General features: G+C 32.4%; 2 protein-coding genes across 5 annotated transcripts; one reads left to right on the forward strand and one right to left on the reverse strand.

Moving 5' to 3' along the window:
• The first annotated feature begins 8,453 nt into the window (after nt 1-8,453).
• On the forward strand, nt 8,454-41,620 carry LOC145255753 (peroxisomal membrane protein PEX14-like). Of its 3 annotated transcripts, none has more exons than XM_080114400.1 (9): nt 8,454-8,514; nt 14,069-14,116; nt 18,218-18,265; nt 24,201-24,285; nt 28,249-28,359; nt 31,214-31,308; nt 32,148-32,336; nt 37,795-37,889; nt 39,617-41,620. In XM_080114400.1, exons 1-9 carry the CDS (start codon nt 8,497-8,499, stop codon nt 40,032-40,034), a joined length of 1,107 nt encoding a protein of 368 aa, XP_079970526.1. In that variant the 5' UTR covers nt 8,454-8,496; the 3' UTR covers nt 40,035-41,620. The 3 variants fall into 3 exon arrangements, with proteins under 3 accessions (XP_079970526.1, XP_079970528.1, XP_079970527.1); XM_080114402.1 differs by lacking the exon at nt 8,454-8,514 and adding an exon at nt 9,003-9,475 and having other exon boundaries at nt 39,617-41,614; XM_080114401.1 differs by lacking the exon at nt 8,454-8,514 and adding an exon at nt 12,658-12,721 and having other exon boundaries at nt 39,617-41,614.
• A 14,152-nt stretch (nt 41,621-55,772) lies between these two features.
• Nucleotides 55,773-106,096, reverse strand: LOC145255754 (uncharacterized). 2 transcript variants are annotated; one of them, XR_013863900.1, is made up of 4 exons: nt 105,000-106,013; nt 70,433-71,023; nt 65,442-65,513; nt 57,005-57,677 (listed from the first exon to the last, which is right to left on the reverse strand). XR_013863900.1 is itself a non-coding variant. In XM_080114403.1 (3 exons), exons 1-3 carry the CDS (start codon nt 105,115-105,117, stop codon nt 57,460-57,462), a joined length of 927 nt encoding a protein of 308 aa, XP_079970529.1. In that variant the 5' UTR covers nt 105,118-106,096; the 3' UTR covers nt 55,773-57,459. The 2 variants fall into 2 exon arrangements, 1 of the variants encoding a protein (XP_079970529.1); XM_080114403.1 differs by lacking the exon at nt 65,442-65,513 and having other exon boundaries at nt 55,773-57,677; nt 105,000-106,096.
• Nucleotides 106,097-144,179: the final 38,083 nt, after the last annotated feature.

Raw genomic sequence — 144,179 nt, forward strand, 5'->3', positions numbered from 1 at the left:
CAAAGAAGAGGATAGAGTTTAAGTTGTACGCCATGTTAGCAGTCAGCTTCGCGAAGGTGTTCTCAGGGACCAGTAGTAGATAGAGAGAGAAAGAGTGAGACTGTGTACATAGGGTCTTTAACTTGTGCCCCATACATAGTCGCAGGGGTGTTGACGCGCGCGAGCGTGCGCCTCCCGAAAGGGAGGCGGCTGGTTAGCCCAACCTTTCTGGTCGAGAGCTGGTTCTAAAAAAAGGAAGAGCCTCTTGTTGCTCTCTCTTTTATACTCGTTTCCGGTGGTCATTTGTGCATGTGTATATTTCCTTAGAAAGCGGAAATGACGTCGTCCATGTGTGCGTTCGTGTGCGCGTGTGTGAGTACATGTGTATACGTTAGCGTGTGTGTATATACATGTGAATGTGAGTGTATGTATGCGAACGTGAATATATGTACGTGTGTGGACGTGGGCGCCTATGCTTGTGCGCACGTATGTATATGACATAGCTTGAAATGTGAATGTGTGTTTTTGTGCGAGACTAGAAAAGGTTCGCACATACTCAAAATAACTGTAACCTCTAGGCATAGGAATGAGGAAAACCGGGCTTGGATGTTTGGACATGCGTGTCTCCTCTTATGTATATATGTTAAATAAATCTTTAACCACAAGATTTTATTACAATTTACCACACTTTGATAAAAAAAAAACATTATTATGAGGACATTTTAGCCAGAATAATAATAATAATAATAATAATAATAATAATAATAATAATAATAATAATCCTACGATAATAATCCATCCTTTCCTGTTGGTTTACTGGATCATGAATTCTTTCCTAACAAACCTATATTTATTCACTTTGAAATAGATATATGTTTTCATATTTTGTTTTGCATACAAAATATTTTTTTTCACGTTTTGTTGTTGCAAGTTCATCACATGTCTCAGTCATTATCTTAAATTTTTTGTTCCCTTATCAGTGAATGGTAGTAGTATACTGGACAATTGTGCCACCAATCTTACTACAAGCTCTCCTCCAATCATAGTACAATGGGACCAATTCTCTTTCACTCCACTGAGCTGCCTTCCAATCACAATACGCTGTCAATACTTCAATCATCATCATTGGTGAAACAATATTCATGCAACACCAGCAACTGAATGAACCATTTGCAAATTGGCAAAATAAACTGGTTACTTCTACATTCGACCAACTCCTTGTGTCTGTCATCCTTTCTTTTTAACCATTGTTATATTGTGTTTGTGTGTTTTTGAAAAGTTGTAAGGTGATCTCCATATGTCACCACGCAACACACTTAACAAACAAGATAATAGTTGAGAGATAAAAGAAGAGAAGATAGCCAAAAGAGACAAGACTAAAACTACCAAGCCACCTTTCCATTTTGGATCTTTTATAGAACAACCCCTCTCTTCAAATATCCTGGCACACAAAAAACAAAAAAATGATGCTTTCCAGTTATTAAAAAATATTTAAAAAAAAAATGATGCTTTTCCAATATTAAAAAATTATAATTGCACAAAAATTTTATTATACACGAACCTGATTGGTTAAACAAAAATTTTGTACACCAAAATTCATTTACAATACAGTTACGGGTTTGAGCCTGCCTGCCTACTAACACTTTTTTTTTCTGCTTAAGCAACACCCTTACACACGCCTCCACTTTCTTTTTCGTCTTCATGTCATGGGATCAACCCTGTAGCCTATGTTTTTATATAAAGACAGACGCATATTGGAGGCTAAGAACCGATTTTATTTACGACCAACAATTTGTATTAGGAGAGGCAAAGTGTTTGTAGGATGGAATGTGATTTAACAAAGGAGATGAATGTTCATAAAATGTTTGTAGGTATGTATGAATTGACAAGGAATGAATGTTCGTAAAATGTAACTTATCTTTTGGACGATGGAGATGGTTAGGGTAGGGGTCGGTCATCCTGCTGTCGGTGATGCGAGTCTCTTCTTTCATCAGTGCTAGCAGCTCTGCGTCTTCATCTTCTTTCTCCTCCTCTCCCCTGGTCCCCTAAAAACCCTCATTTTATAGTCACAAACTGGCTCCCAGTAACTGTGATATTTGAGGTGTTTATTTTAGGCACGGAGCTCTGTCATTGGTCGATAATTATTTTGTGATCATCTTATTTTTCTCTTCCTAAGCGGAAGCGATGCGTGGAGCCATGTGCAAAAGACGATTTTTCATTTTGTCTCTCATGGTGGATGCGTTAATATCCGGTTCGCTGCTAATTCTCATCATGTTCCCACACACATCGCCACCCGAAATAGCGGAGCTATTCCGAGAGTGTCCGTGAGGATTTTGGTGGGTAGTAGTAGTCTATGCTTTTGAGGTGTGGGGTGGGGGGAATGAACATTTTGGAAAAGGAAGAGTTTTTGTTCCTACCTCCTTTATATATAGTAGACGTCGTCCTTGTGTTTCGCAAAGCGAACACGTCTACCCGAGCGTGTTACAGTAGGTTCATTTGGTGAGTCTTCTATGTCCTGTGTTGGAGTGGACATGTCTCCTGGTGTACTGTCATCTGTTGTCATCAGTTCGATGTCTTCATTGTTAGTGTTGCTGTTATTATTGGCATTACTGAACTTGAATGCTTTTTGTGTTGTATGTAGCTGTCCTTCTGAGAGGAGAGCCATATCCAACTTTTGCATCTCTTTGGCCATTTTTCTTATGTCTTCTCCATGTAGATCTGGATTTTCTAGGTTCATTATTGGTTTTGGCAGTAGTAGTTGGGTCCCTGTAACTGCGGCAGCTGGGGAAAATCCTTGGTCGTAAGGCATGTTTCTAATGCGAAGCAGTACGATGGGTAGTGCATCTAGCCAGCTCTGCTGTTGTGTCATGATTGCAGTCTTTAGGGTCCGGTGTAGCCTTTCGATCATTCCGTTGGTTTTAGGGTGATACGCCGTCGTGCAGAGTCTGTGGAATCCAATTATCATGGATAAATCTCTGAACAGCTCACTCTCAAACTGGCTTCCTCGGTCTGTAACCACGTGTAATGGAACTCCAAAACGGGAGATCCATATGGTTAAGAATGCTATTGTGATGGTAGAGGCAGATGTGTTCTGCAGAGGTGTGGCCTCCACCCATCTTGTTGCTCTATCAATACATGTCAATACATATCTGGCTGGAGATGTGTATACACCATCATATGTGGTGGCGGGTGGTAATGGTCCAATGATGTCGATATGTACTGTTTCGAATCTCCCAGATGGTAGGGAGAATGGTGTAGTTTCTGTTTTGGTGTGCCTGGAGATTTTATGTTACTGGCATTGAAGACAGCCTTTAGCCCAATTTCGTATATTTCTGTCCATATCTGGCCAAAAGTATCTGGACTTTACTAACTTGGTTGTTGGTGTAGGTCCTGGATGTGAGATGTTATGAAATGTGTCAAAAATGTTCCTGCATAACGATTCGGGTATGTACGGTCTGGGAGTGGGTGTTGATATGTCACACCAGATGGATGACCCTTGTAGTTCGTATGGCTTTAACTGACTTTCATATTTACGGAGTTCATCGTCAGTTTTCTGTGCTTTGCAGATGGCTAGTAAATCACAAGGATCAATGGTCACTGCGCACGTTAGTTGAGACAGGCAGTCAGCAACAATGTTGTCCTCTCCTCTGATATATAACACATCTACAACATATTCTGTGATAATTGACAGATAACGTTGTGTTTTTTTTTTAAATGCTAGGGGCAATGGTTTGTGATCAGAGAAGAGGGTCACATTCCTACCTTCTATTTGAGGTTTAAAATGCAACACAGCTTGGTATGCTGCTAACAGTTCTCTGTTAAAGGTGGAGTATTTCTTTTGGCTCTCCGATAACTTTCGTGAGTAGAATCCAATAGGTATCGGTTCACCGTTTACTATCTGATTCAGTGCTGCTCCTACCACATAGTTGGAGCTATCTGTGACCAAGTGATATTGTGTGGCCTTCGAATCAGGATGTGTCAATGTGGATATTTCTGCTAGGATGGTTTTTATTTTTACCAATGCTTCTTTTTCGGGTGGGCCTAATTCCAGTGTTTTAGCTGCGGGATTGTGTTTAATGGCTTCCGTCAAAGGCAGTAGCACATCTGCAGCCTTTGGGATTAGTTTTCTATAGAAATTGACCATTCCCAGGAATCGCCGGAGCGATTTAGAGTCTGTTGGTTCTGGAAATTTTTTTATATCTTCCACTTTCCGTGCCGTTGGTGTAAGTCCTTCAGCACTTACATTGTAGCCCAAAAATTCAATGTTATCTCTGAAAAATTGGCAGTTGTCCACAGAGATTTTAAGGTTGTTCTCTTCAAGAAGTGAGAGAACCTTTCCAAGGTCATTGTTGTGTTGTTCCTCAGACTCTGAAAACACCAGGATGTCATCGATGTATACGAAAACGCAGCTCACTTCCCTGAGTATGCTGTCCATAAATCTTTGGAAGGTTGAACTGCTATTTCACAACCGGAAAGGCATAAATAAATATTCAAAAAGGCCAAATGGTGTTATCACGGCAGATTTTTCGATATCAGCCTTCTGAATGGGAATTTGATGATATGCCTGTAACAAATCAATCTTTGAGAATACTCTCTTTTTAAAAAGCTTGGCTCCGAGGCTGTTAATGTTCGGGATTGGGTATCTGTCTGGTCTTGTCAGGTGGTTCAGGTATCTAAAGTCACCACACACTCTCCATTTTCCTGGGGTTGATTTCGGAACTAGGTGTATTGGTGAAGACCATGGGGATTTCGATGGTCTTATTATTCCAGCTTTTAAAAGCTCTGTGAATTCTTGTTTTGCCGCCTCATATTTCTATTCGGACAGCTGTCGGACCTTGGCATAAGTTGGAGCACTATCTCCAGTGTCTATGACATGGGTTACTCTTGTGTTAGATGCTGGAGGTTGCTCTGTGCATGGTGTGGTAAGCTTGGGGAATTTTTGGAGGAGAGACTGCATTGTTCCTGGTAGACTGTCATGGTTGTTTACCATTATATTTTGTATCTGGGCTGTGACCCGTCCCCCTTGTACATAGCGGCGTGTTGTCTCATCCACCAATTTACCATTGCTACAATTCAAGATGAGACCGTAGTGACGAAGAAAGTCTGCACCTGAAAGGGGGTTGACACTGTCCGCGATTACAACTGTCCAAGGGAACAGCATAAACCTGGAATAATAATGTCCACTTGTATTTCCCCAAAGCATTTTATGGCATCTCCATTGGCCGATGACAAACGTACAGGTGTGGAATTGATGGTTATATCAGGTGCCAGACTGTGTGATAGTATTGTTACAGAGGCACCTGTATCTATAATGAAGTTTACTATCTTTTGTCCAATTTTGGTGGCAACCTCAAATAGTTGCGAATTGTCGGTTGCTGTTCCAACTCGCATTATAAGTTTCCCGAAGTTTGGTTAGGTTGCCTGACGGGTGATGATGGTCTTGATGTAGGCATTATTTTGCAGTTGAATTTTTGTGGCCATCTGCACCATGGTTTGCAGGTTCTCGATTTTTCCGCAAAGTACAAGTATCCACGACAGACTTGGAGTTTCTGGTCCTCATAAAAGGGCCTTACATTATTGTGTATTCTTGTAGCAATGCTGGTGGAAGCTAAATTTCCGTTGGCTCTTGGTGGTGGTGCGGTAACATTGTGCACATACTTTGGTCTCAGAAAAGGAACTATTTCATCCGCCAATGTACCCAATTCTTATACCGAGGCGTTTTTTACCGCTGCTATAACCAGGGTTATTTCGGTGGGGAGTGCCTGAATGAATTTATGGCGCGCGAGTTCCTCTCCTACACCTACTTTATTAGCTGTCGCCATCAGTTCCTGTAAATATGTGGACGGTTTTTCTGTCATAGCTGTAGTGCCAATAAGTCTGTTGAACAACTCAGGTTTGATTGTTCGTGCATATTTATCACGGCCTCTCTCAGTTGCGTATAACTTTTAGAAACAATGATGGTGGTGGGTAGGTTTGAAATCAAGTCGGGGGAAGATTTGAGAGGACATGATAGAATCTTGTGGTCTCGTTGGATATGTTCCTCAGTTCGAATTGAGCCTCACATATGGCGAACCATCCGTCCACAGCAGTATGCATAAATCCCGGTATCTTTACAGAGACCGCTGACACAGTATCCTCCATTGCGAAATTTGTGGGTTACGCGTTCAGTGGTTGACAGAAATGTTTAATATCTTAGCAGATTGCCGTTCGTCTTGTTAATGTAATTAAACGTCTTTTTTTTTTCTTTTTCTTTTTTGAAGGTTGGTGTTTGCCAATTCTTATTTTAGTCACGTAAATTATTTGAGCAAAAAAAATGGGTTCTCTTAACTTCAGCAATAATACGTCTGTCCTTTTATTATTATTATTTATTTTTGGAATGTGCGATTTCATCGTGGTCGGCGGGTTTACCATTTATAGTGGTCTAGGGTATAGAAGGTAATGCGTGGTCCTCTCACGTTCGAGTGTGTTGCGGACTTGCGGACCAGGATATATAAATACCCTAATTCGCTACAAGAAAAAATAATGAAACGAATTGAATGAAGGAAACAAAGAACTCAAATGCTGGAATAAAATAAACATGTCGTTTATTTTCTGTTGAGAAATGAAAGTCTTGGGTGTACACGTGTTCATTCAGCCATTGACGACTATGTGCGTGGAAGGAAAGGGGAATGTAATAGAGAAACGCGAAGTGGCAAGCTGGCCTGTAGAAAGAGAGGGTTAAGCTCAGTAGAGCGTCGCGCACATGTCTGTTTTGATGGACCAAAGCTGAAGGGGGGATAGAGTGAGAAAGTCAATCCAGTTCATGGAGAGAGGAAGCATATAAAGTGTGCGTACTGTCTGTTGGCTTTTTGTCCCACATAGTAGCAAATGGCGTGAGGTACGCGCGTGCGCACGCCTGCTGAAACGGCGGTGGCTGGTGCGCCAACCAACCACCTCGAAAGGCAAGTTGGAAAAAGGAAGAAGCCGCTTATTGCTCTTTCTTTTATAGGTGTTTCCGGTGGTCTTTTGCGCATGTGTGGATTTCCTTTGAAAGGGGAAGTGACGTTGTCCTTGTGTGCGTACGGGTGCACGTGTGTGAGTATACATGTGAATGTGAGTGTATGTACGCGAACGTGAATATATGTACGTGTGTGGACGTGTGTGGACGTGCACGTGTGTGGACGTGGTTTGTGTGCGCGTATGTATATGACAAGTAATATAGCTTGAGATGTGAATGCATGTTTTTGTGTGAGACTAGAAAAGGCTCGTGCAGGTGTCACCATTTATAGCCTGTGTTTTTATATAGAGAGAGACGCATATTGGAGGCTGAGAACCGATTTTATTTACGACCAACAATTTGTATTAGGAGAGGCAAAGTGTTCGTAGGATGGAATGTGATTTAACAAAGGAGATGAATGTTCGTAAAATGTTTGTAGGCATGTATGAATTGACAAGGAATGAATGTTCGTAAAATGTTTGTAGGTACGTATGAATTGACAAGGAATGAATGTTCATAAAATGTTTGTAGGTATGTATGAATTGACAAGGAATGAATGTTTGTAAAATGTAACTTATCTTTTGGACGATGGAGATGGTTAGGGTAGGGGTCGGTCATCCTGCTGTCGGTGATGCGTGTCCCGGCTTGTAACTGGAAAGCAAGTCTCTTCTTCCATCAGCGCTAGCAGCCCGGCGTCTTCGTCTTCTTTCACCTCCTCTCCCCTGGTTCCCTAAAAACCCTCATTTTATAGTCGCAAACTGGCTCCCAGTGACTCTGATATTTGAGGTGTTTATTTTAGGCGCGGAGCTCTGCCATTGGTCGATAATTATTTTGTGATCATCTTATTTTTTTCTCCCCAAGCGGAAGCGATGCGTGGAGCCATGTGCAAAAGACGATTTTTCATTTTGTCTCTCATGGTGGATGCGTTAACATCCGGTTCGCTGCTAATTTTCATCATGTTCCCACAACCCTACCTGCCTGCCTACGACAACTTTTTTTTTCTTTTTTTTTTTTTTATTGCTCAACACACACCTACAAACACCTGGGCAACGCCGGGCACTCAGGCTAGTAAAATATATATATGGCAGTTAAGCTACACAGAATATTCCCTGTTTCATCCACGCTAGGATTCGTCAGGATGCATAAAGTTATAAAATTATACTTTCGTATATTAATTTATGTGATTAAATGAAGTAGTCATATATATATATATATATATATAACAAGGTCAATCGCGTGTGCGCGTACGGCACGTGACTGGCGTGACTATTTTATTAGCAAAACTCATTGTTTCATTAGTGACTCCTCTGCAAAAGATCACTCATTTCTTCTCATTAACATTGCCTCCCATTCCCTAGTAGTTCATATTTTTTCTTTCAAATAACAAATATTTAATTTAATCAAGTTATTCTTCCAATTTGTCAGAGAAAGTGAAATAATCACTGAGCATTCGATTATTCTTCGCTTTGCTTATTCCGTTACATTCTTTTATTCCGGAATACTCGATGCACAAATAAAATAATTTTTTTTTACCAGCCAATATGGCGGAAAGAGATGAGGCATGTTTTTGTTTGTATTTTTTTATTTTAACATCATTATGTTCAATTCGAATATGTTTCATAATATAATATGTTCAAAGTAAATTACTTAAACTTATTGATGTCTGCAATTGATAGGGGTTCATCTTTCTGCATCTTTACTTGTGTTTGTTTAGATTTTATTCGTCCGTTTAACGACTTAAATCTTTTGTTCCTCGTGTTTTTGTTACATTTTAAAATTTATTTGGTTTTGTTTAAAAGTTCACGGGCCGTGCCATTTTTTTTTTTTTTTTTGATAGGATTTTCAAATTAGATTATTTTTTTCGGTATCTTTTGTACAGTAAATTGTTATCTGAAACTACAGAATAGTTAACAGAGAACCCTCTCCCATGTTTAATGGGTTTCTAACTAATAACATTATTTCAGCACGGTCCGTAAACTGCATAAAAGTACCAAAAGTGTATTTTTGGTGTTGCATAACAAATTAGTTGTATTTTTTTTTCCTTGTTATAAACTTTATTTTTAGAGTTAGCTAACAACGTTAAACCGGTAATCTCCAAGACCAGTGCTCTGAAAAATCAAGCTACCTGAATTCAATACGGTTGGTTATAGAACGGAACAGAGTCAAGACACGAAAAACGAAACTATATATTTATTTTAAAAAATTACAAAATTACTTTAGTTTTAACACTTTTTGTGTGTTATCACGAAAAAAAAAAGAAAAAAAAAGAAAGACTTTTAAACAAAAAACAAACACTTCTTTGTATTCTCAAATATTAAAAAAAAAAAAAATTAATTTTAACACTAGTTATACGACGAAACAAACAAACAAACAAAAACAGAGTAAATGTGACCATTGGAATACCCTGGCCAAATAACCGTTTAAAGAGTCGCCAGCATCCATCAAACTTAACCACCGAACCGAACCGGAACTCAAAAGCGAAATGAAACGAAATTTATTTTTATTATTACCAGAAAAGAGGTATTTCCCTTTATTATTTTAGTAAGAACGAATTACTATTTCGTTATCTTTCTTACTAAAATGAAATAAAATGGTTAATTCTTTTATTTTTTCCATGCGTACCTGCTAATTATGTTATTTGTCCTTGCGTACTTATTTTACCCTGTTATTTTTGTAAGAACGAATTAATATAAAAAAATCACTTCGGTTCAAAGTTTGATACATAAACAGAGTTTGAACTTAAAACTCTGTATAAGTTATCAACATTTTAAAGTGCTTGACAAGTATTACTTGTTGAAGTGAAATTTGACAATATTAGTAGAACATTACATTTTCGACAGATTTTCTTTTCGTTCTAACTCAACAGACTTGACACTATAGTTAATTTGAATTTTATGAAAAATAAATAGAATAAAAAACATTTCATGCGAAAAGGCAAAATATATTAAAAAAATAAATAAATGCAAAGTAAGTAATCTGTTAATATAAAGATGCTAATGCAGAGAGTGATCCGCGCTATTTTTTTAAAAATCGTATTTCCACGTTTAATTAAAGTTTTGATATGTTTTTTATTAAATTGTAAGGTTAAAGTACAGAATAGGTACAAAACACCCTCCCCTCTCCATGGTAAGAATGACTTTTTAAATAATAACATTATTATTTCAGCACGGATCACCCTCTGCATGGGTAGCAAAATAAAATCTTAATAGAAGTGTGTGAATGCATAGTTTGGCTAAAAGTCAGAAACTACACAAGATACAATTAAAAAAAAAAAATGTATGAGATTCAGTGTGAACTCGTCCTGGTTATGGAAATATGGATAATAATATGCAAAATAAAATATTCTCTTGTGACCACTATGGACCAAAATTTAGAAACTGGCCATTCTTTTTAAATCTCTAAATATTGAATTTTTTTCTTTAAAATTCCAAAGGGCTGAAAAGTTCCAAGTGAAGTAATGTCAAGTTTGTTTAGTTAGAACGAAAAGAAAATCTGTCAAAAATGTAATGTTCTACTAATATTGTCAAATTCCACTTCAACAAACAATAGAGAAATAGTCAACCACCTCAGCAGAAACAACCATCTTAGTGACACACAATATGGTTTCCGCTCTGCAAGATCTACCGCAGATGTGCTGACGGTTTATATCTCACAGGATTAGTGAATCTCTTGACAAAGGCTTCCTTTCTAGGGTAATTGCTCTTGACATATCAAAAGCCTTTGACAAGGAATGGCATAAGGGTCTACTTTACAAGATTTCCAGCTACGGTATAACTGGAAATGTTTTCTCAATCATTAAATCATTTCTCTTTGATAGGCTCATAAGAGTAGTGGTCGATGGACAAAAATCAGAGGCCTGCAGTATTAATGCTGGAGTCCCTCAGGGTTCAATCCTGAACCCAACTCTCTTCTTGATCTACATCAATGATCTCCCAAAGCACATACTTAAATCAATATTAAATAATTCGAAGAGCATTGCTATGCCGTAAAACAAAACTGAACAAGTCATTGTAGAATGTAGAAGGAAATTAATTGTCATCCGATGTTTATTCTGACCACGAATGCTAGTATTTGTTAGGCTTCCATTTATGAGTGAAATAAAATTGATTGACTAAAAACTTTTTATTACAAAATATATACCTACAAATAAATCTATAAATCATTCATGTATAGAATAAACTCTATTAAATATTTTAAAAGAATTGGAAACATAATCACTTTACTAAAATAACTAGATTTTGCATTAAAAAAATCAATACACCATAAGACAATGTAATTCTTTGATCGTCGCTCTACAAATTTTTGGACACGAATCAATCAAATTGGTTTGACAGACCAACAAATAAATAATGCCAAAAAATAATTACGCATATGAATAAAACTTTGAAAGACATAATTATCTACAAATATGAACCACATGAGATATCAATTCTTTTGAAACAGAAATTTATTATTTCTATTGATGAATTTTCACTAGTTGTGGGAGCATTTCCTAGTGTTCTGTTATTTCATTTAGTTTTCCATTTATCACTTTCATTGGTTGTATTGCTAAGAACTTTTGTGTCTGAACAATATACCTTTCTTAATCTAGAACCCTCTGTTTCATTGTGTGAAAGTGAACACACAAGTTCAATTGGTTTGGTTCCTCATGCAGTAACTTCTTTGTATGCGCTTGCATTCCATTATTATACCCCCTCCCCACCCCGAGTTTTGTTTTGTTTACTGAATTATTACTTTTTACTAGGCACCGCCAAAAATGGCCGAAAAATCAAGTTGTTGTTGTTTTTTAAAACGAAATTACATTTATTAAAATCCATTATTTCTGAGTAACTTTTTTTTTCCAGAAAGATAAAACCCTGAATTTTATCATATAGAAAACAGAATAATGTAAACCTTTTTCTACTATTTTTAATTCAATTTTAAATGTTAAATTTTCCCAAAAAGTTAACAATTGACATTTTTTGTCTTGCACAAAAAACGTACTTAAATATTTAAAAAAAAGGGTTTTTGAAATAATTAATTAATTTATTTATTGTCTAACTAAGATTTAGGATGATTTTCTAAGAGAATATGCAAAAATATTATAATATAAGTACCTGAATTTCAAATAATTCTACTTATTCATATAGGTAACCAAATATTTCGCGTTGACGTAGAGTTCAGATCGAATCTGTTTACGTTTTCTTTGGATGAGACGAAAACTATGGAAGACCAAACAGGCCAAAAAAAACTTATTTTTCAGTGACGAAAATTTCAATGTATTATTAAGCTGAGGCTGACCAGTACCAGATGGGTGACCATTTGTATGCGTTTGGTTTTTAATGTGTATGTGTGTGGGGGGCAGGCTCCCCAAAATGGGGGGGGGGCAATTTAAAGCTGAATAAAAAAAAATTATTTCAGCGCGTTTGGTCCACCGTAGTCGAAAGGCGGCAAACGTTTTCAAACGGGATCGAAAAAAATGATGCTATTTTTAACACAAAGGGCACAATATTTATCGAATTTTTTTTTTTGGTATCGATTATTCAAAGCATGCCCTGTTTAATAATGGTCATGCATTATTCGGCTTGCTAAAAAAAAATTGTTAATTTATTTATCAAAAATTTTAAAATCGCTTTTTTCGTATAAATATTAAAATTTTTTTTTTTTGTTTTGCTTAACTTAAATTAATTATTTTACTTAACATATTCACCGAATTTCACACTTCAAAACTCAAAAGCGGGATAATTAAACACAATCGAAGTTCTGATATTCAGACGTCAAAATAAGGTATGCAAACAATTTTTTTTTTTTTTTTTTTTGAATCTATAATTCTGTCCCTTACAACAACACAATATGTTGATTTCAGTTTCAGATGATTATTTTAAGCATATTTGTTCCCACTTCAAAACAAGGGGGGGTTTTGTAAGCAAAAAAATATATATATATAAATATCGTTTATGAAAAATAAGTACACTGTTATAAAGTTCATTCTTCTCCTAATAATCGCTGAAAATTTCGTATTGATCGGATAATTACCTGATTTTTGGTAGATTTTTGAAAAGACGGTCCGTCAAAAAGTACTGACCTGCCCCCCCAGTTTTGGCGGTGCCTACTTTTTACCTGTATTTGATTTGTGATAGTCTCATACTTATTTTTATTTACCAGAGATGTGAGTTATCTGTTTTTTTTTTTTTGTTTTTTTTTACAGCAGATTTGCGTTATTTTTTTAAATAAGAAAAAGATGATTTCTATCAAATTGCTTGAACCTTACCTCCTTATTTTCCATTGTTATTTGGTTGAATTTTTATTTCTCTTCCTTTCTTTCTCTCACTTTGTCTTTGTTTTATCTTTTCCAGTTTTTCTCTCTTGCACCTCTTGTTTCTATCTTGTCTTGCTTTGCCTTCTTTTTCCCTCTTATGATAGTTCTCCCTTGTATTCCATGAGTTCTTTTTTTCCTCTGAATTTTCCCTATTTACTTATGTCGGAGTTAGACACAATGTTGGTTATTGGAACAAAAATAAAAATTGCCTGAGTCTAGAAGGATCTTTTTTTCACTGACCAAGGACGGAATAATTAAATGCATTATCAGCGCAAATACTACACTATACTCTTAACCAAATTTTTGCTTAGCTATATTTGGTTTGTGATAGCCTAATATTTGTTATTATTGAAGCACTAGTTTTCACACAAGTTGTTACTAGTGATCGCTCACAGGTAAAAACGTAATGTTCCTTGGACTCTGAGTGACAAGTTTCCTCAGATTTCCAATACTCATTGCTTCTTCCGATCACTCTCACCAACACTTTGCATTCTCACAACAGCTGTTTACCATTAAGTTCTCATTTATAACTTGATTTTATTTGGAATTTCATTAATATTAAGTCTTCTCAGATTTGAGTACTCTCAATGCCCATCCAGTGGAAGTTTGAATTGTGGGTACTTATGCACTTATGTTACCATGGTGAAGTAATGTTATTTAGAAAGCCATTCACATCCCCTATGTTCTATGAATGCTTACATCTATTATGTTGTTCTTGATCTCCCTTTTCTAAAAATTTCATCTAGCTCTTCTGGTGGATTTTTGAGTTGACAATAAATGTTCAAAATACATTTTATATTTCTATTCTGTTACAGACTTCTGAAATGGCAACAAATGAACAGTCGTCAGAAGAAAAAGAACCGGTAAGAATCTCTATTTGTATATATTGTATTATATATATGGGTGGGGAATGTGGATCTTGTTCACCTCATTTGTGAAATAGAATTAAAGTAAGTATCCGAAACCAAAATTTTATTTTCATTATATCTAAAAACCTACCCCCTTATCCACCTCATCATCATCATTATTATTCGGTTTATTGTCTGTTTTACATGCTGGCAGGCATTTGACGGCTTTAAAAATTGACTTTCAAAGTAATTTATCTTTATCTAGGTCTTTATTTACCTCTTTTTCTCTCGGGTCTATTTTTATCACTTTCTCCAATATTTTCTTTGTCATTCCCCTGTGAACTGAACCTGCTACCTCAACTGTTCTACATCTACTAACCCAAGAACTCTAATCTATTTTTCAATTTAATTATACAGTCTCCTGTTCTACACATATCTCCTTATACTATCCAGATTTAATTTTTCACTCATCAGATTTAAGATTGTTTTTAAGACTAACATTACACATCCGTACCATTTCTTCCCATGCAACCCATGTCCCTAACCTTCACTTGTCAGATTTCAATTCCATGTGCCTGATAGACTCTTCCCTTGATCGACAATGGTAACGCTCTGCTGGTTAGTAATGACAGAAATTCCATCCAATCCTACCTTTTACAATCACACTATCAGCTAAATCTTTGCAAAACATAATGATACCAAATTTATTTTGGTAGTTCAATTTGTTGGAAATGAAAACATTTGCTGCTTTGTGTGTTATTAGTCTAGAACCTATTTTTCACAATGTATAACTAAAAATGTAGGCTTCAAACGAAATGAAAAATCCTGACAAATGTAACATTTTGACAAATGAAAATAAATAATAATGAAAACAATAATAGGTCAAGCCAAACTGAATATTGGCAAAATCCCATAAACATACAAAATCTGACCATAGGTTGTGATGTACAAAATGTGGCCACAGTTTTTAATATGAAATATGCAGTTTAATGTATCACTTATAGTGAAATCATGTTGTATTTGTTTTTGACCCACAGATTGTTGAAAAATGACCAAATATTCCTGAACAGTCACAAGAAACTTTAGTTTTTTTTTTTTTCTTTTACAATAATTTTATACCAGATTTGACCATTCGACATCTTTTTTCTACTTTCTGTTTATTCGCTTTATTTGACTGATTATTTAAAGACATTATTAATTCACCAACCAGGGGAATTCCATGCTTGTTTCTTCATCTATTTACATAATTTACTGTTAATCATATCTTGTTTGAAATAATGCATTTATAGAAAGTTTAATGATATTAAGAAAAAATTATCCTTTTGTTTTCTCCTGTAAAAATTACTGCCATTCCAATAATTTTTTTTCTCAAATCCATTTTTATCACTTCATCCAATGTTGTTCTTGGTTTTCCTCCTTTTCTTTAAACAAATGGAACAAATATATTTCTTCTATGTTGAAATTTGTAACAATTTATATTTTTTTGAAACAATAAATTAGTGTTGGGACGATTAATCAGAATCGGGAAAATTGAAAATTCTTGAGTATTGGTATTGGCAAATTTTTTGCCTATTTTCTTATGGAAAAAGTGATTCTTTTAATTGTTTCATTTTTATCTTTGTTTAAAACTTAATTTTCCATCACGAATGATAAAATAATAAATATTTATTGATTTTGAATTACCAGTAAAACTAAAATCCTTCCTACCCATGAGTTTATTTTGTATGTTTCTGAATATATTCGTATTTACTGTATCCCCTCCCCACCCCCACACACACATAAAAAAACAACTCTATAGCTAAATATTTAAAGATTTAAAGAGAATCGGAATTGGAATCAATAATTGTATTCAGCAAAAATGTTAGAATCATCCCATTGCGACAATAAATTTTTTTTCTAACTGTAAAAACTAATTGTCAATCAAATATTTTCTTTTAAATAAACAAAGAAAAAACGTAAACTTTTTTATTCAGTTTGTTACAATTTAAATCATTTAAAAATAAATAGTCTTCCTACTTCCATGAAAATAATTGTCGGTTAAATATTCTTTTAATAAATAAATCTCAGCAATCTCATCCTTTAAAAAAGTTGGTGACTGATAAATTTTTATATAAATATCATGTACTTAACATTATTTATGTATGAAATAATTTCATCCTTCATATAAAAACTGCTGCAAAAATCATAATCTTTATTTAGCTTGGACGTGATGATAGCGTTGCTCTTTCTTTCTTGATTGTTCTCATCTTTGGATTGACCTGAATGTATGTCACTAAAAAATGGTGTCTTCTGTCAATTTGGTACCTCCTTAAGACATTGACCTGCGCTAAAGGTTACATTTGTGTTCAAATAGTGACTGTCAGGTTTGGTATTTCTAGTAGGCTAATCTGGTAATTGTATGGTACAATTACGCTGACACACCAATTCTTGCCAGATCACCAAAGTTTAGCAACATTGAATATGGCCAGTACCAGATGGGTGATCATTTGGGAAGGCTAGATGCTGTATGTACCTTCTGGAAAGGTTAGGCATGAGGCCAGCACTCTCACTCTGAAAAAAGAACTCCTTGTTACAAAAGCATCTACAAAATTGTGGATGGTCTATGTCCCTCCAGGGGCGCAAGGCTATGGATGGATGGATGGAATCTGGTTATTGACTATCTATAATATAAATCTCACCTGTTTGTTTAAATGTATGCATGTATATATGTATGTTTGCCTAAAACTTTTGACATAGGCGACGGATTTTTACGAGATTGGTATCGTTTTGAAGGTAGACCCTTCAGATGACAAATATCGAAAAGTTGGCTAAAAACATTAATTCCTTCACTCTAAACTGGGCCCTTTTCTACAGGGAGGGATCACTTTTTTCACCAATATTTTTGAAAGTCATCCCTTCTTTTCGATTGACTAGCCTTAACTTAAACATACATCACTTCCGGTTTGGTGATGGGTGCAACAGCAAAGACGTCACATTTTTTTTTTTCACATTTGCAGTATGGGTTTGTAGCCTGCCTGCTTACTACCACCTTTTTTTTCTTTTTTTTTTTGCTCAGCACACACCGCCAAACACCTGGGCAACACTGGGCACTCAGACTAGTCTCTAATATAATAGAGAAGAGAAGTAATGTGTTTTAATAGCTTTTTTAAAAGTTGTTATTGAAATTGTGTGATTGTTAAGTAAGAAGAGGTTAATCAGTGTTAAGTTGGGTATGATTTTGGGTATTATTGGGAGAGGATCTGATTGCTGCATGTAGGTCTAGAGGAGGACTGTTCTCATTTATAAATAAAATGGGTGTGCATTTTAATTTAGTAGATGGGAGCATTTTGAAGTTCTATGTATTTTTAGGAAATTATTTCCTTGTCTTTACAAAAAGAAGATACTGCTTTAGTGATGTGTACTTGAATTGATCTACAGATGACAACATTTGAGAAAAAGGGAACTAAACTTAATGAAGATTATGATTTTCCAAGATCAAATGCCTCCAGTATTACAATTGTCGAATGCTACTGAAATTTGAAAATGTCCACATTGAACAAACTAAATATGTAAATATGTATAACATACATTTTTACAACCATAAATATGCCCCCACTCCTACAGTAGAATGTAAACAACCTTTTCAAGCAAACCTAACCAAAAGACAACCTGACTAAATAACAAAAAATAAAGATCCTTTTTAAGTAAAAAAACACCAAAAAACATTTGATACCACCCCACATCCCTTCTTCACTTCAACAAATACTAGCAACAAGCAGTCTTTTAAATATGCAGGATATCTTTTATGGGAGGAACACAAAAAGCAATGAACACTGACAAAGCCTGACTAATGATGAACTGTGCTTTTATACTCTTTTTGGAATTTTCGGTGACGAAAAGAGAGCTGACAAATCTGTTGGCCATGGCCATCTGGATTTTATCCTAAATCAAGGATGATCAGATTGTGGGCACTGATGTATATTTTTTAAAATAAAATAATTTATATTAACTCTTGTAAAGTATATGATTAAACATTAAAATATTAAAATATTAAATATATATAGTTTTTTTAACTAATATGCTATATATTTTCTCCAATTTTCTTTTTCTTTTTAAATTTTCTTTTTTTTGTGACAGAGTACAATGGATGTGTCTCCTAATCCAGCTGAAACTCGTGAACATTTGGTGAGCTGTGAACTATTTTTTGTTTGTTATTTACTTATATTTATCTTTATTCTATATTCCATGTCGGCACACACAACGCCAGGTCAAACACAAAATCGAGTACACTCAACAGTGTCTTACCATCAACTCTTACCCTGTGAACACAAAGTATGGGAAATTCCCATATGCACAAAACAAAATCGCTGAAACAACAAAAATACTTTAACTAAGAGTAAGGATAATGAGTAAACGTTAGATAAAATGATGGTTAAAATTATTACGAACTTGCCAGGATTCAAACCTGGAATCTTCTAATCCGTTATCCATTGCGTCACAAGTCCTGTCTGTATGCCGAAAGATGTTACCGCGACTATATACAGACAGTGCTAAATTCCATTGACATGGGTAGGTAACTTTTTCAACAAAGTCATGAAACGACCCGAAAACCTTTATTTCCGTCTTTTTGTGTGACTCGGCGTTGTTCGTTACAAACCATACATAAATAAGGATAATCTAGGGACCCACACCTTTTAGGGAAAAAAGAATTTTTCAATTCAGTGCATCTGTTTGAAAGTTTTATTGGTATATAATATATACACACACGCACATAAATAAATAAACATTTAGAATTTTATTAATAGTATAGATAAAATATGAACCAGTCTATTTCCCAAAGAATAGGTTTGAATATGAAAAAATTTGTATTTAGCAATTTAATGGTAGACATGTTCATTTTTTTTTAAACTAATATTTTTTATTTAAAATATGTTTCAAATTTAATTTAAATTTGGATGAATTATTATCTTTTAATACTATATAAATGATAAAAAGTAAACTTAATTGGTTAAGATTTCAATTTGTAATGTCTAAGTTCGTTTTCAGACAAAGTGAGTGTAAAATAGTAATGTCCCAGTTGAAGTTAAAACTCAAAGACACCATATGAATATCATGCTAAAAATAATGCTATTAATCTATAATATAAACCTCACCTGCCTGTTTAAATGTATGTACGTATGTTTGTATGTCTGCCTAAAACTTTCAACAGAGGTGACGGATTTTCACGAGATCGGTATCATTTTGAAGCTCAATTTTCGGACGGCAAATATTGAAAAATTGGCTAAATACATCAATTCCTTCAACCTCAACTGGCCGCTTTTCTACAAGGAAGGGTTTCTTTTTTCGCCAATATTTTCGAAAGTCATCCCCTCTTTTTGATTGACTAGCCTTAATTTAAACCTTTGTCAACTCCGGTTTGGCGACGGACACAATGGCAAAGATGCCACTTTTTTTCATGTTTTTTTCCTCCTTCACGGTACGGGTTCGAGCCTGCCTGCCTACTACCACGTTTTTGTTTTTTGCTCAACACACCTTCAGACACCCGGGCAACGCCGGGCACCCAGGCTAGTTTTATATAGAAAACAGACTGTCCCCCTGTCTCTCTCGTCTCACAAATATTTATTGGAAAGTGAAAAGTTTCTATTATCTATATCATGATGAAATATCTTATACAGTAAAACATATTGTTTATCAGGATGTGCAACAAATCCAAAGAAATAACTCCAACTCAAAAATATAAAGCACCTGTTTAACGACACAAATCTGACCAAAATCTTATATTTCATCGAAGAAGTTCAACTTTTCCAAAATGTTTACTTCCAAATTTAAAAATTTTTTTTCAAAAACAATATAAAATAATTATCCTACCTCAGGATTCCATTTGACAACTTTCTTTAACATCAATTTAATGTTAAATAAAGAATAGATAATATACCATAAAACAAAGCAAATCAAATCCCCTCATCTCTTTCTCTCTCTAAGGTGATAAAAGGAAGCAAAAACAACATAAAGACTTCTTTTTCCTTTTTTTTTTAGCAATAGGTCTGCTGCTGCGTGATAGATAAATTATCTTTTTTAGGAATATTAAATGAAAATGTTTTTTTAAGAACATGGACAAATGTTCTATGATAAAAAAAACTTGTTGGTCCCTCGACAAAAGGAGGGTGGACCTGTAAATTCACCCTGTCTGTTCGTTCGTTCATCTGTCTGCACTTTTCTCAATAACTACGCCTTGGAACTTTTTGAAAATTTTGCACAAACATCAAGCATGATATGAGTAAAAAAGTAACAGAACGGATTTCCCGGGAAAACTCTGGTTGTCTCCCTCTAGGAGTGCCTTTCGGGTTAAAATGGCTAAAATTAACACTTTTATGCTTATTAAAAAAAATGGATGCCTTGGATTTTTATAAAACTTTCTGAAAAGTTGTAATTAACTGATTTCTATATAATTTTGTTTGTCTATACTTTGCGATAACTCTTGGGTGTGCCTCAGGGTCTCTTTTAGGGCTAATAAAAACACTCCATTTTTGGGACTATTTTACCATATTTGTCCAAAATATTCTGTGTATGTCTATTTAGTAGTTTTGCATGGTGCTGAACTCAAATTTAAATATGTTAAGGCCTTGGGGACTTTTGAGGCTAAATGGGGAGGTGGGGGTGGCAAATGATAGACTTAATCATTTTTTTTGTACATGGTGCAGAACTCTAATTTGCATATGTTAAGGCCTAAAACTGCACCGTTTGTTAATTTTCACCAGGATTTGACATCCCCTTGGGACTTTTGGGGCTAAATAGGAGGGTGCAAATGCTGAACTTAGTCATTTTTTTTATGCCTTGTTCACTGTGGACTCACGGGGGACCATTCATGCTTCACTTGCTGAATTAGAAATCAAATATTGTTTTATAGGAAGAAAGTATTTCAAAATATTATTTCGCTAAGATATTTTACTTTGATTATTCTTATTTTTATATCTATATAAATGCAAGTACGGATTACCTGCAATTCACTAAATTTGCATTTATATATTATTTTAAATTAATTATCTTACATATATTTCTTTATAAAATAGATTTGAAACGAGTTTGAGGCAAAGTTTTAAAGCTGGATGCCTTTCCTAACACCAACAATTTTGTTTGTGATCGACACTAAATAGGTCATCGATCACAGTCAACAGTTCGAACCAAATGACAATCTACTCAGAGGGCTTGGTGTAGGATATGTCCTGGTCAGATGTATCTCTATAAAATACATATGGATACCTGTTGTAAAGTGTGAACTTGCTGTGTCGGCTGCCATAAAAACTGACTGACTGACTGCTTCATGTCACTGAAACTTGGGCTGTCACTGTTGATGAGATGAACAGGCTTGTGAGAAACAACAATGCCATGGTCAGATGTTGTGCTTTGATGTCGGAGGCAAATATCACGGCTGGCCAAAGAAGTGATGGCTAGACAACATCAAGGCTGGCCTCCAGGCTGTAAACATCACAGAGCATCTGGTCAATCATTGTAATGCCTGGAGAGCAATCATTAACACCAACGATAACACAAAAAGGTATTCAACCCCAGCAGCTAGAAACAAAACATCAAACCTAACAGTAGTATTAGTAATAGTAATATATATATATTTTAATAAAATATACTCGGATTTACAAGAATAATTTTTAATTTATTTCTTAATTTTTAATTTATATAAATTTTTATGCTTTTTTTCTGTACAGACTAAAATGCCAAAGAGGCTTTCTGTAAGCATTTATGAATATATATATATATATATATATATATATATATATATATATATATATAAGGAAAATTGTCTATTATGTGTCCAACTAAAGTAAAAAAAATACATAAAGCATACTTACAAAACTGATATAAACTCTTTCAGCATGTCTTTGGACAAAAAAAGGTGGTATATTTTATTTTAATATTCATTCTTTTGGTGGTCACCAGGAACAAAAATTAGTCAGAAGAGGGAGAGTAGGTTGATATTTTGAGCATTTTTTTTCATCAAATTTTGGTCTGAAACTCTAACTAAAATACAGGTTGGAACAATAAAAGTGTCGCCCTAAAGAAAACTACACTACAGCTTTATTTTAAGACTTTTATTGAAAAAGTCAATTCAGGTAACTTGTATATGTAATAGAGTTGATATCTATTCAATGTAGCCACCTTTAGCCTCAATTACTGCCTCGATACGAGTCTGGAACTGGGAACATGCCTTTTCTACAAGTGCCAACAGGAGCTTAGTGAATACTCAGCAGATAGCGGTGATCAGACTGGCTTTGTTGTTGTGGGAGGTCATGTTGGTGATGTACTTGACATATGACTAAATTAAGTAGTCCAGTGGGTTCAGGTTGGGGGAGGAAGAGGACCAGTAAGAGATGGGTACAAAGTCATAGCACTTCTGAAGCCAAACCTGATTCTCTTTGTACTTGTGGACCGGTGCTGAGTCCTGCTGCTACCCCCAGGGTCTGACAGCGGCCACCTGATTGTACCAGCAGGGGATCACCACACTCTTCAGCACATCCAGGTACACTTTGATGTTGACTTTGAAGATTTGAGGTGGCATGATGTGGCCCTCACTTGATGCTACACCAAAAACTATAACTATAGCCGGAAACTTCGTTGAGCTGTGCCATTAAGCATTAAACTGTCCGGATTTATATTTTGAGGGTGCTGGCAATGGTCCTGATGTCATTTGATTGGTAGAGAGCATGAGTTGTACAGTGGTGCATCTCTGATCTTGCTTGATGAACATTGTGTCACTTTCAGACACGATAGAAGGCTCCTATCACTCTTGTGACTTGTACACAACTGGTCAACTAGTAGATGGTCTGCAATAAAAAAAGAAAACCAGTTTTCATCAAACGGAAATGAAGACGATTTTATTGTTACACCCTGTATATGTTAAATGGTCAGCTTTCCTTTTCTTTTTTGCTTGCTTTCTTTTTCTTTCTACTATATTGAACCAATTGCCATAAAGGGAGGAGAGCAGTTGAAGAGAGAGTAGAGAGAGACAGTTGAAGTGAATGGTAGAGAAAGAGTCGACTGTTGGAGGGGGTTGTAGAGAGGAGAGAAGACAGTTTGGATGGATAGAGAAAGAAAAGATAGTTAGAAGGAAGTTAAAAAAAACATGCTTACATACACGTTTTAAAACTTCTATTTTGTTAACCATGCTCCCAGTCAACACCAGGTAGCACTGTTAGTCAAATATATAAGAAACGGCAACATTAAAATATAGAGAAAAATGAACAATGAACTTAAAGAAAGCCAGTCAGAACATTGGCCAAAATGGATTAGAAATAGTGTCAATGAGGTCAGTAGTCTGAAGAGAAACATGCTCATCATCTACAAATCCTCTCATAATATTCTTCATCCTCCAGTCAACAATCCATCACTCTCGTTAACTTTTATCGTTGAGTGGCTTTTGACTTTCATAACAGGTGACTCATTAGAAAAAAATTAGAATTCTTTATGCATTGAAGTTTTTATTGTCGTTCATTTTGATCTTCTGGACAGTTTTACAATAACTTCATGTTTAATTTCACATCCCATTATTTGTGTACAAATAAAAAACTGATAATAAATTCAAATGATTCCTTGTATTATTTGGATTATTTAAACTACTATTCTCATCTTGGATGTTATTCTCATAACGTTTCAGCTGATTTAACCTCAAACCTTTTTCAAGTGCATCGTGTCAAACTCATAAATTCTTATGTTGAACTCATGAATTTATATGAAATTTTGAGCAGAACCCTTCATTTCATCCATGGATTATGATGCTCCTGTTCTGTCAGCCATGACCAAGTGGAAGTCTTAAGTAATTCATAATTATAAGCTATTACCATGAATTAAATAAAGAGTTCTGTGCAAAATTCCATACAGATTTCCAAGTACAAGATGCACCTGAAGAAGGTCGAAGATTACATTGGCCAAAATGTTGCCAAATAATATCCAAGGTGAGAGCAGTAGTTTGAATAAATCCAATAATTATAAATCCTTATTTAAAAAAATCTGAAACCTGAATTGATTCTATTATGAAATGTGATGGATCTTGACAAGATTCTAGGCAATGTTGATCCGATCATAATTGGAATTTATTATTTATTTTTAGTTAGATACTGCAGTTTCATTTCTACAAAACCCCAAAGTTCGAGATGGACCTGTAACTCACAAGAAAGCCTTTTTAAGAAAAAAAGGTAAGTAATAAAATGACTCTTTATAATATGTTTGCTTGGAAATAGTTTTTGCAAGATATGAATATTCCTTATATACCAGTGAGCAGAATCATCTAAAGAGGAAGGCATTTTTTTTCTATTGAAGCGAAGAAGAAAAGGTTTTTATATTCAGTCAAAGTGGAGGGATCGGTGCTTGAGTAACCTCATTTTGGAATAAAGAAGGTGGTTTTAATTTTTTTTAAGCATTTAATAATAAAAAAAGAAAAGAAAGATTTGGACTAAATTATTTGATGTTTTTTGTATAACTGCAATAAGTGTATATGAGAGAGAGAAAGAAAGACATCAAAACAAAAAAAAATTGAATTTTCATGGTATTTGTCACCTAAGAGCTATATTTCTAATGTGCATTTTTCTTAGATGTGGAAATGGTTTGAAAAAAGTCCTTCAAAGGTGCCAGTCACTCAATAGGAAACCTTTGAAGCCATTTTCTTAAAAATTTGAACTTTCTTGTATTGTTGAATGAATAAATATACCAAATATTTTTTTTTAATTTATTTTTGTTCACAATTTTGCCATTAATCAAAGAGAGTTATTAAAATAAATCTTCAAGAGGATATCTAAGAAATATTTTCATAAAAAATAAATTACATTGCTAACAATCATTTAATTTGATACTATTTCAAAGATACATTTTTAAACAAAATATTGATAAAAAATGTTTAATTAAAAAAATAAATTATTGCAGCTTTTACTGGTAATATCATTTTTATACACCATCTTCATATTGTAAAATGTTGCAAGTGGGCAGTATTTTAAATAGGCAAAAGTAAAAACGAATTGTCATTCAAATCCATTACATTGGTTGAATATATTATTTCTAAGATTGTGGGTGATGCAGCTTTTCAGGAAGTAACGTCAGATAACATGAAGTGGCTTTCCTAAAGAAGGAAGAAAAAGATTAGTCTCTCTCTCTCTCTTTTTATTTTTTAAACATTCGGATTTGAGACCTGTAGCATCAAATACAGTCTACTCTTTTCTGCAGGCAAATGAATAACAAAATAAATAATAAGCTTTTAAATTTATTATACAGCTGTCCCCTTATGTAATCCAATTTACCAAATTTTCTCTGCTAATGATTACTACGATATTGTCCCATTGACTACTGTGCACTCATTAACCCTTATCCTTGAGTGGCTTTTAGGCTTTGATAAGTGGTGGCTCCTTTGTAAAAAAAAAAAAAAATGAGTTGTTGGTATTATTTGTATTATTTGGACTATTGCTCTCATCTTGTCTGTTATTCTTACAACGTTTTGGCTGCTCTAACCTTTGACCTTCTTCTGGTGCATCTTGTCGAACTCTGGAATCTCTCTGTCAAACTTTTGAGGGTGTGCAGAATTACAAATGAAACCCTTTATTTATTCCACAGAGATAGTTTGTTTTCATTCTGTCAGCCATGTAGAAGTCTTAAGTAATTCATAATATTCAATATCGCCTGCATTGAGGATTGAACCATTAACCTCCAAAAGACTGTCACTCAAAACTGATTATTATTTATGTTATATATGATCAATAACCAAACACTATTGCTTTGTGACATCAACGTGATATGAATTAATCCCGTTGAAAAAAAAAAGTGTCTTACTTGGGTTTGAATATTTATGTGGACAACAAATACATTTCAAATAAATGTGATTTATCTTAGGTAATTAATGAAAGAATTGTCATAAATAAACAAGATTTTTTTGGAAAATGGATGAAAGCGTGTATGCATAAGTTTTGTTTGAAATAAAAAATTTTTTTTAGCTGAATTAGATTTTGTTTTTATCGATGTCACATATTCTCACTTTCTTTATTGAATTATCATATAACAGGATTTTGGCGCTTATGCACTTATGCTATTTTTTTAAAATCATATTTTTAAGTTAAATTCAAGTTTTACAATATTTTTTTTATTAAATTGTTTGGTGAAAGTACAGAATAGTTACAAAACTCCCTCCGCTCCTCAGGTTAGGAATGGCTTTCTAAATTATGTTATTATTTTAGCATGGTAACATAAGTGCATAAGTACCAGGATTTCTGTTTCTTTCGCATTAGTTCTTGTATTTTTTTATTTGAACATAAATAATTTCTCGATGAGTATTTGTTCTTTTTGCTGTTATCATATAAATCCTTTCTTGGCAGAGTTTACATTAGATATAAAGCTTTTCTGTGAATTCCATTAATCTGTGACAAATTAATAAGTCAGTTTTTTTTATTTTATTTGGACGCTTTCGGTTTTGTTACATTCTGTGTTTGTTAATATTTTTGTTGATGCTTTACGCAGTATTAGCATTCAGTTGGGAGTTGACAACCATAGCATATATTTCCCTCATAAGTTGAAATGTACTTTTCTTTTCAGTAAAATAAATAAAATGTATCCTGGAACTGAAAAATGTTGTTTATTTTATTTTTTAGCATCCCTGTCATAACGTTTTTAATTTGGGTAAATTAGTTGTTATTTTTTTTTTGTTTATTTCTTTTCTTTTCTTTTGGTAATGCTGTTGTCATCCTTTTGAAAGTCTTGCATATTTAATGTTTACAGTGAGAGAAAATGAATCTTCCACTTGCCTAACGTTTATAGTAAGAGAAATAGTATTAAAGAAAACATCAGATGTTAAGTGAGGGTGGGTGGGTGTGTGAGATAACTTAAAGACAAAATAACTTTACTATATGTGTGTCTGAGTTTGTTCCGTTTTAATTATTTATCTATATTTCTTTTCTTTTAAGACCGGGATAAAATATCACACTCAGCATTTATATCCATTATGCCACAAGTCCTTCTGAGCTGTTTTGTTTATTTCATGTTTTAATAGATGGACTCCTGAAGTTAATACTAAGTTGACTCCTGAAGGTAGTTGATACTAAACTATACTTGATTCTGCTACAATTAAATAAAATCAATGATGCATACTGACAACTAGTAGAACTAATAAATTAATATAAAAAGAATCATGCAATATACATGCTTTATCTATAATTACTCATGGCAAGCGATACATGTATCATTAGTAACAAGATCTATTTGTATCTCATAGATGTTAAATTTAACAAAAGTTAGTGTTTACATACAAGAGTGAATAAGATTCTTGTGATTGTGACGCAACATTATTTTTGTCTTGTGATTCTTGTGAACATGCGTCTGTGCATTTACTGCACATGCCATAACTGTCCATTTGTATTTATCTGAAGCCAGTCTTTGATTCCAACACTGGTCGTAGTGTCAATCGTGTGGTCTTGCTTAGTACTGTATGAGAAGGATTCTCCCTCCAAACAAAACTCCAGTTTAAAACAAGTCATAAAGTTTTATTTTTCAAGCTTACAATGATACTTCTCTACTAAATGAAAGATTTGCAATCAAAACTTTCAGCCTCAATAAATCAAAACATAAGTCCAACCGAACACTGTCAATTAATTTAAGGCTTAAACAGACATTTGTCTCCAAGAACCACAGAAACCAAACTGACCCTCTCTATTGGAATATGTATAGATATTACTTGAATCACACTGAGAGACCACTCAAGATTATAAGCTGTTAATCTATGGACATAAAATCCTGAGTGATTATAAGGTCGGTTAGGAACATTACTTTTGGAAAATCTCAAGCAGGTCATAATTATAGAACTATTTTTTCATAATTATAGAACTTTATGATTTCAAAGCTGTCAACCATTTCTTAGGTAGTCTCTCTTGCTCTAGCTAAATATTTTTCTTATTGCATGCATTCCAACTAAACATACAACATTGCACATGTTTACATTTTTATTTTTCCTCTAAGCATAGATTGTATCTTTAGTTAAATCTTTTAAGCATGCTGGACTTATATAAAATTGACCAAGAGATTATGAGTTTCCTCCTTTTCAATGACCAATAATGCTTTTATCATTTATGTTTCTTTAAGTAATGGCTATTTAAGTAAAACCTTTTTCAATTATTTTTGTTTATTAGGTTTGACAGAAGAAGAGATTTCTAATGTATTTCTCAGATCTGGAACGGTTGACCATTCTCCTCAAGCCATGGTTTCTTATCCAATGCCTCATCCTCAACTATTGCCAAATGGTAGGTAACTCTTGCAAGATACTCTCTGTTTAAGTTGACAGAATCACCAAAATTAGTATTATGGAATATGTTCATTTCTTTTATCAATGCTCCAAAATTTACCTTACTTGTTATATGTTGATGGAACAGTTAGTAATGTAATTCGAAGACACAGATAAAGAAATGATAATACTAATAATAATGAAAGTGATAATAATACTAAAGTAGATAATGTGATAATAATGCTATAGTAGCAGTAGTAGTAGTAAGTCAAGTGTCACATGCCTGTCACAATCATAAGTTTGTTGTCCAATTTTGCATTGTGGTGACATTCTGCTGTGACTGAGGACACCTGTAATTAATGTTTTGCAACAGCACGAAAATGAAAATATTAATTTCAAGAAAGAACCTTTATTTAATTTGTTGCTGGGTTTTCTTTCCTACTAGCAGTAGGGAAGCATTCCTGATCATTGTCTTTTATGTGCAGACATTGTCGGTATGTGGTTTCCTTATGAAACTTTTATGTAACTGTCCCCTTCTTCCCGTCTCTCTTTCCCAGCTGATATCACATCTGTTTTCAGCACATAGAAGTGTCAAAATGTCATATGAATGCAATCACTAACCTGGTGACCTATGTACAAGTCAACATCAACCCATAAATTAAAATTACAAGATGAATACTAACAAATATACCCACTTATTATTTAACTCAAGATGATGGCAATGGGTGATTTTTGTTACAAAAGTGAGCTGATAAAATATAGGTGAAGTTGTACTTTTGAGTCACTTACGGAATTCAGATGAAGTTGGTTTGATAAGCTGTGAGTTATGAGGTGACTTGAAAAATCAGCTGTTGTGCTTTGTTGTTTAAAGAAAGAATGTGTAAAAATAAAAACGGTTTTGATAAATATGGTCAATGGTTGAAAAACAAGAAAGCAAAGATTGGTACATAGTTGTGAGGACATACTGTGGTTTGCTCCTTTAGTAGGGCTCAACATGAAACCCATGGTGTATAAAGAAATAAGTGTGGGAATCATATAATGTTGGTATACATCAGCAATAAAAGGAAGTGATGTAAAATCCTTTTTGTGTTTTTTAAATCTTCATTTGTGATCAACCTGCTGGATGAAAATACTTTTTTGAGATAAATTTATTGGTTGAAGAAACAAGTAAACACTGCTTTTAAGTTTTATGTAATGTGACATCTAATGGTTAAAAGAAAGGGATACCTTGAACTTTTTGATTTGAGCAGTTTCGTTTCGGCAAGTTTATGTATTTTTGTATTGTCTATTACTACAATGCTACATTATTTTGTTTACCTTAAAAAAATAATACCATATTAAGAAAGATGTTACTTTTTGTACATTTGTAAATTAATACATTTTGCTGAATCATTCCCCCTTCCTTCCAAAAATGAAATTCTGCTTTTTTTAGGTAATTAAGTGTGAACACCCAGAAAGATTTGGCAGAAATAAGAAGAAAAACAAGGCAATTTTTCTAGAGTGGGAGATCAATTCCATATATAAATTAACTGTAAAATGGTCCCCCCATTTCTGAACCATTCTAGCATTTTAAGGTAGTTGACAACATTTTTTAACCACTACCTTTAAGTTTGAGTAGCTGCCAGTAGAGTTAGGTTAGAATTAGTTTAAAAGTCTGTAATAAATGTTTTAAAAAATAATTTATGGGGACAGAAAAAAAGAATGATTACAATAAATAAATAGGAATAAAAAATAGTATCGTCTTTGAAAGTGTATAAAATATCTGGTACAAATGAAAAAGTTAATTATCAACTACAAGACTTAACATCAGTAAGAGGAGACAATTCAGAACTCAAATTAACCAAAAAAAAATTGTTTCAGGCAAGAAAGTTGAATAGCACCAGAGAATGTCCTGCATAACCATTTGAAGAACTTTATGCGTTTGCTTATGTGGCACCTGTAAAGAACGTTAAAAAACTTTTTTCCTTGGATAACTACTACAATCTATGGTTCCCCCATCGCCAATCTTTCACAAGAAACACTCATCTAGCCAAAATCACTATCAACAAATTCCCCCACTCTCTATCATTGCCTAAACCTAAACATGGATTCCATGAACAAAGCTTCTTTCCTCGAACTGTCTGCCTGTGGAACTCTGTTCCGTTGGTCTGCTTACCAGTTGACTACAATATCATTATCTTCAAGTCCAATGTAAACAAGTTCTTGTTCAGCTGTCCTAGTGAATGATCTAATTATACCAAATTACTTCTACAAATGATTATTATGCAACTGTCCCAATGACTACAATACACACATTAACCTTTATCCTCGAGTCGCTTCAGAGCCTTGATATGTGGTGACCTCTTTGTAAAAAAAAAAAAAAAAAAAAAACTGTTATCAAGAAAGAAAGTTTCTTTTTCTTGTAAACTCAATGACCTTCACTCTTATTAAAATTCCAGTTTACATAAAAGAACAGAAGAGAATGGAATTACATCAGCATTAGACTAGTGGACTCTCATATTTAAAGTGGACAGTACCCTTTCTAGAATGGAAACCTGTCTCTTCTCCCAAGTGTCAACTATCAAGAGCCTGGTGGGGGAGAAGGGGGGGGGCTATATGGATAAAATTTACATAGAAATCCAGCCTCAAGATATGCATAACCTAAAGTACACTATGTTACACAATGAACACAACCTTAAATGCATGATGTTACACAACATGTTACAATTTCAACAACATCGTGTTACACAATGTTACAAAATATGTAAATAAGCACAACCTCAAGTGTATTAGTTTATACAATATGTTACACAATATGCGTATGAACACAATGTCAGATGCACAATCTTATACCTTTTTTTTTTAATTCTTTGTTGTCCTCTATCACCATTCAGTACCTGTAGTTACATCCTGGATGCGAATTCGAGAAACAATGGTTGCAGGACTTTTGATTTGGGGAGTTTCAAAAGCAGCACACAAATTTTACACAGTAAGTATGTATATACTAACGAAAGTATAATGGCGATTATATGTACCAGCAAAAAACATGCGACTGGAATAAGCATATTTTTGGAATATTTAAAGACAAAAAATTACATAAACTTTAAGCTGAGTAAATAGTAATGTAAACTTATTTTTAATTGTAGGGAAAGTGTTTAGAAAATTTTTTTTTTAATCCTTTTTGATGAAGAAATTTTTTTATTGAGAAATTAAAACAATACATTAATTTATGTTTTGAAATTTTTGACAATCAGACCAACGAAGTCTGAACCATTTTGAAGTTGGTAGCTTTGTTTCAAACAGGCTGAGGTATGGTTACTATACGCTCCTAGAAGGGCCACTCTCTCATGCTATACTTTCTCGTGCTTTGAAAAAGTTATTACTAATTGATTAAGGTACTCCTACTGAGAAATGCCAACAGGACTGCTCAAGCATTTTTATTAACCAGGGTGCATTAACTTTTCAATCCTCACTGTAACAGTAGTTACTTGGGTCAAAATCTGAGCAACACAAGTTTGAACTGGCCAAAGCATATTTATTGACTACACATGGTCAATGCAGATGTAGATGCAAGATTTTCAATATGAAAATTGTTTTGCAATACCTTATTTTCCATCCAACTTGTCAATTATGTAAAAGGAGGGTGTCCAGACAGAAAATTCCTCCTGCTTAGAATGCATATTGTGAATATTAGTGAATATTGTCCGAATGCAAAGGGGAATAACTTGTACACATTTACACCCACTTTCTCAACTTGTAAAAGGAGTTATCTAAACCTGTAATTTGCAACTTATTGAGCAAAATATTTTTTGAATGTATTTATTTCAGGATTATGTGTCTCCATATTTTGAAATGAAGCGACCCCAAGAAAGGCGTCTAGAAGTTATAGAGAACAGCGTACTTGAAATGCAGAACAATTTAGTTGACACTCTAAAAAAAGTTCAAGATGTGGTTGTCACCGTTCAGCACCAACAGAAACAAATGCTTGTGTTAACGGAACAATTGTTAAAAAATATGGTAAGTTTTAAGATCTATATTAATGTTACTTAATAGTCGTCCATAATGTGTATAAATCTTTATACACACCTGTCATGTGTCGTCCATAATGTGTATAAATCTTTATACACACCTGTCATGTGTCGTCCATAATGTGTATAAATCTTTATACACACCTGTCATGTGTCATCCATAATGTGTATAAATCTTTATGCACACCTGTCACCTTAGTTGTCCTCATCTCAACAATTTCACTTAAATGCAGAGGAATAATTCAAATTGTAGATAAGTTTGCATAGAATGGATAGTCACAGGAAATCGGAGAAAAAAATATATGAGGATCATTTCAAAAGTAAAATCTATTTTTTTAATTCAAAAAGTTGTAGAGCTACAAAAACGAAAGTAGTACCCTTAAAACTAGGAACTTTTGTGTTCCAGTCTCTGCCATACTCAATGTATTTTTGCCAGGAATTCCATAATACACCTCTGTTTCTAATGCATGTCCATGACATGGGTGCTTTCTTAGAGTTCACACTATCAATATCTGCAACAGAGAGATGAAATTTTTAGGTTATGAATGCATGTTTAGTCATCATAACAATGTAATTTTCAATCTCCTCTGATCCATTCAGGTGGAATAAAAGATAGGAGGCATCACTCGTAGTTTAAGATGTGGCCTACTGCATCAGATGGATAGATAGATAGATAGATAGAAAGTGTAGTACAATATTTAACATTGTGTGCCCAATCTCACTGTTTTTTAAGGGGAGGAGCAGTGACTTTTTTCAGAAAGTGAAAGAATTCCTTTTCTCTGGAGATCACATGCTTTCATCACTTCCTTTAATCTGTAAATCATTCTCTCCATTCAAGCTTTCAGCTCCCTTAATGTAATATTAAAAAGTTGTGGTATTTTTTTCTATTTGTACACAAATAAAAACATGTGATAGGTTAACAGAAAATGAAATAGGCAGAATACACTTTACTAAAGTAGCAGTTTTTACAATATCAGAACCCGAATTTAAAGAATACAGGGTGGAATGATAAAATTGGCACCCTAGAAAAGACAACATGATTCCATTTCCCATTTTTGTTGGAAGCCATCTACTTGTGATATATAATATATCCCGGGTTATGCCTGCATGGTGGAAATTGTGAGTTGCTGGCAATTTGGTTAGTGCAAAAACCGTTCAAGGGGTTATGGTTGATATATGTCAAACGCAGTGATTCAGTTCATGTGAAAGAGAACGATGCATAAAAAAGAGAGGAAAGATATCTTTTTGTTTGCATGCAAAAGCAGCCTGCCGTCTGAATTTGAGTGAGACGTGAAAGTTGCCTTCCGACTTTGGACAAGATGGACGACTCAGAATGGGTCAGAAAAGGAAGAAACGTAAGAAAGTTTGAGTGGTCGACAATGCAATGCTTCCCCTTGTTCATTCATTAGACAAATAAAGAAGCCATGCCAGAACATCGGTGTTATGTTTTTTCGTCGGATGCTCCTTTCTGCATCAAACAGAAACAGGAAGAAATGCATCCCCAAAGAAGATGAAAGGAACAGAAAAAAAGCTATAGTGACTTTTATTGCAATAAATATGCACACACACTAGAGGTGACATGACCACATCTATAGACACATATAAAGACATACATAAACAGACGATCACGACTGCGCACATATATAGACACGTATGTAATAATAAGAGACTCATATCAATAAGAATAATCAAGAGAAAAAATCTCCTCCCTCGCAACATAACACTAGTTGGCCAGTTATGTACAAACTCCTTGGCTTAACATTCACAGGGAACATGAGCTGGAACAGATACATCGAGGGCATTGCTGCAGCTGCTGCAAGGAAGGTGGGCTCTCTCTACCGTGCTAGAAAATTACTTACACCTGAAAGTATCCTGTACCTCTATAAGGCCACCATTCATCTATGTATGGAGTATTGTTGTCACATTTGGGCTGGTGTATCTGCTACTAGTCTCTCACTCCTGGACAAGGTTCGAAAGAGAGTCACCAACCTAATAAGTCCTGAATGGTCATCTAAGCTTCAATCTCTGTCCCATCACTGAATTGTTGCATCCCTCTGCCTTATTTTTGTTTAAATACTTATTTTTTTATTAAGAATGAAATGTGACTTGCTTGAAGCATTGTGTGAGTTATGTATTTAGGGAATGTTAGAAAGTTAAAACATAATTTTTAATATTTTTTTGCCAATAAAAACGATATGCAAACGCATTCATTGTAATTACTCACGTAAAAAATATGTCGCATTTTTACCACCAAATTGCTCAAATTTGTTTCTTCTTACTAATTATAAAGCAGTAGAAGTTATGTAAAGATGAAAATTGACATATGCAGTACTGTACCAACAACACTCTAAGAGTAGGTGTAAACTAGTATTGGTAAAAAATTTAAATATTTAGTTCTTGTTTAATAAATTGTATAACTGTTTTAAGGCAAAACTCAGAATATGTTTTAGACTAGATTTAGTTAATGGTAAATTTACTGTAATTCCAAGAAATGCTACTTGGCATCATTTCACCCCACTCCTCTTCCCAAGCTGTGAATTGTTATGTCTTACGCTTTCATATGAAAATGCTCCATGTGTAGCATAGTTAAGGTGTTATTTAACCCTCACCCACACAATCAGCATCAGATTAACCTCAATTTTACATGTTAACATGTGTTGAATCGTTTTTACAAATTGATTTCCAAATCAACCTATCTCTGACCAGGTCTTTATTTATCCCTCTTTCTCTCAAGCTCATTCTTATGGCTTCCTCCCATGTTTTCCTTGGTCTTATCCTGTGGGATAACCCTACCACCTTAATTATTTACATCTAACTCAGCAACTCTCACCCATTTTTTCAACATGGCCATATTCTTGAAATACTGTCGAGATTTAATCTTCCTCTAAATCAAATCTGACCTGTCTTTAAGACTTGCTTTACACATCTAATGTCTCATTCTCATATCATTTCTTCTCATGCAATGCATGTCCTCAACTCTTCACTCGCCAGATCACATTGTGTACACATGTCTGATAAACTGTTTACTTGGTTGACAGTGGTAATGCTCTGCTGTTTAATAATGTCACAAGTTCCCTAAACTTACTCCATCCACTTCTAAACTCTTTTTATCACACTAACATCTGCTCCACCTTGTGCTCCAATCAAACTATCAAAGTAACATAATTTCTGAACAACCTGAATAATGTTGATTATAACAAACCTCTCTGATTAATGTTCTGCCTACAGTAACTATACTGGCAGTCATCTAAGGTGAGTTGAGTTGGTTCCATATGTGTTCATTGCATTCTGCCTTAAGGGTGGTTCACCCATACAGATCCCAGCTTCTTTTTTTTTTCTTTTCTTTTGGTAGTTGTAATCTATATATATAAAAGCGAAAATGTGTGTATGTATGTTCGCTTTTTGTGTATGTCCACAAAAGGATTTTTTTCCGCGGCTTCTCGAGGTCATCGCTCATTTTTAAAACTTTTTATATCACGTAGAAAATCATAATATCTACGAGTTATGAACGGGGGTCGCCCGTCTATTTAATTTGTCCGACTTTGAAATGTTAAATATTCGTCATTTTGGGATCGCCGCATATTGCTTTTGTTTTTCGGTATAAAAAAAAGCGAAACTCAATTCGAATCCTTGGCCCACGGCCAGTGGTCTCTAGAAAGCAATGTAACATTTGGTCAGTGTCGGCTTACCGTCGTCATATCAGACGGTTGCTTTCATTTTGAGACGAGACACTCCTCTAATAAACGGGGGGAGCTGATTTTCCCCAAAGTTAGGTGAAAGCAAACAAACCGGGTTATTGACCTCATTAAAAACTGTCCCGCAGAAAATGTTAACTGCTGAATAGCTATGGCTTATGTCGTCGTCTTAACGCTCGCACAAAATGTTAACGCTACGACTTCCACTTGACGTCATTAAGTGCGGGCACCTGTCAATTCTCTTCTTACTTAAATAAATTCAAACATCCTTCAGTAACTCATTCTGGCTGGCCGAGCAGTTAACGTGTCATGTTTTTTTTCACATTTTATTTTCCAACTTTGTCTCAGGGCTTCGGGTTCGATCCTACCAACTTACCAAAACTTTTTTTTTACCCTCCCCTCCGTCTTTTTTTAATTTAAAAGCACACACACACCTCGTAACACCCGGACAACGCCGGGTACCCCCGCTAGTCATGAGAGGAATTTAAAAGCAAAAAATATGGCTTTATTTGCCCCTGAGGTTTATTTTATTTTAACCAGCAGTTTACAACAATCTATATCTAAATGGGCTATAACTTCCCACCTTGCCCTATAGGGGTGGTGGACCCCAAGAAAGACGTCTGTTAACTTTGGTGTCAGAAATCCAAAACGAAAGCACAATTGATCTTGCTTCTCTGCCACATACTTCCTATCATGACATAATATCTTGTGCTGTAATCGTAATTCTAGTCTGGTAATTTCTAACGGAATTTTCCACTCCTCAAACCTTAGCTTACTCTTGTCTTGTGTGGAAAACTACAGTTTTAAACATGATTTTTACACACCCATTTCTAATCTCATTACATATTCATAATCAGCGATAGTGTGTTTAACATCTGTGTTTCTCTAATTTATTCATTTTGAATGTAAAAGATGAATGAAATTGTTCCTCCCATTAACATTGAGCACTCTGGTAAAAGATATTAGTAAAAAAGATTGAATGCATGGTTAAAAGGAGAAAGCACTCTTGGTTACTGAAAATGCATAACCTAAACAATCACACAAGGATAGAACTTGCAAATCCCTGTGTGAGAAAATTGAATGCAAATATTGTGAATGGAAAAATAAAACTTTTCTTTTACAATTCTCAGCTTCTTACTTTCTCATTTTTCTTTTTTTAATTTTTTTTCAATTCTAAACTTGTGCACCATCAAAACTAAAAAGAAAGGCTTGTATACTAAAACCTAACTTTTAGCAACATTTTTTTATCCACAATTCTTTAATTTTTAGTTCTTTGGTATGATAGGGACTTGTGGGAAAATAGATATTTTCCTTTGATTTACAAGCACAAATAAACAATAATACTCGATTTTTACATTTTAAAGTTTTGAATTATTTCTATTCATCAGTTTTAAACTGAGTTCAAAATTATTTTTAAATTCTTTGGAATGATAGTAAAAACAAAACCGTCATTTTAATCTCTTAATATAAAATTAATCAGTGTATGTTCACTTCATGATAATTCGAAATTTCAAAATAATTTAATATTTTAAAATTTTTAATTAGAAAGTAATTTATAATTTGATGTTTAAAGTCAAGTATTATGCTCGATTGTGCTACTAACTCAAAGCAGAGGATGAGCATTATGTTATAAAACAAACTAAAATGTTTTCACATGCCATAAAACAGGCCAACCTAAGTAACAATATTAAATTTATCATAAACACACTATATTGTATTTTTATACTCTTTTTCTTCTTTTTATGTTCACAGCCCAATTCAGGTTCCATTTCTTTGCACCACAATGATCAAACAGCAAATGAAATCAAAGCCGAATTGAATTCAATCAAAGGACTTTTACTCAGCAGGTAATGACACAAAAAATCTTTTTCATTTTAATTTTTGAAAATATCTTTTCAGCATATGTAATTGAAATCATTGACACCAATACCACCTGAAAATAAAGCGTTTAGTTTAACACAGCATTTGGACAATTCCTACCTCTATAACACATTACTGACCGATAATTTTTATGCCAAAGCTATTTTATATCACTGACATATTCTGTAATTCAATATGAAGGTTAGGCATCTTCTTTTTCGTCTAATATTTGAAGTCAATCTTTATTGTTTCTTTGTCTGCCTATAAAATTGATATTTGATACTGGTCCACCAGTTTTTCTTATGGATTATTGCAGCATATTGTTAAGAAGAATAAAATATTATTTGATTTAATTTCTTCCTGAAAATGTTTTATCTAAATCGCAATAATTTTCAAATGACTCCTACCTTAAAAAAAAAAAAGGATGTAATACAGAGTTACTTCCCTTCTATTGGATCAAAGCATATTTCAGAAACAATCTAATCTAAGCTCAATGGCTGATCCAATAGGTCACTGTTTTTTTTTGCATGTACCTTCATTCACATCTTTGTATATAGAAAGCAAACTTGTCTGTATGTGTATATATGTGTCATGACATCACAGTTAAATGGTTGATCTAAGAGCCAAACTAACTGCAGATTTGAAATTAGCACCTTCGGTCCAATGTCATTATCAACATCAGAAGTTCTTGAAACTTTTAAAAACTCATTATTCAAAAATTAAAAGTACATAAAAATAACAGTAGACAGAAACGTTCTACTATTTTTAGTATTCATTTTCTGGTTTAATATTTTCTATTATTAGCTGACTGAACATCAAATTTAATAAAATCTGAACTTTTTCACTATCAGAAAAATAAACATAAAAATAAATAAAGATTGTTTCGTTGTATGTAAAATTTTTGAAATTTTATTGGAACTTTGGTTCTTTATCTATTTTAGATCCATGTAGATAGATGTCTGTGCTAAACTTATAAATCCTTTACTTAGGTTAAATGGACAAAATATTTTCATTTGATCAATGGCTGTGTGATTAAAGTATTTGCCTTTGGTTCCAATATTTTATGTTTCAGGATTCGAATCTCATGATAGACAATTGTTTTATATTTTTTCAAATAAAAATGAATGAAAAATATTCAAGAGATGTTCTTAACTTCTAATCTTTGTTATACAATTCAAGAAAATGTAAGAAACTCAGCATAGACAAGTACTTCAGTTTCTTTCTAACACTGGGTGATATGATCACTTGTCTTTTGAAATCTCTCCCTATTCCCTGTTTTTCTGACTGTACCAACATGCAGAAATTTAAATGTAGTGTAGAAAAACATCTTGCTGTACAACACTCCACTTAAAATCTAGCTTTTAACCTCAGTAGCCTTTTTTGAGATAAACAAAAGTTTAAAAAAAAAAAAAATTAATGAATATGAATACATTCATGTTCTTCCACACAAAAATACGATTGGCTGGCATAAATCTTAAATACGGACGAGTATACAGCCTTTGTGAGATGTTGAAAGATACATTGAAAGTCTAAAGTTTAAGCATATTACAAGATACAACTACGAACAATTGCTCTTTTAGGCAACTTACAAAATTTTATTACTCGATTATTATAACTCTTCTTCATTTAAGATATTCCTTTTTTGCACATATTAAAAAAACGATACAGAAAAAAATTTGTTTTAATTTGTTTTTTAAATTTTTTGTTTGTTTAGGAAGCAGTTTCCAAATGTACCAATCAGTACTTCAAGTCTTCCCGCTTGGCAGTTAAATGCTTCAACGCCTGCTGCAGCAACTGCAGTTGCACAATCTTCCGAGGCAGAAACCAAGGCCAAGAAAAATCCCCAAAGTGAGAACGACATACTTCATTTGTCTTCGAAACAAATTAAGACTGATGTTGGAGAAACATCCAATCTGGAAACGACAATTAGTATTGAAGATAACAAAGAGGTTGACAATATTTTTGTCAATGGGGCTGAAGGAGGAGAATTGAGTGATCCGCAGGAAGCACAACCTGGCAAGCAAGGATCCAAAAAATCCAAGACAAAAAAGGAAGAAACAAAAAAGAAAAATAATTTAAATGGTTTTTCGACAGACCAACCTAACAAAGTTGACAAATCACATGTCATTTAAACTAAATAATTATCGTAATTCCTTCTATCAAATAATTCCAATTTTTACAAAAAAATTTTTTTTCTATCATGAATAATTATTTTGGATTATTCAGACTACTTTTCTCATCTTAGCAATATTCAGCACGTGTTGTCCACATGCGGATATTCTTGCATCATGTGGACGACTGTTTTTATCTTGGATGTTATTCCCACAATGTTTGAGCTGATATAACCTCTGACCTTAAAGTAGATCTTGTCAGACTATGGAATCTTTCTGTCAAACTCAGAAACCTGTATGAAATTTCAAATAATCCTCTTTTTCCATCAACCTTAATCAGGTTGAAGTTTTAAGTAAATTACAATTTAATTTTTAGTATCACTCACACTGAAGATTGAACTTTCAACCTCTAGAAGAGTGTCACTTAGAACTGATTATTACTTAGCGCTTTATCTGTGTTATGCCACATGTTCTTGCGAGTTCAAAAAGGATACACCTGAAAAAGGTCAGAGGTTACATTGACTGGAATATTATGAGAAGAATATTCGAGATCAGACCAGTAATCCCAATGCTGCAAATTATCAATCCTCATCTTTAAAATTCCAAAACTTATATATTGCTAGTCAAAAAAAATTCAAATATAGTCAAGTTAAAAATTTTTGCCTTTAGAGGAAAACTAAAAGTAACATTTGCAATATGAGGTCAAGTAAAAAAAAAATGTTAACATATTGCTTTCTTAAAAAAAACCCAACTTGTTGATGCTATGCTTCTTACAAATAACTGAAGTCGAAGCAAGTTTACATTTAATTATTTTAAATCTTAAAAATACCAATGAAGATAATACTTTAGATTTTCAAACCTTTTTTTAATAGATTCTTCACTGAGATATTCTTTGTTTAATTTTATTTTTGTTTTATGAAATGAAGAAAATCTATTTATGAAAGTGAAATTCATCTCTTTTACATTTTAATATATTTCAGTTATTTTATGGACTTAACTGATAATTACTTTTACTGACCTCAGATGAAATTAAAGGAAAATTTTAATAGGATCTTTAGATTCTGTGAAAATTTAACACTTTCTGAAACATTTGAATGTTCTGTTAATATACAAATATGAACTTATAGATATATATTCACAATATTTTACTTAATGTAATCTCTGACCTACTTAGTTGTATATATTTTAACTCTTAGGTGGGTGGGGGGACTTGTACAGAGTTTCAAAGTGAGCATTTTATAAAATTTGGCAAAAATTCTCAAGTTTGATACTTTTAGGTTTTCCAAATCTGAACAAGATTGTATGTTACATCAGTTGGAAGCTTATAAATATCACAACCAAGATGAGAATAGCAGTTCAAATAATCCAAGTTATCAATCTTCATCTAAAAACAATTCTGAAAAATAATTTTGTTTTATTTTTATTTGTTTTACTTTCAGTAATTATCGTTTTTCTTTCTTGTTAAATTCTTGAACATCTAGATTTTTATGCTCAACATATGTAAATAAATTGACTTTGTAAAATCAAAATTTCTCAAATGTTATAAAATAATGTATTTAATACAAAAGTATTAAAAAATTGTTATTCTAAAAATCTTAAAAAAAAAATGGATCCTGTTTGTGTTTGATAATTTTTAAATTTCAAAAAATTAATTTATAAATTAGTAGATGTACTTGCTATTGTATAGGTAGAAATTTTGTACTTTTTAAATATTTCGTTTGAGAAGAAAACTGAAGGTGTTTTGGTATCACTGATTTCTCGGCCATTTATTTAAAACGACTGCAGTTATGCTGCGACCATGTTTAGAATCTGCATCATCAATTTGACTGATTTGGTCAAGTGCTACCTGTTGACCTTGGTTCGTGATGCACTAAGTGTCGATTACAAAAAAGCATCGGGCAAGGAATAAAACTATAAAACTTTTGCTTCAAATAAACCTTCAAGAATATGGTAGACTCATTAGATTTAGAGATAGGCGGTGCTGGTAGATGTAATAGATATGTCCGTAACATCTCCGCTTTGGTTCCTTCACAATATGGAAGCCCTTTGCAGTTGATCCTCAAGATAGTTTCTTGGAGGTGTGGAGTGAGGTTTGCATGCATGCAGCTATAGCCAGCTACATGGAGGTGTGGAGTGAGGTTTGCATGCATGCAGCTATAGCCAGCTACATGGAGGTGTGGAGTGAGGTTTGCATGCATGCAGCTATAGCCAGCTACATGGAGGTGTGGAGTGAGGTTTGCATGCATGCAGCTATAGCCAGCTACATGGAGATATAGAGTGAGGTTTGCATGCATGCAGCTATAGCCAGCTACATGGAGGTGTAGAGTGAGGTTTGCATGCATGCAACTATAGCCAGCTACATGGGCGATGCCCTACCAGTATGGATGCTGCCACTTGCACGTCAATAGATAACAAAAAAACCAATGATGATGATGCTGATGAATCTGAAACTCCATCTTGCTCATTTAAGATCCTTGTTAACTATTTCTAGCCATCTACTTAAAACTTAATACAGCTATCATGCGACTTCACTTAGAATTCCTATCATCAGTCTGAAAACTCACCTTGCTCAGAACATTGATAACCTGGAAACCGTTCAGAGACATCAAACCAAGTGAATACCTTCCATCAGACCCTTGCCATACTCTGAATGCTGAGCATTCCTGGGTTTAGATTCATTGAAGTTTGAGTATTTAACAACTTACTTTGTAAACATCCACAAAATTATTAACAATTTGCCTACAACCTGAAGCAATTTTTTGTGTTTAACACATATAAGATATACTTACATATATATAAGATATACTTACATATATATAAGATATAATTACATATATATAAGATATAATTACATATATATAAGATATACTTACATATATATAAGATATAATTACATATATATAAAATATACTTACATATATATAAGATATACTTACATATATATAAGATATACTTACATATATATAAGATATACTTACATATATATAAGATATACTTACATATATATATAAGATATACTTACATATATATATAAGATATACTTACATATATATATAAGATATACTTACATATATATATAAGATATACTTACATATATATATATAAGATATACTTACATATATATATATAAGATATACTTACATATATATATATAAGATATACTTACATATATATATATATAAGATATACTTACATATATATATATATAAGATATACTTACATATATATATATAAGATATACTTACATATATATATATAAGATATACTTACATATATATATATAAGATATACTTACATATATATATATATAAGATATACTTACATATATATATATATAAGATATACTTACATATATATATATAAGATATACTTACATATATATATATAAGATATACTTACATATATATATATAAGATATACTTACATATATATATATAAGATATACTTACATATATATATATAAGATATACTTACATATATATATATAAGATATACTTACATATATATATATAAGATATACTTACATATATATATATAAGATATACTTACATATATATATATATAAGATATACTTACATATATATATATAAGATATACTTACATATATATATATAAGATATACTTACATATATATATATAAGATATACTTACATATATATATATAAGATATACTTACATATATATATATAAGATATACTTACATATATATATATAAGATATACTTACATATATATATATAAGATATACTTACATATATATATATAAGATATAATTACATATATATATATAAGATATAATTACATATATATATATAAGATATAATTACATATATATATATAAGATATAATTACATATATATATATAAGATATAATTACATATATATATATAAGATATAATTACATATATATATATATAAGATATAATTACATATATATATATATAAGATATAATTACATATATATATATATAAGATATAATTACATATATATATATAAGATATACTTACATATATATAAGATATACTTACATATATATAAGATATACTTACATATATATAAGATATACTTACATATATATATATATGATATACTTACATATATATATATAAGATATACTTATATATATATAAGATATACTTACATATATATATATAAGATATACTTATATATATATAAGATATACTTATATATATATAAGATATACTTATATATATATAAGATATACTTATATATATATAAGATATACTTATATATAAGATATACTTACATATATATATATAAGATATACTTATATATATATAAGATATACTTACATATATATATATAAGATATACTTACATATATATATATAAGATATACTTACATATATATATATAAGATATACTTACATATATATATATAAGATATACTTACATATATATATAAGATATACTTACATATATATATATAAGATATACTTACATATATATATATAAGATATACTTACATATATATATAAGATATACTTACATATATATATATAAGATATACTTACATATATATATATAAGATATACTTACATATATATATATAAGATATACTTACATATATATATATAAGATATACTTACATATATATACTTACATATATATATAAGATATACTTACATATATATATAAGATATACTTACATATATATATAAGATATACTTACATATATATATAAGATATACTTACATATATATATAAGATATACGTACATATATATAAGATATACTTATATATATAAGATATACTTATATATATAAGATATACTTATATATATAAGATATACTTACATATATATAAGATATACTTACATATATATACTTACATATATATATAAGATATACTTACATATATATATAAGATATAATTACATATATATATAAGATATACTTACATATATATATATAAGATATACTTACATATATATATATAAGATATACTTACATATATATATATAAGATATACTTACATATATATATATAAGATATACTTACATATATATATATAAGATATACTTACATATATATATATAAGATATACTTACATATATATATATAAGATATACTTACATATATATATATAAGATATACTTACATATATATATATAAGATATACTTACATATATATATATAAGATATACTTACATATATATATATAAGATATACTTACATATATATATATAAGATATACTTACATATATATATATAAGATATACTTACATATATATATATAAGATTTACTTACATATATATATAAGATATACTTATAAGATATAATTACATATATATAAGATATACATATATATATAAGATATACTTACAGAGTCAAAAACAGCAGAGTTCTATGACTACCTTTTTTCCAAAATGATATTTTTCTTCCAAACAAAGAGAAGTAACTCTATAATGGATACAGTGATGTCCCTTTATGAGCACTGTGCACAATGATTTCATGATTACCAATCGTGTGATTACAATTTCACTGCAGCTGAGTAGCACTCTAATCATATTAACATACCGCCTTCTCAACAATCATTAACCTCCTAAAATTCATGTGCTGTGTACTTCTTCAGTTTTTTATACTAATCTAGTACTGGCAATCAATGATCAGAGATAAAGCACTGGTTTACAATTTGCATTCAACACAAACAACAACAATACTGTGTAAACATATTGAATATGGGTGGGAGGTGACAGTGCTTAAGGACACAGACTATTGACTGAGAAGTTCCAAGTTCGAATCCAGTTCATTTCACAAAATCATTTTCACTTAGGATGTTGGCATGTAGTCGATCCTGTAAGTATCTGATATCATTCTAGAAAGAATTCTGACTGGAAAAATATCAGGGAAACCAATTCCAACAATAAAATCTTCAGATTTATAATATGAGTGTGTGCGAGCCAGTGAGGTCACATTGTTAACTAGACTTGCAAGTTCAGAATATCAGCTAAGATCATTTGATTGTTGAGATCGTTCATTGTTGTCTCATCACAGTCATCTACTCTGCTTGTCTTGACCAACCTAACTTGTTTTAGTAGAATTGGCTGCATCCACTTTCTTCTCAGCTCACTCTCCAATACCCTACGACAACCCAAAAGCTAACACCTAATTGACATGTTTGTGCAACGCAGTTGATCTGTAACTCTCATATTTACTTCCCAATCGTTTTTGTATTGTTAATTTATACCCTAACTTGATATTTTCTGGTAATCCTGGCTGAGAGAGGGGGTGTTCAGTCCATAGTATCATATAATCTGCCTGTCTTCCACAAGGTTGTGCCTATCATATTTAAACCCGCATGACGTTCTTTTTAAAATTCTTTGTTCGTCTAAATGCATGAAATAGATTTGTAGAATGAAATATATTTGAAGCACCCTGTACTGAACAATGACCAAAACAACAGATTTTCTTTTAAAGTCACTTTTTAAAATTTTTAACTTCTGGTTGAATTATGAACCAAACAATAAGGCATATATATATATATATATATAGTGTTATAATGGAATAATTCCAGAGGAAATCCGGGTACGAGAGTTCAATGTGGTAAACAGAGCAATAACATAAAAATATAACACGGAAATTACATAATTGTCGATGCAATAATTTATTTCAGCCTTATGGTATTTTCAAGCATCTAAATCAGACAATTACATTTTTGATACTCTTTTTTTGAGTATCAAAAATGTAATTGTCTGGTTTAGATGCTTGAAAATACCATAAGGTTGAAATAAATTATCGCATCGACAATTATGTAATTTCCGTGTTATATTTTCCTATATATATATATATATACACGCCTTGGGAATTTTTTTTAAATGAAAAGAGTTTATTTACAAAAAAATTTACTAATAACCTAACAAAATACAGTTTTATTTACGAGCACATTTGTAATTAAGAAACAATTCTATTTACAAAACAATTTGTTTTATAATCACATTGAGGTGTTTCAAAATCATGTAATGCGTTTCATCACGAGACATTGCCTAATTGAAAAAAACAAAATATCCACTCTCCGTCAAACTACTTCCCTACCCCCTCTATTTGATAAAATCAAAATTAAAACCCTTAAACTTTTTGACCATGTCAAACGGTCAACTACTACCCTGTCAAAGTTATGCTTTGTGGGTATGTGGGAAGATAAAAGATGCAGAGAAGGAGAAGGTGGAGAGAAAATGGTTTTAATGGGTCATCTCTCAACAGTTGGGTGCCCATCAACCAACTTGCCCTCGCTCAGAAGGAATGGTGAAAAATAAGTCGCATTGATTTGCAATTCACACCAAGCAGAAGATGCCACTTATGATCATTGTTTTCTAAACTTTCGGCATTTTATTTAAAAAAAAATTATTCCTCCCAAACAAGGAGCATTACCATGTAAGGAACTACTTGAATTAGAGGCCATACCTACAGTTGTGTGGCGAATTGTTTGTTCACACTATATTTCATTTTTTGCATGTTAGTACAGTCAGAGAAACATGAAGTCTAAAGGAAATTCCAAAGGCTAGCAGTTCAGGTAAAGTAAAAGGCCTTTCAGCATCGGGGGTCTTTACAATGAAGATGTGGGATTTTGCTGCTTGTTGAGTTAGTTGAGAGTATGTTGACAAGGGAACAAATGCATAAAGTTCATCAACGCACATTCACTTGTAAAACAAGCAAAGAAATGCAACATTGCAGTGATGAGACAAAGGCTGTAGCATGATAGTCAGTGTGGGACGTTTCACAAAAATTCTGTTTACATTGTGCTCAGACGCAATGTAAACAGAATTTTTGTGAAATGGTAAATGTTGGCGTGTTACTTATGGAAAAACAGTTAATTAAACTGCAGAAGCACCTTTTAATGGAATACCCCCCCCAAAAAAAAGAATGCTAAACATAAAAATGTGTTTAGTGCTTATGTTTTTGCAAACCGCTCGTGAGACTTTATTTTTTGATCAATTAAAAAAGCATTAAAAACTACGTAAGACGAAAAAAAAAAAAAAATTGAATCACATTTAAAAAAAAACAAACTTTCTTATTTGAAAGATTCCTACGCGATGTGATAAGACACTTCACTACGCCCGTTCGTACACGAACGTATCATGTAAGAAATACACCCCCGAAAACGGTGAAATGGCACAAAATAGTCCCAAGGTCTAGGGGTTCATACCATGCAAACGGTAAATTTGCGGCGGGTTTGATTATCAAATTCGTTGTCAGCGACCTCGAATACCTCTAAAAAAACAAATTAGAATGGTCGGTGTTCTGTTGTAGCGTAAGGTAACATTTACCAAAAAAACAACAAAAAACAAACCCCTGATATATCCTTAATATGGGTCTGGTATTAATAAACTATAATAAGTATAAACTTTTTATTGCGTCATCTATGAAAACATCTGGTTTATAAATTCATCAAATTTAGGTAAATTTTTTGACTGGTTTTTGACGGATTTGTTTATATCCTAATTCATAATCTAGTCCAAGGGAGACAACTTTGTAAGGCCTGATCGGTTTTACAAAAATCTTTTAAAATCGGATATTTTCAATCCCAATTCGAATGGATAATAATTATTTTTATTTATATAATAATATATTTAACTTTAATCGTCCTGTATATATATTATTAATAGTTCACATGCTTATATTCGCCTTCACAAATTAAAAATTAAAATTCAACAGATCTTTAGATGCCATAGCCTTACCATCTAATTGTATTTTAAATTATATTATCAATTTTCTGTCAAAATAAACTTCATAATTATCAATAAATATTCATATAAGAACCCTACTGGAAAACCTTAATTCTATAAAAAATACAAATTAAAATTTATCTCTGCTAGAAAAACTCAATTATTATTAACAAGATTATATATATATATATATATATATATATATGTGTGTGTGTGTGTATAATCTATAAATATAAAAGCGAAAATGTATGTATGTATGTATGTGTGTTCGCTTTTTCTGTGTCTCTACAGAAGGCTTTTTTCAGAGAAGCGGTCGCTCGCTTCACAACTTTTAAAAACTCTTTATATCACATGTAAATCGTAATATCTCACAGTTAACAACGAAGCTTGCCTGTCTATTTAATTTGCTCGATTTCGGGAAGATAAATATTTAACATTTGTCGCTTGCTGCATGTGGGTTAGTCTTTTTCCTATAACATCTTGGGGGGAAAAAAAGCGTTCAGCAGTAAATGAAATCCCCGCAGTCAAACTTGACCTCATTAACTCAATAAAACGAGCACCTGCTAAATCCAAGTAATTAAATAAATTAAAACGTGTTTCCGTTAGCATCTTGCGGTGGGGCAATGGTTAACGTCGCACGTTTTTTTTTTCACACTTTAATTTACAATTTTGCCTCAACGGTTCGGGTTCGATCCTCATACTTACTTTTTTTTTTAACCCCCCCCCCCCACACACACACCTCCAAACTCTCGGGCAACGCTGGGTACCCCTCGCTAGTATATATATATATATTACAATATTTTTTTTTAAATACCTACAATCACTAGTGTTCCATCCTTTCAGGAATCATTAGTGCAAGGTGACATGATTACCATCGGTCAGGAGATTCGAATCTGGCTATGAAGTCATCTCTGACTCCATTAGCAAGGAACAAACCCCACGGCCAATCTCAACCACAAGAAATATCGTTTAAATTTCAACATTTATTTTTTAAATGTTGTAACATCTGGCCATAGTGATCAAATGATTATAACATCATGATCTGTACATGCGAGCTCATATATATATATATATATATATATATATATATATATATATATGGCATAATCCCACTGGATCACCAAAGTTAAGCAGTGTTGACCCTGGTCAGTACTAAATGGGTGACCATTTAGGACTTTCAGGTGCTGAATGTGCTCTCCGCTTATCTTGGCATTATTTCCAGTCGTCCTGAACTTCTTTCCTCTGGACGCAAACGGTATCAATTAAGGAGAGGTATGGTTGAGGGTTGCACAACCCTTGCCTCCCAATTACACACACAGCTGCCTCTACAGGGGGTATCCTTTGTCTTTTGAGATTGAATGGGGGCATTTAATTGATTGATATATATAGCAATATGTAGAGATTCACTATTAATAAGTAGGGCTGTGACAACAGTATATTCTTTTCATTGTTTTGACTCTTGAGTATATATCCGTTAATCTTATATGTTTCTATATAGACTGATGTGATTCTCGGTTGATTGACTGTCTCTTACGGTGTCGGATATATACTTGAGAGTCAAAAGAATGAAAAGAATATGCTGTTGTCACAGCCCTAGTGATAATCTTGTACATCTAAAAACAAGAATTGGTTTAAGGCTCCCAAAATTCATACAAGAATTGTTTGCAAAGGTCAACTCAAAGATTTATAGCATAACGGATTATTTACTAAGTAAAGTCCAGTAAATGTACAGGAAGTCCCTGGAAACACATTAAATAACTCTTAGGTCCAAATATTTTCAAGAGGGATAACACTGCTCATTAATGTTAAGGAAACACAGACTAAAGAGGTTGTAACATCATCAGTTACTTTCATATACTATGCTTTTCTTGCGACTGCTGCTTTTTATTGTTAGTTCATACAAGACATAAAAGAAGATGTAGAATTGCAAATATGCATACTGTTGCATGTTAAGTGAGGTGCAGAGATATATACTGCATATGGCATGTTTGCAATGAGAAAACTTTTAGTTCAGAGAAAGCTCACTTAAGAAATTGGCTGGCATTTAAAAAAAAATAATATCTTAAATACAGGAGTTTATATTACAAATGCAGAGCACTTAAATTCCTACAGGATTAATGTTCACTCTAAATCAGACACCTTTAAGTTTTTATGCCCAGCAATAAAAACAGCTTATCATTTTTAAGTGATATTGTTGTATGGTTTACTCCAAATGACATCAATATATATATATATTTCAGAAAAACGGACAGAGGAAGTTAGTTTTGCATTGATAGAGAAAGGGGACCTTAAATGGAAGGACTGTTTATAAGCCTGTAATTCGACAGAAAAAACAAGTATTATGATTTTTGTATTGAAAGAAAATCTTTTTGTAACAGTATTGACAGAGACGAGATGATTGACATTATGATTAACCCTAACCCTAACCCGACGAGATGATTGACATTATGATTGGTGTCAAAATCAAACAACAAATTTGAACAAAGACAATGAACAGATGATCATGGCCTGTCCAGCAAACACATACAAACACAATTATTTTTTAGTTTGAATAGTTTTTAATGGTTTTTTAATAGTTGGTAAACATCATAACAGGATGCGATCGTCAGTTCATTGTTGTTTGAACAAACTAACTGCTACCCGAATTTCTGTATAGCATTATGTGTATGTTTGCATGTGTCTGCCTAACTATATAAAATTATTTATCTATCAATCTTCTGCTCTATCTTTTGGGTTCTTCCAATTCGCTTCTCTCTCTCCCTATTTATTTATATTGATTCATCTTGCTCACATATTGATTGATGTCAACAAACGTCTCTCATATTTTCTTTTGTATCTAAAAGGTAATTCTGGTTGGAATTTGGAAATTTTTCCATATAGTTTATATAGTTTTACAAGATTTCTGGCTAGAATCTGGATACATGTTGCATTGTTTGCAATTTTCTCTCCATTGTCTGTCGACTGACATCATAAAAATGTTTTTGACACAATTCTGTTTCAAAATTCCTGACACAATTGTGTATTATTAATACTTTAATAAAAATATATCGTTGCAAATCTTTTCTGTCAGAAAATGTTATGACCAATTTAAATAGTGTTACATATGATTATCAATGTTTCTTTTCAAGTGATAAAATCTATAGCATATCAAAATATTTAAATTCATAATATTTAAATTAAAATATATTTGTTCACAAAACTGATTTTTATTAAAATAAAACTTTAAATCTTCTTTTATTGAATACTAGCAGGGTTACTCGGTGTTGCTCGGGACCGTATAAAACAATGAGAAAAATGAAGTTGATTTTGAATACCTATTATTTTAGGATAGAGGAATTTTGGATTTCTATGTATCATTTGCTATCTTGAGCAAAAGAATATTTTACCTACCCTAGGACGTGTATAAAATAATTGTATCTTCCCTAGGACAGGTAATTTACAGCATGTATATGAAATAATTTTACCTTCCCTAGGGCGGATAATGTACAACACATATTTAAAATAATTTTAACTACCCGCAGACGAGTAATGTAAATTCATATATGAAACAGTTTAACTTACTCCCGACAGGTGTTGTACAACATATATGACCTAATTTCTTTTCCCACCAATACTACCATAATTTTAAGAAAAATGAAGTCATTTTTAGACGATGGATCATTAGGATTTCCAAATTAATACATATATACATTGTCTTGGTTAATGATTAGGCAACCCTTGCTTCACCATAAAATTCATCAGTACTATGTTTCTTCCACCATAACCACCACCAACACTATAATTTTAAGTGAAATGATTTCTGGAAGATGTCTCACCAGGATTTTTAAATTAATACATAAATACATTGACATGGTTAGTGATTAAGAAACCCTTGCTTCACTATAAAATTCGACATTACTGTATTTCTTTTCTTTCCCCACTACCAAAACCAAAGTTTTTTTTAAAAAAGATGTAATTTTGGAAGATTACTCAGCAAGTTTTACAAATTAATACATAAATACATTGAGGAACATAGTGATTAGGCAACCTTTGCTTCACTATAAAATTCCACATTACTGTGTTTTTTTTTTCCTCCCGACTACCGACACCATCATTTTAAGTGAAATGATATCATTTCTGGAAGAGAACTCAGCAGGTTTTCCAAATAATTACATAAATGCATTAACACAGATAGTGATTAGGCAACCCTAGCTTCACCATAAATTTCAACATTACTGCAGTTCCTTCCTCCTCATCACCGACAATATAATAGTAAGAAAAATGATGTCATTTTCAGAATATGATTTCACAGGTATTCTAAATTTTTACCTAATTTTCTGTTGTGCTAACATTTTCTGTACATCACAAGTAAGAGTTTGTTTATTTTTTCATCAGGGTGCTATAGTGAAGAAGCACCTTATTTCTTATTTAAAAATCATACTACGTGATATATTACATGAATTTTGGATTTAATAACTTTTATGTACATCACAGGTAAGATGTTTGTTGTTTTTTTCGTATGGGTACTGTACAAGTACCTTATTTTTTGGGTAGAATACGTTAACAGTACTTTATTTCTAAGTTGAAAATAAAACTACTCGACAGTTTTCCAAATGTATACATAAATACATTGTTATAAATTGTTTGTTTTTTATATGGGTACTATACTGTAGAAGCATCTTATTTAAAAGTCATACTACTCAACAAATACATATTTCAAAGTGCAATTAGTGATTAGGCAACACTTACTTAACTATAGACTAATCAAGAAATTGGAGATAATACATAGGAGTAACCTACTTGGCTTTTTGGCTAAGATCAAAGAATAGTATCTGTTCTCAGCATTCTAGCAAACTCATTCCCCACTGAAAATAGTTTTGATATTCTGTCATGAATGCAGTACAGATTAAATCAAAATAGGAAGAGATAATGCTTGGCAGAATGGCCTTGTAAACGCAAATGCGGGAGATAATGCTTGGGAGATTGCTTTGTTACAACAAAATGGACACTACTTACGTAATTTTTGGAATATGACAAATAAGGACAAAATATATTGTGTCGATTTTTTATGTATTTTTGTTTTTTAAGGAAGGGATAATGCCTGGTAGGAACTTACTCTATATTACCGTTACTTGGTCTTTTGGCAAAGATCAAAGTGTAGTATCTATTCACAGCATTCCAGCGACCTCATCCCCCACCCCTCATAAGCAGAAGAGGGATATAATATTTTAACTTATACTAAACAAAAAAAGTGGAGGTAATGCTTGGGAGGACAACAACAACAACAACAACAACAACAAAAAAGACACTATTCCCCCTGCCTCTGCCTATAAATAAAGGATTGGCAATCTCAACATAAGCAATAGTAAATGGCCAGTTAAGTTAAAGAGAAATTATGTTGTGGGAGCCTTTTCTAGTCTCACACAAAAACACGCGTTCACATCTCAAGCTATGTTACTTGTCATATACATATGCGCACACAAACATACGCGCACACGTTCCCACACGTACATATATTCACGTTCGCATATATACACTCACATTCACATGTATACACACACACGCTAACGCATACACATGTACTCACATACGCGCACACGTACACACACATGGACAACGTTACTTCCCCTTTCAAAGGAAATCCACACATGCGCAAAATACCACTGGAAACGACTATAAAAGCAAGAGACAAGCTGTTTCCAGCCCTTTTCGGACCAGCTTCCTAGCTGAACGGTTCGATGAACCAGCCGCCTCCCTTTTGGGAGGCGTGCGCGTCTGCGCACGTCACGTCCCCTGCTACTGTATGTGTGGGGGCAAGAGTTAACAGACCATACATACACCTTACACGTTTTCTCATTTTCTCTATCTCTCTATACTGCAACAGACTTTCCTTCTCACCAGCTAATAGCGAGAGACGCACACCAAACTGGATTGACTTTCTCTCTCTACGACAATAGACTTTCCTTCTCACCAGTAAACAACGAGAGATGCGAGCCAAACTAAACACGTGCTGTACCCTTTTCATTCATGTGTTTCTTCACAAAATAAATTCTAGTTCGTTTAATTCAAGTAAACGCGTTGTTCGTTCCTTCCTCAAAGCAATTCATTTTTCCTTTCTCAATGCAAATCATTTTTTCTATTTTGTACAGCTGGGGATATGTATAATATATCCACCAGTCCACTACAAATTGGCGACACCCGAACGTGAGATGAACACGCATTTCCTTCTATACCCTAGACCGCTACAATGTCATTTCTGGTAAAATGTTTTTCACTGTATACACAAATACATTGATTTGTTCTGAAAACATGTCAACTGTTTTCTGTTCTACTTATCAGTACAGTTTTTCCTGAATAATTTTTTTCTATGTCATCGTTTTTTTGTGATTCTTGGATATTTTACTATTTGACACACGAAAATTACATAGATACCATTTGTTTTACATGAAAATCAATATTTTTTTTGGTTTTATACTGTACTTTAGTTTTATTGTGTAATAATAAACACCTTTATAAGAGAGATGACGTCATTTCCGGTAACATAAGTCAACATTTTTTCCAAACTTTAAAGCATAAATACATTAATTTCTTTTAATTATGTTATATAATATGTAATAATAATATTGGAAATCCGGGAAAAAGGTACCCCCTCTTGCAAAAACCTGCCCAGTTGACCGTCATAGAATTAATCTTTTTGGCCAATTTTTCATCCGAGACCTTGCTCTTTCTAACAATACCAATTTCATGCTGGTCCAGTGCTGATGACAAAAGTTTTTAGTTCACATACATACATACATACATACATACGTACATACATACATTCACACTAACAGACAACTGAGATTAATATTATAGAAGGTACAAATTAAACCTAATAATCTTGATTTTAATATTTAAAAATCATTCATACATGCACACATAAAAATATCTATGTATAAATGCAAAAGTTTTAGAATATTAACACTCATATAACAAAATACACGTTATTATTTTGAAATTACAATTAGATTTAATTTGAATATCATTAAAATACTGTTAAAGATTAATTGATGTAGTGGCCTTGCAGACCAATAATAATCAAGACAAACACAATGTTATAATTAACAAAAAATGTATTAACAAAAGTATGTTACAAAAGTAGATGTCACAATGTGTTAGATGTAATGATATTGTATCTGGGTGAGTCCATTTATTCCTAAAATGGGTAGATCAGCTTACTCTATAACAATTGACATCTAACTTGCAGAAAATATTTTGAAATCTGTTAATAAGCAACTGTGCTTTCGTATAGAATTGGTGTGGTGTAGTAATTACAGTTGTAAGCTCAGCATGCCCAGTTCAGGTTCTATTGGGGCTTCTACATCACTAACTCTCCTGGTAAAATTATGAATCCATATATTCTCACTCCAGCTATAAATCAAATAGTATACTACAAACCAAGAAAGTTTTTTTCTATTAATTATTTTATATGTATTATTCAGACTACGGTATTCATCTTGGCTGCTATTCTCAGAACATTTTGGCTGATGTAATTTCCAATCTTTTTAAGGAGTGCAAAAATTTGAAAGCAACTCTTTATTTAATTAATAGACATAGCTTGTTCTTGTTCCATCAGCCATGAGTTGGTAAAAGTATTAGTATATTTTATTTTTATTTTTTATCATCTGTATTGACAATTGAACCTTCAACCTCCAACAGACTATCCACCTAGAACTAATTGTACTCAATACCCTTATCCATTATGTTATGAGTCTGAGTTCAGAAATATGCACCTGCAGAAGATTAAAAGCTACCTACTAAAAATACAATTACGAATTTAAACCCTTACCTAGTAATGGCTGATGGAATGAGAACAAATTACTCCGGTTTCCCAAGATTAAATAAAAGGTTCTGTTTGAAATTCCATATAGATTTCCAAGTTTGGCATAAATTTTCCCAAGTTTGGAAAGATGTAACTGAAGGCGCTTAGAGATGACATCAATGCAAACATTGAAAAAATAAAATCCAAGATGAGAATAGTAGTACGAATAATCCAAACAATCTAAATTGTCTTTCCTCATCTCAAAAATACAGAAACAATTATGTTATAACATTTTAGTTTATTTCTTAACTCTTTTACTTTTTTTTTTTTAAACTTTATGCTTACTTTGACTCACCAATTGTTCTCATCATATAATAAAACGTTGATTCAGGGCAATTTCTCTGTTATACATGTATTTTTACTGCACAGAGTGTAAAGTTCTTTTAACAATTGGGTGTTAAAGTTGCAGGCAACACAGTTTCTCCACAATTGGTTCTGTGATGATCCCAAAGTGAATTACAGAGATTTACTTTACGAAAAAAAAAAAAAAAATGAGGCATGTTCCATTTTCTTAAAATAATTCTTATGCCTGAAGGAACAACTATGGTGCAACATTTCAGCTTCCTCCTCAGGTAACAAGTTTAACTTGATTATAGAGTTGAAGACTGAAAAGGAAATATTTAACCTTTGTAAATAACTTAGTACTTGTGAGAATATCATCCAAGATGAGAATAGTAGTCCGAATAATTAAAATAATTGTTAATCCTCATATCAAAAATACCGAAATTATTTTATAACAATTTTTGCAGAGTCAACAAGGCATTCAACCATGTTCAAACTACGTCTCCTTTTCATCACATTTCTCAGTATAAAGACTTGTACTTCAGTTTTTTAAGCATCCGATCAAAGAGTTAGTCACAGGTGTCACAAGGGTCTCACGTGACCATTGAACATCACTGGAATCTATCATATAAATAGAATCATTTAATTAATTTGCCATTGGCTGTCTGTAATTGAAACATTTGACATAAACGTTTGTGCTCCTTGTCATGATGTGTCAAAAGTTGCTGAAGAGGTTTTGATTCATATGACGGGATTTGTAGCACCAATGAGGAGGAACCAACACACACAGACCACAAACAAGTGCGAAGAAATTCTTCACTGCTTTTACCATTGACGAGGGCTTGTGCCAAATCGCCTGTAAAAAAAAAAAAAAAAAAAAATTGAGTTATTAATTTTAATAAATGTTAATTGATACAAAACAATATTTAGTAAAAGGAAACAGTCAACTTGATGATGGTTTCCAGTTTTGAATTCAGAAAAAGACATGCAGTGTTTATCAGAAAATAATCATCATTTTCATCTGCTAAGAGTTTGGAAGAATTTCTCTGGCACCGTCGAATAAAAGACAATTTATCCATGAATATTCTGTATTGGATATGTTATGACTATAATGTTTAAATTTTGTTAGATTTTTATTCTACTAGCAGCTCTGCCCGGCTTTGCTCGGGCCCTATGTACTGTTCATAACTTTATGTGCATATGTATATATTAAAAAGTGTGAATATGCACGGTAATGCTTTTTATATAGTAGACTTTCTTAACTAGCATGAAGAAAAGTTAGTAGAGACCACAGACGTAAAATTTTTTTAACTTTGACCCCAATTTTGACCCTTTAGCATTTATTGTTTTGGGCTCAAATTAAATTAAAATGTTTGAACCATGTCTAAGTAACCTACATCTAAAATTTCAAGTGTTAAGACCCAAAATTGACGGAGGAGTTTGGTAGAGCCTGCAAAAGTCTACTCTGTAAACTTGGACCTCTTGGCAGCGAAATTTTTGCCTAAAAACTGATTAAAAAGCTTGCTGCATGTCTGAATAGCATTTATGTTAAATTTAAGATGTTTAGAGTCAAAATTGGCTTAATAGTTTGCTAGAGACCGCTAAGATCAAATCTTTTGAACTTTGACCCCTTGGCAGCCAACTTTTCGTCCGAAAACTGATTAAAAAGCTTGCCCTATGTCTGAATACACTTTATGTAAAATTTCAAATGTTCAGACCAAAAATTGGCTGCGTAATTTGGTAAAGACAGCAGAGGTCAATTTTGTAAAACTTTGACCCCAATTATGACCCTTTAGCATTTATTGTTTTGGGCTGAAATCAAATTATAAAGTTAGATCCATGTCCAAGTAACCTACATCTAAAATTTCAAGTGTTTAGACCCAAAATTGGAGGAGGAGTTTGGTAGAGTTTTCAAAGGTCAAATCATTGAACTTTGACCCTTTAACAGAAAAATTTCTGGCTGTAACCCGATTAAAAAGATTTTCCCAAATCTCAATATTCAGTATGTCAAAATCTGTAGACCGAAAATTGACAGAATTATTTGGTAGGGTTAATGTACACAGACAGACAGACAGACAGACCCACAAACAGAGACATTTTCACTTTTATAGATGTATTAGCATGGGTACCCGGCGTTGCACGGGTGTTTGGAGGTGTTTGTTGAGCAAAAAAAAAAAAAAAAGTGGTAGTAGGAAGGCAGGCTCAAGCCTGTACCGCAAAGGAGGAAAAGAATGGGGGAAAAAAAGGTGACGTCTTTGCTGTTACAACCACCACCAAACCGGAAGTGGCGTAAGTTTAAATTAAGGCTAGACAATTGAAAATATTGATGAGCAACCCATCCCTGTAGAAAAGTGCCCAGTTGAGGGTGAAGAAATTAATGTTTTTAACCAATTTGTCAGTATTTCGATATGAATATTCCCAACCAATCAGAAAATCAGTAAAATTCCATCCTTTCATTGTAGAGATCCCTGGTTTCTCTAACTGTACCAATATGTAGAAGTTTAAATGTAAAATAAACAAACATTTTGAAGCACAACTCTCAACTTAGGACTTTTTATGTCAGTGCAAAATGCAATCATCATCATTGTGAAACAACTACGGGCAAGCAGCCAGAACAACCACAACACAGCTGTGATATTTCACCACACTAGTGAGAAGTACAATGATCAGTATTGTCAACATTAATGAAGCTTCAGAAAGATACAACAGTAATAAGCAGTAGTTAAAACTTCTACTACTGCTAATAAACTCACACACACACACACACACACACACACACACACACACACACACACACACACACAACCAACAAATTTCTCCACTTATATTAATCAACCACAACAGACGTATACACACACTGGCCTACAATGATTACTAAACTTACTTGCACAGTGTCTCATGCAAAATAATGCACACAAAACAACCAAAGACATTTTTCTGTAAATAAAATATTACGTTCTTTGTTGCTGTTGACTGTGAACAATTTATAACTGCCACTTATTTGGTAACACATTTGATACCGCTTGTCTCATCTTCATCTTTTCTTTCTAGTTGTGAAAACTTGTCAAACATAAATTCCACAGTTAGTGAACAGAAAATAACCTCAGGCCAGCTACTTGGCTCTGATTGTTCAAGATCTGTTCCTGCTCCTAGGAATTCCCATCATATTAACAAATATTGGTTCATATCTGATCACTTGCCCTGTGAGTGTATTAAATTTGTCTTAATTTCTTATGGAAACGACTCCAGGCAAGACATGAAGCCATTTGATGTAAAGAGTAAAAATAAAAAACACTTTAAAGTAAAAAACTAGCCCATAATAAGTGGATAGATGAAATAATTTTTTACTTCAAAGTCAAAAACTAGCCCATAATAAATAGATAGATGGATAGATTCTGCCCCCCCCCTAGCAATTTTCCCATTTATAAAAAACATCATTCATTGAATGTGAGGACTAAAGGAAAAAATAAAGGAAGGCTGCCAAAAGTAAACATAATGTCTGCTTTTTACTCTGTTAGTACTGTTCAGATTTATTTTTCTGTCTGGCAGCAGGATGCCTGTTGAAGTTTGTTTAATTAAATTAGTCTACATGACCAACTGCTGCAGTCATGGCTACCCAGATTTTGACGAGCGCTACTGATCCAGCCTTTAACTTGATCAGATTCTGCTGCTGATGTTCTAGTGATCTAATTTTTTGATCAACTCCACTTGCCGAGTTTTCAACCACAATACGGAGCTATTTCTCCTTTGGTACACCACTAAGGAATTTTTTTCAACAATATTAAAAATAGTTACTAAAAATTATTTTTTATTGTATTTATTCAAAAGATTCATTTAAATATTGAATTGTTTTTTCAATATTAAGAAGAAAAGTGATTTTTTTCTTGTAAAAACTTTAAAGCAAGAAAGTAAAAATTTAAATAAGGAATGCTACTTAACAAATAATGAAATAGGACAAAAAGTAGAATCGAGTAATTATGGCTTATTTGTGCTCAGAATTTTTTGAGAGCGCCACTATTCTGCAAAAGAACTAAAAATTTAATTCAATATCATTTAACTTACACATTGAAATGCTTGGTCGATGTAACCTCCAACCTTCTTCATCTATATCTAAGAATATATATAAATATAAGAATCTTTCTGTTGAACTCAGGAAATTGCAACAAACATAGGCAGGAGTGAATTCTCGCGGCTGGAGATTTTGAAACAAACTTCCTTCCTGGCATGCTTAATCAGAAGCCAGCTCTCAGTCACATGACTGATTTTATAAAACGTTAAACCGGCAACACACTCTTTTTCTTCCTGGCTTTTGCTGACAGCACACCCCTTTGTTGGAGCTTGACTTTGTCCAGGGTAGCATCACTATCTCCACATGCAGTACACACACGAACTCTCTTTCTCATCTTACAGTATTGTCTCTAATCTTTTGTGATGCACGCTTCTACTACTAACTTCTAGGAGATAAATAATCCATCATGGCTACGAACTTCAACATGTATCCATACATTCACACATGAACATTTTTCTCATTCAACAAGCCTGTCTAATCTTTAATCTACGTCTCCACGTAGGAACACTTTCAACGAATTACCCTTTCTCTATACAACCTGTTTCCTTATTCTTACTAACAAAGACAACCAATAAAGTCGTTTTTAAATGTTAGATCGAAACTTCTTTTCTTGTCTTCATTTTTACTCTGCATGGAATTTCCAACTGAACTTTTTATTTAACTCACACAAGGACTCGTTGGTGCAGTGGCAAGGAGTACTTGGAAAAATTCAGTTGTAAAAGTGGCATTCTTCAATCCTCAGTGTGGGCGACCGAAAATACAATTGCGAATTACTTAGGACTTCTATCCACTCATGGCTGATGGAACAAGAGCATGCTACCCTTGTGAATTAAATAAAGTGTTCCGTTCAAAATTCAGTACAGATTTCCGAGTTCAACAGAAAGATTCCTAAGTTTGACAGAAAGATTCTTGAATTTGACAAGATAACCTTGAAGAAGGTCGAAGGTTACATCGACCAAAATTATTATTATGAAAATGGCACTCAAAATGAGAACAGTAGTCTGAAGATTCCAAATAATACAAATATTCAATCTTCAATCTAAAAAATACAGAAATGTAAAAACGTATTTTACATGAAAACACAGTTAATAAAGAAATATTTATCTATAATAGAAAAAAGTAAAGTCAGTCCCTGTTTTTAATTTGTGCTGTCACTCACTCACACACACATACACACATGCTCGCATGCAAATAAATGAATGTTTATTAATTTTAATTTCCCCGCACATTTGCACAAAAATAATTTCTTCCAGCAATGACATAATTTCAAATACAGCCACACGCTTTTCTCACGACAACAAAAGTAAAATGGACATATTCCTGGCGGACATAGTTCAAGACAGTACCACATGACACAAGCGACCAATGAGAAAATTTAGAAGATTGTCTTTTTAACGCTTTTCCCAAATACCAGCAGCAGCAGCAATCTTGTGCTGGAGCCGGTTCAAAAAGTATTTAAACGCAACAAAACATTCTTCTTCCCTTTTTCCCCTTTTTCTTCTCTTCTTGCTCCGACATGACACGAGAACATGCCTCTCGTTTTCATCTCATTGACGTTTTCAAATCTGTCGAAGCCATAATTACACACGCCACGCAGGCGCCCAAAAATCACACTTTTGCACACACACACACCTATTCCGTACATTTTCTAAAGAATTAATAACAATGGACTACTTTCCTCGTGGGACTTTTGAATAAGGCGAACTTCGCCAGCTAAAATACAAAGCTTGAAATAAGGACATTATTTTCACACAAGACTTTCACCTTCTAATCTTATTACTTTAACGAAGGACTTTCATCTAACAAAACCTTTTCATCTTAATAATTCCACAAATGATTTTTCACCTACTTTGAACATTCTAATCATAATGATTTCACAAGAACTCTTACTGATTGGACTTTGCTTGCTCATCTTATTTTTGTTGAAAAATAAATGCGGTGCATTTTAAACGAGAAGGAGGTGTCATTTTGTTTTATTCCTTTTTAATTTTTTTACTATTTTGTTTTGGGGCAGAGAAATTTAATTTCCCCTAAACTTCTTTTCCCCTACAACTTTTTCCTTTGATAGATTTCTTTCTAAATAAAAATAAAAATTTGATTCTGGTGTGTCAGTTCTTTGGGTGGATCATTCTAGCATGTTGTCAAGAACTATGCAAAGTAATTTGATTTAATACTTTCACAAGATCAGAATTATTTTTATACAGATGCAATCTTAAAAAAGGAAGTAATTCTGTATTTATTATTTCCGTTGGTTTGGAACAAAAAATAATATTTTGGAAAAGAAAATGGCATAGTTAAAAATAAAAAGAATCACAACATTGAATATGTACAGCTAACTTACTTTTTCTTTTTATAAAGTGTTTATTTTACATTAGAGACTGAATACATAACATTCTGATTATATTACACTTTTTCCCTTCTTTTCTTTTGTTGTTCAAACACAGATAAAAATATTATCTTGGCATATTTGTATTACCATGACAACGGAATGATATATTATTCTAAGGGTGAAACAGGTTACCTAATTTGACTGAATCAAAATGTTCAGTCATCGCGTGTATTCTATCCGGTTCATTTTTCTTAGTTTTGTACTCTTTTGTTCTCTCTCTCTCTCTCTCTCTCTCTCTCTCTCTCTCTCTCTCTCTCTCTCTCTCTCTCTCTCATATATATATGTGCGTAAGTTTTCTATCTCTCTCTCATTGTCTTTTTCTTTCAGAGGTTGTATTTGTCAATTAGTCACATTTCAGTTTAAAATAGGATTTTTGGTGGTCTGTCAGGCTTAAGCTTTAATTTTTTTATTTTACGAATGCGTCACCGCTTATCAAGGCCAAAAGCCATTCGAAGATAAAGGTTAATAGGATGGATGTATTGTCAGTTGAAAGATGAAGAATTGTATGAGATGATTGAAAATGAATGGAAACTTTGATTATAAAGATGGTTTAGGAAAAGTATTTGTTGACATTAAACTTGAAGATAATCATGTTGTAGTCTGAAGTCCTTGAAGATAATCATGTTGTAGTCTGCAGTCCTGCACAGAGAAATGGACACATTAAAAATATTTATTCTGTTTTTGTTTATATGTTAAGTTAGGAGAAGGATGCCAGTTCACAGAAAATTGTAACACCATTAAAAACGAATCCAATTTTGATGCTGATAAACTATATGCTCAGGCATTGCAAATATTCAGAAACAATTTTCAGTCATACGAAGTTACACTTGAGTCATCATCATCATCATCATCATCATCATCATCTTCATCATCATCATTCAAAAGTGTAGATAATAATGAAAAATTAATAACTTAATGATTGTGTTGAGGTTGTGTTTTTTAAATCACATGACAGTAAGGACATCAACCATTGATTGATTTAGTCACGTGGTCACTCATATAAAAGGCATAACTCAGAAATTCACTTTCTCTTTTCTCCCTTTTTTGTCTGACCTCTAAAATGATGACATGTTTGCTAAATCTTTTCAGCTTTTCTTTTTTAGTTTTTAAACTCTTTTTCATCTCCAAACAAGGCATATTGTCATGTGAAACTTAAGGGGCTAATGTTTGGGATCATGTCTAACAAGGAACTGTGGAGAGTTAAGCAGCAAGATGTTTGTTAACATTACATTTAAACTTCTGCAGTTTAGTACAATCAAGGAAGCAAGAAAACAAGGCGGGAATTTCAAAGTCTAGCAGTCCAAAGAAAGAAACTATTAGAGTAGAAGGTTTTCCTCTTTGGTTTAATCACTGAACCAACAACATCCATTTGTTCACTACTCTTATTTTATCCAGACTCGTTCTGTGAAAATTTGATCAGCCATTTTTTCTATTACAGGCTAATTCTATCGAGATGTCTTTTAAATAACATACAATCAATCAATCAGTTATGTCTGGCATGCTTCTGCACATATTGGCGAGTCTGTCTTTCATATATTAAGAAGCTTTGACATACATACTATGGTGTATTACTGATAAACACAAGTAAATCCTGTTATGTTTTTATAAGTAAAGTATTAGTCTATTTTGTGTATCTTCTTAGAAGCAGCAACATCAGTGAATGTTGTTTTTATGTATCAACTCTCGATTGGACAAAATCTTGAATCAGCAGTTTATTTTTAGCGAACCAGAAAAGCGAGAATATTCATTTTGAATTTGAGTGCTTACTATAAAAACATAAACGCACAGTTTTTTTTCTCTTTTCTTCCCCAGACAATGCACATGTGTACATCTTTACAAATTACCTTAAGCCTCAGCTCTCGACAATGCAATTAGAGATACACACAAAATACTGTATGCACATCGAAGCACACAAACATTGATCACTGAATAAAAGTATTTATTCTGTTTTTGCTATATGTTAAGTAAGGACATACACATTTCATACATACACTCTTTCACTGATAAAACAGACACACTAATACGCACACACATCTCCATGTCAATTTCATTTACACATATAAACACACAATTGGTTACACAATTTTATTAATAAAAAAAATCATGAGAAGAAAACCAATCTAATAATGTAGTGTAGTAATAATAAAGGTGTCATGATTTACTTGCTGGAGACTGGAAATAGCCATTTTGTAGAAGCAGTCATGTCTGTATCTCTCTGACACAGCTGGTTCAAACTGAAGAAGAAAATAGGATCAGCAGAGTTCCTATATAAAAATACTATGACGATTAATCAGAATTGGAATCAGGAATCAAAAAAATATGAGCTTTTTGGTGTATTGGAATCGGTATCGGAATCGGGAAAATATAAGCCTATTTTCCGATGCCAAAACCGATTCCGTTAATTATCTATTTTATTTTATTTTGTTTTATAAAACATCTTCCACTACTCCTAGTAATAATAAAATAATAAATATTTATTGATTTAAATTTTCAGTAAGACTAAAATCTCTAGATCACCATCACAAATGTGTTTTTAAGTTTGAGAAAATATAAGCACATTTAATATGGGTTTTTACAGTAATTGGGACAAAATAACAATTTTATAGTAAAATATTTAGAGATTTATAAAGAATCGGAATCGGGAATTTAGTACGGAATCAGTAATTGTATCAGAATTGAGAAAAATATTGGAATCGTCCCATCATTAAAAATTACCAATATGTTCTCTACAATTATATCGACTTTATTTAAATGTTTAATTAACACAAGGATATAAAACAGGTTTGGTTTGGCAGTTCGACTATAAGAAGAGAATTGATTTCAGGATTTCCATCTCATACTGCTACACTCTGCTAAAGGATAAGAAAATGCTTTTAGCAACAGTCTCCATGGTATCGATTCAAGAAATGTATTTTAGTACCAAACTAAGGCTGGACAATAATTAGGAAAACTGACGATATATCAACATCTGTACAATTAAGTGAATTTTATTTAACAGTTTCGTCAAATAGAACAGGGACAGAAAGAAATAAGACAGGTTTGGTTCAACAATTAGATTTAAACTATAGAACAGCAATTGAGTTAAGGAGTTCCAGCTCATCCTGCTGCATGATGGTAAGGGACACGATGATTTTAGTGCCCGTTTAGGAACTGATTTTATTTTTAGTGTCAAACTATGGCTGATCAAAAATTAGGAAAGCTGAGTGTGTGCAGAAATGTTTGAATTGCTTGATATATTTCTTTGGGAGTTTTAACATGCCTGTTTTAGCCAACTGAACCACGACTGATAACTGCGCAAGTGATTGCATATAAATACAAAAGAAAGTAAATCTCAGTCATATAATTACCACAAACACATGTACTCAATTTCTCCTTACAGACTAAATAACTCTTCTTTCACCTAGAACGTTCCTTGTACTCTTTGGCCTCTCATTCCTTTATTTTTGGTTGTCTATTTCAAATGCAAGCAAAAAATATTCACCTGCAAAATTTGGTGAACCCTCCTTACAAACTTTTTTTTGAAGATAAAATTGAGATAATCTGACATCAGTGGAAACACAAAAATAATCTCCAACTAAAAAAACATTGCCTTTCAAACACACTTGTGCATTATTGGCAAACATAGAATTACTCAGGCTACCAAAAAATAATGCACAGAATTTATAGCATTTATAGCAAAAAACAAATTAAGGTTAACTGCCCTATAATGCTAGAATAGTTTGAGAGTGGGACTTATTTTACATCAAATTTATGTGAAGAACTTATCCTCTATTAAATAATCATTGTTCTTTTTTCTTCCTTTCTGACACATTTTTCAGGGTGTAATCTGTAGAATCTGATTATTATTTTTTTTTTTTGCATTTTATGGGTAGTTGATGGTGTTAATCTACAATAATATCTTTTCATCTATTTCAAATTCAACACACAACATACCAGATAGATAGTTTAAGATGTAAATATAGGTCATCAAAACAAAACAAAAAAAAAAATGCTCCTCTACAAACGTTTTTGTTTATGTGTAAGAACACTCAAGAAATCAATAATTCTCATAAGATGAACTTTAAATAAATTTATTAACAAAGCTTTCAAAACAATCTCTTAAAACTATTTAAACAGAAATCTTTTTCATTTCTAAAAACAGTTTGCACTATGAAATAACTCATTGCTGTGGCATCTGCATTCATAAAAACTGCTGAAATGAAATTATTTAAATTTTTCAAACCCATATTTTATCCAGCCTTTTATTAGACATGGCATTTTTTTCATTAAAACCCAACTATTTTTGATTTCAATAAATATTTGTATTAATAAAAAATTATTAAAAGAATAATGTATATGTTACATAGAGGCGAAAAACACACACACACACACATACACACACACACACACACACACACACACACACACACACACACACATAAATATAAACAAAACGATGTTAAACTTCTTATAAAAATCGGAAAAACCAAAACAAAAAAAAAAACAGCAAACAAACGTAAAACTTTAGAGTAGAAATTGTAAGAACAAAAAGCAAAAATAAGGGGAAAAAATGAAGAATGTGTTCGGGAAAACAAAAACAGACAAACACAGTGAAAAGCGAAACAAAAAAAAATGGCATCAATAACGCTTCGATTCAGTTAAGTCCATGGGGTGTTTTATCCAGTAGAAAGCATAGAATGAAAAGGAACGTTAAAATTACATTCCAGTTTTTTTAAGCAACTACAAAACGAAATAAAGCGAAAAAAAAATGGCATAAATAACCCTTTGATTTGGTTAAGTCCATGGTGCGTTTCACCCAGTAGAAAGCATAGAACAGAAAGGCATGGTAAAATTCCATTCCAGTTTTCTTAAGCAACTATGAAGTAAAGAAAACCCAAACCGGTGTTCTTTCATAACTGCTCCTTGTGAACGATCTGGAAACGGTGTAAGTGGTGGCAGGGGAAGGAGGAATTAATTAGAGAGAAAAGATTTTATTACTTCCATTGATTTTAACCTATAACACACTTCAGATATTGTGCTGCAGTTTGTGCATATTACATTCGCAAAAAAATGTCTTGATTTTTAATCCTATTAAGATCAAAATCATAGGGGAAAAATGAGTTCATTATATATATATATATATATATATATATATATATGTATATATATATAAAATCTTCATCAAATCTCCACACTAACGTAATGTACTTGCAATAACTCTTATCCCTGAGTGGCTTCCGGGCCTTGATAAGTGGTGATCACTGTGTAAAAAAAAACAAAAAAAAAACGATTGTGGCAGTTAACTCTCAGCAGAAAAAAATATAGGAATCTATGATTATCGACGAAGTGAAGAGGTAATATGTCTATAACACACCACAGATATTGTGCTGCAGTTTGTGCATATTACATTCGCAAAAAAATGTCTTGATTTTTAATCCTATTAAGATCAAAATCATAGGGGAAAAAATGAGTTCATTTTATATATATATATATATATATATATATATATATATATATATATATATATATAAGGGATAGGGAAGGGAGGATCATGAGAAGAAAACCAGTCCTAAGACAGGTGAAATGAAATTAATTCCCAAGCAGAACAGTTTTGAAATACTTTTATGTCCACTTATTAAGATTAAAAGGAATATATAATGATACTATGTCTAGAATCCTTATTCCAATTTTGATCAAAATTCATTACATGACTTTGATTGTGGAAAATGTCTAAAAAATTGAAGGTTGAAGAGATCTTAATAAGAAAGTAAAATTCACGGAATCTTGCTTAATTAGTGGCTACTAAATAGGGATGAAATTTAACATAAATCTGGAAAAAATTGTATTTTAATATTAAGAAGTTGTGTTTATACTATACATTCTGAAACCCCTTCAAAATACTTCAAAGAAATTTAAATTTGGCAAATATTTATTAGTTTGACACTAATACCCATGTGTAAAATCACTCTAATACCTATCATTATCACTCTAATATCTATTGGTAAAATCGAGTATCTGAATTTTTATGAACGGATTTCATCTCTTTTTTGTATACAGTTTGCATAAAATGCAATTAAACTGAAGATAGTTTCCCACAATTAAGTCTAGCAGCTGTGTCCCAAAATTCATAATGATCAATTCATTAGTTTAAAACTTTATTCAATACAATAAAATATATTTATAAATATAAATGTTAAAGTTTACAAAACAAATAATATGCTCATATTATTTACTATGTTGCCAAGAATATATATTCCAAAATTCATAAAGTATCCATTTATTAGTTTGGAAGATCACCTCTATATATGCATGCTAGTAGAATATCCATCCCAGTTTAATGTAGAGCAATTCTTTTTCTTTTTGCAGCTAACTTTTTTTAAAAAGATTTTTGAGAGTAAGTATAAGTTTCATAATAAAATCTACAAAATATGTATGTGTAATGATTGCTTCATAAAACATAGAAATAAAAAATATGTACATGTATGTTTCGCCTAAATGTTAACATTTACAGCAAATCAAATAATGCATCCAAGTTTCTTAAATTATGTTTGGTTCATTTTAGAAACAAAAGTAAAGAATGGGTGTTTCTTCCTTTCTTTTTTTATATTCAATTTTCACCCCAAACAAGGCAGAGTGCCACTTTGAAGTAGGGGGCTACTATCGGGGACATAAGTTGAAGGGATATTATGAAGAGAAATGAGTAGCAAGATGTCTGTTCACATTACACTTGAACTTCTGCATGTCAGTACAGTTGGGAAAGCAGAATCCCAGAAGGGAGTTCCAAAGTCTAGCAACTCTGGGGAAGAAACTATTGGAGTAGTAGGGATCTCTACTGTGAAGGGGTGGGATTAAGCTGCTTGTCAGGTTTGTCGGAGATATTCACGTCGAGAGGGTACAAGTGCTTGTAGTTCGTCGGAGCATTCACCATTAAAGTACTTGTAGAACAGGCAGAAGGATGCAACATTTCATCGATGGGACAGAGGCTGAAGTCTAGATGACAGTTCAGGATCTATCAGGTTGGCAACTCTCTTTTGAACCCTGTTCAGATTCCTTGCCGATTCTTATGATGTCCTCAATTTTGAGTGACTGCAATGTACTTCTGCAATTGGTCTTGATCACAGTTAAACTTATATTAAATTTGCTTTCATTGTGAGCTGAATAAATATATACTTACCAATGCATATTGCACTTATTGACCAAGCCAACCAGTTGAAATATTTCAGTCTGTCGTGCATTTTTGTGGTGAAAACTGTGGCGAGCTTGTGTGAAGCGTCACTTAAGTAGTCCAAGATGTAGTTGATATTAGACACACGGAATAAACTTTGTCGAAACAAGTAAAAGTCCGGGGATTTGTTATCAAAACAGAAAATTTTACAAACAAGTTTCTCAAGGTGAAGGATGCAGCGTTCGAGGTAAGTAGCCAGTGAAATGAGCTCTTCCATTTGTTTCTGGATTGCTGGGGTTCGAATTATGATCCCTGTATCCAAAATCCTTTGACATATTCGAAGGCAGACAAAAACATGCACTGTTTTCACGACAATCATGATGGTGTAGTGGATAAGGGAAGCAACAAGGGTTGAAGGGCCAGATGAAGATAAATTTGTCAAGAAACTGTGAACTCGGCAAATAAAATCACTCAGTCTTTTGTAAATGTCCTTGTCGTTAAGGTAAAGCTTTTCACGAGACAACTCCAAGAGATAATCGTAAAGATATGCCGTAGAATCTTCGTAGTTGTCCCATAATGACAAGCTGTTCAGCCGAATCTCTGCAAAATCAAAAATGAAAAAGAATTTATTTTAGCAGTTTCATTTAGTTTGTTTTATAGCTAATCAACTTCTCATGGGTCATTTAATTTTGAGATCTTATACATATCTATTCTCAATCATACGGACTGACACCTTTCCTCCTACAAAATAATTCCACTCATGCTGTGGCACAATGGGTGAAAAACCTTTTTGGGTGAGTCTTCATCTCCCCACATTTTGGGCCCTTATTTTAAACTTGCTCTCATGGGGAAGCACACGTATGTCATGCAAGTGTTGTACGATTTTCAAAATATCAGAATATATCAACCAGGTTTGACTGACAATTGTTTACAAACCCTGGTTGAATCAAAATCATTTGGGATCCCAGGGACCCAAAAGGTTAGCATTTCATGCTGACATTTAAATTTGAAAAAACAAAACATGCATGTTTAAAACTTATATTTTTCTTCCTCTTTCTTTCTCACTTCCATTCCCTTTCTCTCTCTTTCTTCATTGACAGAGAGGAGAATTGAATGATTTTGTTTTAAACAGTTAAAGCATAGATTCCATTGAAGGCAGACGTATAGTAGTTTTGGCTGCGAAGCTGTAGGTGACGCACGTATTGGGTCAGTTTTAATATGTTCCTCAGTATTAAAATGAAAGCATCTATATTTTTATATGGAAAAAAAGATGCTGTGTTCGGTTATTCTATACAACTTTCAATATATTATACAATATAATTATAATACATTATATTATACAATACAATTATTATACAATATATTATAAAATACAATTATTATACAATATATTATAAAATACAATTATTATACAATATATCATACAATACAATTATTATACAATACATCATACAATGTAATTATAATACAATATATCGTACAATACAATTATTATACAATATATTATACAATATATTATATAATATAATTATTACACAATATATTATACAATACAATTATTATACAATATAATTATACAATACAATTATTATATAATATATCATACAATATAATTATAATACAATATATTATACAATATAATTATTATATAATATATCATACAATACAATACAATTATTATACAATATATTATAACACAATTATACAATATATCATACAATACAATTATTATACAATATAATTATACAATACAATTATTATATATCATAGAATACAATGTAATTATACAATACAATTATAATACAATATAATTATACAATGCAATTATTATACAATATATCATACAATATAATTATAATACAATATATTATACAATAATAATAAATATAATAAATAGTATATCAAAATTTGATCCGGATTAGCAAATTTTCAGTTGTTATTGTTGTATAATGTTATTGTTGTATAATATTATTGTTGTATAATGTTATTGTTGTATAATGTTATTGCTGTATAATGTTATTGTTGTATAATGTTATTGTTGTATAATGTTATTGTTGTATAATATTATTGTTGTATAATGTTATTGCTGTATAATGTTATTGCTGTATAATGTTATTGCTGTATAATATTATTGTTGTATAATGTTATTGTTGTATAATGTTATTGCTGTATAATGTTATTGTTGTATAATGTCATTGTTGTATAATGTTATTGTTGTATAATATTATTGTTGTATAATGTCATTGTTGTATAATGTCATTGTTGTATAATGTTATTGTTGTATAATATTATTGTTGTATAATGTTATTGCTGTATAATGTTATTGCTGTATAATGTTATTGTTGTATAATGTCATTGTTGTATAATGTTATTGTTGTATAATGTCATTGTTGTATAATGTTATTGTTGTATAATGTTATTGTTGTATAATGTTATTGTTGTATAATGTTATTGTTGTATAATGTTATTGTTGTATAATGTCATTGTTGTATAATGTTATTGTTGTATAATGTCATTGTTGTATAATGTTATTGTTGTATAATGTTATTGTTGTATAATGTCATTGTTGTATAATGTTATTGTTGTTTATTTTAAAAAATATTCCACTTTCAATTATTCCACCACATTTACTACATTACAAGATTCATAGATTCTGATAAATATGTGACCTTCATTCAGTTCAATTCAAATTGTTGGTTGATGACCGCAGAGAAAGATTAAATATGGACAGTATTGGGAGATATGTGCACAACAGAAAACTTTGATGTCATGGCTATGTTAAATGAATGGATAAGAGTTCTTGAGTGAATAGATGTAGAACAGTTAAGGTACTGGGGTCAGTCGACAGCGTAAGGCAAGAGAAACATGGGAAGAAGTATTATTTGGATTATTCGAATCATCAGAGAAAGTAATGAGGTAATTTTCAATTATGATCGAAAATAACTCAATCACGGGAACAACAAAAATTTAATTTCTTTTTCTGTATAAGTTAAAAAAGCAAATAAAAATTTCCAATTTTCTTTTTGCCATTGTCCACTCACATCCCAGACATATATGTAATATATAAAACTATTTTGTGAGATTTAAAAAGTTAGACCTAAATAGCATTTAAGTTGATATATCAAAATTTGATTCTGATTAGCCAATTTTCAGTCGTTATTGTTGTATCAAGGATTTCACCTTGAATTGGTGCATTATTGGCACATTTACCATGTCTCTTGGAAAGTTCAGAGTTCTGATACAGGAAGTTGTCCCCCCCCTTCAGTTCAATTGAAATCGGTGGTTGGAAGAGAAACAAGGTTAGTCTTAATGGCTCCCCAGTTGGGAGAAAGGGATGTACTTTTGTCCAGATGCAAGCAATACACACTACACTACTGGCAACAGATGTTTTTGGCATTAAATAACCAAGAAGTGTTGATCTGCCGTAAAAGACAAAATCTAATGTTCTAAATTAAACCATTATTTTACATCAATTCAAGAAACTTTTGTCATTACTAACCAGCTGAGCATTACTGCTATCAACCAGGGAAAAAGTTTACCAGGCATGTGTATGCAGTAATGATGATGTATAGAAGGAAAGCCTGGTCAGTGAGAGTTGAGCAAATGTAGTGCATGGAGAGAAATGATATGAGAATGATACAGTGGATGTGAAATATGCATCTTGAAGATAGGCTTAGATCTGATGACCTCAGTGGAAGATTAAATCTGGATAGTTTAGGGAGATGTGTGCAGAACAAAAACTTTTGATGGCATGGCCATGTTAAATGAATGGGTGAGAGTTCTTGAATTAGTAGACGTAGATCAGCTGAGGTAACAGGGTCAGTTGGCAGGGTAAGGTAAGGAAAACATAGAAAAAAGTATTATTTGGATTATTCGAAACAGGGAAGAAAGGGTGATTTAAGAGAAGAAAGATAAAGACCTGGCCAGAGATATGTCAGTTTGGAAGTCAGTTTCTAAAAGCCACCTAACACATGCCAACATAATATATATATATATATATATATATATATATATATATATATATATATATATACTTCAGAATAGTTTTTATTTAACAATCAGTTGTTGTAGAAACGTGAGATTGTAGGTAGTGGTTGAGTTTCATATCAAAGAATTTTTATTATTCAAAAATTCTTTGATATGAAACTCAACCACTTCATTTCATTTCAATGAGAGTTTTTTGAAATTCATTGAATTACAATTTAATATATATATATATATATATATATATATATATATATATATATATATATATATATAGATGCTATTTGTTTTTATGATACGTTTTGAATGAATTCAATTATTTACGAAAGGGCATTTTTACCTAAATGCGAGTTGAGAACAATTTTCCCTCTAACCAACCTGGTACTCCCACATGGGGAGCGACACACACATTGTTTTTAAAATATAATTATCCACTGACATGCGCCTCATCGTCTATGACCCATCAGAGTGGCTGAATCCACTTTGAGTCCCGATTTCGGGTCTCGCTGGATTCAGCCACTCTGATGGGTCGTAGATGACGAGGCGCATGTCAGTGGATAATTATGTTTTAAAAACAATATATATATATATATATATATATATATATATATATATATATTATATTTGTAGTCATCGACATACAGTCCTGTTTTGTTGTATCATAACTCATCAGTGCTGCTAGACTAGTACCTTTCCCAAGCCAAGGATTGAACCTAGAACCATCGTGTTGACAGTCAGCAGTTCTACTGATCAACCCACGGGAGCGGCGCCCATAAATAATCTCGCCAAATGTTTATTTAAACAAACATCCATCCACCACCTTTACAGTGCTCTAACAGCTTTGTTTATAAACAAAGAACGAGCATCGCATTTTCAGCCAATTAAGTAGCGGGTGAGATTACTTACGACAGTGAACTACCTAAAGAGCGGGGGACTTAAATTATTTGTAGTCATCAACATGCAGCCCTGTTTCGTTGTATCACAACTCATCAGTGCCGCTAGACTAGCACCTTTCCCAAGCCGAGGATTGAACCTAAACCCATCGCGTTGACAGTCAGCAGTTCTCCCGATCGACCCACGTGTATATATATATATATATATATATATATATATATATATATATATATATATATATATATAAAATAAAAATTACAATTAAATTTACCAAAATGATCCAAGATGGATAAATTTATTTATTACTGTACAAATAGATTCGAAAAAGTTGTCAAAAAACAAATATATAACAAATAAATGTTATCAAAGGCAAGATAAGTTACTTTTCTGCCAAAATGGATATATTTTTCGTGTTTTTATTCAATGTAACATATTTATTCAGCTCGAAAAACATACAGTGTTTACCGATGTATTCAAAAATTCAAGATGGCGTCTCACACCCTCTTTAACACGGTAAGTTTGGGAAAAGGTGTTATAAATAAAAAACTATACAAAATACTATTAAAAACCCGCCGAATATATGTCAACATATGTCACGGTAACATATGTTGAGCGAGTTTTTAACAGTATTTTATCTGGTTTTTTATTTATAACATCTTTTCCCAAACTTACCGTGTTAAAGAGAGAATAAGACGCCATCTTGAATGTTCCAATACATCGGTAAACACTGTATGGTTTTCGAGCTGAATAAATATGTTACATTGAATAAAAACACAAAACATATATCCAGTTTGGCAGAAAAGTAATTTATCTTGCCTTTGATAACATTTATTTGTTATATATTTGTTTTTTGACAACTTTTTCGAATCTATGTGTACAGTAATACAAACCCGTTTTTCTTTTATTTATTTGTTAAATGAAAGTACAGATAACCCGGTCGGTTTCTAATGTGATGAAAATCTAGCCCCCCCCCAAAAAAAGGGGTACTCTGGATAATAACAAAACATTAAAATTGCCTCAATCTCGAAAGATTTCTTCTCTACTGAACGAGGAAACAAACGGTGAAGTGTAGTTCACCTTCTGTTTCTCTCTCCCTCTCTTAATATCTCTCTCTATCCATCTCTCCCTTTCCCTCTCTCAATCTCTATTTCTCTCTATATCACCCTCTCCATCTCTCTTTGAGCCCCTTTCTCTAACTCCCTCTATATCTCTCCTTTCCTCTGTCTCATCCCTCTCTGTTTCTAACTCTCCCCCTCTCTCTGTTTATCTATCAATCCCTTTATCTCTCTATCTCCTTCTCTTTCTCTATTTTCCTCTCACTTTCTCTTTTCTATCTATATATCTTCCTCTCTATCTGTCCATCTCTAATCCCTCATCCTATTTTAGTCTCCTAAATTAATTACAGTGAATAAGGCATTGTCAAAACATGGATAAATCCTATTTTAGTCACCTAATTTACTGACTGTGAGAATAGAAGTTATTTGGAAATTACTGCTACCTTGAACAGCACCAGAAGTAACTGGTAAAACCTTTCTAATTAAATTGATTTTGGCAGCCATTTGGTAACAAAATGACATAGCCTTAGCCCTTGCTGCATGAGGAATACCTGCGACCTTGCTTGCCAAGTAGAAGAATTATTTATTCTACTTTAAAACATTCAATTTTTCAAAAATCTCATCTTCGACATCTCAAAAACATCCAATATGGGGAAAAATATTGCAGAAATGCAAACTTATTGTTTAGGATGAATGCACAATGGTACGCAAAAAATCACTTGAGGCTCTTGGTCGATCCTTGCAAGATTTGCGTGGCAATGTCAGACTATTTGGGAATGCAGTAATATTGCTTGCAGGAGATTTCAGACAAATGTTACCTGTTATTCTTCAATCAACACCAGCAGATGAAATAAATGCTTGCCTCAAATACTCTACTTTTTTGTTCCATGTGAAGCTATTAAACTTATATCCAAATATGCATGTCCAGTTGCCGACTGTTCGATCCGCACAAAAACTTTTGCATCACTTGTGGAAAATTGGGTACGAAAAAGTGCCAGCTGATCAGAGTTAAGGGCAAAATTCTTTGACTTTTAACTTCTGTAATTTCTGTAATTTTATTTCATCAAAAGAATAGTTAGTTTAAAATGTTTTTGCAGATATTCAAATTATAAGAATTCCATTTGACTGAGTGAATGAGCTATTCTTGCAGGTCAATACAAAGATGCCCATGAACTTAACACTATTATTCAATGTAAAATTCCAAGTGAGGTAGTCAAATACAAATCCATCGACACTGTTGTGAAAGCAGATAAAGTGGTTAATTATCAAACAGCTATATTTGCCAGGGATGCCACCACATGTATTGCAACTGAAATTTGGTGTACTAATTATCATGTTGTGAAATATAAACCAATCCAAGCTTTGCAATGGCACATAGCTTGCAGTAAAAAAAAATTAACAAACAATATCATAGAAACAACAATCTTAACAGGACCTTTCACAGATGAATATATCTTCATTCCATGCATTCCTATGATTCCACCGGATACATCATTACACTTTAGGAAATTGAACTTTCCAATTTTATTGTCATTTGCAATAACCATCAACAAAGCACAGGGAACAATCTTTACAATTGTGGGCCTCACAGTTACACAGTGACTGTTTTTTTCATATGGACAATATATATTACGTATTCAAGAGTCACCACACCGGAAAATCTCTATATCAGCTAAGAAAATGGAATAACAAAAACGGTGTACCCATGCAAAATGGAAAATTAAACCTATAAGAAACTTGTTTTTTCTCATATTGGAACTTTTTCCATTGCGCAATTTGAGCCACAGCAACGCGTGGCAGGGTACGGCTAGTCTATATATATAAAAATGTAAATGTTGGTTCGTTCGGAGTTAATTGTCTAAAAAACAACTGGATGGATGGCTTCCACGTTTTGGTATAATATGTTTACTATATCCATGTGTGTTTTTATATATTTCTTTTTAATTATAACATTATACTTAATTTTTCTATGATAAATAGCTGGATTTCTTTGTATCGAGAGGCCATTTTTTTTTATTTAGGGACAATTATTTATTACCGCTTCCTGTCACGTGACCAGTGTTACAATTTAGCGGTTTTCCTGCTAGATCTGGAGATTTCGTTTACAATCTAGCGGGAAATTCTAGAAAATCTGGAGGTATTTGGCACCCAGACACCCGCATGAGATTGCTTGAAAATACTTTAAAACATAAAATAAACTCATTCATGTAAGTAAAAAAAAGTAGCATTTATTGCCTTTGGTAACAATTATTTATTGATTATTTGTTTTGTTTTTCACCTTTTTTTCGACTAACCATTCTTAAATCTCACTATAAAATCGATTTTTCCAAGTACATTTTAGGTGGGGGGGGGGAGCATTCCAATCTCCCCGAAGGGGTTTGTATTACTGTACACGGGTTTGTATTACTGTACACATAGATTCGAAAAAGTTGTCAAAAAACAAATATATAACAAATAAATGTTATCAAAGGCAAGATAAGTTACTTTTCTGCCAAACTGGCTAGCGATTTTCTGGACATTTCTTTCTCCTGATCTCGCGGGTTTTTTTAAAATCTCAGTTGACAACATTGCATCACTAAAAGAACACCACAGGCTTAATGTAAACAGAATGTGTTTACAATATCGGTAAATTTTCAATGGGTTTATTGATAATGTAACCATGTGATTGAACTTTAATTTAAATTAACCACACCTGGTCGCAAAATGAATGCCGACGCTCAAAGTGTATACACATTTTGATTCCTCCCTTTACTTAAAATTTCACCAAAAATCAGGAAATTAACGAATTTTAATGAAAATTGCAGTATTTTTCAAATAATGATCGCAGAATATAATGAACTAATTATTTTTACTTAACTCTTGGTGAAAATGTTTTATTTTGTTTAAACAAAAAATACCTTTACTAAAGTTATGGTTTTCAGTAGTAAATAAAAAACGCAAGAATTTATTTTTGCTTTTTTTAAAGCATCGTAATTTGTAACAATAAAAAATAATTTTTACAGTAACATTACGAAAAAAGACCCTAAAGTCCGTATTAATGTATTCGATATAACTCGAAGAAAAATGAATTATCGGATACTATTCAGGAAATTAAAGATTCAATTAGATTCCTATTTCAGTCACCTAAATTATTTAGGGTGAAGAGTTTAGGAATTTATAGCCAAACCTAAATATTTTTTTTTTGGTAAATATCCAGATACGCTACTACAGAACACCGACCACTCTAATTTGTTTGGAGGGGGGGATGTGATGTTGGGGCGCGCGCGCGCCAACATCACATCCGCTCCCCTCCCCCCCCGCTCGCGCCCCCAATGTACAAAGTAAAATCTTCGAAAAATGTTAAATGGTGTTCTAATTGGTAAATGTCGGTGCGTTACTTACGGAAAATTTGAAAATTCGATGTTCCAGGTAAAAAAACAAAAACAGATAAATTACCCCCCCCCTCTACTCCAACTTGGTGTGCTTTCCTTTTCTTATTTTATTTCTTTTTCAGCTAATTTTAAATTTTCCACCCAAAAAGCGCTATAATGTATTTTTGAAAATTAGAAAATTCTATGTCCTGGAAAAAAAAATCCCCTCCCCCCCAACATAGTTTGCTTGGTGAAGCCGTCGTTTATGCTACAGCGTGCATGCGCGTAGCATAAACGGATGCTGCAAAATGGTGGAAAGAAGTTCGTGGGTTCAGGGGTAAATACCATGCAAACGGTAAATTTGCCCCAAGTTTGACTATCAGATTCGTTGTCAGCGACCTCAATTACCTATAAAAAACAAATTAGAGTGGTCGGTGTTCTGTAGTAGCGTATCTGGATATTTACCTTTTTTTTTTTTTTCTTGCTTAAAAAAAATAGCATTAATACAGTAAGTTAGGTAAACTGACTTTTTCGTTTAAAAATGGAATTATTTCCCTTTCGTTATTAACTTTTTAAAAAAAATTTTTTTTTTTAATAAATATTTTGTGGGGTTTGTATTACTGTACACATAGATTCGAAAACGTTGTCCAAAAAGAAATATATAACAAATAAATGTTATCAAAGGCAAGATAAGTTACTTTTCTACCAAATTGGATATATTTTTCGTGTTTTTATTCAATGTAACATGTTTATTCAGCTCGAAAACCATACAGTGTTTACCGATGTATTGGAACATTCAAGATGGCGTCTGATTCTCTCTTTAACATGGTAAGTGTGGGAAAAGATGTTATAAATAAAAAACCAGATAAAATACTGTTAAAAACTCGCTCAATATATGTTACCGTGACATAGGTTGACATATATTCGGCGGGTTTTTAATAGTATTTTGTATAGTTTTTTTTATTTATAACACCTTTTTCCATACTTACCGTGTTAAAGAGAGAATAAGACGCCATCTTGAATTTTCGAATACATCGGTAAACACTGTATGTTTTTCGAGCTGAATAAATATGTTACATTGAATAAAAACACAAAAAATATATCCATTTTGGCAGAAAAGTAACTTACCTTGCCTTTGATAACATTTATTTATTATATATTTGTTTTTTGACAACTTTTTCGAATCTATGTGTACAGTAAACAAACACCCATTTTGTGTTTTATATACATAAAGTACAATTGTTGAATGTTACTGTTTTGATTATATTCGTTTGGGGGGGGCACAATTAAAAATTAAGAAAGATTAAAATGAAGCGAAATTTAAGTTTCCGTTCCATTTTTACAATAACAGTAAAACAGTGCATACTCAGCAAGTTTTATCGTAATTTATAAGCATATTGAAACACTAAATCAACATTTTATTTATTTTTTTGCATAATTAATGATGGAAGTATTTTTCTGTTTATTTTCTTAACATCTGTTAAAAAAAAAATAATTTGTACATTCTCTTGAAAAAAAGAATCAAACTTTTCTCTACTTTCACATGTGTTCCATTTTAACAAACTGAGCCACAGCAACGCGTGGCCGGGTACAGCTAGTATATATATAAAAATATAACACGGAAATTACATAATTGTCGATGCAATAATTTATTTCAACCTTATGGTATCACCCTATCTTATGTAATTTCCGTGTTATATTTTTATGTTATTGCTCTGTTTACCACATTGAGCTCTCATACCCGGATTTCCTCTTGGAATTATTCCATTATAACATTATATATATATATATATATATATATATATATATATATATATATATATATATATATATATATATACTAGCAGGATGCCCAGCAATGCCTGGTCATAAAATATGCGCATAAATATTATATATATATATAATTAATGCAGATTTCTCATTTATTATTATAGAGGCAATTCTCTATTGATTATTATTGAATATATAGTAATGATTTCAAAAGTTAAAAATATATAACTTAGGTACCATCCGCTAGAATCAAAACCAGAATTTTTAACGTTCTAGCCTTAGTCATTATTTATCTCTCCAGTGTTGCTACCGTCTGCGCTACCGACATATAAAAGGTTGAACGTTAAGTGATTTTGGGCGATGAATGTTTAATTTTGCGCATGTGCAAAAGTAACAGTTGGAATAACATTTGATTTGACTTATTCTACCAAGGTCAACTGTTTTATTTTCAATTTTGACTCATTAATTTTTGCCAGCTAAAAACCAAATCAAAAGTGTGATACAGGTACAGATAAATATTCAGAGAGGAATTTGGTAGAGATTTTTCGCACTTACACTGACAAGGCCATTTAAGTAGATAGATATAGATATATGGATAAATATTTCTGTGTGCTAGAATGTTTTCATCTTAAATTCTATACAATTATGCGAAATGTAGAAACTATGCATAAATAGAATTCAATGCAATAGTGAAATGACACCAAGTATTTTATAAGAAACCATAAAAAATAAATAAGTAATTAATTAACGCTCATTTTTCAAAAGAATATGCAAATTAGTTAACTTTCATGTAGTCACTCACACATCCATGACTGAGTATATTAAGATGTTCGTTTTAATAACCCCTGGAGTGATTGTTGTGAGTGAGAACGTTAGCTAGGGATACCCTTTAGACAAGTAAAAGGTAGAGTGACAAGGATGACTACATAACCCACTTCCCCATTTTTTGAGCTGGCCTTGTGCATAATTGTTTGTTATTTGTAATTTTATAGAAAATCAATGACAAAAACCTCAATGTCAGAGCAAGAAAAACTTTATTGGTATATAGATACATAAACAGTTTCCAACTGCGGAGTGAGCCTCTTCTCTTGACAGCTATACCAGCTTTTATTTCAAAAGGCTGGCGCATAGATAATCGAAAGCAATGAAATGTCTGAGCGTATTGGCTTCACTTTCTATGTGACCTCATTTTAGCCAGACACTATACTCCTTCATACTTCAGTTGCACTGATGACTTCTAAATCGTTTAGGATCTTCAGAAAAGTGCTTCTATTTTGAAAGACATTTAAAATAAGGATAGCCTTACATTATTTACATCGTTTTGTTTATTTTCACAACGTTTTGGCTGATGTAACCTCTCACGCTTTTTTCAAATGCATCTTTTTGAACTACGAAATCTAAATGTAATTTTGAACTGAAGTCTTTATGTAAATCATGAGGTAGATTGTTCTTATTCATCAAGTGTATGAGTGTTAAGTAATTTTAAATTTTATTCATAGTTATTATCACCCGCAGTAAGGATTGAACCTTCAATCTCCAGAAGACTGCCATTTAGAACCAATTGCAACTCAATGTCTTTACCTGTTGCAGCATTGACTCATGTGGACAATTCTAGTATGAATTTTGGGAGCTTTAATCTTATTTTTAGATGTGCAATATTACTGTATTAATACTATAAACAGTAATGTACTAATATATTAATATTATAAACAGTAATGCACTACTGTATTAATACTATAAACAGTAATGTACTAATGTATTAATACTATAAACAGTAATGTACTAATGTATTAATACTATAAACAGTAATGTACTAATGTATTAATACTATAAACAGTAATGTACTAATGTATTAATAATATAAACAGTAATGTACTAATGTATTAATACTATAAACAGTAATGTACTAATGTATTAATATTATAAACAGTAATGTACTAATGTATTAATACTATAAACAGTAATGTACTAATGTATTAATACTATAAACAGTAATGTACTAATGTATTAATACTATAAACAGTAATGTACTAATGTACTAATACTATAAACAGTAATGTACTAATGTATTAATACTATAAACAGTAATGTACTAATGTATTAATACTATAAACAGTAATGTACTAATGTATTAATATTATAAACAGTAATGTACTAATGTATTAATACTATAAACAGTGATGTACTAATGTATTAATACTATAAACAGTAATGTACTAATGTATTAATACTATAAACAGTAATGTACTAATGTACTAATACTATAAACAGTAATGTACTAATGTATTAATACTATAAACAGTAATGTACTAATGTATTAATACTATAAACAGCAATGCACTAATGTATTAATACTATAAACAGTAATGTACTAATGTATTACTACTATAAACAGTAATGTACTAATGTATTAATGCTATAAACAGTAATGTACTAATGTATTACTACTATAAACAGTAATGTACTAATGTATTAATACTATAAACAGTAATGTACTAATGTATTAATACTATAAACAGCAATGTACTAATGTATTAATACTATAAACAGTAATGTACTAATGTATTAATACTATAAACAGTAATGTACTAATGTATTAATACTATAAACAGTAATGTACTAATGTATTAATACTATAAACAGTAATGCCCTAATGTATTAATACTATAAACAGTAATGCACTAATGTATTAATACTATAAACAGTAATGCACTAATGTATTACTACTATAAACAGTAATGTACTAATGTATTAATACTATAAACAGTAATGCACTAATGTATTAATATTATAAACAGTAATGTACTAATGTATTACTACTATAAACAGTAATGTACTTATGTATTAATATTATAAACAGTAATGTACTAATGCATTATTACTATAAACAGTAATGTACTAATGCATTATTACTATAAAAAGTAATGTACTAATGTATTAATACTATAAACAGTAATGTACTAATGTATTACTACTATAAACAGTAATGTACTAATGTATTAATACTACTAACAGTAATGTACTAATGTATTAATATTATAAACAGTAATGCACTAATGTATTAATACTATAAACAGTAATGCACTAATGTATTAATACTATAAACAGTAATGTACTAATGTATTACTACTATAAACAGTAATGTACTTATGTATTAATATTATAAACAGTAATGTACTAATGTATTAATACTATAAACAGTAATGTACTAATGTATTAATACTATAAACAGTAATGTACTAATGTATTAATACTATAAACAGTAATGTACTAATGTATTAATACTATAAACAGTAATGTACTAATGTATTAATACTATAAACAGTAATGTACTAATGTATTACTACTATAAACAGTAATGTACTTATGTATTAATATTATAAACAGTAATGTACTAATGTATTAATACTATAAACAGTAATGTACTAATGTATTAATACTATAAACAGTAATGTACTAATGTATTAATACTATAAACAGTAATGTACTAATGTATTAATACTATAAACAGTAATGTACTAATGTATTAATACTATAAACAGTAATGTACTAATGTATTAATACTATAAACAGTAATGTACTAATGTATTAATACTATAAACAGTAATGTACTAATGTATTAATACTATAAACAGTAATGTACTAATGTATTAATATTATAAACAGTAATGTACTAATGTATTAATACTATAAACAGTAATGCACTAATGTATTAATACTCTAAACAGTAATGTACTAATGCATTATTACTATAAACAGTAATGTACTAATGTATTAATACTATAAACAGTAATGTACTAATGTATTACTACTATAAACAGTAATGTACTAATGTATTAATACTATAAACAGTAATGTACTAATGTATTAATACTATAAACAGTAATGTACTAATGTATTAATACTATAAACAGTAATGCCCTAATGTATTAATACTATAAACAGTAATGCACTAATGTATTAACACTATAAACAGTAATGCACTAATGTATTACTACTATAAACAGTAATGTACTAATGTATTAATACTATAAACAGTAATGTACTAATGTATTAATACTATAAACAGTAATGTACTAATGTATTAATACTATAAACAGTAATGTACTAATGTATTAATACTATAAACAGTAAAGTACTAATGTATTAATATTATAAACAGTAATGTACTAATGTATTAATATTATAAACAGTAATGTACTAATGTATTAATACTATAAACAGTAATGTACTAATGCATTATTACTATAAACAGTAATGTACTAATGTATTAATACTATAAACAGTAATGTACTAATGTATTAATATTATAAACAGTAATGTACTAATGTATTAATATTATAAACAGTAATGTACTAATGTATTACTACTATAAACAGTAATGTACTAATGCATTATTACTATAAACAGTAATGTACTAATGTATTAATACTATAAACAATAATGTACTAATGTATTACTACTATAAACAGTAATGTACTAATGTATTAATACTATAAACAGTAATGTACTAATGTATTAATATTATAAACAGTAATGCACTAATGTATTAATACTATAAACAGTAATGCACTAATGTATTAATACTATAAACAGTAATGTACTAATGTATTACTACTATAAACAGTAATGTACTTATGTATTAATATTATAAACAGTAATGTACTAATGTATTAATACTATAAACAGTAATGTACTAATGTATTAATACTATAAACAGTAATGTACTAATGTATTAATACTATAAACAGTAATGTACTTATGTATTAATATTATAAACAGTAATGTACTAATGTATTAATATTATAAACAGTAATGTACTAATGCATTATTACTATAAACAGTAATGTACTAATGCATTATTACTATAAACAGTAATGTACTAATGTATTAATACTATAAACAGTAATGTACTAATGTATTAATACTATAAACAGTAATGTACTAATGTATTAATACTATAAACAGTAATGTACTAATGTATTAATACTATAAACAGTAATGTACTAATGTATTAATACTATAAACAGTAATGTACTAATGTATTAATACTATAAACAGTAATGTACTAATGTATTAATATTATAAACAGTAATGTACTAATGTATTAATATTATAAACAGTAATGTACTAATGCATTATTACTATAAACAGTAATGTACTAATGTATTAATACTATAAACAGTAATGTACTAATGTATTAATACTATAAACAGTAATGTACTAATGTATTAATACTATAAACAGTAATGTACTAATGTATTAATACTATAAACAGTAATGCACTAATGTATTAATACTATAAACAGTAATGTACTAATGTATTACTACTATAAACAGTAATGTACTAATGTATTAATACTATAAACAGTAATGTACTAATGTATTAATACTATAAACAGTAATGTACTAATGTATTAATACTATAAACAGTAATGTACTAATGTATTAATACTATAAACAGTAATGCACTAATGTATTAATACTATAAACAGTAATGTACTAATGTATTAATACTATAAACAGTAATGTACTAATGTATTAATACTATAAACAGTAATGTACTAATGTATTAATACTATAAACAGTAATGTACTAATGTATTAATACTATAAACAGTAATGTACTAATGTATTAATACTATAAACAGTTAATGTACTAATGTATTAATACTATAAACAGTAATGTACTAATGTATTAATACTATAAACAGTAATGTACTAATGTATTAATACTATAAACAGTAATGTACTAATGTATTAATACTATAAACAGTAATGTACTACTGTATTAATACTATAAACAGTAATGTACTAATGTATTAATACTATAAACAGTAATGTACTAATGTATTAATACTATAAACAGTAATGCACTAATGTATTAATACTATAAACAGTAATGTAATAATGTATTAATACTATAAACAGTAATGTACTAATGTATTACTACTATAAACAGTAATGTACTAATGTATTACTACTATAAACAGTAATGTACTAATGTATTAATACTATAAACAGTAATGTACTAATGTATTACCACTATAAACAGTAATGTACTAATGTATTAATACTCTAAACAGTAATGTACTAATGTATTACTACTATAAACAGTAATGTACTAATGTATTAATACTATAAACAGTAATGTAATAATGTATTAATACTATAAACAGTAATGTACTAATGTATTAATATTATAAACAGTAATGTACTAATGTATTACTACTATAAACAGTAATGTACTAATGCATTAATACTATAAACAGTAATGTACTAATGTATTAATACTATAAACAGTAATGCACTAATGTATTAATACTATAAACAGTAATGCACTAATGTATTAATACTATAAACAATAATGTACTAATGTATTAATACTATAAACAGTAATGTACTAATGTATTACTACTATAAACAGTAATGTACTAATGTATTAATACTATAAACAGTAATGTACTAATGTATTAATACTATAAACAGTAATGTACTAATGTATTAATACTATAAACAGTAATGTACTAATGTATTAATACTATAAACAGTAATGTACTAATGTATTAATACTATAAACAGTAATGTACTAATGTATTACTACTATAAACAGTAATGTACTAATGTATTAATACTATAAACAGTAATGTACTAATGTATTAATACTATAAACAGTAATGTACTAATGTATTAATACTATAAACAGTAATGTACTAATGTATTAATACTATAAACAGTAATGTACTAATGTATTAATATTATAAACAGTAATGTACTAATGTATTAATACTATAAACAGTAATGTACTAATGTATTACTACTATAAACAGTAATGTACTAATGTATTAATACTATAAACAGTAATGTACTAATGTATTTATATTATAAACAGTAATGTACTAATGTATTAATACTATAAACAGTAATGTACTAATGTATTAATACTATAAACAGTAATGTACTAATGTATTAATACTATAAACAGTAATGTACTAATGTATTAATACTATAAACAGTAATGTACTAATGTATTAATACTATAAACAGTAATGCACTAATGTATTAATACTATAAACAGTAATGTACTAATGTATTACTACTATAAACAGTAATGTACTAATGTATTAATACTATAAACAGTAATGTACTAATGTATTAATACTATAAACAGTAATGTACTAATGTATTAATACTATAAACAGTAATGTACTAATGTATTAATACTATAAACAGTAATGCACTAATGTATTAATACTATAAACAGTAATGTACTAATGTATTAATACTATAAACAGTAATGTACTAATGTATTAATACTATAAACAGTAATGTACTAATGTATTAATACTATAAACAGTAATGTACTAATGTATTAGTACTATAAACAGTAATGTACTAATGTATTAATACTATAAACAGTTAATGTACTAATGTATTAATACTATAAACAGTAATGTACTAATGTATTAATACTATAAACAGTAATGTACTAATGTATTAATACTATAAACAGTAATGTACTAATGTATTAATACTATAAACAGTAATGTACTACTGTATTAATACTATAAACAGTAATGTACTAATGTATTAATACTATAAACAGTAATGTACTAATGTATTAATACTATAAACAGTAATGCACTAATGTATTAATACTATAAACAGTAATGTAATAATGTATTAATACTATAAACAGTAATGTACTAATGTATTACTACTATAAACAGTAATGTACTAATGTATTACTACTATAAACAGTAATGTACTAATGTATTAATACTATAAACAGTAATGTACTAATGTATTACCACTATAAACAGTAATGTACTAATGTATTAATACTCTAAACAGTAATGTACTAATGTATTACTACTATAAACAGTAATGTACTAATGTATTAATACTATAAACAGTAATGTAATAATGTATTAATACTATAAACAGTAATGTACTAATGTATTAATATTATAAACAGTAATGTACTAATGTATTACTACTATAAACAGTAATGTACTAATGCATTAATACTATAAACAGTAATGTACTAATGTATTAATACTATAAACAGTAATGCACTAATGTATTAATACTATAAACAGTAATGCACTAATGTATTAATACTATAAACAATAATGTACTAATGTATTAATACTATAAACAGTAATGTACTAATGTATTACTACTATAAACAGTAATGTACTAATGTATTAATACTATAAACAGTAATGTACTAATGTATTAATACTATAAACAGTAATGTACTAATGTATTAATACTATAAACAGTAATGTACTAATGTATTAATATTATAAACAGTAATGTACTAATGTATTAATACTATAAACAGTAATGTACTAATGTATTACTACTATAAACAGTAATGTACTAATGTATTAATACTATAAACAGTAATGTACTAATGTATTAATACTATAAACAGTAATGTACTAATGTATTAATACTATAAACAGTAATGTACTAATGTATTAATACTATAAACAGTAATGTACTAATGTATTAATATTATAAACAGTAATGTACTAATGTATTAATACTATAAACAGTAATGTACTAATGTATTACTACTATAAACAATAATGTACTAATGTATTAATACTATAAACAGTAATGTACTAATGTATTTATATTATAAACAGTAATGTACTAATGTATTAATACTATAAACAGTAATGTACTAATGTATTAATACTATAAACAGTAATGTACTAATGTATTAATACTATAAACAGTAATGTACTAATGTATTAATACTATAAACAGTAATGTACTAATTTATTAATACTATAAACAGTAATGTACTAATGTATTAATACTATAAACAGTAATGTACTAATTTATTAATACTATAAACAGTAATGTACTAATGTATTAATACTATAAACAGTAATGTACTAATGTATTAATACTATAAACAGTAATGTACTAATGTATTAATACTATAAACAGTAATGTACTAATGTATTAATACTATAAACAGTAATGTACTAATGTATTAATACTATAAACAGTAATGTACTAATGTATTAATACTATAAACAGTAATGTACTAATGTATTAATACTATAAACAGTAATGTACTAATGTATTAATACTATAAACAGTAATGTACTAATGTATTAATACTATAAACAGTAATGTACTAATGTATTGATACTCATTACTTGCCCACAGGCACATGCCTCCTTGTCCGTAAAATCCATCCAACTGGCTAGAACTAGCAAGACCATCATTCAATGGGATGGGGAGGGGGGTTATTCATATTCCCTCTCACACTGGAGTAATGTGACACAAGAGCTGAAAAGTGGGATTGAAGAGCCAGTGCCCTAAAGGAAGAGCACTGTGGTCTGCAAAAATTGCCTTGGCAACCTCATCGACATTTCCTAGTAGGGGCACCCCAGGAGATTACCAATAAACTAACCCTTTCTCACAGAGAAAAGGTAAACCACCAGCAACATACAGTAGTCAGCTGGGAAAAAAGCCATTTCAGAAATGTTAACATACTATTCATAATTATTGGTGACAACAACTATAATTAATATTTGAAATTACTTAACAATTATACTCACTCATGGATGATGCAATGAGAACAAGCTCCAAGTTTATATCATGACATAAGCAAATGCAACAATATTTTTATTGTAAACTAGCATGGGTGCTCAGCGTTGCCCGGGTGTTTGGAGGCATGTGTTGAGCAAAGAAAAAAAATGGGAGTAGGAAGGCAGGCTTGAACCTGTACCACAAAGGAGGAAAGAACGTGAAAAAAACGTGACGTCTTTGCTGTTACAACCACCGCCAAACCAGAAGTGATATAGGTTTAAATTAAGGCTAGACAATCGAAAACAGGGGATGACTTTTGAAAATATCGGCGAAAAAAGCGACCACCCCCTGTAGAAAAGTGTCCAGTTGAGGGGGAAGAAATTAATGTTTTTAGCCAATTTTTCGATATTTGTCGTCTAAAGAGTCGAGCTTGAAAACGATACTGATCTTGTGAAAATCCGTAACCTCTATCGAAAGTTTTAGGCAGACATGCAAACATACATACATAGATTTATATATTGGTAGCTCAAATATTTTACCCAAACCGATTAAAAAGCTTGCCCTATCTCTGAATACCCTTTATGTAAAATTTCAAATGTTTAGACCAAAAATTGTGTTTAGTAAATTGGTAGAGACCGCAGAAGTAAAAATTTTTTTAACTTTGACTCCTATTATAACCCCTTAGCATTTATTGTTTTGGGATCAAATCAAATTATTAAGTTAGATCAATGTCCAAGGAACCTATATGTAAAATTTAAAGTGTTTAGACCCAAAATTGGCAGAGGAGTTTTGTAGAGTTCTCAAAGGTCAAATCGTTGAATTTTGACCTCTTAACAGCCAGATTTCTGGCCGAAACCCGATTACAAAGATTTTCCCAAATCTCAGTACCCTGTATATCAAATTTCGAGTCTGTAGACTGAAAATTGACAGAGATATTGTGTAGGGAAATGTACAGAGACAGACATTTATTGTTTTGGGCTCAAATCAAGTTATTAAGTTAGATCCATGTCAAAATTAGCAGTGGAGTTTGGTAGAGTTTTCAAAGGTCAAATCGTTGAACTTTGACCCCTTAATAGCCAAAATCTCAGTACCCTGTATATCAAATTTCGAGTCTGTAAACTGAAAATTGACAGAGATATTGTGTAGGGAAATGAACACACACACACACACACACACACACACACACACACACACACACTTTCACTTTTGTAGTTATATAGATAGATATAGATTAAACTCCTCAACGATACTTTTAGAATTACTTGCAAAATAACAAAGATTCAAAACAAATGAGGTAAAAAAAAAATGACGTTTTAATTTCACTTTGACTATCAGAAACGCAAAGGCAATTGCTTCTCTATAATTTATGAACGAAGAAAACCAAATGTTGCCCAGATTAAGAATTTGAATGCTTGAGATCATTTTTGTTATCACATTTATTTAAATGGTGGAACGATAAAATTGTCTCCATAGAAAAGACGACACGATTCCATTTCCGTTTGATGAAAACCGGTTTTCTTTTTTGTTGCAGACCATCAACTAGTTGGCTAGTTGTGTACAAATCTCAAGAGTGATAGGAGCCTTCTATCATGTTTGAAAGTGACACAATGTTCAACAAGCGAGATCGGAGATGCGCTGCTGTACAACTTATGCTCTTTATTGCTCTAAGTTGTAACAACAGGATCATTGCCAGCAGCCTCAAAATGCATCGTTGGATTGCCATGAATAACAGGAATGTGCCCAGGGTGATGAAAACAAAGTTTCCGGCCACGGTTATGGTCTTTGATGTGGTTTCAAGTGAGGGTTATATCATGCCACCTTACTTCTTCAAAATTGGCTTGAAAGTTAACACCAAAGTGTACATGAGTGTGGTGATCTCTTATTGCAATCAAGTGGCCACTGGCAGACCCTGGGTGTAGCAGTAGCATCGAAGAGACCCAGGCTTGGCTTTAGAAGGAGTGCTATGACTTTGTACCTTTCTCTCACTGGCCCCCTCCTCCTCCGAACTGAACCCACTGGACTACTTCATTTGGTCATAAACATCACCCACATGACCTCCCACAACACCAAAGCCAGGCTAATCGTTGCTATCCGTTGAGTATTCGCATGCTGGCGCATGTGGAAAAGGCATACTCCCAGTTCCGGGCTCATAGCGAGGCAGTGATTGAGGCTGAAGGCAGCTACATTGAATAGATATTAGCTCTGCTACATAATCAAGTTACCCGAATTGATTTTTTCAATAAAAGTTTTAAAATAAATCTGTAGTGTGGTTTTCTTTAAGGCGACACTTTTATTATTCCACCCTGTAGTCTCTGATTTTTTGTTTTGAAGTATGTGCATAAAAAGATGCCCGTGAAATATGGCAGTTAAAAATAAAATGACAGCAAAACTTTATAAAGCACTTATTTGGTATTGAAAAATAGTTACCGTACATTGAAAATTACAAAAAAAATCGAGTATTTTTATTTTTATTTATGAAATTCAACTATGCATCTTAGTCCAGAAAAATTCACCATTATCATAGTTTTGTCTTTATTAATGGTTCAAAACTCATTGATTATCTCCCTTTGGCGTCAACAGCATAACTCTGCTAAATTAATTTTATTATTTTATTAAAATTCTACTTAATGATCATTTTCTGTAATTTTCGGAGAGTCGTAATATTGTTCAATACCAAGTAAGTATTCCATAAATCTTACTGTCATTTTATTTTTAACTGACATATTTCACAAGTGTCATTTTAGGCATAAGTGACTGTTTTCATTTTATAATCATATTAGTTATGATTGGGTATCTTTGCTAGTATTATTTATAAAATGTCCAATTTAAAGCAATTGTTTTTCGATATTAATTAAATATTGAACTATTTAATGAAATCATTTGCATATGATGATATTAGTCCATTTTATTGTTAATTTAAAAATAGAATCACTTTTTTTTTCATAACAGAATGAAACAAATTTAAAATAAAAATGAAAAGGTTAAAATATGAAAGTCAATAAGTTAAGAAGAACAAATTATTGAAAAGAAAATGGCTGCAATACTTAAAAACAAAGTTCAATTTTATGTGTGTTAAAGTTAATATGAACATTTACTTATTCGTTTTAAATAATCCTTTCCAACTGACAAATTAAAAAAAAATATTTGTAAATGTTGTAAACTCCGTTGACCACTTAGTACATTTTTTATAATTATCTTTGAATCAGTTAAGTAAAAGTCGCAATATACAATGGTTTTTGAGATGAGGATTGATAATTTGTATTATTCAAATTATTCGGATTACTATTTTTATCTTGAGTCTGCAAAAACCTATAGCGTAACGGATAAAGTATTAAGTTCCAGTTTTAAGTGATACTCTTTTGATCCTCGCTGCGAGTGATACTAAGTATACAATTGTGAATTACTTAAGATTTTTACCATTATTGCTGATGGAATGTGAGCATACTACTGTGGATTAAATAAAATGTTTTGTTTGAAATTCTGTACTAATTCCTAAGTTTGACCGAAAGATTCCAAAATTTGACAAGATACACACAAAGAAGATTGGAGAGTACATTGATCAAAATGTTGTGAATATATATATATATATATATATATATATATATATATATATATATATATATATATATATATATATATATATATACTTCAGTTTCTCATTTTGCATGGCCTGTCTGCTAAAGCGGCTTTAATTTTTTAATTTAATTAACAATTTGAAAGTTATTTTAGAGTAGAATTTTAAGCTCATGTTTCTATGAGTATAAAAATATTCAATATATCAAGTTATATGTTTATTAATAAAAAGATCCATCGGACCCATATTAAAAAAATTTTTTTTTTTACCGGACCCATTATATAACCAAGGAAAATTACTCCAGGAAAATGCCTAATTCGGATCATTACATTGAGATGTAGATTACCAAAAATATAGTTTGGATCATTTTACTACACTGCTTTCAAGGACATTCACTTTGGATTTTACCATGCAATTTGGATGTAAACTTTTATATCCTTTTCTTTAACTTCCCTTACTCTATGACTTTTAATTACACAATCAATTTTAATTGCGATTTTCCATGTCTCACTGTTTAGCAAATAAGGTGTAAACCATTATAACCATTATAACTATTTGCTAATATTTTCTCCTCTGAAGAGATGGTAGACATTGAAATCCTATAGGATAAGGAGTTAAAATATTTCTAATGTATTCTTTGTCTTACATAGAATAATAAAAATCTTTGATCTGAAACCCAAACATTTCACGTCATAAATTTTTAAATTCATTGAATGACTAAATTTTATATATATATATATATATATATATATATATATATATATATATATATATATATATATATATATATATATATATATAATATTTTATAGAGGGAATTAAACCTGGAGTCTAAAGAGCAGAGTTTATTTTAATGTATTAATAAATGTATTAATACTTTTAAAAGAACAGTGCCCATAGTACTGTAGATATATAATAAGCTCAATAGGTATATGTATCCTAGAGCTAGATTAATAATGAGTAAAAAAATTAATATATGTGAATTATCAATCAGTTTCAAAAGGAAAAACAATTGATTTGATTGATTGATAATTCACAATTACTAATTTTTTTTTTACTCATTCTTTATGTGTATGTGCGTGTGTGTGTGTGTGGGTGTGTGTGTGTGTGTGTGGGTGGATATATCAAAAACATCAAATTTGAGTAATTAAATGAACTTACAAAAGGGGAAAATGATCTAGTTTCAATTAATAAATTCAATTAAATTAGTTGGATTGTCTGAGGAAAGGTGAGGACTAGAAAATGCTCAGCATCATGGAGACAGAGCTGATAATAAACCAAAATAATTGGTATTTCTATGAAATGCACCAGAGACATCGAGTTACAGTTCTCCTCAAATCAGATAGAAATAGGTTAAGTGTGAAGCCATATTTTGGCTGATTTCTAGCTTTGTTTTCATGACATTTAGCACTTTTTTGATAATCGCCTTCGAATCACTTAATTAATTTGGATTCAGTTAATTGTTCTGACATTCCTTTACTGTTTTATAATTAGTTCCCCACTGTAAAAAGTGGCTTGATGTTTATCCTATTGGCAAGATTAATAATTTGTGTCATCTGAACAACTGGATTAATACTTTTCATTATTTTGACTGCGCATATCAGCACCAAATTAGTCTGTCATTGTAAACCGCTACTACCCAATCTGAAAAGTACTGCAAGCATAAAACCAGAGGTGGGTTGAATATGAGAACTAATGATTTCAGTTTAAACTAGCAAGACCTGTGTCCTGGCATTGACTGGGAAAATTGTGGAACCTTTTGTTGGAGAATGATTTGTTTGAAAGTCAGGATGAAGAACATAATTTGGTAGAGTTAGTTGTATCTGGTCACAATCGACTGAAATAAAACATTGAACAAGAAAAGAATTTCCATCTTCCATAAATAAAACCACATCTTCACAACCAAATAGGTATCAGTAAAAACTTGAAGGAACATTGAAACATAAAGAGAGTTGTGAGGTCGGGAGATATTTTAGTAGAGATATAATATAATTTTAGATCTTGAGTTTATTCCTGCACTCCTCACCATGATGATAACGAGGTTAGAGAGAAGATGGCAGTCTGTCTACTTCAGAATCTTGACTCAGACTATTGTATTATGCAAGCATTCAGCTGTGGGCAGAAATCAGCAGGCTTCCAGTGCACATGTCAGTAATGTGCTAATCACCTGTGTATCAATACGCTGACCACACTACAACTCAACATAACACAAGATATTGCATGTATAAACAAAAAATAGATCTATCATGTAATTGCTACAAACCTACTGTTAAAACTCATATTATATCACAAGTTCATTAATAATAAACAACTTAAAACCAGGGTGGATTGAGACGTCAGTGTATACATTACACTTTTGTTGGATAAATGAAAAGTGAATGTTAATATAAAGTCTATTTTCGTTTATAAAACACTAATCTGTATGTATCAAGCATTGCCCTATTGGAGTGTTTAGAGAAAAATTAAATATAGTCATGTTTACATTTTATTTTCCAAATTATGATTTTTAAGAAATTATTTTAGTTTTTCCTTATTTTTTCAATTCAAATAAATATTCGATTAATAGTAAAAATGTAAAAGTTATTTATAAGCGAGAAACACATTTATTTATATGATTAGATGATTGGTTAGGAAGAAAGTCAAGATGAAGGAAGTAACTTAGCAGAGTTAGCTGTGTTTGACCACATCTGACTGAAATTGAACATTGGAGAAGAAAAGGGTCACCATCCTCCAAGAACAACACGAACATCTCTAATATTAAACGTGCATCAACTTTTACTCAAGGAACACAGAAACATAATGAGAAATGTTTCATAGGCTGGCTTGTTGTTGATACACAAATGCTGTGTCCTGGAGTTCCATACTAACAGATTGCTTGTGACAAAATAATAAGAATAACTGTGATTAATGAGTGATTAACTCTGGAACTGGTTTTAATTGAATTTTTGAAGCCAAGTTTGGTTGGCACATATTGATTTCAAGTCCACACCGTCGCATCTTAATGTCCACACAGTTATAGGTCATGAACGGGTATGTGTGAAGCCAAACCACAACTTAATCTAATCTAAAATACTGCATGCCAATATAAACAGAATAGTTCCCCAATGAAACTGCTGCAAATACACAATTAACGACACAGGAAATCTTGTCAGTTGTCATATCAGTCAAAGGTCATCTTGGTATCATTCTGACAACCTAGGGTCTGTCTTTAACTACCAGACAATTCTTTGTATAGTATAGCCTGAATTGTTCCTAGGAGGTACACTGTCCTAGTAATAGTAAAAGAAAAAGATCAAAGTTACATATAAGTGAGCAACACACACATAGGAAATCTTGTTTCATAGTTATAGAATGTAATTTCTAATTATAATGAAAATTTTTATTTTGATATTGCTTCCTCTGTTGGAAGAGGGTGGGATCGTTATAATTTTTAAATTTCATTTTGCTCATGCCTGATCAGACTTCTTGGTATCTGCCTAATAACATATTGTGACGACTACTGTCCAGGTGTGCCTTATTTCTGTCATTACAAACACACCATGATCACACCACAGTTGGAACGCATTACCACAAAATTGCATGCTGAATACTTTTGTGCCGCACTCACTGTGGAGAAAACTAGAAATAAAAAATAACACAGTTTTCCAAACTCAACAGTCATTGTTTTCTCCCTATCTCTTGGGAACCAAATGTCTACAACTACGTCTGCATGATGTCTTATTTAAGTAGCTGGATGAAGTTGCAAGGAACACTCATACCGAGTGTGGAAGCAGTTATTTGCTATTCTATACTCAGTATATATACCAGTTGAGGATTTGATCTTAACACTCTATCCAGCAGAAACTGAGCAATTTTGTTGGCGTTGTATCTGTTGGATTGAGGTATTGTCCTAGGTAGTCCTAAGCGGTGCATCATTCCAGGCCTTGACTCCTCTCCCCTCTTTAGGGCATTAGTTTATTATTAATTGCTCGAGGCGCCCTGACCGGGAAATGTAGACGGGGCTGCCCAAGCTATTTTTAGAAGGCCAAAAGGCTACTTCTGGGTGCTAGCTTGACTCTCTTCACTTCACATCTTTCTGTGGTGAGAAGAAAGTAAATACCATCATACAGAGATTGTCAGTTATCAGAGAATGTCGCTGTGTTCATTCTTAGCTATCAACCGGGGCTGCACTCGGGGGGGAGTTGTACCCCTCTCCCTTCTCATTAACCTGGCTTCATGTCTAATCTTGCTGCAGTGAGAAATGAGTAACTAGTGTTTTTGTTATTACTAATTAATTACTACTACTACTATTACTAAGGTGTCACCATTAAGGTTTAATTAATTACTACTATTACTAAGGTGTCACCATTAAGGTTTAATTAATTACTACTACTACTACTACTACTACTACTATTACTAAGGTGTCACCATTAAGGTTTAATTAAGCACTAGTCATTAAAATAACGATGGACTAGCAACGTCTCCTACTACATAACCTTTTTTTTTAAAAGAAATTGTAGACATTGTTTCGAGATTTAGATAAGACTAGCACTTCAGTCCGGAGTTGCCCGGGTGTTTGGAGGTGTATGTTGAGCAAAAAAAAAGTGGTAGGAGGAAGGCAGGCTTGAACCCGTATTGTAAAGGAGGAAAAGAACGGGGGGGGGGGAACCTGACGTCTTTGCTGTTATGACCACCGCCAAACCGGAAGTGATGTAGGTTTAAATTAAGGCTAGACAATCGAAAGGAGAGGATGACTTTCAAAAATATCAGCGAAAAAAGCGACCCCCCCCCTGTAGAAAAGTGCCCAGTTGAAGGTGAAGATATTAATGTTTTCAGCCAATTTTTCGATATTTGTCGTCTGAAAGGTCATACTACAAAATGATATTGATTCTGTGAAAATCCGTTGACTCTGTCGAAAGTTTTAGGCAGACATGCAAACATACATATATACATACATTTATATATTGGTAACTAAAAATTTCCAACCCACAACCGATTAAAAAGCTTGCCCTATCTCTGAATACCCTTTATGTAAAATTTCAAATGTTTAGACCAGAAATTGTCTGAGTAATAAGAATAATAGGGGGAAGTGGTTCTGTGACTTTGGACGATGTTGTGGTATTGTCATGTACAACAGTTGTTGGTGTCCTGTTGGGGGCAGCATAATGCAATCTAAAGTCTGTGATTGCTAGCTTTGGGAGGGAGAGTTACACTGGAATATACTTTTGCAAGAATTTTCTAGATCCGTCAATGCTTAAGCATATTGAGCGAATTGGCGGACTTCGATCACTACTTCAGTTTTATCCTATTTGCGCGGATAAAGACCGACCTGGTTTTGAATATGCACATAATCACCAATGACCAGTGATGGGAGACTTTACATATGTTCCAATAGCCTCTCAGCACAGCGTATGTGCCACATGTTATATAGTTGATAATTTCCAGATATAATGGGTATAAAATCACAAATAGGACGACCAAAGATACACATGGCTGGTGACAGCATGGTGTCTTGATCTGGTGTATTTCTGTATTGAAACATAGCATGTTGGAATGAATCTGTATTGATGGTTCCATTGGGACTTGTGTTGTCCATGAGAAGGGGTTTTACAGTCTTCACACCAATCTCTGCTCTGCAATTGCTGTTGGGACATGCTACTGAGGATAACCTCTGGGTGAACACCCCAATCGGTGAGGAATTGCCTAGTGCTGTTAGCGGTAAAATCGGGCCACTGCCAGAAGCTAATTCCACAGGTATGCCATAGGTTACAAAGATCCATTTTAGGCAGGAGATGAGTCCCTACGTAGTGATTCATCACAGCATTCCAATAGCTGGATCATTTCTTCGTGTTCGGATATCTTTGTGGCAGCACATAATCAGCCCAGCATGATTGAAAGTAAACTCAGTCTTTGGTAGTACTGGCCGCAGTTATGGTTGGCCATTTAACCTTCTCAACTGTGGCTGTATGAGTAGAGACACCAACAGTGTGCATGGCACTATGGGTTGTCAAGAGTGATGTCACAATAGCTGCATCATGTCTGGTGTGATGTAGTTGCATGCAGGGAAGGGGCACTGTGTGGTAGGCATGATAGCTCAATTGGAATTCGGTTGTCTTATTCATAGAAAAGGTTATGCTCTATTTGTTTAGCAGTTGTCTATTGTCTGCTGACAATGAACAAACCTGAAAGAGGTAAAGACACAACAATTACAATCACACACTCCTTTACCAACTGCGCCCCTCTGTCTCTTAAAACTGTGTTTAAATCCACATAAACCAAAAATTAGATAAACATTCTAATTATATGCACTCTCTCGTAAAATGACGCCGCAGGAGGGGGGGTACTTTTAAAAATATAATCTCTTTTTTATTCGACAAACTTCTTAATACCTTTATACCTTGTATCCAAGATTTTGATAAATTCATTGTCAGATTTGCGTCTAGATTTTTCGTTTATGCCATTTTTCCTATTTATTCCATGGTGCGAATTTTAGAGGTGTAAGTTTTATTTAAATTCACCAAAGCTCATTTCATTCCAAATAATTCAGGTGACTGAAATAGGATTTAACCATGTAAAATACCTACTTCACTATTTTAATACACTTTTCGAGGCTTGTGTATGTAATCCCAATTATGAAATATAGCATTTATAAAAAATATAATGATAGGAAAACTTTATGGAATATTTGCTGTTAAAAAATATTAGCGTACACTGAAAATTACGAATAATGAACGATCAGAATTATAATTAAAAAGTATACGATAATGATTTTATGATAGAGTTACGCCATGTGTTGTCTTTATCTTAGTAGATTTACGTGAAAATCTAAAAAAAAAAAAAATTTTGATTTACCTTCCTTGAATGAATATTAATGAGATTTGAGAATTACGCATATTAGCTGCAATAGATGCATTTCTTAAATAAAAATAATCGATCAGTTTCCATAATTTTCTGTGTAACGTTTTTCATTAACAAGTTCCATAAAGATTTTCATTCTATTTTTGACTGGCATATTTCTTAACTTACACGCAGCCATTTTTTCGCAATACAATCTATTTGAATACAATCTATGATAATAATGTGTCCTGTTTGGAAAGCAAAGAAGGTGATTGTTATAACGAAGTGCTAAGTTGAATCATTTGTGTCCCCCCCCTCCAAAAAAAAAAAAACGAAAGAAAGACGCTTCTACAGAATTGGGACGAGATTTTGTTGTCGATAAATGAAGTTTTCAGATAAAAAATAATTAGTTCCAACTGATTTTTTTTATCAATTCTAATAAGTTACAATTGTAGGTTCTAAATTATGCAGTCAAAATTACCTAAATATTTCTGAATTATTAAACAAAACAGCTTTAATCGTGTTAGCAGGTGAAAAATTGCTGCCATCTTGTTTGAATCAAAACGAAAAATTACTTTCCTTTTGAACTCTCCTGTGTCTTACGATCGTTTTCATCAAATTCTACTTTTTTATTTTCTTAAATAAATAATTTTCTACCTTATCGATTTTCGTAATTTTTGGATAATCATCTTAAAAACACAAGAAATACGAGGAATACCATTGTTTTCATGTGAAATTCATTATTACGATTTCTGAAATTTCGTCCAAATAATAATGTTTCTAAAAGGAGCCGCCATTAAAAAAAAAAAAAAAAGAAAAAAAAAAAATGAAAAAAGATAGGCACGTGCGAATGTTAAAATTTTTTGTTTTTATTTTAGGAGAAACGTTTGCGGCAAGAGAAAGGTTAACAAAGCACTCCTCTTTTATGTTAATTTACACGGGGATGTGAAAATGCACAAGTGCTCAAAGATATTTCAACTATAAACTGATGAAATATAATAAAAATGAATATTAAAAATTCCAGGTGCTTTGGATCGATAAAAGCCGGCAACAAGTCGAAAAGTAACACCGATCAGTGATCACACAAAATGTTTCTCAAACAAAAAAACAAAAACATTTACTGATTTATTTACACTATATTTTATTTTTTTGGTATTTGTGGCATGAAAGAACAAATGAAGACTTGCCGTTCAAAAGTTGACTTTTACAGGTATTCGGATCTGTTTTGAACGAAAATCACATTTAAAATTATCGTCGGCAAGTTCTTATGATATTAAGACCTACATTGGTACTCATTAGACGTTGAGTTCCATGGCGACCAGCAGAAAAATTTAACGAGTAAATGTTTACTTGAACTACAACAGAACACCGACCAATAAAATTTGTTTTTATTTTTTTAAGGTTTTCGGAGTCGCTGATAACGAATCTGATATTCAAACCCGTCGCAAATTTACCGTTTGCATGGTATTAACCCCTGAACCTTCGCACTATTTTGTGTCAACTCACCGCCATCGTTTATGCTATTCTTACATGATGCGTTCGCACATGGACGCGCGTAGTAAGGTGACTTGTCACATCGCGGAAGAATTTTTTAGCAGACATTTAAAATAACAAGAAAGTTTTCAAAAACAAAATGTTGTTCATTTTTCTGTGTTACGTAGTTTTTGATGCTTTTTTAATTGATCTAAAAAAATTAAGTTTTCACGAGCGGTCTAAGCATTTTTATTTTTCGTTTTTTAAAAAATTTTTTTTTTAGAGGGTTTTTTTTTCAATTATAAAACTTGTACAATATTTAACAGGTGCTTCTGCAGTTTAATTTACCGTTTTTCCGTGAGTAACGCGCCGACATACACCGAGCAGAGGAACTGTTTAATTTTTCACAACAATTCTGTGTACATTTGGGACCGGGGGGGGGTAGTAGGGTAGGGTGATGCCCCCCCCCCCATGCCCCTCATCGCCCTACCTTACTACGCGCGTCCATGCGCGAACGCATCATGTAAGAATAGCATAAACGATGGCAATGAGTTGGCACAAAATAGTGCGAGGGTTCAGGGGTTAATACCATGCAAACAGTAAATTTGCGACGGGTTTGAATATCAGATTCGTTGTCTGTCAGCGACTCCGAAAACCTATAAAAAACCCAAATTTTATTGGTCAGTTTTTTGTTGTAGTTAAAGTAAACATTTACCCATTAAATTTTTCTGCTGGTCACCATGGAACTCAACGCCCAAGGAGTACCCCTACATTTTCCGATGTATTCCTTATAAATTTACTGATCGCCATTTTGAATACAGTTGTTTACAAGACAATCCGGCCTCATTTTCGATAACACGTCAACCCAGTTTCGTTATTTTATTTTAATTGAGGGTCCCGTTCGCGCAAGGAAAGTTTTTTTAATTTTATTTTTTAGATGGGTTTGGGTCATTTTTATTTCTCGCTTTTTTTTTTTTTAAATCGCCCTTTTTTTGGGATCTCATTTATAATTTAATTTTTGGAGGGAGATACGGAGGAGGGGAGTGGCAGCCGTCCCAAAATTAAATTATAAATGTGAGCAAAATCTCACTCTCCAATGTTAACGAAACCGGGTTGACTTGTTTTCGAAAACGAAGTCGGATTGACTTGTAAACAACAGTATTCAAAATGGCGATCAGGAAACTTATAAGGAATACATCGGAAAATGTAGGTCTTAATATCATAAGAACAACTTGCCGGCGACAATTTTAAATATGATATTCGTTCGAAACAGACCCGAATACCTTTAAAACTTAACTTTTGAATGGCAAGTCTTCATTTGGTCTTCCAAGTCACAAATGCCTTACTGTTTTTTTTTTTACAATGTAGTATTAGAAAACATTGTCCGCATGGGCGCATGATTAAAAAATAAATAAACAAATAAATAAAAATACTACCAACATAATTACAAAATAAATGAAAGGCAATAACCCGCAAAAAAGATAATGCAACAATGTAACAGAAAAATACAATGAAAAATAGATCAGTATAATGTTTCGAAATTTTTTAGATGAGGATTGATAACTTGGATTATTTGGATTATTCTACCCGGAACGAGAACATGCTACCCCCATGGATTAAAGGGTTTTGTTCGAAATTCCGTCCAGATTGTCGAGTTCGACAAGATGTATCTCAAGAAGCTCGGAGGTTACTTTGGCCGAAACGTTGTGAGAATAACACTCAAGATGAGAACAGTTGTTCGAATAATCCAAATAATCCAAAATCTGCAATTATTTTTTTCGTTTTCGGTTTTTCATTTTCCGCTTCAGGAACTCGGTTTTCATTTAGCTGTGATCGATCAACTCGTTACAGGATTTTACCGAGTCAGTCTTAGCAGCCATGGGGGTTGATCTGTATATGCATCGAAACTTAGTTTAGGTATTTACGCAGAATACGGATCGTGCTGAAATAATAACGTTATTATTCAGAAACTCAATCTTAACGTGGGGAGACGAGGGCGTTTTGTAATTATTCTGTACTTTCACCTAACAATTTAATAAAAGATACCGTAAAAATTATCCGTATTCTGCATAAAGTACCTTCAGTTCTTCGTTTTCTTACCCGAGGTTATGTCTTTTCCCACAGAGTGAGGATTTCTGAACTTGACTACCCGGCGTACCCGGTGGTCTGCCCTCGGAACTCGAGGAGGTGATTGGCCGCCGTGTTTGTTTACATCCATTTTTGTTCGTGGACCCACTACGGCTCTGCATGAGGAATAATGAGTTTTCACTTTGCTAACGCACCTGCAAACGAAGAAACGGGTCACCTAGACGCTCTGGCTGCGTGTGACATCAGTTCTAACTATTGTTATTGTTTAATAATGCAGTTTTATGTCAGGGAAAACAAAAAGAAGAGGTCGTATTTTATTTGGTCGGTAATAACAACAATAGATGTTAAAAAAAAAAAGTCCTGTTTATCAGTAAAACGGCGAAAACGCTTGTCCGTTCGAGGTCTACCGCGCTTAAGTTTGAAATAATATTTTTATTAATCCGTCACTCTTAGTTTTTAAATAGAATTTTCGTCGGAATTGTCGTAAGTTTGAAACAGAATCTTTTGTTAATCCGTCACTTAATTTTTAAATAGCATTTTCAGTGGTCTGTCATATTTGCGTCATTTGAAATAGCATTTTTTGCTAATTTGACCCCTTTCGATTTTTCGTCAGTCTGTCGTGTAATGAAATAGCGTTTATTGTTAATCCATAAATATTAGTTTTTAAATAGAATTTTGCCAGTCGGTCACACTTAAGTTTGAAATATCATTTTGCTAATTTGCTGAATGCTGCATTGCTGCATTAATTTCAAATAGCATTTTCAGCGATCTTATGTTTAAATATGAAATATCATTTTGCTTATCTGACTCATGTTTGAAATAAAATTTTCGTCGGACTGTCATGCCATGAAATAGCATTTTTGTTAATCTGTAACTCTTGTATTTTAAATAGCATCATCGCCGCCGGTCTGCCACGCTTAAGTTTGAAATATTTTGATATCGCTAAACGTGAATAAGAATGACCCCGTTCATATTAAATCCTGCCACATAACGCTGTCGTCTGGTAAAATTCTTCGACACGTGTGTGCATTTTAATCAACATTCGTTGGCGCAAATATAGCAGCAAATATAGTCGCGATACCAAGAAGACAGAAGAAGCAACTGCGTGTGTGTGTGTGTGTGTGTGTGTGTGTGCGGATGGGGGCGGAGAATAGATATACTTAAACAACCTATCTATTGATCACCGGGAGTGTCAAGGTTGAATTTAGAGCCGGGGTGGGTTGATCAGCTCATCATTTATTTAATTTGGAAGTGATTCCCGGTTACATTGATGCGAGAAAGTAGCAATATAATAAAATCAGCGTTGTTGTACCTGTGGCAGAAAGAGCATTCAATTTCAAGTTGTTGATGTCTTTTTTTTGTATACGTTGTATATAGGACAACCTCTGTTTTTCGGTTGTCAGCCCGGAAAACCTTCAGCACCCCTTGAGCCCTTGACCTTACCCGTGGTTGTGTTTTTCGTGTCAAGTTAACGATTTGTTTGGTTCTTTATTTTTCATTCTTTTTAGGTGTTAATAGATCTTCTCACTCCCCACCATTACTTATATATATATATATATATATATATATATATATATATATATATATATATATATATATATATATATATATATATATATATATATATGTGTGTGTGTGTGTGTGTGTGTGTGTGTGTGTGTGTGTGTGTGTGTGATTAGTTTTTTTTTTGAAAAAAGAAATCCAGCAGAGTGCTCAATTAAAAGGAAAATCCGAAGATATCCGAAAAATAAGAGCGTATTTATATTTTGTATTTTGTCTACAGAAAGTTGTTAGATGAGATAAGTCATTGGTACTGTCGGTTTCAAGCGCGATAATTAGGACCGTTTTAGATATCCATAGCAAGCTCTCTTCAGTCAATACTCATCTCATGAGTATTGGCTGAAGAGATATATCTCTAAATATCTAAAACGGTCCTAATTATCGAGTTGAAAACTGACGGTACCAATGACTTATCTCATCTAACAACTTTCTGTACACAAAATACAATATATATATATATATATATATATATATATATATATATATATATATATTTGTAAATAAAATCTCATTATTGGGTTTAAGTAATTATGGAGTGAATGTGGTATTTTGGTGAAAGAAGCTAACTAAGAGTAAGCAAAAGTTTTTGCTGTCAAAAAGAATGGCACTCGATCATCTTTCCCCTAAAATCAAACAGGGCATAATGCCTAAGTTAAATAAAGATTTTTAAAGTTTTTATTTGGCTAAATTGACTTTGAAAAGCAATCCGACAGAGGCTGACTCTCTAAACGGCCTTTTTTGTCTGTTGAGTTGGGGTATGGTCCTTTACAGTTCTAAAAGGTCCATCTTTCCAGGCTTTAACGTCTAACAAAAGGGTTAGTTCCACTACAGGGGAATGCAGACAGAGCTGTGCAGGTATTTTTTGTAGGCCAAAGTGCTCAAACCCCATATTTTCAATTCACATTCTTCCAACCTTGTGTTACATCTTCCTGTGGCGAGAAGTAAGTAAATACAAGTCAAAGATTGTTCCTATCAGTTGAGGTTATGTTTTCAACAATCAGACCGTTATGTCAACATGATCAATGAGTGTTTCCTGCCAACACTGAACCAGATGGATGTGGTTCCAGCAGAACGGTACCATGACGCACAGAGCATGTGTGTCAATGACTGTTTTGTGGCAGAACTTCCCAGGATACCTCATCTTCTTGAGGGGTGATCTACATTGGTCAGCACGGCCCCCTGATTTATCATTGTGTGACTATTTTTTATGGGGATATCTGAAATCAACATTTGTTGAGCTGTCATCAACATATCCATCAATATGCTGGAAAGAGTTGACCAAAACTTCAGAGTTCGATTAACTCAGTGTATATCTTACTGATAGCATCTTTAAAACTGGTAAAAAAATAAAATTTAAATGTACTAGTTGCAGTTCACAGAATTACATGTATACCTGCATTACTTGTGTTTTAATTGATATTCCTAATAAGCAAGTTGCTCTGCCTCATCCTGTTGTAAATAATTGCTGTTATCTCATATGAATAAGACACAACACAAATACTAACTTGAATGATTATTTTATTTTTAAGTTAACACTGCGAAACATTGGTAAGATACATTATGTAGCAGTTTTTATAAACGCGTGCATACTGGACTTAGTCGCATGAACTCTCTGACTGTAGTAGTTATAAAGGACACCCACACCTACCCTCGTCTCTCTGGACGATAGCAGGCGGTGGGGGACGAGTCAGCAAGCAGGACCACCCGGCGAGAGGAAGGCCAAAGAATCAGAATTGTCTCTTTTTCATTGTAGGGAAAGGAAGGTTTAATATAATGCAAAAGGGAATGGTAGTATTAATTTTGCTTTTGTGGCGTAAATCTTTGGTCAGTACACTGTATTAATAATAACAGACGACACAATTAGCAATTTTAAATAAAATTTTTTATGTATAATTCAAGTGTGACTTCTGGCTCTGCTTTGTTTCTGCCAAAACAATAATATCAGGAGTTAAATTTGTAACTGAAAGCAACAAACAATTCTGCAAGTTAGAATCAAACAGTCGTGACGTCAGTCGTTCATTAAATTTAACTTTCAATATTAAATTTGCTTTTAATTCTATTTGTATATTCCTAGGCATCTTTGGAATGTTATTTTTTTTAATGATTTTCATGGAAGAAAATGACCGCTTGCACCTGTACAGAGTTCCGAAGGGACAAACATATCTCTGGCCCAATTTTTTAATTTCTGGAAAATGTTTGCATGGTAATGATCGTCTAATCATTTCCAATGCACTTAGCAATGAGGAAATTTCATTAAATTTAATATTGAATTTGTTTTTAGTTCAATTTGCATATTACTAAGCATCTTTCTAATGTTATGTGCATTGAGTGAAAATGGATTTATAAAGTACGCAATCTTCTTCTTCAGAAAAAAATTACTAAAACGACTAACACAGTAATTTGTAGTAATTTGCTTTTTTCAATGTATTTGGAAAAAGTTGACAATATTTTCAACACATTCACCTTGTTCTTTTAAATGTGCTAATTTGCTCAAATCCTTTTCTTTAACTGAGAGATAAGCACTTTTAACTTCATCTTGAATGCATTCATATCATTTATTAATCAAGGAAACAGTTGGTCTTTGTCCTGCAGCTTAAGATTGAGGTAATTGAGATGGGTGGCAACATTAACTAAAAATGCTAAATCTAACAATCGGTTCTCATTATACAAAAAAGCCTTTTCCTCAGGCAACTCATCTTTTTCTTCTAGAAAATTATGGACAATGTGTTTCAGTTTCCAAAACCGTTTTAGAACTTGTGCTTCAGTCTTTGGCAGACTATGGATACCCACGAAGGGGTGTCTGCATGTGAATTTTTTGTGGCAGGATATGCGCAATCTCCAACCACACATTCCTGAGTCGACATTGTTAAATACCAGTGGCAAGTGAAGTGTATGTACAGGGCGACTGGAAACAAATGCCGAGATAAGTGGAGAGTACATATAGCACCTAGAATTCCCAAATGGTATATTGTCCTTTACACATCTCACAGTGAATGGTAAGAACACCATATTCCTCATCTAGCAATTCACAGTATTCTTTGTATTGTTTAAACCTCTCGTTCTGATTTTGTTTACACACTTTGCAACTGGTATCATAGCATGTTACAAATTTAAAACTTTTCCAAGACTCTTGGTGAATGATATTTTAGGAGAGGACGACCTAAAACCTTACAATAACTTTACCAATTACTGACGGTGTACCATCAGTACAGACACTTAAAAGTTACTCACATCTAATCTCACTTTATATGTGGAAAGCTAACAAGCTTAACAGCGGTACGCAATGTCACCATCACGGAAAATATCTATCAAACGTAATCAACCACTACATTCTTATGTAAATGTTGTTAAAATGTCACAATGCTAGTTACTGGATAACAATCCCGTGAAGTAAAACCAAATATATTTTTAAGTAATGTAAAATCAATTTAATTCCAAATTTTAGATCAATCTGGCTTTACAGTAATTAAAAATTTTGTTTGAAAAACAAAACAAAAAATACAGAACAATGACATAAAAGATGTTCAGGAAATATAAATCACTGAATAAATGAGTAGAAATGGCTTAGTTTCTTGTCATCATCCAAACGATACAATACACCACTTGTAAGCATCTCATGCATCACCTACAGTGTATGCGCCACATGTTGGTCATCTCTGCACGACATGCCTTGCATTCCTCTATGTTGTTATTTCTGAGAATCTATCCTGTTACCGCATTTCCTGTAAGTGTGCCCTGTTTTATGACAACTGTAGTATTCGATATTTATAAATGTACACTTATCTGATAAGGCACTACTACATCTGTGACTAATTTTGGTATGGTGTTTCATAATCGATAATTGCTTCCTATATTAATTTGGAGTATTTCAATCAATACTGAAATTTCAATAGTTCGTTCAAAAGATAGATTCCTTTCAAGTAGTAGGTGTTGCAGAATTTTCACATCCTTTATTCTGGAGACTAAACGGACCCATACCTATTCACCAATCCTCTCTTTAAATTTATAGTGTTCATAGATTTTTCTTAATGCGGTCATATGATCATCTATACATTCTTCTTTTCTTTTGTCCCTTATGTCAAACAAAAATTTTTCATGAATTAAATCAGGTCACGTTTTAACATGTCTTTGCATCAGATCAATTAATTTATCAAACTTTTAGCAGCTAAACTTCTTTTGCCCCGAAGAAAATAGCCTTTTTTTTACCTTCATTCTCAATATTATTGCTAGTGCAAGTCTCAACAAACATCAGGAGAATTATGGATCTTGAAAATGATCTGCATAAAAATTGCTAAACATCATATCCTTACACAAACTGAGAATAAGGAATACCTCTCAACATGGTGTTTATTAACAAAGTTGAGAATAAAAAGACCGGCAATAAACCAACATATGAGCATTTTATACCGATAAGAAGTTTATTTTAAAATTTAATGAAAAAAATTGACTATTATTTGAATCATTTCAAAAGACTTCATAGATGTCAACTAAACTGGTATAATGATTCGTCCTAAACTTCGACAATAAATCTAACAAATGTGTGAAGAGGTTAATTCTAGGATACACACAGTCATTCAGCAAGGGACAGTCACCTATTTGCAATGAACAATTAAAAACCAGCCTTATCTCAGTAGAGCTCTGATCATCTGTCTTCACAACTGGTCTAAGCAGAATTCATGTATAATGCTCAAAGTCCCTAGGATCAATCTACATTCTCGATGATGATTTCCTCCTCCTGATCCAAGAAAATATTAATATTAAATAATGAGATTTTCACTAGATCTCGAAGGTCGTAGGTCATCTTCAGCAGAAGTTGAAAAGTTCACGTGACTTTTAGTAGAACACCTCTCATCAACTGACGAAACTTGAATGATGAAAGACATGTTTGCACGACGTCCCTAAAAGTGAGTGACAACAGTAGGCAGACAGTGGCCTGTCTGTCGATCTATCCATCTCATCTATTTCTCTCTCTCTCTCTCTCTCTCTCTCTCTTACGCATACAAAGTTTCTGTTTTTGTCCTTTTGAATAAATCTTAAAACAACATGCATTGGCATGATTTTGTATCAGTAGAAGAATGTTGCCACATCTAGGCAGGAGCTGTTCGGTGTGCTCTATCTTGATAGAGTTCAAAACTGGCTTCGGAACCTAGTAGCCTATGTCCTTTTCTCTTCCCTGCAATCTCTTTTTCACAGAAGAGATATTGTGAGCCTGTTTCTGCTCTATCATTTTCATGGCAAGTGCTCGACTGAACTCCAATCTATGACCCCCCCTCTTGCTAAACTTTCATAAAAAACATTCGACTAGTGGCAACTACTATATATGATTCCCCTACTCTCTATCTGTGCCTAAATCTAAATGCAGATTCCATGAATAAAGTTTCTTTTTCGACACTGTTCCGCTGGCCTGCTTCCCGGTTGAATACAACATGGTAGCCTTCAAATCTAATGTAAACAACAAGCTGTCCTCATAAATAATCAAATTCTTTAACCAATTTACACCATTAACGATTACTACACTACCACTTTACATTTATTAACCCTTATCCTCAAGTGGCCTTCATGCCTTGATAAGTGATGACTTTCAAGTAAAAAAGAAAGACACCAATCTGTGTTCACAATGATGATGACGGCGATAGCAATGATGGCATTCATTTTATCATCAACTCAAGTTCACAATGACGATGGTGTTAACATGGGATATAAAGGACACCAATCGGTAATAAGTAATGTGATGCAAGCCGTGCTTATTCAAATGGGTAATAACGCCAACAAGCATACTTAACATTACTTGATGGTTGAAGGTGATGGAAGGCAATTTACCTCATCTCACGCAAAATTTACATAATAGTAATAATCTCTGTACAAGCTATTTTATTTCTGCCACAACAAGAGAAATCAAGGAGAATTATTTGGACTATTCCCACCATAACCAATAACTGCAATTCGGCTACAAGTGTTCACAATTATCGAGGACATGTGAGCATTTCTTCTTATGAGCTTTGAATGCATATCAACAAATTGTAAATTCAGACCATTTTTCTCAGGTTGGTGTTTTGTTTACATGTACACGTATTCTTCACTGCAACTTTATTAAGAACCTTTTTTCCTATAACATCTTGGGGGAGGGAAAAAAGCGTTCAGCAGTAAATGAATACTATCCCACAGTCAAACCTGACCTCATTAACTCATTAAAACGAGCACCTGCTAAATCCAAGTAATTAAATAAATTCAAACGTGTTTCCATAAGCATGTCGTGGTGGGGCAATGGTTAACTTTGCACGTTTTTTTTTCACAACTTTGCCTAAACGGTTCGGGTTCGATCCTCATACTTACTTTTTTTTACACCCCCACACCTCTAAATGCCCGGGCAACGCCGGGTACCCCTCGCTAGTAATATAATATAATGTGAATAATAATATTCCTTTTGAAATGATAAATGTCTATATATATAAAAAATTCTCACTGTCAGATAAATATTCTTTAAATAAATAAATGCATCTTTTGGTTTGGTATGATAACTAGATAACTAACAATATATATATATATATATATATATATATATATATATATATATATATATATATATATATATATATATATATATATATGTATGTATGTATGTATGCATGTATATATTAACCTAAATTACCTGGTGTTGCCTGTAATTCTTTTTACTTTTATGCTTTAATAATGCAGTTTTTAAAACCTAATTTTGATTTGTTATTCATCTAATTTATAGAATTTCAGAAAGATAAATTCAACTTTTAACTTGACATTTGTTAAGTATCTGGCTACTTTTGTGACTTTTGTCTTTTTCTTTTTTACTTTATTAAATGAAACTATAAAATACAAAGCATAATTTCCTATTCTTAAATGGATATAATTAAACAATTAGATGGGAAAAAATGAAATTACAATTTTTAAATTGAATAACTATAAACTGAAGTTCTGCTTCCAGTGGAGCATGCTGTGATGGTTACCTCTGCTCTGCACCTGCTGCTGCTCCTTATCTGTTTTTGGCTGCATTCTCTGCTCTCATAATCTCGTCAGTATTTAAAATTGAACACTCATGTTGTAATATAGAAACGATAGAGTTTCTCCATTCTCACCATACAGCCTGTTCTTCGTAGATGCATACACATTATCACCTGTACTAAAGAGCCTCTCACTCTCCACAGATTAAAGAAGTTTTTTTTTTAAAATATTTTGAAGCCAGTTTACACGGCGGTAGTAAGGTCTCCTGTATCTTTTTTCACCACTGAAATGGATCATCACCTCTTGCGAGAAGTGGTAAAGCTATGTAATGGTCAAGTTCTTTTGTGCACTTATAAATAAGAGATTTACTCCTTTTGAGTTTAAATAGTGGTACTTGTAGCTCTGTTGTATTTGCAGCTGCAGTGTTCAGGTTTTAGCCAACCTCTATTTGTTCTAAGTTTGGATTTGTTACTGTAAAAATTAATTCATCAAACAGGCTTGAAAGTGATACAGTTTTACTTTCATTTTGATTTTCTTGACCTTTAGCAGAGCTGTAAAAATTTATCCTACTTCTGATTCATTATCATCAGTAGAAAGTAGATGTTAGACCCAATTCTTAATGGTGTTTCCATGTCATTTTTAAAAATTTAAATTTGAATCTTGGATCTAGGAAAGTAAGCACATGCAATTTTTTTTTCGTTTAGATAGGATATAAATTAAATCGAATCAGGTTATTCATTTGATTTTCAAACATTACATTGATTCACTGAATTGTTTAACAGTGGTAAGAAGGATTCCACTAAAGTCAGAAATATCAGAATTAGATTGGACAGTTTTTGTCAAAAATAACCTCAATGCTAAAATTGTGGGTATTATCATTGATATGGTTGAAGTTCTGTTACTTGCTTTTTTGGTGATTTCTTCAAATGGACTCAGTAACTGGACAATTTTTGAATAAGTCTCCATTGGTAAGTTGTTAAGGTAAACATCTTATTATCACCAGCATACATTACAAGAACTTCTCGTTGTTCTAAAGTTCTTTTTAGCATATAATATGTTGAATTCTACCATGTGGTCACATCTTGAATGAGTTTGCTTTTCCAAATTAAGCTGATCCGGTATTTCAGTTAATTTGTTGATTGCTAATAGAGAGTGATTAAAGTGAGAGACGATATTTCTGTTAGTTGTAATGATTGTCTGTTGGGAAAATAACGAGTCATTTATTGAGTTATTTATTATATTCCTTATTATTAATTAATCTAATTATATTAGATTATATTCCTGTTAGTTGTCTTAACAGTTTGTTTAGAAAATAATAAATCATTTATTGAGAGTTGCAACGTATGTATAAAGCATGACAGTGACTAAATCACTTTCTCTTTTTTCAGCAACCATATTTACTTCTGAATACGGCAAGACGAAGAAAACCTTATTGGAGATTTTATACTCATCCAGAACATTGTGCAATTCTTGTGCCTGTGTATACACCATAGAATGGAACAACTCTAAGCACAGCTGTGCACTATACAAAGTCATTTAAAAGCCAATGACTTGTCCAACTCATTATTTGTTTGTAGTCAAAGAAATGCTGCTAATTTTATCAAGAGACAATTGAATGTTAGTTTTTACTTTTGTAAATATATCCAAAATTATTTTTTCAGCAGAGTATTTTTTATGGAATATTGTAATTTGGACAAAGTTAAGCCTTTTAAATCCAATGTCAGATGTTAGAGAATATGGTTGAATGTCAACAGCAATCATTTCTCCTATCAGATAATGGATCTTTTGTGACGTGAAGTCATTAATATCTTACATTTTCGTCTTGGCCAATATTGATTCTATAGTAGTTCGATGTTTCGCTGGAGGCTCATAGTTGCTGCAGTTTGTTCCTGAAATGTCTGTCCCTGAACATTCATTGTGTTTCTTTTTCTTATCTGCAACTTTTGCTTCTTCTGGATGAACTTTTCTAAGATGGTTTAACATGTGTAGTTTTTTTTTTCTTTGAGGCTCATGGCGCAGTGGATAGAGGTGTTGAATCTCTATTGTTCCAGGTGAGCATTGTCTGAAGATAGCAGTTTCAATCCTACCCAAAGCAGGCCAGAGGATTAGTTGGCTCAAAACATGGTTAGATAACAAAAACTATGGAAGGTAGTAATTACTAATATAACATTAGTCGTAAAAGTTTTTACTGAATTGCCACCCCTTGATATGATGGCTTGATATAACTTGCAGATAGATGTATTCTTATTCTTGGGATTGACATAAAAATATTTCTAGCAGAAACTAGTTGATGGTTATTATTTTTTTTTTTACGTATGTCTGATATCTAATAAGTAATTTATCTCAATAAAATATGCACTATCAGGAAAATAAACATATATATGAAATGGTAGCATGGGCCAAAAAATGAGGAACAAGAGTATGACTGATGAAGAATACTTTATTTTCGATTCGCATGTGGTCACAATTTACCATAAAATGAAAGATGGAAACGTGAAAAATGAAAGATAGAGTAATAATTTTTTTGACAGTGATTTAAAGTATTAATTCGATAGAAAGTGAAAGGAGAGAAATTTTCCATATGCTTCCCTCTATTTGCCTCAAATTCAGCCCAATTGAAAAAAGCTGAATGTTAGCAGCATGCCATGTCTGTCATTTGAAAACATGTCCCTTTGATGAATTTTCACCGGCAAGTAAAAAAGGGAGTTAACTTGTTTTCATTTAAAATATAATTAAATTAACATTAGCACTATTCATGACAACAAAATTTGCTGATACATCGTCATTAGAAAGTCTGTTAATTATCAAAAACCGATCAATCAGTAATCGATTATAAGCCTGTCTCTAGGTCTAAGATTTGTCCACATAAACAGTTCTCTTCTGGATTTGTAGGCTACTGTAAGAGAGAAAGGTTGGTTTTAGGGTTTGGTTATAATGCCAAACTTCCACTTTCACATCCATCCTTTCAGCAAAATCAGTTGATAGAAAAGAAGTTTGACTGGCAGAGGTCATCATGGATGCACATGTTTGTTAAGCCATTTTTTGTAGGTCAACAGGTGAATTTCCTTACTGTCAAGTCCAGGCATACCAGTCCTTTGTACAAGGTGTATTTTACAAACTACTTAAACACCTGATGCCATGGGTAAGTTGTTAGAGATGGACGGGAACTGGTAATTAAACTGGTTCACAATACTGAATAAATAATAAAACCTTGCTTTTCTGTTTGCTATCTGGGAGTTTGCTGTTGGGAATTCAGTAAAATGCCGTAAATAAAAATATTTATGGCATTTTACTGAACGCCTTTGTTTCTCATCCCTCTCTCCCTCTCTCTCTCTCTCTCTCTCTCTCTCTCTCTCTCTCCCTCTTTTATTTAATTTTCAGCGTATCTATATAAATGAAGTAGTAGATATATGTATGTATGAGTGTCAGTGTGAAAATATTTAACCAATAAATTCTACAAGCACTCATCACATAACACTGAAATTAACAGGAAATAGTGATCATACACCAAGGATGATTTATAACGAGTAAAATATTTGTTTGGGATGGATGAATAACGCGTACAGAAATATGTCCTCTCTCCCCCTTCTCTGCCTGGATGGTATACACGTGTTGGTGGGCAGCTGAAAATCTAGGTGACAACAATTCAGGAAAACCTGGTGGTACTATTGGGCCCCACAAGTATTCGGTCTCGGCCGCTGGAATCAGGAGTGGTTAGTCATTTCCTGCAACCTGGTCCAGAATCATCGAAGCAGGACTGCGATGGTTCAAGATGCAGTTTGTGCTCAAAAGAAAGCTGACACAATCTAACCAGCCGATACAAGTATAAGTAAGTGCAGAAATATGTCGGCAAGTTGAAATACAAAATGTTCATTTTAACTTGCCGATATATTTCTAGTACTTTTGTGCATACGCAAATTCATTAATAGCTTGAAATGGTTTAATTTAAAATCTTTCTTATCTATCTGTAGAGAGGTCAAACAGTAGGGAATGTGGCTTGAGCACTAAATATTTTGGTTTCGATTCTAGCTGATGGCACCTAAGTCATTTTTTTTTAACTTAACCATAAATCAGAACTATATAATTAATATTCAATAGAGAATTGGCTCTGTAATAATAAATACAAGCTCTGCATGAATCCCTGCTAGTCTTATATAAAAGTGTTCCAACTTAAAATTCTTTGTGTTCTTTTTCTCATGCTGCTGTCAATCTCTATCATATAAAAAGCTGCTGTCTGTTTGAGAGTGGGTGTATTCATACTACACAAGACACTCTAACAGAGCTGATATAATTTTTTTCAGTATTTACTTGGACAGAATATGGACATATTGCTTTTGTAATATTCGTTCATTTGTGGGTCAACAGGAACCAAATTAGGTTGGAAGGATCCACATTCAGAGTGATTTTTTCTGTCGACCTTTGTCCAGACATTTTAAAATGTAATATATTTTTTTAATGTGAAAGGGGAAGAAGAGGGTGAGGAGAGGTAAGAGGAGACAAGAATGAAAGGAGAGAGAGAGAGAGAGAGAGAGAGAGAGAGAGAGAGAGAGAGAGAGAGAGAGAGAGAGAGAGAGAGAGGGGGGGTTTTAAAAGAAATATGTTCCACATACTTTTAAAATCTATTTCGTTGTGCATGTTCAGGTATAGTCGCATATATTTCTAAAGTTATATCACTTAATTGGATGAAATCACAACAACATAAATGTCTCCATGATCACAAAATCAAACCACTCCTCCATATCTAATAATATCTAGTCCAGCAGAAGCTATTGAAAACTGTTTATTCCTCATATTATCCTTGACATGTAAAATTTAACAGTTCAGTTTTAGCTACTTTATGGCCTTCTAAACAACAGATGGAATCTTCATGAAACCTTTCCAATATTAAAAACTTATAATTCATTAAATGTGTTTTTTTTCCTCTCGAGCTGACGCGTCTCATATGTAAACATGGATGTTCCAGTCACGTCTATTATCGGTCACAGATGTTATGTAAACAAAGTGTGGCAAGGTTATTGAATAATTAACCAATCGATTTGATATAGATTATTGATATTCAAATATTGGCCTTCAATTTGTTGCTTTAGTAATGGAAATTATATTTCAAAGTTAAGAGTGATAGACGAACGACAGTATTATTTGAAACAAAAACCTCAGCTTAATAGATCAATGAAAATATTACTTCAAACTTAAGCATGATAGATTAATGGAAATGTTATTTCAAACTTAAGCATGATAGATTAATGGAAGCATTATTTCAAACTTAAACGTAAAATGCTATTTTAAACTGAAGCATTACGTACCAATGAAGATGCTCTTTAAAACTTAAATATGACAGACCAATGAAGATGCTTTTTAAAACTTAATTATGACGGACCAATTAAAATGTTATTTTAAACTTATGCATGGCAGATTAATGATAATGTTATTTCAAACAAGTGTGACGAACCAATTAAAATGCTGACAGACATTAATGGAAATGTTATTTCAAACTTAATTATGACAGATCAATGAAAACGCTATTTCAAACTTAAGCATGACAGACAAACGTCGATATTATTTGAAACAAAAAAATAATCTTAATAGATCAATGAATGTATTATTTCAAACTTAAGCATAACAGACAAATGGAAATGTTATTTCAAACTTAAGCATAACGAAGTAATTAAAATGTTATTATAAACATAAGCATGACAGACGGCAGAATGGCGGTCGGAACTTTTTATATAGATGCAATAAAAAAGAAAACAATGTGCCATTTATTTTGTGTACATGTAAAAACAATAAAAATCTATTTATTTGCTTTTATTACTATATTTGACGAAGTGTTTTGTCTTTGTTATTCATACGCTTAAATTTGATTGGAAATTAGCTTGCCAATAAAGAGAATGCTGCGTGAGAGAGAGAGAGAGAGAGAGAGAGAGAGAGAGAGAGAGAGAGAGAGAGAGGGAGGGAAAGGGAGAGGGGAAGGGAGAGGGGATTGTGTATGATTGAGAGAGAGATATAGATAGATTGAGATTGAAAGTAAAGAATAGTGAAAGTAATAGTGAAAAAGAGATAGTGAGAAGAAGTGCAAGAGTGAAAGAGAGGGAGTAAAAGAGAGATAGATAGTTTATGAAAGATAATTAGTTAGCTAGCTACCTAGCTATATATATATATATATATATATATATATATATATATGTATATATATATATATATATATATATATATATATATATATATATAGAGAGAGAGAGAGAGAGAGAGAGAGAGGGGGGAGGGAGAGGGAGAGGATATGGAACGTACACAAGCAAAACAAAGGCTTTGTTAAAGTGCCAATAAAGATATTACTGCGCATACCGCGCACGAAGTCGTAGTTGTTATGCGAATCGCTTTGCATATAATAGTTCACGAAAGAAGATCTTTGTAGAAAATAGAAACAAATTGTTTTTGTGGGACGAAATAAAAACAAGACAGAGAGAATAGTGGAGAGTAACCGCATATGTTGGATAACAATGGCCTTCTAATCGGACTTAGTATAGAATATGCAACTAAATAGTAAATTTGAACATCAGTAAGAAAATTGCTATATGAGCAATGGTAAAAACAATAACCTAATAACAATAATAGTAATTTTATTGTAAATCGTTTGTAACACGATAAATATTAATTAGATTGAAGGGAGTAGTAAATGGATCTTGCGTTTACGTTCAGCAGCTTTGTCATTCTTGTTTCCCTTATTTTGTCCTTTAGTTTTCACATTCCATGAGCAATGTTTCTGACAAAGGAGAAAGAATTGTTGTTATCTGGATCGGAATCTATTTTTTTTTTTACTGGGGAATCACCACTTATCAAGGCCTAAAGGCCACTCAAGGATAAGGGTTAATGAATGTAAAGTGATAATGTAGTAATCGTTAATGGTGTAGATTAGGTAGAATTTAGATTATTTAAGGGGACGGCTCAACAAGAACTTGTTTACATTGGAGTTGGAGGCTACCATGTTGTAATCGACTAGGAAGCAGGCCAGGGGGACAGTGTTCTTTAGGTGGGAAGTTCAGGGAAAGAAACTTTGTTTATTGAATGTGTTTGAATTTAGGCACAGATAGAGAGTGATGGGAAATTGTTGATAATGGTTATAGCTTGGCGAGTGTTTTTTGTGAAACTTTAGTAAGGGGGAACCACAGATTGGAGCTTAGATGAATACTTGCCATGAAAATAACGCTAGAGCAGAGGCAGACTCGCAACATCTTTTCTATGAAAAAGAGATTGCAGGGAAGAGAAAAGGGCATCATCTACTAAAGTTTGAAGCCGGTTTTGAACACTATCAAGGCAAGATAGGTCGCGCTGAGCAGCTCCTGCCCAGCTATGGCAACAGCACTTCATTTTAGGATGTAGTTGGCCCTTATACAGATAGAGGATTGCATCAGTAGTAAGATACTTACTGGAGTGGTAGAATGATGCATTTTTCCAGCAATCTTGACAACAGATTTGATGTCGGTCTTCCATTTCAGGTCAGGAGTGAAGGTCAGTCCCAGAAGCTTGTCAAGACATGGAGCTTTCCCAAGATGAGAGCCATTCATTTCAGTTGAGGCCAGATGGGTGTCAGAGCGATTATAATGGAAAGAGAGAAGCTTGGTTTTTGATGCATTAAAATTAACCAGCCACCTTTTTTTCCATTGCACCACATGCTCAAGATCAAAAGAGATAGAATCAGAAAGATCTTTGATCATTGTTGGCCTTTGAAGTGTTGCCATAAATTGTGGTGTCGTCTGCATAAATGTCTACGAATGATCTAAAAATGTGATTCAGGAGATCATTGATGAAGATCAAAAAGAGAGTTGGGCCCAGGATGGAACCCTGAGGGATGCCAGCATTGATACTATGAACTTATGATTTCTGCCCATTGACGAGTACAATCAGAAAGAAAGTATTGAGAAGACATTTTCATCTAACATTTATTGTTGGCTAGTTTTTGACCTTGAAGTAATATTTTTTAGCTTCTTACGCTAAGTGGCTTCATGCCTTGTTTGGAGCCCCCCCCCCCAAAAAAAAATGTAGAGGGTGCTTGTGTCAAAATAATCATCTAAGAACTTATGAAGATTTTTAGAGCTGTGTCGTATATTGTTACCTGAACACTCAGTGGACAGAAAAACTTCTTTTGCAAATAATTTATGTAGCCGTTATTAATTGGCCAGAAGAAGACAATGTTTTTGATTTATTTTTTCGTTTTCTTTTTCCTGTTCATTTTTTTTTTTTATGTGTGTGTGTAGGGAGAGAAACTGCAAATGGATTTCTATTTTTAAATTTATTTTTTAATCTTTTGGTTTTATTATTTTTTAGGGAAGGGAGGGGGATTGTTGCCACCTTAACTTAGGGTTAGTGTAAAGCTTAGGGTTAGTGATAATGTTCCAATCTTCTTTTTTAAGAGATGGGTGTTATAAAGGAAAGTAGACAACAAATGGAAGAGAGAGATTAATTAGGCATATTTACGAAATATACGAGGAGAAGGCGGAAATGAAGAAAAAAGACTAAAACAAAGAAGTAGTAGGAACCAATTTTTGTATCAAAAAAATGTTTTTAATTTGAAAAAAAGTAAATTTAAAAAAAGTACAATTTAAAAAAGTACAATTTGAAAAAAGTACAATTTAAAAAAAGTAAATTTGTAAAAAAAGTACAATTTAAAAAAAGTACAATTTAAAAAAAGTAAATTTGTAAAAAAAGTACAATTTAAAAAAAGTAAATTTGTAAAAAAAGTACAATTTAAAAAAAGTACAATTTAAAAAAAGTAAATTTGTAAAAAGGGTCGAGTTTTCCAAATATTTGTTCCACAATGTATTGTCTGCATGTCTCAGCAATGTCTGTAATGTGACAGCCAAAGTCACGAATATCCATTAAATTGTTATATAACTATTCTGTGTTTGTGCTGATTAGGATTAAAGCTCCCAAAAATCATAATAGAATTATCAACATGACCCATGACCTAGCAATTAAAAACATTGGTTAGCAATCAGTGACAGTGGTCTGAAGGGTGATGGTTCAATTCTTACTACAGGCAATAATATTTAATAATAACATAAATTAACACTTCTATCCAGTCATGGCTGATGAAATGAGAACAATCTACATCTGTAAATTAAATAATCAGTTCATAATTTTGTGTAGGTTTCCAAGTTCAACATAAAGACACTTAAGTTTAACCAGAAAGTTTTCAAGTGTGAAAAGATGTACCTGAAGAAGATCGAAGTTAACATTGGCCGAAACGTTGCGAATAAAACAACTAATGTTATTTTATGATAACTTTTAAGATTTTCTATTGGTGTCTTGATTCCAAAAGCTGAAAATTTTTTAAGACATTTAAGTGCATATCCCCGATTAACCGGTCAAGCAGCAAAATCTCAGCCCTTCATCATTGAGGTCCTTAGATGTTGGAAAACCTTTTACTCTAATAGTTTCTTTCCTTCGACTGTTGGACTTTGGAATTCCCTCTCTGTTTTTGCTTCCCTGACTGTACTAACATGCAGAAGTTTAAATGTAATTTGAACAGACATCTTGCTACTCACCCCCTCACATAGTCTCCTGTAGACATGATCCCAAATCGTAACCCCTTGCTTTGCTCGGGGTAAACAAGTATAAAAAAACAACATTCTAGTGTTACATAGCATCATATCAACCCTTAAGCACATATCTTTTCGGACCACCTCTCACTAGGCCGACTCACTCTGCCTGGTCGTCTCTACCCGATTCTTCTCTGCAAGGGAATGGTCTTCAGGCACAAACAAATAAGTCTTCTTGTGATTTTTTGATACAGTTGAGTTTATTGTGAACTTCACGTACACAGTGGTTTGGAAATGCATAGCCAACTTCTCTTTTCTAACCTCTATGTCTTTGTCGGATTGGGGTCTTGCTATTCGATTCTTTAAAATGAGTTCGTGTTCTTTTGCTCTCAAGAACAAAATAGACTTAACTTTCCAAAATTCTTCTCAGTAACCTGCTTCTGTGACGTCACCATCTGGTGATAAACCATGCCATATATCAAATGAGAACAAAATACTCGTCAAACTATCTCTAGTGTGACACCTTGTCAAAAACGACTTGTAGTTGTGTTTGCGACAAGTTTGATTCAATAACTTCGTCAACTAAAATGGAGTTTATTTCTAAATTAGCTTTCTTTTCCCTTGCCATCGTAGGAACCCAATCTGTCACACTAGTGAAATCAAAACTGCACAAAATAAAAACCTATAAAACCTTCTAATGGAATCTTGACTTCAAGAAATTAAAAACTTACCTAAAAAAATTAGTTTCTACTTGTTTATATTATTTGGATTCAAGATGGCTACTGCACTCATCTTGAATGTTTTTGCACAACATTTCAGTCGATGTAAATTCTTAACTTCTTGCTAAACTCAGGAATCTTTTCTGTTGAACTCGGGAATCTTTTTTGTTGAACTAGAGAATCTTTTTTGTTGAACTCGGGAATATTTTTTGTTGAACTCAGGAATCTTTTTTGTTGAACTCGGGAATCTTTTTTGTTGATCTCAGGAATCTTTTTTGTTGAACTCGGGAATCTTTTTTGTTGAAATCGGGAATCTGCACACAATTTTTTTTTTTTTTTTTTTTACAAGGTGGTCACCACTTATCAAGGCCCGGAAGTCACTCAGGGATAAGGGTTATTGTAAGTACAGTATGTTAGTGTGGAGATTTAATAAAGTATCTACTTAAGGGGACGGTTCATCAGGAATTTGTTTACGTTGGACTTGAAAACATCCAGGTTATAGTCAGGTGGGAAGCAGGCAGACGGAACAGAGTTCCACAGGCGTGCAGTTCTAAGAAAGAAGCTTTATGTTTTGATTTAGGCATAGATAAAGAGTGGGGAAAGTTTTTGACAGTGGATTCAGCTAGATGAGTGTTTTTCGTAAAAGATTGGCGAGGGGGGACCAGAGATTGGAGTTCAGACGAGCACCTGCCATGGAAATAACAATAAAACAAAAATAGGCTTGCAACGTCTCTTCTGTGGGAGATAGGTTGCAGAGAAGAGAAAAGGGCATCCCCACTAGGCCACGAAGTCTATTTTGTACTCTGTGAAGGCAGGATAGGCTGTTTTGAGCAGCTCCTGCCCAGATATGGCAACAGTATTCCATCCTTGGACGTACTTGGCTTTTATATAGATAAAGAATTGCATCAGTAGTGAGATATCTTCTGGAGCGGTAGAAAGATCCCACCATCTTTCCAGCGACCTTGGCAACAGACTTGATGTACGTGCTCCATTTCAGATCAGGAGTGAAGGTCAAGCCCAGGAGCTTGTCAAAACATGGGGCTTCTCCTAGACAAGAGCCACGCATTTCAATTGATGCCAGCTGGGGATCAGAGTGTTGATGATGTAAAGATAGGAGTTTGGTTTTAGATGCATTAAAGGTAACCAGCCACGTCTTCCCCCACTGAGCCACGCGTTCGAGATCAGAGGAGAGAGAATCAGAGAGAGCTTTGTCATTTACAGCCTTTGATGTGTTGCCGTAGATGGTCGTGTCATCAGCATAGATGTCAACGAATGATTTAAGTATGTGTTTAGGGAGATCATTAATGTAGATCAGGAAGAGAGTTGGGCCCAGGATGGACCCTTGAGGGACTCCAGCATTAATACTGCAGGCCTCTGATTTTTGTCCATCAACCACTACTCTTATGAGCCTATCAGAGAGAAATGATTTAATGATAGAGAGAACATTTCCAGTTATACCGTAACTGGAAATCTTGTGAAGTAGGCCTTTATGCCATACCTTGTCGAAGGCCTTTGATATGTCAAGAGCAATTGTCCTAGAAAGGAAGCCTTTGTCAAGAGATTCACTAATCCTATGAGATATAACCGTTAGCACATCTGCTGTAGATCTTGCAGAACGGAAACCATATTGCGTGTCACTAAGAAGGTTATTTCTGCTGAGGTGGTTGACTATTTCTCTATTTAATATCGAACAGAATCCTCCATTTAACTGACAGGAGCAGCATGCTCTCACTCCATCAGTCATGACTGGGTGGACGTCTCTCTAGTACAAATTTAAGAAGTCTGAAACCTATTTTGTTTCTAGATGTAAATATCATTATTTATTACTTCATCTTATAGTGATATTTACATATAGAAACAAAAATAGGTTTAAGGCTCCTAAAATTCGTACTAGAGATTTCTATCAGTCTTGGCTAACAGAGTGAGAATGTGTTGCCTCTGTGGATTGAATAAAGGATTTTGAATTTGAAATTCTGAGCAGATTCAAGTGTTCAACAAGATACACCTGAAGAAGGCATCGACCGAAACGTTGTCAAAATGACACTCAAGATGAGAACAGTAGTCTGAGGAATCCAAATAATATGAACAATCAATCCTCATCTCAAAAAGTCAAAGCTGTAGTCTCTACTTGTTTCCCCATGAGAGTAGAATTAAACACAAGGTCGGTTTGTAATGTGAGGAAAATCCAGCTTCCCAAGAAGGTACACACTGGATTGAAATAAAAAGAAAATTGCTTCAGTCTAGAAGAATTCATTGTTTACTGAGGACAGAATAAACTAAGTGCAGTACCATAACGCATACTAAATTTTGCTCGTAGACAAAAAGCAAAGAATTAGTAATTGAATAATTTAAATTACCAATCCTCATCTGAAAAATTATCAAACATAATTTTGTAGTTATTGAGGTCAGTGTCTCGGGGTGGCAGGTGAGGGTCGGTCTGTTATTGCTGACCTGGTCGCATACTATACCGTGTTACTTAGTTGAAAATCTACTTAGTGACAAGCAATGTGAATTTCGTCTCGCAAAATCAACCACTCATGTACAGAATTAGTGAATCTCTTGATGGTGAATTTACTTTTTAGAGCAATAGCTTTTGATCTATCAAAGGTCTTCAATTTTTTAAATAAATTTCTCCAAATTATCCAATGTTGAGTTGTGCAATAGATTTTTTCTAGATTTTAATCCATTTTGCTACTTCCTCTTCATTTTCTCCTAGAGTTAATTGGTAGTTGATTATTTTCTATTCTTTGACATTCTTTTATTTTTGTGTTCTTATCTTACGTTCTTGGTGAAAGTATTAATATTCCTTATATAGAACTGTCTGTAAGTGTCCTCCATTGGAATTGGGACAAGTTTGTTTTGAAACATTTTGCAAGTGAACTCTTTGAGGCATGTATCCACAAAAGACAAACACTCCTAATAAACTGGAAAGACCAGTTGACTGAAGCAGAAATATTATAAATACTTTAAATAAAACTAAGAGATGATCCTCGCCATACAGGCAGAGGTAAATATATAAATTATGTACATAAAAATAAAACAATATTAATAAAAAAAAAGACACTGGATTGTGTACATGTATGAAAAATTCAAGGAGAAAATAACTGTACGCCCATGTACTCATAGGTCCTTTCTTACCCTTTTTTATTTTTTTCTCCCGTTTTTCATTGTTTTTCACCCCCCCCCATACTCTTTTCATTTTGGAAAAAGTATTTTTCAGAAGAACAAATTTTTTTTAAAAGAAATCTTTGAAAATTACCTATATTAATTTTTTTTGCAGTGGATTTTCAGAAATTGGCCCTGTATGTGTGAGGTGGGAGCTGATCAGTTAAGCTGTATAATTTGAAACCCTTTTTTCATCTCTGCTTCGTATTTTTTTCTTTCAATAACAAAAAGTTTTTTTTATCTAAACTTTTACCTGTCTCTTTTTCAAATATCCTTTTATTAGAAGATTTTCTTAGAAAAAAACAAAGATATTATTTTAGTTTAATTTTTAGTTAATATATTTATCATTTTTTAATTTTTCAATTTTTAATGTTTCCAATTTCATCATCACAATTAATTTTTAAATATTATATTTTAAATCTTACTTTTATTATTATATTTATTGCATGTCTTTTGCTTACTAGGATAATTTTTAGTTGAGTCAAGTTTATAGAATTTATAATTTTTAAATTCTTAAAATCTACTTTTCATTTTAATTTTATTATTAATCAATTTAATTTAATTTATTACTATATTTTTAATTTAATTTTATCATTTACTGCCAAATTGTACTTTCAAGTCACCTTTCAAAAAAACAATATTTCTTACTCTTATAGCTTGTTAGTCCAACTGGTCTTCAAAGTATAAGTCTATGCATAGTTCAACAAGTGAATAAAGGGTTTGTTTATGTTCGTGCGTCAGTTGCATGCTGACTTCTGTCAAGTGTGGGTTTCATGATTAAAAAAATTATTTATTACATAAAAAAATTTCAGGTGGCAAAGGGTAAATATATATCGTTTAATATATGTTGGAACTCTTCATGTGATTGTCTCCCCTTTATTGTAAAAATCCCACAATCCCTTTTTTGCCTCATAATAAAATTTTCTTCTCTCTGTCCATCCACATGTATTTATATTTCCTCCTTTGAATCTTAACCCATTTCCTATCTCACTTCCACCTAAAATGCACCACTCAACAGGTTATGGGCCCAGGAGTAAATGGAAACCGATGGAGCAGGTTACTATTCGACGGGGACAAAACCAAATATGAAATTTGGGAAATTAAGTTCTTATGCCATTTTAGGCGTAAATCCTGTTAGAGACGGACACGATGATGAGAGAAATGAAGAAGCCTATGTGGAGCTTGTATAGTTCCTGGATGATAAAAGCCTATCTCCGATAATGAGAGAAGCTGCCGATAATGGAAGAAAAGCCCTAGGAATATTACGTGAACACTACGCAGGAAAAGGAAAACCGAGAGTTATTTCTTTATATACCCAACTGACATCTCTTAAAAAGCAAACAGACAAAAGTGTTATGAACTACATTATAAGAACAGAAACTGTTTTAACAGCCCTCAAAAATGCTGGACAAACAGTAGATGATGCCTTAATCATCGCAATGATATTAAAGGGATTACCGAGCCAGTTCGACCCTTTTTCTCTCTATGAAACCCACAGCAACAAAGAACTGACTGACGTTCTCTATATGTAAAACCGAGCTTCACAGCTTCAAAGAAACGCTAAGGCACAGAGATCAGTCTAGCAGTGACAACGCCATGAAACTGACATCTTCTTTTTCAAGAACCACTATGAGAAATGATAGCTGTGACAAGCAAAACAACGAGCGAGATGCTTCGTGTTTTACATGCGGTGGGAAGGGACATATATACAAAGAGTGTCCCAAAAACAACAGGTGAAATCAGTGGTGTAACTACTGTAAAAGCACTACTCATAAGAGAGAGTCCTGCCGCTATAAACACAGGGATACTATGAAAAAGTTAGCGGACACCGAAGAAAACACATTCGCGTTCAAAATGGAAGACTACTACAGACGAGAGGCGATATCACCTATGGGCTTACTAGTCGATGTGGGAGCAACTTCCCACATCATTAGAGATGCAAAGAAATTCAAAAACTTTGACGCTACATACCAACCAGAGAACCATTACATAGAATTAGCGGACGGAATGAAAACCAACAGTATAGCAGTAAAAAGAGGAGATGCCGAAATACGTTTATTAGAGGAAAATGGAGACAGCATCACAGTAACCTTGAAAATGGCGTTACTGATACCCACCTATCTGCAAGATATTTTCTCCATGAAAACCGCCACTAAAAATAGAGCAACGGTCATCTTCAAAGAAAATGGAGATGAACTAATGCACAAAAATGGAACCAAATTTAAAATATATGTACGCAAAAGATTATATTATCTAATGAATGTAGAGGATGAAAGTGATGAAGACAGCTGCCATCAATGCTACGACATCCACACGTGGCACAGAATACTCAGCCACTGTAACTACGACGACGTAGCAAAACTACCTGCTGTAGTCAGTGGAATGAAAATAAAAAATAAAAACTCCAGCAACAGAACCTGTGACATCTGCCTTCAAGGGAAATTCCCCCAAAACAGAAACAAACAACCTGATGAACGGGCAACTGGTATGCTACACTTAGTACATTCAGACTTAGCTGGCCCAATATATCCGGCAGATTTAAGTAGAAACTGCTATGCTGTCTCGTTCATCGATGATTTTTCTGGCGCTGTATTCGTTATTTCATTAAGAATAAAGGTGACACTACACTCGCTGCCAAGAGATTCATTGCGGACATTTCCCCCTACGGCAAAATAAAAATATTAAGATCGGACAATGGTTCATAGTTCAAATCAAATAACTTCCAGAAGCTACTCCGTAAAAATAAAATAAAACATGAAACTTCGGCGTCATACTCACCTCATCAGAATGGAATGGCCGAAAGAAATTGGTGAACATTGTTTGAAATGGCAAGATGCATGATTGTAGAAAGTGGCTTGCCCAAAACTTTATGGACTTACGCTGTTATGACATCTGCAGTTATATGAAACAGATGCTTCAATAGCTGCTTAAAACAGACTCCTTATCATGAGATAACCGGCAGAAAACCCGACCTCTCAAAAATGCACATTTTCGGCTTGGTGTGTTATGCCTACTCTAACACAAAAGGAGGAAAACTTGACCCAAAATGCCAGAGAGGAATATTTATCGGATATGACAGAAACAGCCCAGCATACCTAATCTACTATCCAGAAAACGGAAAAGTGTATAAACACAGACAAGTAAAATTTATCAACAGCACTAGTGAACAACACACTCAACCCCCCCCCCCCCCACCAAATGATGATGATGAGGACTTTTCCGAGAGACGTTTGACAGAAAACCCAAAACAATCTAGTATTAATGAACCATCCAACGCCATGGAAGAGGATGTCCATACATGGGGATACCCCGAGCAGAAACACAAGATACCCAGCTACTTAGAGGACTATGTAACAACAGTTCAAGATGAGAGCAGTCACACACTAATCAACGTCGATTACAAAGCCGCACATGGTGTACCACACACCTGTAAAGAAGCTACAACCTCCCCAGCAGCACACCATTGAATCAAAGCAATGCAGGATGAAATCAATTCCCTAAAAGAAAATGATGTGTATGGAGAAATATCTTTACCTGAAGGTAAAACAACAGTCAGTGGCAGATGGGTATACAAAATTAAAGAAAATCCTGACAGAACTTCAAAATACAAAGCAAGATTCATTGCAAGGGCTATAATCAAACCAAAGGAGTAGATTATACAGAGACTTTCTCACCGAAGGCCGACATCACCTCAATCCGCAAATGGCTACCCAATACGATCTCATCATACATCAAATGGACATAAAAACAGCATATCTTCATGCCCCTATTGACCATGAAATTGACATGGAGCAACCAGAAGGATTTGAAGTAAAATGGAAAACAGGCGAGAAACCAGTCTGTATGTTAAACAAATCCCTATACGGCCTTAAACAATCGGACAGAAACTGGAACCAAACCCTACATAATCGGCTCACCAAAAATGGCTTCACTCAGAATAAAGTGGATGGTTGCGTCTACATACGACACAGCAGTAAAAACGAGTCATTGTCATCTCATGGGTCGATGATTTAATTATTGCAGCTGATAATAATGATTCACTAAAGCAGATGCTGATGTTCGAATTTGAGATGAAAGACCTCGGAAAACTTCGGCATTTCCTAGGAATAGATTTCAAAATAACTGAAAAATATATATTAATGAGCCAGGAATGTGACAAAAATACTGGAAAGGTTGACATACCCGACTGTAAGCCCAGGACAACCCCATGTGAGCAGAAGTTGGATTTAACTGACAATAACTCCAACGACACGAATGAACCCAGAAAACACCGTGAAGTCGTCAGTAGCTTAATTTATTTGATGATCTGTACGCGACCAGATATAAGTTATATTGTCGGAAAATTATCCCAGTATTTATCCAAGCCGTGCGAACAGCACTGGACCACAGCCAAGCATGTACTGAGATACATAAAGGCCACTGTGCAATATCAATTATGTTATATAACAACAAACGACCAACTCCAGTTAATTGCGTACAGCAACACCGACTGAGCGTCAGATCAATGCGACAAACGCAGTACGTCTGGATACTGCTTCAGTTTGACAAAAAACGGCCCACCCATTTCATGGAAATCAAAAAGACAACATTTATTATTATCCACATGCGAAGCCGAGTATGTGGCATTAGCAAAGACCATTCAAGAAGGTATGTACCTCCTACAACTACTCACAAAAATGGACCCAATAGCACTTTCCAGGGACCCTGTGCACCGACAGAGGTGCAAGCATATAGACATAAAATACCACTTCATCAGGGATGCCCTAAACAACAGCGACATAAAACTTACTATTGACATGCTAGCGAACATAAAGTTAGATAGATTCAAAGAACTTCTTTTTGGACTTTAAATACGATGCTCTTATATAATATACACAATAACATTCTAAGAGCAAGCAGAGTGTTGCAATTCTTCCTGTGATTGTCTCCCCTTTATTGTAAAAATCCCACAATCCCTTTTTTGGCCCATAATAAAATTTTCTTTTCTCTATCCATCCACACGTGTTTATATTTACTCCTTTGAATCTTAACCCATTTCCTATCTCAGTTCCACCTAAAATTCACCACTCAACAATATATTTAATTCCCATTCTTTTCGAATAAGTAAAACTTAATATTTTAAATCCTAACCTTAACCAATTTTTGAAGAATTCCCTCCTTTTAATCGTATTATTTTGATGTTATTTGTAAACGGATAACTGAAACGCAATGGCAATTTACACTTCTAATATTCTTCTCTTTTTCACTTTTTCAGGTAGAGAGATTGGGCAATTCTTTAATTTGTAATATTTTAGTTTAAAGATAATAATTTTATGTGTGCGTAGACTTTTGTTTTTTTGGGGGGGAACTTTTTACTTTTTAGATTTTAGTTTGTAAGGATGTGTCCTCTATAGTATTAGACCTAACTGAATGGTTAATTGTAGGTATTGACCATTTCATACCCTCTAAAAAGTTTCAGCAAAAACCTAACAGCCAGCCATGGTTCTCTCCAGAATGTGCTGCTGCCATTGCGCACAGAAATCACTTTTTCCACTGCTTCAAACGTAATAGATGTATGGAAACTAAAGCCGTTTTCAGGACTGCCAGCAACCATTGTAAGAAAGTAATAAGGAACGCAAGAGAGTTGTATGCTCAATCTGTTAAGTCCAAAGTAGCTGAGCAGCGGCTTGGTTCCCACCAGTTTTGGCAAATAGCAAACAGAATCCTGAACAGAAGCGTGTGCTCCATCCCAAGTATTATCAATGGACCTGAGGTAATCTCGTCAGCATCAGACAAAGCCAAACTCTTTGTCAAGAACTTTGCAGCTAATTCTACCCTTTGCGACCAAGACCGCCAACCCCCAATATTTCCTCCTGTATCAGAAAACACGCTATGTGATATACGTATATCTGTACGTGATGTTGCCAAGCTAATCAAAAACCTTGATTCAAGTAAAGCAACTGGCCCTGATGGTATTCCAATTATAGTACTCAAAAAACTTCAACCTGAACTAGCGCCCATACTTACAAAACTGTTTAAACGTTGTCTTAAGGAGAATAGTTTCCCATCTCCCTGGAAAATCTCATCAGTATGCCCTGTATTTAAGAATTCAGGTGATCGCTCATCCCCCTCTCAGTACAGGCCAATAAGTCTCCTGTGCGTCATGAGTAAGTTGCTAGAATCTGTGTTAAATACAGAAGTAATCAAACATCTCAACAAAAATAACCTTCTTAGTGACACTCAATATGGTTTCCGTTCTGCTAGATCTACAGCAGATGTCCTTACAGTTATATCGCATAGGATTAGCAAATCTCTCGACGGTGGCAATCTTTCTAGGGCAATTGCTCTTGACATATCTAAAGCCTTTGATAGGGTATGGCATAAAGGTTTACTTCATAAGATCGCTAGCTATGGTATAGCTGGAAAAGTCTTCTCAATTATTAAATCATTTCTTTCTGATAGGTTCATAAGAGTAGTAGTTGAGGGGCAAAAATCAAAAGCTCACAGTATTAATGCCGGTGTCCCTCAGGGATCCATCCTGGGCCCAACTCTTTTCCTGATCTACATTAATGATCTTCCAAATCATATCCTTACATCATTTGTAGACATTTATGCTGACGACACTACCATTTATGGTACCACATCTAAGACAGTAAACGAGCAAGTACTCTCCAATTCTCTCTCCTCTGATCTTGAGCATGTAGTACAATGGGGAAAGGAGTGGCTGGTTACTTTTAATGCATCTAAAACCAAGCTTCTCTCTTTACATCATCAACATTTTAATCCACATTTGTCATCAATTGAAATGAATGGCTCTCGTCTTCAGGAGGCCTCAAGTTTTGACAAGCTTCTGGGCTTGACCATTACTCCTGATCTTAAATGGAACACGTATATCAAATCTGTTGCCAAGGCCGCTGGAAAAATGGTGGGATCTTTCTATCGATCCAGTAGATATCTCACTGCTGATGCTATTCTCTATCTATATAAGAGCCAGGTACGTCCAAGGATGGAATACTGTTGCCACATCTGGGCAGGAGCTGCTAGAAAGGACTTGTCCTGCCTTGATAGAGTTCAAAATAGACTTCGTAGCCTCGTAGGAGATGTCCTTTTCTCCTCCTTACAACCTCTATCTCACAGAAGAGATGTTGCGAGTTTGTCTCTGATGTATCGTTATTTTCATGGAAAGTGTTCAACTGAGCTTCAATCTATGGTTCCCTCTCGCCAAACTTTCACAAGAAACACTCGTCTAGCTGTAAACACTATCAATAATTTCCCCCACTCTTTATCTGTGCCTAAACCTAAACATAGATTCCATGAACAAAGCTTCTTTCTTAGAACTGCACGCCTGTGGAATTGTCTTCCGTTTTCCTGCTTTCCGGCTGACTACAATATGGTTGTGTTCAAGTCTAACGTAAATAAGTTCTTGATGAGCCGTTCCATATAAGTTATTAAATTTACCAAATTTTCATTACTAATGATTACTATATTGACCAACTTCTACTGTACACTCTTTAACCCTTATCCTTGAGTGGCCTCTGGGCCTTGATAATATGGTGATGCCTTTGTAAAAAAAAAAAAAAAAAAAAACAAACTTAACCAATACTGGAAGTAAAGCGGGTTATGCTACCTAAATTTACCAAAACAGAAAAAAAACACATTTTTTTTTTCATCTAATCATGACGTACATATAGGCAAAATTGCAAAAGTGTCAATAAGTTTGGGAATTCAAATAACGTAAAATATCACGCAGTGCATGAGACAGCACTGTTGCTGTTGTGGAAACAGAGGCTAAAGAGAGTTTGACATAAGCGACCAGATATTAGTCCCCTTGGTTTGGATTTGAAACCGATGGTACCGATGTTGTTTTGATGTTTTTCTATAACATGCACGCACATGCACGCACATATTTACGTGAGAACTTGGATGCCTACTAGATACTGCCCTCAAGTGTCTAAGGTCTCTCTGTACAGAGGTTTGATAGGACAACCTGGCATGAGGATACTACTACTTCTACAAGTAAACATTGACCAAATATTTACAATAACATAGTATTCGAAGCTGAAGTACAATTCCCTGACTTATACGAGGAATAGTGCAGCTTCTGCAAGTAATGTTGCCTTTAATAACAACACTAAGTTGGACACACCACCAGACTAGATGAATTCTTGTCCTGAAATACAGTAAAATCAAAAGGACATAACAAAGATGTACTACAGCATGGATAACAAAATCAATATTTCTATCTTCTTTACTAACTCAACGTTTGGGAGATAAGAGTGAATTTTAATGGAATATTTAAATAACTGTGTACTTAATGTGGAGATCATAATTTAGAAGGTAACTTTGAATTTCTGATAACTTCAACTAAAGTAAAATGAAACCACACACACACACACACACACACACACACACACACACACACACACACACACACACACACACACACACACACACACACACACAAAGAAATAGGAAAGAAAAGATGATAGATGATTAAATAAAATTTAATAAATTACAATATTTATTGATCTATCAAAAATTCAAACAAGGAATTAAAATAATGAAAAATTCTCAATTCATGAATTTTCAATCAGAGGATAAACATTAGTAAAACAAAAAAAATGGTTAGCATGAATTTGAAAATAAAAAAGCTATAAGAAACTTTTTTGTGAAAAACAAAACGCATTTTCAACAGAATAACAAATTAAAATGAATCCATTAGCCAGCCAATCAATTAATTTCTGAAAGCTAAAAGAAGAATCTAGAATCCAAATATAAACAATCCAAGTGTGAACATAATAAGCTTTGTTAAAATTTGAAAAATCAAATAATTAATGAAACTATTCAATAATATTCAAAAGAAGAGAAAGCCATCTCTGCAATTCTCTGTCTTTCTTTCTCTCTCTCTGTCTGACACACACACACACACACACGTAGAGAGAGAGAGAGAGAGAGAGAGAGAGAGAGAGAGAGAGAGAGAGAGAGAGAGAGAGAGAGAGAGAGAGACTCCTTGTCATACACAATATATCAATATGAAATTCAAAATGGAGGCAGAGAGACCTAGAGGCTCGACGTTTCGCCTGTCTTATGCAGGCTTTCTCAAGAGGGATTGTCAATGACGAGAGAGTCGAATAGTTAGGGCTATAAATACTAATAGGGGGAAGTCTTTCAATTAAAGATTTATATACATGTTTACAGTTTATGGTTATTTAAAGAAGAAAAAACTGATATAAAAGAAATTAAGAAGGGAGTATTTAGTTTTATGCAGTATCTAAATTGTTGTTTTCATTGATAATCATTTTTCATAGATAGGGAGAAATATGGAAGAAACCTTTTCTTTGCTTTATAGTATTAGTACATTATCAAATGAGAGCTATATATCAATATTAACGGAATTTTGGGTTCGTTACCAACATCCGTTTTTCATGGTAGCAGAAATGAAAGAACAAAAAGAAAAAAAAAAGCATATAAAGCAAATTTCTTGGAAATGTGAAACTAATAGAAATGAGCAAAAGAAATACAGACCCGAATATGTTTAAAACGATCCAAATTTATTTAAACAAAACGTTATCGGTACTGGTCGCGATTAGAGTTCCCTGCCGAACACCCTAAAAAAAACACTGACTTCTCCCTTAGTTGCCATAGTAACTAAACGATCATGAATTTTTATCGACTTTGTTTTACTGTTTATGAATATTGAAATAAAAGACATTACTACACATTTATTAATAATATCTCACTTTTAATCACTTTTATCGACTTTTTTTTACTGTTTATGTGTCACTTTTATCGACTTTTTCTTTTCTTTTTTAAATAGCATTTTTCTTTTTAAATGACTACGTTTTAACCTTACAATTGAATAAAAAAACATTAAATTTTAATTAAGCTTAGAAATACGATTTAAAATATAGCGCGGATCATAAGTGCACTAGCACCCATTTTTTTATTAATAAATGTTTAGTAATTATTTTTTTAATATTCATAAACAGTAAAAACGTCGTCATAGTATGATGCATTTTTAGTTTCATTGTTTATTGCCATACGTATGCAAAGCAACAATTTTGTGTATACATTAAAACAAAGAAAACGACTAATAAAGAATTAAGAGCAAATATATTCCATAGCATTGCAAAATTTTAAATATTTTGTAACGAGACGGAGAGTATATAGTCAGGAGATCAATTTTATTTCGTTTATGTATAAATCAGATAGCCACTCACATTTACCTACTTTCTCTCATGAATAAAGTTAGATACAGAATCGATTTTTAATGTAAGGAACATCCACTTCTTCCAAAAAGGCATTCTGGCATAAGGGCAAAAATACAAATTGCTTTAATGTCGAAGGATTCCTCCGTTACTAATCAAAGACAGAAAAGATAAACTGTAGTAACAGAACAGATACTAAACTTTGCTCCTAGTTAAAAGGCCAAGGAGAACCAAGCAGACAATCCAGTAACTGTATTTTTATATGTCAAGGGAAATAACTCTTACATACTTGTTCCCTCTTGTATTATGTCCCTTATATTATGAACCTGAAACCCGAAGTGGGAATGTTTTCATCATTTTCAATTCGATTATACCCTTGTCACAATCAATGTATGGGAGTCAAATTATAGTTGCACATAGAAAAGAAATAAATCCGACCTTGAATCGCAGTGAATCATTAATTTTTTTTTTTTTTAAAATTCATCAAAAGCAATTATAAGGCAACCTCCATCCCTTCAAAGCGACTTTGGCGTTTTTTTTTTTTTTTTTAATTTGTTTTTTTTTTATACAATGTCATTGTGTAGAGGGAGAAAAAAAAAGTAAAAAAAATTGCCGCAACTTTCTTTTTCAAATGTTTTCATCTAATGAAAATATCGTTGGTTTTAGCGTCGTAAATTGTGATATGAAAACAAACGCTTCTCTTAATAGTCGCATAAAGACTACGTTTTGTATTATTACTGGTATCAACTTTATTACATTAAAAAAAAAAAAAACGGCGCAGTTTTCTTTTTTTTTCTTTTTTAAATGTTTTGACTTGATAAAAATATCGTTGGTTTTAGCATCTTAAATTATGAGATGAAAAAATAATTCCTCTACAACTATCGTTGCATTTTCATTTTTTGTAATGTAGTCGAAAAAAAAAAACAAAAAAAACTGTGACGTGAAAACAAAAACGATTCTCTTAATAGTCGCGCAAAGACTACATTTTGTATTTATTAGATTAAAAAAAATTCGTCGCAGCTTTTTTTTTTTTTTTTTTTTTGATGTTTTGATTTAATAAAAATACCGTTTATAGTAGCGTCCTAAATTATGAGATGAAAAAAATGAACGAATCTCTTAGTAAAATGGAGTTGTCTCCCTTTGCACAATGATCTTGTATAAAAAAGCGCCGCTATTTTGAACAAATATCAGCATTTGGTGCCCCGTTTTCTTCAGTGTTTCTCTCTCTCTCTCTCTCTCTCTCTCTCTCTCTCTCTCTCTCTCCTTACACACACACACACACACACACACACACACACACACACACACACACACACACACACACACACACACACACACATATAAAGTTAAGAATGTTTATGTATTTGCTATTAAACTGATGAACTGAATAACCTATCCTTACTTCATTTTATTTTTATGAAAAGTGTATAAAAAGCAGGCGAAAGTCCTTCGTGAAAAATCAGATACTTCCGACTTTTGTAAAATTGTAACAAATTTTAGACATCAATTAATTAATATTCTCCAAATTTCATTTTCTTTTAAGCAAGGGAGCCCATTCTCCCATATCAGATTCGCAACTCCCTTAATTTCAATAAAAAAACAAAAAACATTCCCTTAAATTTTGAAAAAAAAGAAAAAAAAAGAAAAGAAAAAAGAACAAAAATTAGTCAAAGATCACGTTCTATTATGTTCTTTTTATGCACTGTAATAATGGTACATGTAAAAATGGCACTGTCAAAATGATACAAGTGAATAAAAAAGGGGGGGGGGAAATGGGCGCTTATGTCAACGGATCATTAAATCTAAGATAACCAGTATAGACATAGCAAAAAACAGTATATTTTGCAAGATATAATTTGGGACGCCGAAATAATCAGAACAATGAACGAATGTAAAAAACAAACAAACAAAAAAACAAAAACAAAAATAAAACAAACAAACAAACAAACAAACAAACAAACAAACAAAAAAACGATGTTAATTAATCCACAACAAGAATTCAATAAAATTGTTAACTAACGAAAATAACGAAACTCTTTTTTTTTAAAGGAGATTTAGAAGTATTTAAACCGTCGTTTTAATTTTTTTTTAAAACGAAAATAAAAAATTGAAAAATAAATTGTTTTCTTTATTTTAGGTAATCAGTCAGCGTCAGAATGATTAAAACTTTTTTGAAGGAGATTTTGAACTATTTAAACCGTCAATTTCTTGCTATGATTAAAGTTGATTTAACTTCTTTTTTTTCTTTTTTTTTTTACTATTCTGTAGTTTCATTTTGCAAGGTATAATTTAGGGCATATAATAATTAACGTACACAAAACAACGAAAAGAGAAAACGTTTTTGAAGGATATTTTGAAGTATTTAAAACGTCAATGTAATATTTTTAAAACGAAAAAAAAAAAAAAAAAAAAAAATGATACTTCAAAGTCTCCCTAAAAAAAGTTTCGTTATTTTCGTTTATTATCAAACAAGTTTATTTAATTTTCGTTTTTGATTAATTATTATCGTTTCAAACAAGTTTATTTAATTTTTTGTTGTGGATTAATTAACATCGTTACATTGTAACAGTTTACTTCTGTTTTGTGTACGTTAATTAATAAGTTTATTATGTTACTTAACAATTGTTATATTTTGAGTTCATTGATTAACTTTTCTTTTTTTTGAAATTTCTGGGACTAACTTCACCCGGCGCTTGCAGGTATAGTATTCATGTAATCATATTCTCTCTCTCTCTCTCTCTCTCTCTCTCTCTCTCTCTCTCTCTCTCTCTCTCTCTCTCTCTCTCTCTCTCTCTCTTTTCTTTTAACATTCTTTCATTGTTTTACTGATTATTTCAGCGTCCCAAATTATATCTTGTAAAATATACTTATTTTTGCTGTCTTTGCTGGTTATCTCCCTTAGATTTAATGATCCGTTGACATAAGCGCCAAAAAATGTTACAACCTTTTTCTCAGCATACTCTAATCACACACCTCAGGACATAACTGTAATTGGACTAGTTTTAGTGGTACATGTATTATATATTACAAGTTATTGCTGTATAAGTAAGAGACAAAGCATAATAAAGAAACCTAGGAGCAAATTTAGAAAAATATCAGGGTTAGCATTAGGTAAGGACAAGCATAATAAATACATCCAAGCGTGAATTGAGAAAAACAAAATTAGGGTTATAGTTATGGTTTAAATGTTTTAATTTTAAATTTCGATATAATCTGTTCTTTTTTGTTTAATTTTTTAATTTGAATACATTTTTTAATAAACTCGTGCGATTTTCATCGGTGCAATTTTACAGTTTATCACTAGGCAGAGGGAGACAACTCCCGTTTACTAAAAGATTCGTTCATTTTTTCATCTAATAATTTAGGACGCGATATTTTTTTTTATTAAATCAAAACATAAAAAAAGAAAGCTGCGACGATTTTTTAAGATGTAATAAAGTTGATAACATTAATAATACAAAATATATTCTTTACGCGACTGTTAAGAGAATCGTTTTTGTTTTCATATCATAATTTACGATACTAAAACCAACGAATAAACGATATTTGCATTAGATGAAAACATTCAAAAATAAAGCTGCAGAAACTTATTTATTTAATTAAAAAGTAAATATTATGGTAAGGTTTTTAAAAAATAGACTTTAACCTTAAAAATACAAAGGATGAAACTTTTACAGACGCGGCGACCTTTAAAATTTTTTTTTTTTTTTACTGTAACAAAATGCTACAATATACTTTTTCATATTTTTATCCTTGTTTTATTAAAAAGTTTTGTTTGAAATGATTTTTTTTAAATAATTTTCTATTGTTGCATTTAATCTCCCTCTACACAGTGACAAATTATAAAACAGCGCCAATATTTTTCTCATGTGCCATTTTTTGTTGATATGTGCCATTTTTATCTGTGCTATTTATATCTGTGTCATTTTTACCTAAATTCGTTTTTATTCTCATTAAGCGCTAGTAACGTATTCACAGTAAAAATGAAATCTTTCCCAGTCTATAAAAAAAAACAAAAAAACTTACACAAATTAAAATCAGTCACGTCAGAATTTAATCCTGATTTATGTGTATTTAATTTTAATATCCATTTTAATTATTCTTTTTATGTACTAATGGGTGTATGTCTGTCAAGGTTCAAGGGATAAGAGTAAATGTGTTTGTCAGCTGATAGTGAGACAACACCTTGAAAATTGGTCAGGATGATTGAAACTTTGATTATTTAAAAGGACAGCTTAACGAGAATTTGTTAATATTGGATTTGAAAACAAGCATGTTGTGGTTGACTGGGAAGCAGCCCCGTGATATTGTGTTTCACAGACGGGTAAATCCTGAAAAGAAAAATTGTTTATGGAAGTTATGTTTAATTTTAGGTTAACGAAGGAAGTGATGTTGTTTATAGTAAAAACACTAAGCTGAATATTCCACCAGACTAGATTAATTCTTGTACGAAAATCAAGTAAGACCAAGAGACCCAAAGAAAAATATATTATAACGTAGTTAATTAGTCAACAAGCGAGAGGAAAATTAATATTACTAATTTCTTTAATAACTCAATTTTTGATAGATACAAAAGGAATGTAACGGAATATTCAAATATCTACATATCATATAGAGATCAAGTGTTAGACCCTTGATTGTTTTAGAAATTTGACTAAAAAAAATGAATTGTTAAATGAAACAAAAAGTAGAGAATTATTTTTATTTGTATACATTCTAAATTTGATACTATCTAATATATATTCTCTTTGATTAAAATGTTTAGGTATTTGGGAAAATACCTAAACATTTTAATCAAAAAGAATATATATTAGATAGTATCAAATTTAGAATGTATACAAATAAAAATAAAATAATATTAGGATGATTTTGTCTGATAGTGTTTATTGAATTTGAATCTAAAAGCTAATTTTATTTCACTTATGCATCCATCATATATACCATTAAAATAAAATATTTTTTATTTTTAAATATTTATTATTTTTACTTACAGGCACTAGAAAATGATTATTACTGCTGCTTGAAAGATTCGAATTCAGTTGCAAAGTCACCTTTAATTATGCAGTTATCTATTTCTCTCTCTCTCTCTCTCTCTCTCTCTATATATATATATATATATATATATATATATATATATATATATATATATATATATATTTTACTATATAATAACTAAATACCTACAGATACTTAAATATAATGATTAAATACCTACAGGCACTAGTGTTTCATCCTTTTGGGAATCTTCAGTGCAGGGTGTCACGATTAACACCAGTCGATAGATTCGGACCCAGCAACACGAGCCATCTCTGGCTCGATTAGCAAAAACCGTATCCAATCAGCTGCCATTAATATATATATATATATATATATATATATATATATATATATATATATATATATATATATATATATATATATATATATATATATATATATATATATATAATTACAATTATAAAAATAATTATTATATTTATAAGAATGAATATGAGAAAAAGAAAATTTAAAATCTATATTATTTCAAATTGGCGGACATATACAGTAAGATTAATCATGTGGTCATATGCTTAGTCAACAGCAGCAGCCATAACTTTGCATTACGTATAGGTTGATGGCTTATTACCAATTCTCACACAGGCTCAATCCTTGTTGAAGGATGAAAACAATACTTTTTTTTATTTTAAAATTCATTATCTTTATCTACCGATATTAGTGTTTCATGCTTATACAATCTTCAGTCTATGAAATGATAACTACTGCCGGTTGAAACATTCAAAACCAGTTTCAAAGTCACCTTTAACTCTCTTAGTATACTGCAGAGAGTTAAAGGTGACTTTGAAACTGTTTTTTTTCGGACAATGTTTAATCATTGTAATTTCACATGCACATCTTAGCGACAGCCAAATAGCACAACATAGACGACATAGCATAGAAGACGGTTACTAGAGAATACCGGATATACAGAAACAAAACATACAAAGAAATGAAGAAAGGCAGATGACAAAAAAACATCCTGTTCTCAATACTTTTACAAAGGCGTATTTATTTACTTGTTTTTTCACTAGAGACAAGTTGTTTTTTTTTTCTTTAATATCATACCATATTTAAGCATATTTTAAGGGCAACGCCGGGCGGCTTGCTATGCACTCTTCCCATGTCCCAACTGATAATCAATCGTATATTTTTCCTAGTTTGGAATTTTATCACTACATATGGTAATATTTAAAATAAAACTGTAGTGTTATTATTTAAAATAAAACTGTAATATTATTATTTAAAATAAAACTGTAGTGTTATTTTTTAAAATAAAACTTTAGTGTTATTTTCTTTAGGGGACAATTTTATCATTCCACCCTGTATTTTTTTATGAAAATTCTAGTAAGTCGAACAAGATTTTCGTAACGTTTCTGAATTTTTAAGATGAGGATTGATTATTCGTATTATTTGGATTTTTCAGACTACTATTCTCATGTTGAGTGTTCTTTTTCACAATGTTTCAGTTGATGTAACGTTCGATCTTCTTCAAGTGTATCTTGTTGAACTCCCAAGTACTTTATTCACTATGCCACGAGTTCTTGGTATCCATGGCATAATGAATAAAGTACTTGGTAACATTAAGGAGGTTAAAGATTCAATGTGGGCGACACTCAAAATACAATTACGAATTACTTAAGATTTCTACTCAGTCATGACTGACAGAACAAGTCCTGAATTTAGCAGAAAGATTCTAGAGTTTGATAAGATACATCTAAAGAAGGTCGGAGGTTATACCAACCAAAATGTTGTGAAAATAATATTCAAAATGAGATCAGTAGTCCAAAGAATCCAAATAATATGAAGATTACTGTTCTGGTCTGAAAAAAAAAAAAAAAAAAAAGAACAAACAAACAAAAAGAAAACAACAACACTGAAAAACATGTTGGTAAATGGTAAATACAAAACAACCCAATTATCAGAAGATCGCATGCACGGCAACTGAAAAGGCAGAACTGCTTGCCCGGCGATTCGCCTCCAACTCCACCTTTGAGCCAACAAATAACTCCCCCC

This window comes from Euprymna scolopes, chromosome 31 (genome assembly GCF_053919585.1).
Source record: "Euprymna scolopes isolate OS-2025 chromosome 31, ASM5391958v1, whole genome shotgun sequence".
Classification (NCBI taxonomy): domain Eukaryota; kingdom Metazoa; phylum Mollusca; class Cephalopoda; order Sepiida; family Sepiolidae; genus Euprymna; species Euprymna scolopes.

Excerpts from the sequence above, each read along its gene's own strand:
- LOC145255753 (XM_080114400.1), top strand. Across the intron at positions 14,117-18,217 it reads CGTCAGAAGAAAAAGAACCG|AGTACAATGGATGTGTCTCC; the intron begins GTAAGAATCTCT and ends TTTTTGTGACAG. Across the intron at positions 31,309-32,147 it reads CAGCACACAAATTTTACACA|GATTATGTGTCTCCATATTT; the intron begins GTAAGTATGTAT and ends TATTTATTTCAG.
- LOC145255754 (XM_080114403.1), bottom strand. The coding sequence starts at position 105,117 with ATGGATGTAAACAAACACGGCGGCCAATCACCTCCTCGAGTTCCGAGG. Across the intron at positions 71,024-104,999 it reads GGGAAAAGACATAACCTCGG|AGATTCGGCTGAACAGCTTG; the intron begins GTAAGAAAACGA and ends TTGATTTTGCAG. Across the intron at positions 57,678-70,432 it reads AATAAGTGCAATATGCATTG|GCGATTTGGCACAAGCCCTC; the intron begins GTAAGTATATAT and ends TTTTTTTTACAG.